The sequence below is a fragment of the Tamandua tetradactyla genome, chromosome 1 (genome assembly GCF_023851605.1).
Source record: "Tamandua tetradactyla isolate mTamTet1 chromosome 1, mTamTet1.pri, whole genome shotgun sequence".
Classification (NCBI taxonomy): domain Eukaryota; kingdom Metazoa; phylum Chordata; class Mammalia; order Pilosa; family Myrmecophagidae; genus Tamandua; species Tamandua tetradactyla.
Window position 1 is genome coordinate 129840235 of NC_135327.1, and position 144179 is coordinate 129984413.

At 38.1% G+C, this 144179-nt stretch overlaps 2 protein-coding genes and 2 pseudogenes across 17 annotated transcripts; 2 read left to right on the plus strand and 2 right to left on the minus strand.

Annotated features, from left to right (window-relative positions):
* The first annotated feature begins 8979 nt into the window (after nucleotides 1–8979).
* On the plus strand, nucleotides 8980–43396 carry TMEM243 (transmembrane protein 243). Of its 6 annotated transcripts, none has more exons than XR_013171124.1 (5): nucleotides 8980–9076; nucleotides 9865–10157; nucleotides 10307–12957; nucleotides 35761–35811; nucleotides 36758–36815. XR_013171124.1 is itself a non-coding variant. In XM_077150327.1 (5 exons), the coding sequence occupies exons 2-5, from the start codon at nucleotides 10080–10082 to the stop codon at nucleotides 38459–38461; spliced, it is 357 nt and encodes a 118-aa protein (XP_077006442.1). In that variant the 5' UTR covers nucleotides 8980–9076; nucleotides 9865–10079; the 3' UTR covers nucleotides 38462–43396. The 6 variants fall into 6 exon arrangements, 2 of the variants coding, with proteins under 2 accessions (XP_077006442.1, XP_077006531.1); XM_077150327.1 differs by lacking the exon at nucleotides 10307–12957 and adding an exon at nucleotides 38339–43396 and having other exon boundaries at nucleotides 36758–36862; XM_077150416.1 differs by lacking the exon at nucleotides 10307–12957 and adding an exon at nucleotides 38339–43396 and having other exon boundaries at nucleotides 8987–9193; nucleotides 36758–36862.
* Nucleotides 38770–81186, minus strand: DMTF1 (cyclin D binding myb like transcription factor 1). Of its 11 annotated transcripts, none has more exons than XM_077149719.1 (20): nucleotides 80656–81020; nucleotides 76607–76674; nucleotides 72336–72463; nucleotides 70926–71042; nucleotides 69496–69618; nucleotides 61988–62082; nucleotides 57608–57722; nucleotides 56679–56755; nucleotides 52958–53115; nucleotides 51593–51625; nucleotides 50610–50719; nucleotides 48529–48757; nucleotides 47213–47364; nucleotides 45746–46000; nucleotides 43127–43212; nucleotides 41919–42074; nucleotides 41055–41426; nucleotides 40284–40431; nucleotides 39985–40079; nucleotides 38770–39340 (listed from the first exon to the last, which is right to left on the minus strand). In XM_077149719.1, exons 4-20 carry the CDS (start codon nucleotides 71032–71034, stop codon nucleotides 39305–39307), a joined length of 2349 nt encoding a protein of 782 aa, XP_077005834.1. In that variant the 5' UTR covers nucleotides 71035–71042; nucleotides 72336–72463; nucleotides 76607–76674; nucleotides 80656–81020; the 3' UTR covers nucleotides 38770–39304. The 11 variants fall into 11 exon arrangements, with proteins under 11 accessions (XP_077005834.1, XP_077005754.1, XP_077005679.1 ...); XM_077149639.1 differs by lacking the exon at nucleotides 80656–81020 and adding an exon at nucleotides 80355–80643; XM_077149564.1 differs by lacking the exon at nucleotides 80656–81020 and adding an exon at nucleotides 79933–80643.
* On the plus strand, nucleotides 81110–84647 carry LOC143681345 (NGFI-A-binding protein 1 pseudogene; annotated as a pseudogene).
* A 27088-nt stretch (nucleotides 84648–111735) lies between these two features.
* On the minus strand, nucleotides 111736–112086 carry LOC143686523 (riboflavin kinase pseudogene; annotated as a pseudogene).
* Between the last annotated feature and the right edge of the window lie 32093 nt (nucleotides 112087–144179).

The following is a 144179-nucleotide window of genomic DNA, read 5'->3' on the forward strand; positions in this document are numbered from 1 at the left end:
CCATTTTGCCTTTTGGATTTTATATATCATATCTAATTTTCTTCTTTTTACCTTTACTGATGGTCTTCATTTCTACATTCTTCTCCACACCTCTCTCAGTTGTTTTTTCATATCTGTCTCTAGTGCTCCCTTTAGTATTTCTTACAGAGCCAATCTCTTGGTCACAGATTCTCTCAGTGATTTTTTTGTCAGAAAATGTCTAGCTTCCCCCTCATTTTTGAAGGACAATTTCGCTGGATATAGAATTCTTGGTTGGCAATTTTTCTTTTTTAGTATCCTAAATATATCATACCATTGTCTTTTTGCCTCCATGGTTTTTGCTGAGAAATCTACACATAGTCTTATTGGGCATCCCTTTTATGTGATGGATTGCTTTTCTCTTGCTGCTTTCAAAATTCTCTCTTTCTCTTTGATATCTGACATCCTGATTAGTAAGTGTCTTGGAGTATGTCTATTTGGATCATACTGTTTGGGGTATGCTGCACTTCTTGGATCTTAAAATAATTTTAAGTCTTTCATAAGAGTTGGTTCACTGATATGAACCGACATTAGTGAATAAACTTGGAATATGTCATTGGTAACAGAGACCATCAGGAGATAGAAATAGGGTAAGATAGTGGGTAATTGGAGTTGAAGGGATACGGACTGTGCAACAGGACTGGATACAAAACTCAGAAATGGACAGCACAATACTACCTAACTGTAATGTAATTATGTTAAAACACTGAATGAAGCTGCATGTGAGAATGATAGAGGGAGGAGGGCTGGGGACATAAATGAAATCAGAAAGAAAGATAGATGTTAAAGATCGAGATGGTATAATCTAGGAATGCCTAGAGTGTATAATAATAGGGAAATGTACAATGTACAAATTTTAAAAATGTTTTTGCATGAGGAAGAACAAAGGATTGTCATTATTGCAGGGTGCTGAAAATAGATGATAACTAATACTTTAAAATGTCACATTATGTGTGAGACTAAAGCAAAAAATGTTTATTTGTTACAAAATTTAGATTTTGACTAGAGCATTTCCTAATATAACTCATGTAGATAGTTTGATTGAATGTCATAAGTACTTGGAATTTCAGGTAGCACATGAGATTTTGTTGGTTTGTCCAGAGTGATCCCCCGATGATTCCCAGAATGATTTGATCAGTGACTGGAAACGTATTTGCAAGCCCCCTTTGGGGAATGGTGAGAGTGGGGAGAAATTCAACCTCCCCAAGTTGAATTCTTGATATTCTCACAATCAGTGTGGACAACCAAAGCTATAGGCTGAGCCCCCAGTCTTGGGGTTTGTTCACATGAAACTTAACCCCACAAAAGATAGGTCAAGTCTACTTAAAATTTAGGCCTAAGAGTCACCCCCAAGAGAGCCTCTTCTGTTGCTCAGATGTGGCCTCTCTCTCCAGCCAATATGATGAGCAGTCTCACCACCCTCCCCCTCTCCGCGTGGGACGTGACTCCCAGCGGTGTGGACCTTCCTGGCAACGTGGGACAAAGATCCTGGAATGAGCTGAGACTCAGCATCAAAGGACTGAGAAAAACCCTAGAATGAGCTGAGAATTAATATCAAGAGACTGAGAGAACCTTCTCGACCAAAAGGGGGAAGAGTAAAATGAGGCAAAGTGTCAATGGCTGAGAGATTCCAAACAGAGTTGAGAGGTTATCCTGGAGGTTATTCTTACACAATAAGTAGATATCACCTTGTTATTCAAGACATAGTGGAGAGGCTGGAGGGAATTGCCTGAAAATGTAGTGCTGTGTTCCAGTAGCCATGTTTCTTGATGATGATTGAACAATGATATAGCTTTCACAATGAGACTCTGTGAATGTGAAAACCTTATGTCTGATGCTCCTTTTAGCTACTATATCAACAGAAGAGTAGAACATATGGAATAAAAATAAATAATGGGGGAACAAATGTTAAAATAAATTCAGTTTGAAATAGTGGTAAATGAAAGCGAGGGGTAAGGGGTATGGTACGTATAGTTTTTTTTCTCTATTATCATTTTATTTCTTTTTCTGTTGTCTTTTTGTTTCTTTTTCTAAATCAATGCAAATGTACTAAGAAATGATGAATATGCAACTATGTGATGATATTAAGAATTACTGATTATATATGTAGAATGGAAAAAAAAAAGAGTTGGGAAATTTTCAGTGATAACTTCCTCCATTAGTTTTTCTCCTCCCTTTCCCTTCTCTTCTTCTGGGACACCCAGAAAACATATTTTCATGTGCTTCATATTGTCATTCAATTCCCTGAGTCCCTGCTCATATTTTCCCATTATTTTCCCTATATTTTCTTTTGCTTGTTGGATTTCAGATGTCCTGTCCTCTGCCTTTTGAAATCTAACATTGTAGGTTCTTCTGCCTCTTGAAATCTAACATTGTAGGTTTCCATTGTTTTTTTTTTATCTCTCCTACTGTGCCTTTCATTCCCATAAGTTCCATGATTCATTTTTTCAGACTTTCAAGTTCTTCTGTTTTGTTTGTCCCTTGCCGTCTTTATATCCTCCCTCAATTCATTGATTTGATTTTTGACAAGAATTTCCATGTCTGTTTGAACACCCTGAATTAATTGTTTCAACTTCTATATTTCATTTAAATTGTTGGTTTGTTTTTTTTGACTGGGCCATATCCTCAATTTTCCTAGTATGATTCATTATTTTTTGCTGGCATCTAGACATTTAATTTCCTTAATTAGTTTATTCTGGAGATTGTTTTCATTTTCTTACTTGCTGGATGACTTTGTTGTCTATCTGTTCTTTGACATTCAGTTCAGCTTATTCTAGACCTCTAGCTTAGGTTTTGTTTAACAGATCAGATATTTTCAGTTCTTTTTTTTGTTTGTTTGCTTCTTGTCCTGACTGTATGGTGCCTTCCCCCACCACCCCGCCGTTAGGAGGGTCTACTTAGGTATTATAGACTCCAGTCAGATTTTCCCAGACCAGACTGGCCTCCTCTCAGGAGGAAAGAATCACCTGCCTCAGTTTTCCCTGAGGCTGAGGCCCAGTAGGTTGACAGACTTTCCTATGAAGCCTCTAGATACTGTGTTTTTCCTGTCCTGCCCAGTATGTGGTGCTCACCTGTCTGTGGGTCCCACCAACATAAAGTGATGCAGAACCTTTAACTTCAGCAGACTTTCCCTGCTAGGGGCATGACAGAGGAGAGGTTGTAGGCTGGCTTTAATGGGTTCAGTTTTTCAGACCCTGGGGCCTGAATTCCTTGAGGGAGGGATTCCACCCGAGCTGGGCCCCACCCTCTCCTGGGGAAGGCACAGCCTCCAGGGAACTAAATCATTTCACCTGACCAGCCTCTTTGTCTCTCAGACAAACTTAATTCCGCCCTTGCCTGGGGCAGTTGGAGCCTGAGAAGCCTTGTGGTTTATATCCAAAGAGGAGTCAAGCCATAGAAACACAGCCACAATAAAGAAAAGAAAAAAAAAGTCTTTTTCAGTGCAAGAACCCCATTTCTCAGGTTTGCCAATCAAAAGCTTAAGTTGGTACACTGCTCTATGTATCTTCAGTTCTCATGTGCCCCCGCCTTTCCTTCAGGGCCCATATTTTTTCAAGTATTTTGTGCTGTCTGATCTGAAAAAACTTTTTTTTTTCTTTTTCCATCAGCCCGGCCCCCTCTGTGCAGGGGCAAATACCAGCAACCTTAGCTTTTACTCAAGGTTCAGCTGAGCTGGGGGGTTATTTTTAGTAGTCAGAATTTGTTAATTAATGCCACAGTTGGAGCTTGGTTGAGCTCAGCCCCTTGCAGTTAGTAAAGTCTCTTTCTTTTCCCCTCTGGGAAACAGCCTGTGAGGGAGGGGTGCCAGCTGCCGTGATTTGGAGGACTCAAGGTTCTGGGTGGGATTGTAGCTGGTCCAGTTTGTCCAGACTGGTATATGCTGTCTGATATACGGTGACTGTCTGGTCACCGATGTGGCCCCAGCAGTTGTTCCATACTGTTCCTGGCTATTTACTAGCTGCTCTAGAGGACGAACTAAATTCCACACCTCACTAAGCTACCATCTTGGAACCAACCCTAAGCCCTTGATTGAGGCTTGTCTTGTGAAGCTTATTTATGTAGTTGAGAATCTTGGCCTATCTATAGTTATGCCTAAGAGTTACTTTTGAGGACCTCTTTTGTTGCTCAAATTTGGCCTCTCTCTCTTTCCAAGCCTGTTTTAGTTGGCTAGCTGCCAGAATGCAATATACCAGAAATGGAATGGCTTTAAAAAGGGGGAATTTAATAAGCTGTGAGTTTACATTTCTACAGATGGGAAAATGTCTCAATTAAAGCAAGTCTATAAAAATGTCCAAATTAAGGCACCAACAAGAGGTTACCTTCACTCAAGAAAGTTGATGAAGTTCAGGGTTTCTCTCTCAACTGGAAAGGCACATGGCGAACTTGGTGGCATCTGCTACTTTACTCTCATGGCTTCTTGTTTCATGAAGCTCCCTCGGGGATGTATTCCTTCTTCATCTCCAAAGGTCTTTGGTGGCGTGGGTTCTCTGTTTCATGGCTTTCATCGTTGTATCAACATTCTCTGCTCTCTCAGAATCTCAAGCCTTTTCCAAAATGCTTCATATTTTAAGGATTCCAGTAAAGTAATCAAGACCCATCTGAATGGGTGGAGCCACATCTCTGTGGAGATAACCTAATCAAGTTTCCAACCTATATTATTGAATAGGGATTAAAAGAAATGGTTGTTCCCACAAGCTTGATTAGGATTAAAACATGGCTTCTTGGGGGTACAGAAATCCTTTCAAACCAGAGCAAAGCTCAACTCTGCAGGTGAAATCATTACCCTCTCCCCTACATGGGACATGACATCCAAGAGCGAAAGTCTCCCTGGCAACATAGGATATGACTCCCAGGGATGAGTCTGGTCCTGGCACTGTGGGATTGATAATGCCTTCCTGACCAAAAGGGTGAAAAGAAGTGTAACAAATAAGGTATCAGTGGCTAAGAGAGTTCAAATGGAATCAAGAGACTATTCTAGAGGCTACTCTTGTGCGAACTTTAGCTAGATATTGCTACTTATGTAATAACCAAAACCATTCCTGCCAACCTTAAAGAACACGTAGGACTTTACCTGAGTTTCTACAAAGGTTCCATGCACTATGATTACTTTACAGAAATCTGCAACCTCTGAACTGGTTGCTAGGCCATAAAAGTCCCAAAACCCAAAGGGGCCATTCTCTCTAGAACAGCAACTATTTCCATCCCCCATCCCATATTATCGGCAGCTCTTTCCAGCATGAAAAAGTTAGAATGGGCATAGCCCAAATACCCCTAAAGATTGGGAGAAAGATCAGAGGAGAGGGTGGAGTTATAATGCAGAAGATAGGGTTTAACAAATGAATATGACTGCTGAATCATTATATTGATATTTCTTTTCGTCTCCAATGTCTTGGAGCAACTACAAGGAAAAATCTAAAATTGTAGAATTGGTACCAATACCAAGCTCTGAGATCTGTTCTACAACTGATTGTTGTGGTGTGCTTTGAAGTTTATTGCTTTTTTTGGTATATATGTTATTTTCCACAATAAAAAAAACAAGCAGATTACATACTAGAGACGTCCCCCGAACCCAATACACATGCATACAGATACACACACACAAACACACGACACATGATATACAACAAGCAGTCTGGAGGCAAGTGGTTCACAGGATTAGGCTATGGTTAGCTTCTCTAAGACACCCTTGGTCACACTTCATAGTCATAAAATGGTGAAGCATCTCCAGATTTCATGTCCTCACATGAAAACATCCTGAGGAGAAAGAGTGATAGCTCTTTTTTCTGTACTTCCTTTCTTTTAGAAGAAACTTTTCTGAAAGCCATCAGCAGACTTCCCCTAATGATTCATCGGCCTGAACATCTCCCCTCCTGCAACTGCAATACAGTCTCAAGAAGTGATCAGCTAGTAGTTTCACCTTTATCTTGGGAGGAAGGTTCTCCGTTAAGAAAGGAAAGAAGAAAGACGGTGTGTAGGGAACAGAGCTTGTGGTAGTTAGAGGGAGACATGGGCTCCACACAAGATTTCTGTTTGTGTTTGTAACATGCAAGAAACTGAACAAGTGTAAATGCTTTTCATAGAAAAAAAAATAAAAATAGTGAGGCCCCTGTGAATCCTGGATGGAATGGGATGGTAAAGCATGAGAGATAGGCATTCCTTCATGGAAGAGTGGGGGTGTAGGTGAATGTGTAGGTTTGTTGGGGAATTGGGGGAATTCCCATCTGATGAGTTCTGATTTTTCCCTTTGAAGTAGTAAGCTCGGTTATCTGCTGAGAATAAGGGAGGAGTGGAGAAGGCCAGAAATCTGAAGAGAGTGGACAGCAGAAGAGAGAATTGGCCAGGCAACAAGGAATTCTGGATGATTTTAAGGACTCAGTTGAGGTTGGTGTTCCTGAATTGAAAATAACTCCAATCAGGGGCATTTATGATATATATTTTTTTAACTACACTTGATACTTAGCCATAGGTGTTGAGATGGCAGAAGGATTACTACCTTATGGAACTTTCCGTACAGGTGTATGAAGAATAAATGGAGCAAAAGAACTAAAGACATTCTGAAAAGAGTAATTGCCCCCTAGGGAATAGGGAGTTAAGGATTAAAATGTACAGATTTTCTACTTGGGACACTGGAAAAGTTTTGGCAGCAGATGGTGGTGATGAGAGTGCAATATTGTGAACACAATTAACAGCACTGTATTATTAATTTGAATGTGGTTAAAAGTGGAAACTTTAGATTAAAAAAGAGAGAGCATTGGAGTTATAGAACACAAAATCTAAATTGGAAGGAACTGAAGTCAGCAAGACCAGGAGAAAGTCAAGGGACCAAAGGATCAGAGGTGCTGAAGTAGCCAAAGAACTGATATGTTGACAATAATTGAGGGAGAGAAGTGTAAGGATGAGAGGTTAAGGCTTACTAAATGGTCTGGACTTGTTTCAGACATGGTGCAATTCCAGGTGATGATGAAGTCCAGAATGTGCTATGGAGTGGCTGAAGCAGAGTGAAGGAAGTCAAGAATTGGGAAGCCATGGTGTTGGGAGGGTCATCTAGATGACAGCGGCCCAATTTGTAAAAATAGCAGTGTAGTAAAGCAGTACTTTCCAAACTTCTAAGTGCATATGGAATCATATTAAAATGCAGATTCTGATTCAGTAAATTTGGGGTGAGGCTTGAAATTCTGCATTTTTAACCAGCTGTGATACTGATTTGCCAAGCAGTGGTAGCCACTGGAGCTGTAAGGTCCATTTTCCCCTAGTTTAGTATGCAAACAGGCTAAAACCACATGAAAATTGAAGTTTTGGGGGAGTATTAAGCATGAGGAAGCAGGAGAAGCTAGTTTTTAGGACAGGGACTGGAGCAGAGGCCCAGAAAATCAATAAAACTAGAGAAAATCAGCATTAGTGTGAAAGTTATTATCCCTGACTCAACCTCCCTCCTCAGATCCACCCTCCACTTAAGTGTGAACAAATCTGGCCTCTCTGGCCTCAATTCTTGTCTCTCTTCCTCACCTTGACTAGCCCATACTTTTCTTTGAGGTCTTGATTTAGATGTAACTTTCTCCAGGAAGTCTTCCCTGCCTTCTGGAGGTAGTGGGCATCCCCTCCCTGTATCCCCATAGCACACCGTAAACTCTCCAATTCATAGCACATGTGACTCTATAGGAAAAACACCACTTGAATACTATTTGTTTCATGCTTTCTATATTCTCTATATAGATATATATAAAACCAGTTGGTGTGAGATATGATAGTGCCACTTAACATTATTATCATCATCACTTTTTACCTATGATGGAACTGAGGTTCAGGAGAGGTTAGATAACTTGCCCATGATCAGTTTGTAGATGGTGGCATCAGCATTTGATCACCTTCAATGCTCATGCTTTTACCCATCGTACCTTCTTTCTGCAGATTGTAATCACACGTCTCTACCTTCCACTAAGTTTAAGATTCAAGTCTATGACCTTGCCTGTCTTACGCATCACTGTATTAACATGACTGCTAGTGCCTGGGACATTGCAGGCACTACCCCCCAGATGTGAGTGAATGAAGTTATTTGTAGGGCCAATACACCTTCGAATAGAGCTAGAGAAAGGACGGCATTCCTGTTATTAAAACAAAAAAAGTCCTCAACAAACCAAAGATCATGTATAATATAGTATAACTGGTAGATCAGATATGCACCTTATTTGATTCTATTCAGTGTTGCAAATTCCAAATCTGTAACTTTGGGTTCTTAGTGCATCCCTAGTCCTAAATCTTTCTCCTAAACCGTTGAGGAACCATCTGGAATCACTGCTTGGGTTCCAAGTGGCTACAATGTTACTGCCCAGACTCTTCCTCTGCACTTAAACGCTTTCAGAGGTCTCTTCAATATAGGCGCTGTAGTGTCTTCAGAATTCAGGGTGGTTGCATTTTTTTCCTCCCGAAATACTTATAAATGACCCCAATGCAGAGAATGACGCTATGTAACTTTTGATGGCAGAGAACCTTCAGTTCTCTATGCCCTAACTCCCCCAGAAGAAGTTGACAGACGATGATGTGCTTTCCGTGGTTGCGAATATGCTTAGCACCATCACCAGAGGACTGCGTGGACAAGTCAAAGAAGTGCTAGCATGTTTTACCTCCCGACTGTTTCTGGAAACAAACTATAATAATAAAGCAGCAGAACAAAACAAGACAAATATACAAACAACCCCAAACCAGAATTACAATGAACCCTGTCCCGTTCTCGGTGCAAAGTCTTTGGTGGCTAAAGAAGCTAACTGTGCAAAGTCACTTTAAGAAATGTTCTTTGTCCCCGTGGACCGCTAATTACTAACACCTGGGAAGAGTGCTGGCACTAAGATTCTCTGCCCAAATGCGAGTAAACGAGAACCTCTAAAAATAAAGCTCCGTAGCCAATACCGCGCCTCGGCCCCTGGGATTGGCGGCCTTTGCTATGACGTGACTTGGGCGGGTCGAACGGGTTTACGACAGTGGCCGCGGGTACCGGCCAGGGAATCCAGGAAGGGACTTCTAGCGCGCGGTCCAGCCAGAGCACCGGCTCTCCGCCTGCGCCGTAGGTTTCCGCCTTACCCACGCGTCTTCCCGGCACCCCAGAGCCTCAGCACCCAGAAGCCCGCTGTACCGCGCTTGGCTAGGACGCTTTGGCCGGCGGGCGGCGTGGAACGCGGAGGTTTGGCCTGCGGGCGCGGGGCGGGCGCGGGCGCGGGGCGTTTCCTGGGGAGGCGGCCAATCTGTGCTGTACGGTGCCGGGATTCTCTCTTCCGCTCGCTCTGCTCGGCTGCTGCTCCTGCGGCCCTTCCTGCCGCGGCTTCTGCCGAGAGTGCTGGCAAAGCTGCGGAAAGCATGGCCGGCCGTCGGCAGATCCAACAATTGAGTGGGCTCCAAACTGCCTGACCCGGCCACTGCTGCGACCTGAACTCGCACATTTGCCGGAAGCGCTTGGCTCTGTTCGGGCGATTTCACTTCTCCCGCCACTCCGGAATTGAGGGGGTGGGGAATTGGCGGGGGCTTGGAGAGGAGCTTGTAATCAATTCTAATGTTAAAACTTTTTTTTTCTTTCTGAACATTAATGTGCTCACTGTGGAGAGTTTGGAAAGCATGGGAAATTATTGTATAAGATGATAGGGGGGTGGGGAAGGGACTGAGGAGTTGGAATCAGGTGTAGCCCCTTGGGCGGTGGGTAACCAATTGCTTTGCTAGTTGTAGAGGGCGGCACTGTACCGCAGTCCCGCGCCCGGGGGGCTGAGCGCTGAGATTTGGGGAAGTGGGAGTTGGGCGGACGGGCAAGGCCGGTGGAGAGTCGGCCACGCGGTGTTTGTTTCCTTTCACTTCCTGTGACAGCTGCTCGAGATGAGGTGGAGAGCGGGGCTTGGGTGGAGCAGCCTTGTCCCCCGGACCTGAGCGCCCACCCGCCGCTGGGATTTCCCCGACTTGACCAGGGGTTTCCGGCAATGAGTGCTTAGTAAATTGGAGGCATTCGCGTCGTGGGCCCGGAATTACGGGAGGTAATGCTGGCCCGGCTTTGAGTGGTTTGGGGAGAGTGAAGAAACCCAGAAATGGAGGACTTTTCTACCAGGACCTATGGCACCAGTGGCTTGGACAACAGACCTCTGTTCGGAGAGACGTCTGCCAAGGTGAGCGGGGAGGGTGGCTCTCGGCCTCTGTGTCTGTTTGCCTGCCTATCCTCCTCCCGCCCAGAATCCTGGCCGGCTCCGTCTGCGGTCTCTTGAATGGACTTGCGGGCGGAAAGAGCTGATTCTTTAAATCTGCTTTCCTTCTGAAGGTGTTTGCCTTCTGAGTTGGCCAAGAGCCTTCAGTGCTGGGAATGGAGAAGAGTTCAGAAAGTTCTGGGCTGTTGGAAGCCTTTCAGGGGGAGTGCGGGAACTCCTCTCAGAAGGGAAGGATAAAGGTTGCACAACCGCACTGCCCAGGTGGAGAGCTGACCTTGATGAAAGCCCTGGAGGGCTGCTTCAGGTGTGCACTTAGGGCCTGTGTTAGAAGTCAAAGGTGCTTCTGATTTGTTTGCTTACTTCTGTAAGGGTTTACTGCTGAGACCGAAACAGCCAAGCAATAAAACGACTCGGGGAGGTGTGAATTAAGGGTTTATTTGATGGAGGAGCCCTATTCCAGGAAGTGATCAAAGGATTTTTAGTCCCAAACAAGTTATAATACATCATACTAGGCTTTTGTAAGTATAGCACCTTTTTAAAAGTTTCAATTTCGTGATGTCCTGGGTCAGCAATTGAAGAGAGCTCTTTTCCATCGCACAGCATTAACTTACATGAATAGTTTGAGGCAAGTTTAGCCTGTTTTTTCACCTAGAAAGTAATATTGGCCATCTTTGTCACCTGACAAAGTGCTTTTGCTCCCTTGAAAGTAGGGCGTTTATAGAGCCCAGTGCTTCTTGTTTTTCTGTGCTTCTGCAGGAAAATCCTCCTGCGGAAAGGGTAGGGCACTCACACACTTGGCACTCTTAGGTTAGCCCTAAATTTGAAAGCTGCCATCCTGCCACAAGACTGGTATTTTATATTTTAAAATTCCATGTGGATTTTTCATTTTCTTCTCATGATACCATAATAAGAGGATGTTTTAAAATTGATCTCCAGGAAGTTTCACCTTGTTTATCTTGTGGCTTTGCATAACCCCAGCCCATAGTCCATCTCGTTCGAGAAGCAGAGCTGTAGTCTAGTAGTCGCATATTTCTGCAAACATTATTGAGCATTGTGTGCTAGCCCCAGGGGATCCAAGGACCCCATTCAGATGGAGGGAATCTGTAAATAAATGTGATTGTGGTGGGATCTGTTACCGCAGAGACATGTTAGGGCAAAGAGAAGACCAGAGGAGCATGGATGACTTGGGAGAATGACTTCTTCATCCAGAGTTACTGGTAGCTTTGGGCTTTCTAATACGAATGCCTCTGCATTGGAATTCAACTGGCAGGGGATTTGGAGCCTAATCTGTAGAGGCACTTTGCTGCTTGGAGGGGTTGTCCCAGGGCAGCTGACAGACCATTGTTCAAGGGCTGAGGTTCAGCATTTCCCCACAGGCCTTGGCCTATACAGATCAGGGTTCTAAGTGATCCAAACTTATGACCCTGTTTAATATTATAGCCTCTGTGTCACAGAGGTAGATGACTTTGGTAATGGACTTGTTAATTTATGTAGACATTTAGAAATATTGATGTTTTCTGAATAGCTTGGGCCAAAAATGCGCAATGACTTGAAACCTCTCAGAGAACTTTACTATTCCAAGTATATCTGTTTATTACATTCTTGTTTAGTCCAGGAGTGTATAGCTCTGGAGTTAAATAGCAGCTTTAGGGTATTATAATAATAGATTCAGCTACTCAGAGAAAAAAAGTGAAGAATAATGTATAATTACAGATCTCTGACTTCCCTCCAGCTCTCTCTGCAAGGCTGATAGGGTGATTGGGCATAGAGAAACTCCTGAATGGAGAAAGGGGCGCCTGGACTGAGAGTGAGAGGAAACATCCTGTTTCTTACAACATGAGGGACCAGGTCTGGCAGGAGAGAGGCATCCTAATTACTGATCTTTGAATGCAATTTAAGGTTTTATTTGAGGGCCTGAGATAGGCCAGACACAGGAATTGGGGTTTCAATAATGAAAAGCTTAGGACATGTTACAGAAGAGCCAGATGCACAGATGAGGGGGGGATTCCTGGGGGGCTGAGAAACCCTTGACTGGCCTCTGTGTGTGTTCTTGCTTGCTTTCTTTTTGATATCAGGAAACTGGACATAATAGCCTCTTTGCAGTGAAAATTTAATACTGGTGAACTGTTGTCTTGGAGGAGAAAATCTAGAAGGGGGAAAGATCCACTTCCTGACACATTTTTCTGAGTTTTTAGTAATTTCTTTTGCTTCATAACAACTGACAATACAGCATATAGCATCTCAATTTTAGGTCTAGAAAGGACCTGAGCTTTAGTTCCAAGCCCTAACTTACAAAGCAAAGGCAATTGAGGCCCGAAGAGCTGCCAAGAGTGAAGAGGGAAGTCTGTGTTTCCTCAGTGCCAGGCAACATGCTAGGCATTCAGCTTTATCTTGGTTGGTCATGGAATTCCTTTGTAAGATAGATGTTGTTCTTCCTACTTTACACCTTCAGGAAGCTGAAGCTCAGAGAGGTGTACTTGTTCAGTCACACACTCCTGTTTGGCAAACTCCCTTTCCTGAGTGGAATAGCATGTTAAGCAGTAACTTGAGTAGGGCAGTTTGAGCCATGGTGACTCTAAAGCACATTAGATTGTAATGGACCTCTTGCCCTTTCCAGGTATTAGGAGTGTTGTATTTGCCCAAACATATGTTAATGAATGGAAGACACTGGAATCTGTATGATAGAAGAATAAGTGCAACAGAGAACCTTCAACAACATATTCATAGACATTTCTGAAGGAGTATCTACCTTCACCTGTGCCAGGTACACCTGCTGATTTCAGTTACTGAAACCTTGAATTTATCAGTCTTTAGCATGATATTTAGGGATAACCTTATGGGTAGGGCCATGGAATGAAAGGAAAAGTGAATCTGTTCTCTTTTACTACAATAAATATTGATAGGATAGTAGACAGAAAGGAAAGGTGTCCACCTTTTGTAAAAAAAAGTATTTCTCATCCCTTGACACCTTTATATTGCTAGGTGGGCTGTTTTAGGAAGAGTGTAGATCCTGGTCAGATTGTCCAGGTGCCTTTTTTTTTTCATTTGTTTTCATCCATCCCCAAGTTCTGTAATGTGGTTCATCTCTTTCAGGTGAATAACAGATGTACTGGTGCTAAGAGTAAAACCGTGTAGCTAAGGTTTCTAATCCTGTGCTGTAGTTTAGCAGTTTCTGAAGGAGCATTATCCAACACGAACATAAAGTGAGGCACATATGTAATTTAGAGTTTTCTGATAGCCATATTAAATAAGTAGAAACAAACAGGTGAGATCAATTTTAATAATTTATTTTGTTTAACCTTAAGTATCCAAAATGCTATTAATTCACCATGTAATAGTGTAAAAAATGGATACTTTTAACATTCATTTTCATATTAAGACTTCGAAGTCCAGTGTATATTTTAAACTTACAGCCATCTCACTTCTGACTAGCCCCATTTGAAGTTTTCAGTAACCTCATATGGCTAGTGTTACTGCATTGGACAGCACAGTTCTAAAGCCCAGACCCCTGAATCATTAGTTACACAAGTCATGTTTGTGGAACATTTTTCTCTACTTTAGGATTTCTCAGAACTTTTGATAGGCTAAATTTTCACTGTACTTCTAGTTGGAGAGTATGGGTAGATAGTGCTTCCTGAACGAATTGGGTGGTTGAATGCCCTTGTTATGCACAGGAGCTTTCAAAAGGTTTTACAGAGCACTTTTTGGAAAACGTTGCTGTAGGAATCTCTTTCCCCAGCCTACCCCATTCCTCCTTCACCACTTGTGAGCTAGAATATGGAGTTATCCTTCCCAACCCCCCTTGAAATTTTGCCTTAGGATCACACATAGATTCGGCAGTCCTTGTCCCTGTCTAGATAGGAGGAGGGACATGTAAGAGACCCTTGGAGCTCATGAGTGAATCTTTCAGTTCAGCCAGTCTAGTTTGGTCACCTGAGAAGGGAAAGGAGAGGTTGGTTCTCTTTGTGGGAGAAAGCAAACCAGTGCCATGTCCAGTGCAAACAGGAAGAGGAGTAGTGCTACCCTCCGTGGAACGCGGTGTAACTGGTTTCTGGAGTTTGTTGATTTGTATTAATGATAAAGTAGTCATTCTTCCCCTAAGAAGGGTGGTGACAATTCCTGTCCTTTAGTCCTTCCTGGACATTCCATAAGAAAAATGAGTGACTCTGGGGGGAGGCACACACACTGAACCCTCCAGAAGATAAAGTGAGGTTATCTGTATAGGAGGTTATCAGTTAGTGGGTCCTAGCTTTACAGCAGAATTTACATGTAGTAGAACATTCTCCCTGTAGTCTCCCATCCTCCCCCCAAAAAGCAAGCAAGCAAACAAAACTGTTGAAAAGAAAGGTCTCTTCATGATCTGTATCTAATTCAAGCAATTCAACTGGGAGCATTTGGCCTCAGTGAATGATAGTGTAAGATTATAGAGTGCTACTTCATGGTTTTTTGGGCTTTTGCTGCTTGCTTAAAAGCAAAGTTGTGGTTAAGATTGGAGTCTGTACCCGCCCCCTGCCCGGTGTCCCAAAGCTCTTGTCCTCCCAGGAGTGCAGGCTTCTCTCTTGTTAAGAGTTTCTAGGTGGTCCTGTGAGCACAACTCCTGCACCCTCTAAGGAAAACTAGTCACCCAGGGGACTGGAGACAGTTGCCTTATCTCCTCACCCAGCCTGCCTGTAGCATACCTAAATGCCATGACTTTTTTCTTTCCTATTATAGTAAGTTTTCTCTCCTTCCCCACCTCCTCCCAAAACTGGTGGACTTGGAATCTCTAGGGCTGACTCAAGTGTTTGTATTTTTAGAAAGCCTGTGGAAATGGAGGCTGCCCAGAGAGCATAGAAATCTGCTGGGCTTACCAGGACTCTCTGCATGCCCAGCCGAGGGTAGCATCTCTCTCCACTGACCCTTTTCCTTTTACTGCCTCCCTGCCCTTTGCAAATGCTGTTCTCCTTTCTGAAGTGCCTTCTGTTCTCTAGAAATCAATCCTGCTCAGTCTAGTTCCCTCCCTTAAATGAGCTGAAGTGCTTTCTGTTCTCTAGAAATCAGAATCTTGCTTAGTCTAGTTCCCTCCCTTAGATGAGCTTTTTGTTCACAGCTCATCTCGTATCCATGCGTCCTGCCTGTGAGCCTTGGTTATCAGAGAAGCCTCCTTGACGCTTACAGGCTCCTTGTGCTGTGAGGGATTTGTATTGGTTTTACCTCCCCAACCACCTTACAAGTTCCTGAGGGTGGTAGGAGGCAGCTTCCACATTTCTGTTGACTTTTTATCAGTGGGCACAGTGCTTTACCTAGTTCTTGGTTTTTATGTGTATGAAGTTTTAAGTGAAGTGAGAATTTAGAATCCTTCCCAAAGTAACCTTCATTCTTGGGGCATACTAAACTGAAAGTAGAAGGTAGGGGCTGGTGTTCAGAAACCTGGAATGCTGGATATCAAAACAGCATGTGGTCCTTCAGGTTCTCAGGTAAATAAAGTTATCATTCTCTACCTGTGAGTTTCATTCATCAAAGAGGCCTGTTGTAAATAGATACCATAATGTATAAAACAACTTAAACTGAGGCCTGACCTCTCAGAAGCTGATAGTCTGCTGGTTTTCCTCTCTGCAGAGGTGGTTTTTGCACATTTGTGGTGACAGTCTGGGTGCATTGAATTGAATCATTTTTTTTCTTGTGTTTAATTCTGCCAGGTACAGGGATAGTGACCATATGTTTTGAGTTGCCATAGGGGTGTGTGGGTTGACAAACTGGAGTGTTTCTACAAGAATGATGGAATATATTTGATTTTAGGGCTGCCCGAGAAATTGGCCATGTGATCACCCAGGGCATGGGGCGAGCCTAGCTCTCACTCAGCTCTGAGGAGCCTAATCTCGCATTAGTAAGAATCCTCGTTTGACCTGGTAGAAATAATGCTCAAGTCATTTTAGCTACCATTTGCAATCCCTCTGAAATGTCAGGTAATATGTTTTAGGGGCTTTACATATATTATCTCCTTATCCTTAATAGCAATCCACATATTAGAGCCATTGTACAAATATGGAAACTAAGGCTTAAAAGTTAAGTGGCTTACCCAAGGGCACAAGATAGGCATCTGACAGGGAATACATCTAGGTCAGGTCTGTTGGGCTCCTGCACTCAGTCTTTATACTGTGCCTCCTTTTCTGAAGCTTGGAGCACCCATAAAGTTAGGGTGCTTTTGGTGGGTACCAACTCTAGGCTCATCTCCCCTCCCCCAACATAGTGATTTGTTTTCTATTTTTACTGTGATCTGCTATCTGTAAATGGGTGTTTTAATTAAAAAAGTATATTTCAGGTGCCTATACCTGTGAGAAGAATTGGGTAGGATGAATGCATAAAAATATTCACAACTGAAAGATACTTCAAAGTGTGATTCAGCAAAATAAAGGAAAAACATTAAAATGGCTATAACTTCTTCTAGAAAGAAATGAGGGGAAATTTTGTTGTTCAGCTCCACATGTTATAGTGGAGATAGTGTAAGTGAGAGAATTGAGTGGAGAGGTGTCAAGGACAGGTGTGGCTGCATTGTCAAAAACCCCTGTCTTGACTCCTCTGCTCCTTGCCCTAAGAATTCACTGGTAAGAGAGTTCACCGTGCCCTAGAGTTAGCCAGTGAGGCAGGACAGCCCCTCATTCTCCACCTGTGGGGATGCTTTCCTGTTTGTTGGCTCTGGCCATAGCATGAGGGGGATATCCTGCTTAGGCAATGCCATGTAGCCCTGGGGGATCCAAATTAAAACCACAGGCAGGGTCAAAGTTTCTTGCTATAGCTGCGTCCAGACCTTCTCCCGACTTTCACATCCTCAGTATGTTTATTTTTAAAGTGCTGTTCTTTAGGCTTCTGACTGGACCAGTTCCAGAGCTTTAATGACAAGAAGTTTTCTAATTGAGATTTGGAAGAAGAAAAGGAAATCTATTTCTGAGAATCGAGTTTTTATTTTTGGTATTGGAATCCTTAACTTTGAGAAATGCAGAATGTTGGAGGTAGAATTATAGGATGTGATGGAAGGTCTGAATCGCTCAGTTCAGGAAAACAGTAGTGGGAAGTCGTGTTCTTTGGGCATTTAACACCTGCAGAATGTATTGCCTTCTCTCACAAGAGAAGGTTATCACTATCTTCAATGAGTTTAAAAACTTGTGAGATAGGGAGAATGAATATAAAATGGGATAGAGCCCTGATGGGGATTGAATCATGTCCTACACAAAAGGCATGTTCAGGCCACAAACCCTGGTCCTGTGGGTGTGAACCCAGTTGTGAATAATACCTTTGAAGATGTTATCAGTTTACTGATGCTGCTGGAATGCAATATATCAGAAATGGAATGGCTTTTATAAAGGGGATTTATTAAGTTACAAGTTTACAGCCCTAAGGCCTTAAAAATAATCAAACTAAGGCATTCAGAGAAAGATACCTTGACTCTGAAGAGAAGCAGAATGGCATCCAGGATTTCTCTGTCAGTTGGGGAGCATGTGGCTGGCGTTTGAGGTCCTTGCTCCCAGTTCTTTGCTTTGTGCTTCTGATTCCAGTGGCTTCTTCAAGACATCTGTGGGCCCTTAAGTTCTCTGGGACAAAACTCGGGACTGTGGCTTGCTTAGTCTATCACGGGAAGGACATGACGATGTCTGCTGGGCTCTGGTTTCTAATGGCACTCCAGGCATCTCCAAATATCTGTGTCAGTGTTGGCTCTGAACTTTTTCCAAAATGGTTCCCTCTTAGACGATTCTATTAAGCAGATTAAGACCCACCTTGAATGGGTGGAGACACATCTTCATAGAAACTACCTAATCTTAAAGGTCTCACCCACAATTGGGTGGGTCTCATCTTCATGGAAAAACGTAATCAAAAAGATCCCACCCAACAATAGGTATGCTCCCATAAGACTGGATTAGGATAAGGAACATGGTTTTTCTAGGGTATGTAATGCTTTAAAGCCAGCACAGTTAAGATATTTCCAAACTGAATTAGGGTGGGCTGTGATCCAATATGGCTGACATCCTTATATGCAAAGAAATTGGACATGGAAGAGAAGTCATGGGGAGCCCACCAAGGCCTGAAAGTCAACAGAATGTGGAAGACAAAGGAGAAGACGCCACCATGTGACAGAAAAACTAGGGAACAAAGATTGCAGGCCAGCTGGAAGATAGCAGCTTTGGGAAGAAACAGATCTTCTGTCCTCTGAAACCATGAGCCAATAAATTCCTGCTGTTAAGTCAACATATTGTATGGTATTTCTTTTAGAAGACGGGAAATTAAGATATGCCCTTCATAAAGTCATGAGCAAAGTGCTGGGGAGTATGGAGGAGGGGTAGTAATTCTGTTGGGGGCATCAGGTCAGATGACTTGTTGCAACAGTAAGATTTCTGTCGGGAGGAGGAGATAACAGGGAATCCTAAGCAGGGGGTCCAGTTTGAGTAAAAGTCTTGGTAGCATCAGAGTAAAGGAAATGGTGAAGGAACTGTGAGTTCCGTTGTGCCTAGACTCTAGAACCTGGGAGGAACAGTGAGAGGAAAGGCTGGGCCTGATACAGAGCCTGAATGCTATGCAAAGGAATTTGGATTTTGTCCTGTAAGCTGTAGGTATGGAGTGTACATGCATATATTTCTTCATTCAGTTATTGTTCAAGTACATGCTACATGCCAGGAAATGTGCTAAGGACTAGAAATAATACTGTGAATTAGAGAGAAAAGCATATCTTTTCTCATGGAGCATATGTATTGCAGGGATAGAAAGGCATTAAACAAATCCTTTTTCCTTTCTGTTTTCTACTAAGCTTCAGTCACCTGCCAAAAGTCCTTCCAGTTCACTAAGCTCATTTCTGCCTTAGGGCCTTTGTAACTTGCTGCACTTTTCTAGAATATCCTTTTCCCAGATACTTTGTCTTATTCCCTTTTTTGAATAATGGCTCCTGTTCAAATATCCCATCCTCAGAGAGGATTTCTTGTCCTCACCTTTTTAAAATAGCCCCACCCCTACCCCTAGTTTCTACCTGGCCACTGTCCATCTACCTTGATTTTTTCCCCTAACACTTAGTATGTAGAAAGAATGGCAACAAATGCTTAAGCTCAAGTAGGAAGTTGGAAGGATGATTGGATCTTCTAGTGTTGGGGGACTTGAGATTTTTGGCCCAAAGATAGACTTCATGAGGGAGAGGGTGACCATACCGATGATAAAGGAAATTATTGAGCAAAGGAGTAAGTACAGGCATAGCAAAGAAGTAGATCATTTTTTGTCCTCTTTGGGCTGGAGCTGTGGATTAGGAAGGCATGTTCCTCTTCTTGGAATCTTTTTTTTTTTTTTTTTAAATAAAAGATGTACTGGTTTCAAGAGTGGGATTGGGTTCCTGAGGAGAGCCGGAAGTTTTGAACCACTTTCTGGGTAGAGACAGGCAGTCAACCCAGACAAAAAGCCATGGAACTACAATGACGGCCCAGCTGAGAATAGAAAGCACAAGTCTGTAGTAAATCCAGAGTGTTTATTCTATCAACAGTATTTGAACATCTAAAGTGTACTAGGCCCTGTGCTTGCAGAGGGTTGGTATGAGACCGCCCAGGACATACATTTTAAAAATACCAGGAGCAAAAATCTCCCAAGCAACATGGGATATGACTCCCAGGGATGAGCCTGGCCCTGGCACTGTGGAATTGAAGCCTTCTTGACCAAAATGGGTAAATGGAATACAACAAAATAAGGTTATCAGTGACTGAGAGAGTTCAAATCAAGTCAAGAGTTCTGGAGGCTATTCTTATGCAAATCTCAGCTAGAAATTTCTAATAGCCATGGTTTGCCAACCTCCAACCCAAAACCATTCTGTAAACTGTAAAGAATACCTAGGGCTCTGAGATTCTATAAATGTTTCATGCACTAAGATTACTTTCCTCCAGACAGGTTCCTAGGCCAGATAAGTCCTGAAAGCCAGAGAGGTCAGCCTCTCCAAGAACATCAACTAGTTCATCCCCCTATCCCATATTGTTGATACCCTTTCCAATGTGAAAAGTTATAATGCACATAGCCCAATTACCCCTCAAGACTGGGAGAAAGATCAAAGAAAAAGGAAGAGTTGGAACAGAGAAGATAGGATTTAACAAATGAGTATGACTGCTAAATCATTATATTGACATTTCTTTAAAACATTTTTTTTAGTTGCAAAATGCAACATATACAAAAAAAGCAATAAATTTCCAAGTGTATTTTAACAAATAGTTAAAGAATAGATTTTAAAGTTTGATATGGGTTACAATTCCACAATTTTTCTTTTTTTTATTCTAATCAAGACCCACTTAGAATGGGTGGAGACACATTTCCATCCAATCAAGTGTAATAACCACAATTGATTGACACACCTCTGTGGAGATAACCTCATCAAGTCTCCAACCTATAGCACTGAATAGGGATTAAAAGAGACTTGATCCCACAAGATTGATTAGAATTAAAGCATGGCTTTTGTAAGGTACACAGATCCTTTCAAACTGGCACAGTTGGGGTTTGACAAGTTATGATAGGTAGCAATGTCTAACTAAAATGTGCATACGAATGACCTCCAATGTAGCCTCTCAACTCTATTTAACTCTGTCACTGATGCCTTATTTGTCACACTTCTTTTCCCCCTTTTCGTCAGAATGGCATTGTTGATCTCACAGTACCAGGGCCAGGCACACCCCTGGGTGTCAACTCCCATGCCACCAGGGAGACTTTCATCTCTGGATGTCATGTCCCACGTAGGGGGAGGGCAATGATTTCACTTGCAGAGTTAGGCTTAGAGAGAGAAAGGCCACATCTGAGCAACAAAAGAAGTCCTTTAGAGATGACTCTTGGGCATACCTATAGGTAGGCTAAGCTTCTCTGCTACATACATAAGCTTCACAATCATTTGCTTTTTTGTCATTGTGGAAAAGGCCTTCCAGCTGACCTAAGTACAGTCTGACGCTCATGAACCAGAACTGGAAGGTACCTGATATCATTTAGCCCAATCCTCGCATTTGATATACTCAGGTGGGTTAAGGGAGCCTTTAAAGGACAACTGCTGGCCACTGGTAGAACTGTGATTAGAACCTTGGTATCCTGAGTCTTAATTTCAGGGTCTATATATTTTAGTCTAAGGATTCTTAGACCTTTGAACTGCTCATTAGGCTTGTACTTTGCAAAAAGCATTGGATAGGAGACCTTTGATAATACTTAGCTTTATGACCTTGGGCAAATTATTCATTCTCATTGAATCTAGCTACCCATTGGTAAGATGAAAATCAAGTATTCCTTACTTGCTTCATAGGGTTACCTTCTGCTATCCTGGGTACAAACCATCTGCACATATGTCCATCTTTTCTCCTTTCCTGTTCAAAAGGAAGGTGTGACTCCTTTGTATTAAGGCTAATTTTTTCCACTTGTGCATTACATGCCAGCTCCTTTTTCCTCTCAAGTTTCATAAAACTTGATTCACCCTACTTTTTTTGTAGTAGCTATGTTTCTCTCTCCCCTTGGTCTTTGTGGAGTTCCTTTTCGTTCTTGCTTATTTTTTAGTTTTAACTTCCTTTGGTAATTTCTCCTTGACTGCTGAAGTTAACTAATTCTCTTTCTCTTTAGTGCTGTCCTGAGCTCTGGATGTTGTACCCTGGAAGGTAGAGATTTTATTTATTTTGTTTTATTTGCATTTGAAATATAGTAGATAATGTTTGTTTCTGGATGAACTATCCTAAAGCCCACCTTGACTCTCTGCAGGTGAGGTCAACAACTTGGGTTCATTCTATAAACAGCAAAGTTTATATGCTGCATTCTCTTTTCTTTATGTACTCTAATTCTGGAGCATATTTATCCCAACACTGTCCTTTGACATGCTAATTAGCTATTTAATTTGCTAGTATCCTCTTATGTTGAGCTGTGGCAGGGTCGAGGTGATGTTCCTTTGTGCTAAAACTCAAAAAAATAATCTCTGGGCCCAAGGAAGGGTCTTTACGCTATGATTTGAACTCATCAATATTCAAAATGGTTTAAAATCTAAACTTTAGAGCAGTGTTTCTTGTATTTAAATGCACATATAAGTCACCTGGAGATCTTGTTAAAAAGTGGATTCTGATTTAGTAAGTCTGGTGCAGAGTTCAAGATTCTGCATTTCTGATAAGCTCGGAGGTGATGCTGATGCTGCAAGTCCATAGAACACACTTTGAGTAGCAGCAGTTAGAGAGCATTAGCAGTAGAAGGTCTTCCAAAGTTAACTGTTTCCTTGATCTAAACTCGTGATTACTTTAATAGTAGAAGGCCTGAAGCCAAGGCCCTGTCTTGGAGAAAGAGGAAAGCACTGAGAAACACTTCTGCCAAATGCTAAATGGTTTGTCCTATACATACTGGGAGCTTCAGAAGGGACCACTGCATTACAGCATAGTAGAATAATTGTTATTTGGGAATATGACTGTTTAGAGAACTTAGAAGGCAGGCAAGGAAGTATTCATTGAAATTTAGACATTTTCATCAAAATGATAAAAACTTACATGGATAAGTTTAATAATCGAAAAGTATCACTTTTGAGGAAATCATTATTTCTGAAAAGATACACATTTATTGTAGTACCTTGGTAATAAGGCCTTTTGTCTGCCCATTTGACTACCATCTATGTCCAGGTCAGTAGTAGCATTCTAGACTGCTCTTCCAGTGAAGAGTATAAAAGGTATCTGCTGTGGTAGGAAAAGCAGGCCTGGAATTGGGCCTTTTCTTGGTCATTTATTGGTACAGAGATCTTGGGCAAGTTCTCAATATGTGCCCTTCGTATAGTTTCTCTCTCTCTCTCTCTCTCTCTCTCTCTCTCTCTCTCTCTCTCTCTCTCTCTCTCTCTCTCTCTCTCTCTCTCACTCTCTCACTCTCTCTCACTCTCTCTCTCACTCTCACTCTCACTCTCACTCTCTCACTCACTCACTCACTCGTGGATAGGAGTAAGTAAACAGGTGATCAGTGATCTGGTCCCTCTCTCTCTTAACAGATGATCCCAAGGTCAGATTTGTATGTGCTGGTAGTCCTCTTTAGCTAAAGTGGTGATAAGATCTGTTCTGAATTCCCCAAGTTTGTAAGGGTGTGGCTGGAGTTCAATTTCCTTTGTCCTAGAGCTTTGAATTGCTTTGGCCTTGATGTGGAGAGTTGCAGTTGTCCTTGGATAGATGAGGCACACCCACTAAGACACTTGGCTTTCCTGTACTTTTTTCCCAGCTCTGCCTGCCTGACTTTTAACTTCACTTTGGATTTGTTTCCTTAAAAGCAGACAGTTTGGAAATGAGTGCTCAGCTCCTGCACCTACTTGTTCCTATATGTGTTCCCTATCTCTAAGGTTTTGTTTATTGGCTGCTAACATTTCATATCTTGCTGTTCTCTGCCCACATGTTACCAGAACAATATTTCTTGACTATGGATTAATTAAAGATTCAGCTTTGACTTCTCAGAAAAATTAAACTATATGGTATTCTCATTGGCCTTAAAATAGTGTTTCCTAGTTAGGTCTTAAATCCTTTGTAAGTAAAAAAAACTTCTATCATCCTAGTTTATAATTTTGACTTTTTTGTCCTTATACCTGAAACTGTATCTAATGTATGGCTTGGATATAGGACTCTTGGGCTTCAAACAATTGTTTCTCAGTGTATAAATTAAAACAAATAATTTGACCATACTGAGCCTAAATTTATCATAACCTATAAAATTAGGATTTTTTCCCCTAAAATTAGAAGTTTTTCTGACTGTATTCTGTGGGGTGGGGTGGGGAGGGATGAGAAAGCTCAATGAGTGGGATCCCTATCTCCTTTAATCAGATTATTCAGCTTTCAGTATATTGGATTTTTGCTATTACCTAAATGGGGAAGCCACAGGACTAGATCGTCTTTAAGGTTGCTTTGAGTCTTGGCAGACTGATCCCTTCTAACAATAGCATCTGTTTTTAGATTACATTAGAGAAGGAGACCTAAGCTTTTTCAGACATGATAGGTCTAAACTCACGGACCTATTTTCCACCAAGGCTCTTGCCCAGTCCATCTCAGCCCCTCTGTCCCTTAAGCAGTGATACGTAGCCCCTCACCCCACCCCCGCTTCTGTTCATACTATTTCCAGTAGCACTTGGGTTATTTGTAAGCATCCCTTCCTCATCAAATTTTCAGAAGCGTGATACAAACATTTTGCCCCTTCAAGAAACTTCCCCCAGTTAGTTGTTCCTCTGCCTTTCAAAGTACCTTTGCCACTTTTTGCAGTTATATGTGTAGTAAGTTCAAAGAGGGGCAGGATCTTGGTTTTGTTCAAATTAAAGGCCTTGGAGAAGGCAGGGCAAGATGGTATGGTATTTAGTTCATCCTCTGGGGCAGCTAGTAACGAGGCAGGAACTGTCTAGAACAACCATTTGGGGTACTTCTGTGACTCACATTGTACACCAGCTTGGAATGGGTAGAAGGCCAAGATCACTTCACAGACTGTAAGTACATTTTTCCATGCTGTGGAGACTGTTGCCCCTTCTTGACTGGAGAGACAGGCTGATTTGGAGTCTCTCCCTGGACTTGCTCTATGAGGAGCAAGGGAAGGAGAGTTCAGCCAAGCTGCATTTGCGGATTTGATTAAAAAATTTGGACTGCTGAATACAAGTCTGAGCATATATGACTACAAGGCAAATACAAAAGAAACCTGCAGGTCTCTCCCCAGCAGCAAGGAGATTGGGCTGATGAAAAAAAAAAACACAGGGTTTTGGAGTTGGCTGAGCTCAGAACACTGGAAAAGGGTTGTGCCCCAAGAAAAGGGACACATAGGGCTGGGGACTAGCTCTGAAAAAGATTAAAAAAAAAATTTTTTTTAAGCAGCCATTAAAGAAAGCAGGCAGTCTCAATTTTCAGCACTGCCCCAGGCAAGGAAGACTTAATAAATGTCTGAAATAGTAACTAATCAGGTGAAGGAGATAGATAGTACCCTAAAGGACATATCTTTTCCAAGAAAAAGAGGGTGGGGAGGCAGTGCACCAGGACCTAGCACATGTGGCAGCTCTCATTCAGAGAATTTAGACCCCAGGGGCTGGGATAGCAGCAGCAGTTTCAAAAGGTGATGACTAGCCTGTCTCAAACATGTTCCTGGCAGGGGGAAGGGGGTGCTATTTGAGAGATGTGTAACTTTTCTGGCATGTAGGGAACAGGAAGCTGAAGAGTGCCCCCTGCCCCCCCAAAAGTATTTGTGTTGGGCAAGGCCCAGCACAGGCAGTGACAGTTATTTAGAGAATTCAGACCTCAGAGGCTGGAAAACAGAATAGTTTAAGCCTGCCCTCAGCCCTAGCCTCTGTCTCAACCATGCCTCTGGCAGGGTCAGAGACTGCTGAGAATTAGGGCACAGTATCACTTCATGCCAGTGGGGAATAGCAGCCTGACAAGCACCATCTGCTGGGCAGAGCATGAAAAGCACAGAAAATGCTTCACAGGAAAAGATTAGCACCCTGTTGGGTCTCATCTCCAGGGAACCTTGATACGGATTACATCCCCTTTGTGAGTCCTGGGCTTATCTTGTCTGGGAAAATCTGATTGGGGTTGATCCTATCTGGGGAGACCAGGTGAAAGTTACTGTAGGTAACAAAAAGAGTGTTAAAAACATTTAAAGAGACAGCAGATCATTATTTCCTGAGGAGGCAGAGGGAACGGAGAGCATTTTCCTGCAGGTGAAATAGCTGCACACACACAGAAGGACAATGCCAAAAAACTTCCTTATAGGTAGGGCAAGAACCAGAGAAGCAGGAGCTGAAAAATTCTGATCTGTGAAACAGAAGTTATGTTTGAGTTCTAGAATAAGCTGAATGTCAAGGAACAGGTAGAGAACAAAGCCAACTAACAAGAAAACCCTAGGGAAAAGAGAAGAAATGACCTCCAGAATCAACTAATCAAGAAAATCAGATCCCTAGACACCAAAAAATCATAAATCATACTAGGAAGCATGAATATATCATCCAGCCACAGGAACAAACTAACACTTCAATTAAGATACAGGAGTTGAAGCAACTAATTAAAGAAGTTCAGAACCTACAACAGCAAGATAAACGTTTTCTCAAGTGTTCATGGATCATTCTCCACGATACGCCACATGTTGGATCACAAAGCAAGTCTCAATACATTTAAAAAGATTAAAATTATACAAAACACTTCCTTGGATCATAATGGAAGGAAGTTGGAAATCAATAAGAGGCAGAAGACTAGAAAATTCACAAATATATGGAGGCTAAATAACACATTCTTCAACAACCAGTGGGTCAAGGAGAAATTATAAGAGAAATCAGTAACTATCTTTCAGTAAATGAAAATGAGAACACAGTATTTCAAAACTTATGGGATGCAGGGTAGTGCACAGGTAGCTCATTGGTAGAATTGTTGCCTGCCATGTGGGAAATACAGGTTCCTGGAGCCTGCATATTACCACCCCCACCCCCTAAAACTAAACCAACAAACTTATGGAATGCAGCTGTGAGGGAAATTTTTTCTTTTAATTAAAAAAAATTTTTTTAAACACAACATCATACAAACATGAACATTCTTACCATATGATCATTCCATTCTTGGTATATGTGGTAGTTAGATTCAGTTGTCAACTTGGCCAGGTGAAGGCACCTACTTCTGTTGCTGTGGACATGAGCCAATAGTACGTGAACCTCATCCGTTGCTGACTACATCTGCAGTCGGCTAGGAGGTGTGCCTGCTGCAATGAATCACGTTTGACTTAATTGGTTGGTGCTTAAATGAGAAAGCACAACGTAGCACAGCCCAAGCGGCTCAGCATGCCTCATCTCAGCCTTGCAGCTCAGCCCAGGTCTTTGGAGATGCAGAAAGAAATCATCCCGGGGAAAGATGTTGGAACCCAGAGGCCTGGAGAGAAGGCCAGCAGAGATCTTCCTGTGCCTTCCCATGTAAGAAAGAACCTCAGTGGAAAGTTGGCTGCCTTTCCTCTGAAGAACTAACAAAATAAATCCCCTTTTATTAAGTTAATCCATCTCTGGTGTGTAGCATTCTGACAGCTAGCAAACTAGAACATAGTTGGTACTGGAGAGTGGGGTGCTGCTGCGGTTTGCAAATACCAGATATGTTGGAACAGTTTTTTGGATGGCTAAGGGGAAGATTTTGGAGGAGCTGTGAAGAGAATGATAGAGAAGTCCTGGAGTGCTTAAAGAGACTGTTGGTGTAAACAGAACCACTGCCAATCTGGACAAAGTGGGACACAGGGACAAATTGGAGTTTGCAGAGTGAGAACCATGGAAGCTCGGGTCTGAAGCCAAGAAACCTTGGCCAGAAGAGTGGACCAACCCATATACATGGAGAGGATGAGTTTGCCCTGAAGGGTGAGGATGAGTCTCCCACCTTGTTGCAGTGGAAGAGTCATGCAGCCTCAGGCCTTGGAGAAGGTAGAGCATGCTTCTTGGGGGAGTAGGGAGAGCCTGGCTGCCACCACATGGAGGGGTTGAGCATGTGCCCCAGAAATGGCAGAGAGCCCGGGGTGACCCTGATGCCTGGAGAGAGTGGAGCCGAGAAAAAGGTGTTCTCCTTAGTGTTCCCCGAGGTTGATTTGGAAGAGGCAGGCTGCTGCATAGGCCCTTGTAAAAGGTGGGAATGCCACTTTCTAAAGCTGAAGGATAAATGACTTTCAGACTTTGAAATCCAAAGGTGTTTGCCCTGCAGGTTTTCTTTCCAGTTTCTCCCTGTGGATCCTGTGACTGTACCTCCTTTGCATTCTGGCACCAGACAGCTTGTTTTGAGATTCACAGGTCCACAGCCAGAAGATTACTTTAATATTGTTAAAGGTGATGCATGTAGTTGCCAAGTTGACAAGGGGTGGACATGTGGTAGTTACATCCAGTTGTCATCTTGGCCAGGTGAAGGCACCTAGTTCTGTTGCTGTGGACATGAGCCAATGGTATGTGAACCTCATCTGTTGCTGATTACATCTGCAGTTGGCTAGGAGTTGTGCCTGCTGCAATGAATGATGTTCGACTTAATTGGCTGGTGCTTAAATAAGAGAGCGTAACGTAGCACAGCCCAAGCAGCTCAGCATACCTCATCTCAGCACTTGCAGCTCAGCCCAGGCCTTTGGAGATGCAGAAAGAAATCACCCCGGGGAAAGTTGTTGGAACCCAGAGGCCTGGAGAGAAGGCCAGCAGAGACCATCTTGTGCCTTCCCATGTAAGAAGGAACTTCAGTGGAAAGTTAAGTGCCTTTCCTCTAAAGAGCTAACAAAATAAATCCCCTTTTATTAAAAGCCAATCTGTCTCTGGTGTGTTGTATTCCAGCAGCTAGCAAACTGGAACAGTATATTATCAGTAACTCACAATATCATCACATAGTTGTTTATTTATCACCATGATCATTTCTTAGAACAGTTGCATCAATTCAGAAAAAGAAATAAAAAGAAAAAAGGAAAAAACTCAAGACATATCATACCCCTTACCCCTCCCTCTCATTGACTGCTAGTATTTCCAGCTACCCAATACATTTTAGCCTTTGTTTCCCCTATTTTTCTATACACCTTACCATTCCCTTTCATTGATCACTAGTATTTCAGATACTAAATTTATTTTAACATTTGTTCCCCGTTTATTTTTAATCCATGTGTTTTAATCCATGTGTTTTACTCATGCCATAGATAAAAGGAGCAGCAGACGCAAGGTTTTCACAATCACAGTCACACTGTGAAAGCTATATCATTGTACAGTCATCTCCAAGAACACAGCTACTGGAACACAACTCTATATTTTCAGGTATTTCCCTCCAGCCTCTCCAGTGTACCTTAATCAAAAAGGCGATATCTATATAATGTATAAGAATAACCTCCAGGAAAACCTCTCTCTTTGAAATCTCTCAGCTATTGACATTTTATTTTGTCTCATTTCTCTCTTCCTCCTTTTGGTCTAGAAGGTTTTCTCAATCCCTTGTGCTGAGGCCTAGCTCATTCTAGGATTTCTGTCCCACATTGCCAGGGAAGTTTATACCCCTGGGAGTCTTGTCCCACGAAGAGAGTGGGGAGGGCAGTGAGTTTGCTTGTTGTGTTGGCTGAGAGAAAAAGGCCACATCTGAGCAACAAAGGAGGTTCTATGGGGGTGACTCTTAGGCCTAATTTTAAGTAGCCTATCCTTTGTGGGTATAAGTTTTCATATGGACACATCCCAAGATTGAGGGCTTGGCTTATTGCTTTGGTTGTCCCCACTGTTTGTGAGGTTATCAGGAATTCTCCACATGGGGAAGTCGAATTTCCCCCCTTTCTCGTCATTCCCACAAGGGGACTCTGCAAATACTTTTTTATTCACTATTCAAATCATTCTGAGATTTATTGGGGCATCACTGTGGACAAACCTACAACATCTCATGCCTTGAGTAACATCTCATGCCCTACTCAAGGTTCCATGTACTTAGGGAGTTCAATTAAACGGTCCACATAAGTTATATTAGGAAATGCTCTAATCAAATTATAAATTTTGTACCAAATAAACATTTTTTACTTTAGTCTTACACAGAAGTTGAAGTTTTAAAATATGAATAACTATCTATTTTCAATACCCTGCAATACTGATATTCCTTTGTTCTTCCTCATGCAAAAACATTTTTTTAATTTGTACATTTAGTCACTATCATTTACACTGTAGGCATTCCTAGATTATACCATCTCAGTCTTTATTGTCTGTCTTTCCGCCTGGTTTCATTTGTGCGCTTCTCCCTCTATCATTCTCACATTCAGCTTCATTCAGTGTACTAATGTTGTTGTATTACAGTTAGGTAGTATTGTGCTATCCATTGCTGAATTTTTGCAATCTTGTTGTACAATCTGTATCCTTTCAGCACCAATTACCCATTATCTGCCCTATTTCCGTCTCCTGATGGCCTCTGTTCCTAGCTGAAATTCTCCATGTTCATTTACTTATGTTAGTGCATATCAGTGAGACCATACAGTATTTGTCCTTTTGTTTCTGGCTGATCTCACTCAGCATAATGTCCTCAAGGTCCATCCCATGTTGTTACATACTTCATAACTTTATTCTTACAGCTGCATAATATTCCATTGTATGTATATAGCACAGCTTGTTTTGCCACTTGTCTGTTGATGGACATTTGGGCTGTTGGCATCTCTTGGCAATTGTAAATAATGCTGCTATAAACGTTGGTGTACAAATGTCCGTTTGTGTCCTTGCCCTCATGTGCGCTGAGTAGATACCTAGCAATCGTACTGCTGGGTCATATGGCAATTCTATACTTAGCTTCCTGAGGAACCGCCACACTGCCTTCCATAGTGTTTGTACCATTTTACCTTCCCTGATAGCCAGTGAAGTTGAGCATCTCTTCATGTGCCTTTTGGCCATTTGTATTTCCTCTTCTGATAAGTTACTTGTCTGGTCATGTCTTTTGCCCATTTTGTAATTGGTTTGTTTGTCTTTTTTGTTGTTGAGTTGAACAATCTCTCTATATATCTGGATACTAGACATTACTAGATTATGTCTTTCTTGACATATCATTTCCAAATATTGTCCCCCTTTGTGTAGGCTGTCTTTTTACTTTCTTGACAAAGTTCTTTGATGCAGAACAGTGTTTAGAATTTTGAGAAGTTCCCATTTCTTTCTTTCTTCAGTGCTTGTCCTTTGCCTGTAAGATCTAGGATACTGCCTGCTATTATAAGACTTACAAGATATTTCCCTGCATTTTCTTATAAAAGTTTTATGGTCTTCGCTCTAATGTTTAGGTCTTTGATCCATTTTGAGTTAATTTTTGTATAGGGTGTAAGATATGGATCCTCTTTCATTCTTTTGCATGTGGATATCCAGTTCTTTAGGCACCATTTATTGAAGAGATTGTTCTGTCCCAGATCAGTTGGCTTGACTGCCTTAACAAAGATCAATTGTCCATAGATGAGAGGTTCTACATCTGAACACTCTGTTTGATTCCATTGGTCAATATATTTATCTTTATGCCAGTACCATGCTGTTTTGACCACTGTGGCTTCAAAATAGGCCTTAAAGACAGGTAGTGTGAGACCTCCAACTTCATTTTTCTTTCTCAGGATATTTTTAGCTATTCAGGGCACCCTGTCCTTCCAGATAAATTTGGTTACAGGTTTTTCTATTTCTGAAAAGTAAGTTTTTGGGATTTTAGTTGGTATTACATTGAATGTGTAAGTCAATTTGGGTAGAATTGACATCTTAACTATATTTAGTCTTCCAGTCCATGAACATGGTATGCCCTATTTATTTAGGTCTTTTGTGATTTCTTTTAGCAATTTCTTGTGGTTTTCTTTGTATAGGTCTTTTGTATCCTTAGTTAAATTTATTCTTAAGTATTTTATTCTTTTGGTTGCAATTGTAGATAGACTTTATTTCCCCTGAGAGGGAAATTTATTGCCCTAAATGCCTATATTAGAAAAGAAGAAATAGCAAAAATTGAAGAATTAACTGCTCTCCTGGAGGAGCTAAAGAAAGAACAGCAAACTGGCCCCAAAACAAACAAAAGGACAGAAGAAACAAAGATTAGAATAGTAATATATGAAATTAAGAGGAAAACAGTAGAATCAACCAAACCAGAAGTTGGTTCTTTGAGAAAAATCAATAAAATCAATGGACCCTTAGCTAGGCTGACCAAATTCAAAATAAAGGATACAAATAAATAAAATCAGAAATGGGAGATGGGACATAACTACTATCCCCACAGAAATAGAGGCGATAATAGGAGGATACTATGAGCAACTATATGCTAACTATACAATTTAAGATGACATGGAAAATTTCCTAGAAAAGCATGACTTACCTTCACTGACTCAAGAAGAAACAGAAGATCTCAACAAAACCAATCACAAGAGATTGAATTATTCATCAAAACCCACCCAAAAAAGTAAAGTCCAGGATTAGTTGGCTTCACATATGACTTCTACCAAGTATTCAAGAATAGAATTAGTACTAATCCTGCTCCAACTTGTCAAAAAAATTGAAGAGGAGGGAAAGTGACCTAACTCAATATGTGACACCAACATCACTCTAATACCAAAGCCAGACAAAGATACTACAAGAAAAGAAAATTACAGCCAGTCTCTTTAATGAAGGGAGATGCAGAATCCTCAGACACTTGCAAATCAAATCTAACAGCACATTAAAAAGAATTATATACACCATGATCAAGTGGTGTTTATTCCAGGTATGCAAAGGTCATTCAACACAAGAAAATCAGTTAATGTAATGTACCACATCAGTGAATCAAAGGAGAAAAACGACATCATCATCTCAATTGATGCAGAATAGGCCTTTAACAAAATTCATCATCCTTTCTTGATGAAAACACTTCAAAGGATAGGAACAGAAAAGAACTTCTTCAGCGTTAAGGGAATATATGAAAAACCCACAGCTAACATCATTCAATGGGAAAAAACTGAACGCTTTCCCTCTAAGATCAGAAACAAGGTACATGCCTACTGTGACCATTGTTATTCAACATTGTGCTAGAAGTTCTAGCTAGGGCAGTTAGGCAAGAAAAAGAAAAGGCATATGTACTAGTTTGAAAGAATTTATGTACCCTAGAAAAGCCATGTTTTAATCCTTGTCAGTCTTGTGGGAGTAACTGTTTCTTTTAATCCCTATTCAATTATGTAGGTCCGAGACTTGATTAGGTTATTTCCACAGACACTTGTGGGTATTAACCTTTCATTAGAGGGAGACGTGACTCTACCCATTCCACACAGGTCTTGATTACTTTACTGGAATCCTTTAAAAGAGGAAACATTTTAGAGAAAGCTTGAGAATGACAAGAAAGCAAAGAGCAGGATCATGAAGTAGAGAGTCCATGCTGTCAGAGACCTTTGGAGATGAAGAAGGAATATGCCTCCAGGGTAGTTTCATGAAGGAAGAGGCCTGGAGAGGAAGTTTGCAGACACTGCGGTGTTCACCCTGTGCCCATCCAGTTGAGAGAGAAACCCTGAACCTCATTGGGCAGAGACACAAATAGAAATTTTCACACTGATGTTTATGGCATCATTATTCACAATTGCAGTGGATGGAGGTGGCTTAAGGGTACACTGACCAATGAATGGAAGGGCGAACTGTAGTGTTTACATATGACAGAATATTCAGTGACTACAGGAAGAATCAAGTTGTGAGGCATCCAACTGGTGAAAGAATCTTGCGGACATTATGTTGAATGAAATAAGCCAGAAAGCAAGGTCAGATATTACATGGTTTCACTAATATAAAATAATAATGAGCAAACTCTGAGAATTGAATCCATGAGCATCATTATCAGAGGAGAGCAAATGGACAGAGATTGTGCAGTCAACAATTAAGAAGTACAAAATGTTCATTAGGGCTCATTGTAAAGGTTCCTAGATTGTAAGCTCTTACAGCAGTCACATCTATTCCTGAGTTTTCACTGTTATTTTTAAAAATAACAGTGAGATCCTGTGTTCTCTGTGTATAACTGGTAGTTCCTTGGAACTTAGAGACTCAGAGTTGGAGTTCTGCAGCTCTGAAAGCCAGTAGTACTCCATACAGCAACTGTTAAAAGAAGTTGAAAAAGAGATCAGACTTCAATTAGAGATATGAATGAAATGGAGATGGTTAGAACTAAGGCAAATCAGAATGCAGGGTAAAGGATGTTATTGTTAGTGTTTTAAACCTTCAACTTCTGTGTGAGACCAAAGGAAGAGATGTTAATTTGGTCCATGTTGAAATTTTCTGTAGCATATATTTAACCTTTGTGGTCAGTTTATTTAAACAACATAATTAATTACATGTGACCTAGAAAAGGGAATGACATCTTGTTATTCTACAGGTTAATGTAATACCATGATATATTCCAGACTATCTTGGGCAGAAATAAGTATTTGCAAAGTCTCCTTGAGGGACTGTGGTAAAATGTGGAACTATTAAACTTGCCCACCTGGGGAATTCTTGATCTTTTTTCAAACATTAGGGACTCCCAGTTTAATAAGCCAAGCCCTTGAGCTTGAAGCTTTTCCTGAAGAAACTTATTTCTGCAATGGCAAGGCTAAGCCTACTTAATAATTATACCTAAGAGTCACCCCTGCCCAGAGAGAACATCTTTTGTTGCTCAGAGATGGTCTCTCTCTCTCTAAGCCAACTTTGCTGATAAACTCTCTACCCTCCCCTCTGTGTGGGACATGACTCCCAGTGATAATAAAGCTCCCTGGCGATGTGGGACATGGCTCGCAGGGATGAGTGCTGTGGGATTGAGAATGCCTTCTTGACCAAACGGGGGGAAAACAATGAAATATAATAAAGTTTCAGTGGCTAAGAAATTTCAAATAGAGGCAGGAGATCATTCTGAAGGTTACTGTTTTGCAAGCTCAGACAGATACTGCAAAATTGCCATAGTATGCTATGCCTCAACCAGCAGTATTTCTGAAAACCCTAAAGCATACCATGGGCTTTATATAAGACTCCATAGAAGTTTTCTTAGTAAGTTTATTTTTGCAGAAACTTAAGGCCTCCACGTTGTTCCTATGCCAGATAAACCCAGAAACCCACAGGTACCAGTCTCTCCAAGATCAACTGGTTTCATTCCTCCACCCTGTAAGGTCAACACGCTTTTCTTATACAAAGAAGTTAAAATGGTCATTGCCCAGGCACCCCTGAAGATTGAATGATCCGATGAGAGGAGGAGGTGTGAGAAATTAGGACTTAAGTAATGATTATGACTACCGACTCATATTTTTTAGTTTCTAGTGTATTAGTATAGCTAGAGGGGAATAACTGAAATTGTTGAACTGGAATCCAACAGCCTTGATCTTTGATGTTGATTATATAACTGTATAGCTTTCATTGCATGACCATGTGATTGTAAAAACCTTGTGACTGACACTCCCTTTATCCATTGTTTGGGTAGGTGAGTAATAAAGACAAAAAATAATAATAGGGCAGATAAGGGGTAAGGGATATACATATATGTTTTTCTTTTTTTGGAGTAATTAAAATGTTTTAAAGTTGATTGTGGTACTGAGTGCACAACTATATGATACTGTGAGTCACTGATTATATTCTTCTGATATCTGTGTCTGACTATATCTCAATAAAATAAAAGGGCTGCCTGTATTGGATACTGTCAGGAACAATCCCTTTCTGAAAAATGACCAGGGACTTCCAAAAGATAATAGTTGATTACAGAGATGGTTCTTTCTGAGAAAAAAGAACATTTCCAAGTTACAGTTGAGCAACAATTAAGAACACTTAGTAATCAGCTAGTTTCCAGTTCAGTAGAGATAGCCTATCAGAAATGGGTAAGTATACATTCTAAACAGTGCACATCTGTTCCCCAGTGGGTAAGATTCAACATTATGAAACTTATGTATCAACCAGTTATTGTTTTCCACTTGGAAATTCTCCAAGTAACTTTGTAAGTGGTTGTGGCCAGGTGGCTGTTGAAACTGTGGCTCCAGCTATCTGTTTTAGATTTTTTTGCGCAGTTTCTCAATAAACCTTAAGCTTTGGCCACATTGAGTAGCTTTTGCCAGTTTCTTCATTCTAAATCACCCCAGTGCCTAGCACTATACTGTTTCAAAAGTGCTGTGGATCCAAGTCATTTGGCTCAAAACCTCTTTTCTCTTGCAGGATCGAATCATCAATTTAGTTGTTGGGAGCTTAACATCTTTGTTGATTGTAGTAAGTATCTTTATTTTGTGCCTCTAACCAGGCTTCCAGCCAGAGTTTTGAAGACCTCAGTATTGTAGTTCAATAAAACCAGGTATTTTAAGGGGCCAGTAAGTGCATGGGCATGTGAAGTGTTCCAATCATATTTAAATTAATGGTTCTAATATCATTTAAACAAAACTGCAGTTGGCACTTATAGTAGCTATTTGATCCATTCTGCCCCTGCTGTCAACATCAAATAAATAACTTGGTTTACAGAAGACTGAATTGACCATGTTCGCAAGTCTTATTATTAGTAAAAATGTCAGTGGCTATCAGTAGCTTCCTTCTATCATCTACCTTCTCATTTCTGCTAATACCTTAAGTTTTGTTCCTAAAGAATATTCATTATTCATTACTCTTTGGGCACGTTTATAAAAGTTGACATTTTTCATTTTTCATTGTTTTTATTTGTAATAACACACAAAGCTCTCTTTCCCAGTCTGTTTCCATGGCATATTTTCATTAAGTCTAGGAAAATTTTAATAGTTTGCCTCTGTGGCTAATAAAAAGAATGGGTTTTATGCTATTTCTGTGGTAGAAATAGAGAAGCAAAATCAGCTTTCATTACATATACATACTTTTTTTGGTAGAAGTATTCAAAATAACAAAATGGTTAGAACTTTCCCTGGTATAATAATTAATCCTGGTAAGTAAAGGATTTCTCATCTTTGCTAGTGAAGAGATTATTTTGAGACTAGCTGGTTTTACTGCTCTGTGGCATTTTTTGTTTCCTTTAATAAATGAAGGAAAGCTAAAAGCAACACTCAGTTGAACATATATTTACAAATACTTTTAGATCTTTTATTAAAGTAACATTCCAGAAGTCAAACATGGTGATAGATGTAATTTTATGATGTGAAGCATTTTAAAGTCTTCAGGTTACTCTTAAGGCCTTAAATAATTTGTCTTCATACAGGTAACACTCATCAGTGCTTTCGTTTTCCCTCAACTACCTCCAAAACCATTGAATATATTTTTTGCTGTCTGCATCTCTTTGAGTAGTATTACTGCCTGCATACTTGTGAGTATTATTTGGCATTTACCTGAAGTATCCTTGAGAGCTTTATGTTGCAAGTGCTCTAGAATTAATTCAGTCCTGTATCTCTAATTTAGCACTCCACCCCACCCAATGATGTCAGCATTCTCAACCTTTTTAATTATAAATTTTTTTCTTTTGGGATCTGGATACTTTCCTTCTTATCCTAAATCTCAAAGTTGCAACCTGAAAGGGAACTGTTCTGTTGATAGCTATAATCAAAAGGAAAAAGATTCAACACTTAAGCACTTAATGTGCTGCTGAATTTAAACTACAGTGTACCTTATTCACATTGAAAAATATTTTTGTGCTCAGAGCTTAGATGCTGTTCATAGTTATTCAGTATTGTTCTTGCAAGTCAAATCTATAAAAAAAAGAAAAAAAAGAAGACTTTAGATGACCTAAAGATTTGATATAATTTAAACTCCTTCAAGAACTGTATATATTAAAAAAACAAAACAAAGGGATATACAGGGCCCAGTGGGCTTTGGGAAGTGCTGATAAAATAATGCTCTTAAGGGAAGAGAGAGAGCACTCTAGAATTTATTTCTAATTAATGTAATATAAAATTAGTCTGTCTCGTGCTTATTTCCCAAAATGAAGGTAAGGTAATTAACATCAAAAATCTCCTGGGAAGCCTAAAACTGCAGTTGTATCTTTGTCACAAGCATATTCAATTTTACTACAGAGGCCTTTGTTTGGATGGGTATTTACTACTTGTATATTTGCCAGATTTAACCATTCAGTAGTTGGCAGTTTTTCATTTCCCTTGAGGAGAGGCAGAATGAATCAAAACAGTGAACTCTTAGGAATAGAACATAAAATTCTAATAGCAATCTGAATGAAAAGGTAAACCAGTTCATCTCTCAAATGATCTAATTCACTGACCTGCTTGTACTCTTATGACCTGAGGGAAGAACTGACCCATTCCATTTGGAAGCCTTTGGAGCAAAGCTAGAAAGAGACCTCTCCAAACCCCCCACCTCCAAGCAAGTGACTACAATGAGCTAGTTTAAACCAAATACATGTACTATATAAACCAGATTTTGTATTTGCTATCTGAATCAACTGTATGAATTTTAAATCTGTCCTATTCTTCATTACCTGAAGTTGTAGCTTTTGAATTACTTGAAGTTATAGAAAGCTTATATTCCTTCCTGGGGGCCTGCCAAATGATTGGTGGGCAGGTAATTTACAGGTTTGAACACAGAACAAATTGAGAAAGCAGAAGTAAGTATGACTTGGATGTGGAAACAATTAGTACAGAATTAAATATAATAAATTTAAATTCTGGCAGCATAAGTCTGAAGAATGTAGATTAATACGAATACTCATTTACAGGGAGAAAGGATATACTAATAGGTCACAGTGGAAAAAGAAAAAGAAGTAGTTGCATTTTAAAATTTAATATTTGACCAAGTGGCTATTACTTAAACTTTTATTTAATTCTTCTTCTTTTAGATCTACTGGTATCGACAAGGAGACTTAGAACCGAAATTTAGAAATCTAATTTACTATATCTTATTTTCTATCATCATGTTATGTATATGTGCAAACTTGTACTTCCATGATGTGGGAAAGTGAGGCTGCCAAGGAGCAATACTTACCAGGACTCTTCAAAGGTATATATTAGGACTGTGAAGAAGAGCTGGATAAGGTATGCTGAAGAATCTCCTGCAGGAGTCTTATACATGATTTTCATGTCAACTGCAAATCTGAATTCCCTCTTGCAGGGGAAACATAGCATAGATTACTTTGCTTTTTCTTTAAGGAGCTGATATTGATGTTGCACTTATACATTCCAACTTTAGCACAAATATTTTCACTTTTAAAAAATTCTAAATTTTTTAAATACAAGTACATGGCGAAGAGGCTATGTAACAAACAAAATCTTGCATTTTAAGACAAATATTCTTTTATTTCTGTTAAACTGAATATACAATTATTGTTCCCTATGCAACCAACTTTTGCTTATAACTACAACTTAATTTCACATTAACAAAACACAGTGAAAAGACAACTTTGATTGTGAAGATCTAATTACAAGAATAAATAAAATAATTTATACAAGTTTTTTGTGACTCTTCTATAGGGGTCATAGCATAAAAGCCCTAGAGGCTAGTTTTGGCTAAACCTTCTAGCAATAAGGAATGCTCTTGATTTGTTTCCTTTCATTACAGAAGCTAATTTTGTTTTTAAATTTCCAGAAAGGGAGAAGATGTATTGTACCCCAACCTAAATTAATGGCAAACCATCAACTTTTTTCTGGGTATTTAAATAGCAAAATATGTAATAAAATGGTCACAGTGTCAAGGGGTAGGCAACATTACCATCTTCTCCATTTAGTTTAACTTGACTTCAAAGTGCTATAACTTCGGAAACTGATGACGGTGATTTCTGAGGGGTTGAAAATTCTGTTACTTAGCTTCAAGTGGGTTCTGTTACTACCCTCATCCATATTCCCTTCAAAAGTAATAAAAAACCTGTAGTGAATTTTTTTTCCAACATTTTAATGCTTCCCTCCTTACCCTGCCTAAATCAGCTCCCACTGCCAGCAATGGGTAAACCAAAGTAACAACCACACAATCACCTCCCTAGGTTTCTGTACTTGTATGCTAGTCACATCTCAAACTAATAATACCTAACCTGGTTGAAGAAGGCAATTAAGCTCTACACCATGCTGAAGTATAACAAGGTAGGCCTACTTGAGACTGACTGGAGAGTCATACCTAATCTTCAGAGACGAATACCACTGCTTTAAAATCAGAGTAGTTAAGCTTTGGTGATTTTAAACTTTTCTCAGTAACTGAAGTCAATGAAATTTCTTGCTGACAGTTAATACTAAACATAGTCGCAGAGCTCTAATCCCGTACTCCACTCAATTACACGCTGTCAGAAAACTGGGCATCAGATTATATATTTGAAGGAGGTAAAAAGTCATAGCAGCAACAGTGCATGGCTTTAGCAATGTAGCTATTTAAATACCAAAGAAATTTTAAATTAAGCCTTTTGGGGTTGCCCCTATGTCTTTGGAGATGTTGTAATTAACAGTGTGGATTCTTTGCTTCAACTACCCTGTTTAAAACAATAAGCTAATGACAGTTTACCAAATCTTCAACATCCTTTGAGTCTTCAGAAACAGGACTGCCCAAAGACGATCCAATGATATGTGATTCTTCTCGATGATGTTGGAGTATGGGATCTGTAATGAGTTAAATTACTAGTAAGTCTTAAACGTAATGCATCTATTCTCTACTCTGTATCAAGAATTCTTCTATCAAAGTGTGGGATTTAACAAGACTAATATCTTTATTGTTGGATCAAGAAAGATCAAAACAAGTGAATTATATCTGGCTGCCTGATTTTTCCAGGTTTTCAGACACATGATGGAGTTGTACTACAGTACCTGTTAGTGTTGTCAAAGGCAAGACAGATTCAGTATCTATAACATCAGATGCCTGGATAAAGCCATGTGGTGAAGGAACAATAAGTATTGTTTCATCATCAATTGTTGTTTGATCAACTTGTTCCTCTATAGTAGGAGACTCTAAATCCTAGATAATATTAAAAAAAAAAAATTCTGACTTATATTCCTGATTAGTTTTATTTTTTCCTTAAGAATTCAGGCACTTCTAGGTTTGGCAGGACTTGTTACCTTGCAAATATTATCCCATTTTTAAATTAGTATATAAAGAAGTAGAAGTTACTATGTTCTTAAAAACTAGATGAAGAAATCTTAAGAATCTTATTAACAAAAAGGAACTTAAAAACAATTCAGTTATAGTCACTTAAACAGAAGAAACAATACTGTAACACTGTAGGATGGTTCCTAGGCTTAACCACAAAGGCCTATTTATAACTCCTTACTAACCACTCTCAGGAAAATACTTTTATGGGTTCCAACAAACATTTCTCAATCTTTTGAAGGTGGAGGGAAAAAGTTTAGTGAGAAACCATGGGAAGATAGGACACTTTCCCCTTTCCCCCACTCTGCTGGCCTCAACACTGTTGACTGACAGAGGAGGTCAGAGGTAGGGGCTGGCACTTCATTTCATGGATCAAAAGACAAGAGGAAGTTATCAGAGGAAACCCCCCTGAATTATTCCTATGCTATCTCCAAATACAGGCTTCAAGCATGGCAGCAACCCAGCAGGCTGTTCCCTTCAGTGTAACTTACCTCAGTAACATAAGCACTAGCTAAATCAGAGGGTGATTCCTCCTCTTGTTTAAGGTTGGTGATTTCTTCTGTTCTGACCAAAATACTATTCATCAGTTCTGTGCTATTTTGGTCACTGAATTTGGATATATGAGCATCATTAAATGATGACTCTACAGTCATCTTAGGCCGATGAATTTCATCTGGGAAAGTGTCTGCTTCTAGGGCATCTGGAGGTTCAGGAAAATCAGCTGGCTGAATATCACTATCTACTGTTAGTTCTGCTTGCGATATGGAAGAAGTGATGTCTTCTGTGGCAACAGTTTGAATGATGACTCTTGGTGTATGACACTGTACTGTGACATTGTCACTTGTGTTCAGCAAATGTTCTGGCTAGAAAACATAAAAATAGTTACAGGCAACAGATGACAATTTAAAGGTAATATCTGACTGTCCTCCCTCACGTCTGAAACTACTCTGATTGCTTTTATCACTATTTTACTGAACCCCTGGTTCTTTACACTCTGTGGCCCTTGCTTTCCTAATAAAGTCCATCTCATATAAAAAGACATAGGAGATGGGAATATATACAACCCAGTGAAGAAAGAAGTCATGTTTGAAACACTGTTCCTGAATAATAGCAACAAGAATTATTTAAATTACTGGACTCAATTAATCCTGGCCCTTGAAAGACATTCATATACTTGAACTGAACTAAAATAATTTTTTTCCCTCTTAGAAATAATGCTTTTGAACATTACACATAGGTTCTCTAATATTAATACTAGAAAAATATCCCATTATCTCTAGTGACACTTAATAGGTAGCCAGTCTTCTCTATGTAAACAAGGAAAATCAACAAGGAATTTATGTAATTTAACTTACAGATAAAGCATGAACAATGATCTGTTCTGGAGAAGCAGGAGCAGCAGCTGTCAAGGTCACTGTGGGACTAGTGGTCAGAGTTAGAGGAAGGCCTTGGTTTGAGCTTGTTTGAAGCAGGTAGGTGCCAGGAGTACCAGTGGGCTGTAAATGGAAAGACTAAAGGAAAAAGAAAAATAAGCTAGTTTATCAGAGAGTGAAGGCATTTTACCTTGCCCTTCACTCCCCTGTCTTTCTATGGTCTGGTCTCTGCTTATTTGTCTGCTTTCAGAGCAGTGACCCAGCATACCCAATCTTTATCCTTTCTTTGTAGCACATAAAAACTAGCCATCTCCCAGTTAAAAATGGTACATTTCTGAAAAGGCCCACAGCAGTGTTTATTTACTTGCACAGGTTTCTCACTGTATAATTGAGGAGGTTTTTTGGTAGGGAAAATGCCCAGCATAAATAACAATGTTCTGCTGGAGGAAAAAGAAGATTCTTAACCAAAAAGCTAGTTAACTGATAATTTGTTTTTTTGCGACTTTTTTTAGAAAAATATAACAAAACTATTGAACAGTAATATAAAGCTTTCACAATCAAACTTATAAAGTATTTGCTTTCAAAATAGGGCTTGGGTGTAAAGTCACGTAGCCTGCTCTCACTGACTTGGCCAAAACACTTCTCCTATGTACTTGAATCGCTGAGCATCGGTTTTCCTTATTTCTAAGGTAGGGATAACTTCTCACAGAATGTGTTATGAGGATTAGGTGATAAACAGTGTCAAGCACTTAGTGGGGACTCAATTTCTTTCCTTCCTCTCCATAAAAGTGAAAGATGATCATTTTCCTACAGCTTAAATTTATTAATTATAAATGATCGGTCATTATAGTAATGTATATTATACATATTTTATTCAATATATTTAAACATTTAATTCTCAAAATTTTCTGCAGCTGATGTACTATTATCATCCCCTATTAATAAAGACAGAAGTCTCTAGATATTTGATTGTGACCATCATAAGAAAAAAACCTGAGCACATACCCAAAATACATGTATATATATTCTAGTCTTTTAACCATCTGGCCTCAAAATCATTGCAAGTTTCACTTAATGCCAATTTGGATTTTAAAATTTCATATGCTTGTATGAAAGCATTTCTAAGAACTATACCAACTGACCCTTATGCATGCAAATGGCAAACATCTACTGTATACAGTATAATTTACCGGAAGAATCTCAAATGTCTGTAGTGTTCCACTGTTTAGTGTTATTGTTTCTGAGTCAACTGTGGCAGCAGGGGAGTCTGTTGAAGCTGTGGAAGAACAAGACAAATAAAAAGGCTTTGTAAATTTTTCTCCAGTGTTCTTCAATTAAATATAGATTATCATGAAGGCAATCTCATATTCAATAATTTGACTATAATCCTGAAGTCATTTAAGCCTCTTTTGTGGTACAGAGAATTGAGAAAGCTAATGGATTTGTCTGGGACAGTAGAGATTGGGCGGGGGGGGGGGGGGTGTCACAAAACTATGGCCTACATGCCAAATCCAGCCTGCTGCCTGTTTTTATAGATCTGGACCATAATCATACCCATTTGTTATGTATTTCCTATGGGTGCTTTTGTACTACAATGGAAGAGTTGGAGAAGTTGTGACAGGGATCAAAGGGACCCAAAAACCTACAATATTTACTAACTAGCCCCTCACAGAAAAGGTCTGCTGACTCCTGGTTGTTTCTAATCTTAAGAAAAGGAACAAAACCTGCAAAAAGAAACAGTCTAGATACCTGGATCATAAGAATACCAGGCTTTACTTCTAGCTGTATCATCTCCTAGCAACTAAATCTGGGCAGATAACTTACTTTAACATTCAGAGGCTTATCTGTCCCACTCTACCTACATCATATAGTTGGGAGGGTCAAAAATGCTCTTAAAAAATATGAAATAAAAGATTATTTCAGAAGACATGTTTAGGGGACTGAACAGCACTGTGGAGTTCAGATAGTAAATTCTTTTTATAGATAAGTCACCTGATACTCAGACTTGATTCAGCATCTGCTCAGTTATATAAAAGTAAGACTAGAAGAAAAGAGATCTTTTTGTGTTTTCAGTGGCATCCGTAGATAAATCCATATGGAAAATGTTTTGTAACTGACTTTTAATGTGTAGTGTTTGTTACTTAGTTAATTATATTTTGACTAAAAACTTCAAAGTTACTTGAATGAAATGTACTTGATTCATGTTGTTTCTCAGTGACATATTATCAAACTTAGAGTAATGTGAAGTGATTCCATATAACCTAAATCAAGGGTGAGCAATCTATGGCTGGTGCAAACATACCAGTAAGAATTATTTTTACATTTTTATAGGGTTGTAAAAATACACAAAGAGTATTCTAGAGACCTAAGTGGCCTACAAAGCCTAAAATATTCCTATTTACTCTCTGACTCTTTACAAAGTTTGCTGATGCTTGACTGCTAACCAAAAATACTAAGGATGGGTAGGCTGTGTGTAAAACTCTCCAATTTCTTGTTTCTGGGAGAAGTAAAATTATCCTGAATACTACTAAAAAAATGAAATGGCTGATACTATAAATGAATATTAAGGAAGCATTTATAAAATGTGAGCTGTGATCCCAACTGGTTGGTACTGGCCAAGGAAAACTTGATTTCCCATGCACACTCAATTTCATAGTCAGTTCTTACATTTATTTGGCCTAGCAATCCCAGTTGCAATTCTCAGACAATACAGTAAAAAACAGGGCCACAGAAAATAAACTCATGATTTCTTACACTGGTAGAATGATAAAGCAAATAACCTAACTTGAATTAGACCCCTGAGAATAAGACAGCCATGATTAATTTAAATCTTTCTAAGCTACTTTGAAAGTCATTGTATTTACAGATCCATACTGCTAGTTTTTATACCAACTGGTGGCTCAATGCTTTTCTACCAGGGGCAATACCAATCATACAGTGCACTTGGAAAGGTACGGGGCATTTCTAGCTGTCGTCATGTTGGAGAGCATGACTGGCACTTTGTAGGTGAGGTCAAATGACAACGAATATCATATAATGTGTAGGACAGTCCTGCAAAGAATTGTTCTGCCCCAAATGTCAATACATCCCCAACTGAGAGTACACAATGATTAGTACATAGCAATATAGCATAGGCAAAAATCAACACACAGAGAGGAAAAAACATGACATCAAAAGGGAGGAGTAATCTTAGAATTATCCAAGACTGATGGCAAGAAAGATGAGTTTGGCTTTGCTCTTAGGAAAAAGGAAACTTGTCCCTTTAAATAATTGCTGGGTTCCTATAATCTCATTAAGCCCAAAACTGCCAAGTAGGCTAAGCAAAACAGAGTTAATAAAAATAGTTCTGTTCTCCATAGGATAGAGGCCCTTTATTTCCTGAAGAAAATACTTTTCAACCTTACCAAAACACTTATTCTACATACCACCTCATAACCATTCTCAATTTCTGAGTCTTCTGGTGAGTAACTACAAATGGCCTGCCACTTTATAAAATTCTTTTTCCTTGCTTGACTGAATATTTTAGGTAGTTTTCTAGTAAGCATTCTTTCTAATTTCTAAAAAAGAGGTGGTTTAAGGTAGTTTAGAATGGGTAGGCAGTTGGTTATGAGTCCTTCTTGTCACTCGTTCATTCTTTATACAAATGTTAATTGAGCCAAACATAAAATACCTTGTATCTCCTTTAACTTAGCAACTTGGGTAAATCTGCATCAACATTCTAGAAGACCAAAAGGTGTCAGGGCCATTGAAAAGTTTTATTAAGTTTTATATTAATAAACAGCAAGGAGTCTTGAGGTTCCAACACTTACAAACATGGGTGATCTGGACAGGAATCTGCAGGGCTGTCATGGGGCTTGGCGAGATGGCTGTATTTTCTTCCAAGCGGGCAACTCGGATCTGAACATGCTGTACATTGGAATTACCATTTGGAACTCCAGATCCTGATTTATTCTCCAAAAGCGATGGGTTGTTTTTTTGGTTCTCATGTAACTGTTTAAGACCTTTTATTAGGACTGAAGGGAGATGGGTAGACAAAAAGAACATTGATTCTCCGACACCACCATCTAAGTAGCAAGGGAGGTGGGGAGTAAGGAGGGAAAGTTTTGGAATAAATAATTGTATAATGGATACGAAATCTTATCAAAATAACAGTTAAAATATTTTGAAACTACAGCCTGTTCTGAAATTTTTGGAGATGTTACATATCACAACAGAATTTTAAAAATTTGTAATATTGCTGTTCTTGATAACTAAGATTTATAATGCATTAGAAAAACAGGACATTGTAAGGAACATGTAAAGACATTATCTATCTCTTAGGGATTCTTGATAAAATTCTTATTATTTATGAAGAATACAGGCCATGCTAAGCTTATTTTTAAATGAACACATGTATGTATGTGTGTGATATTTACAAGGACTCAAGGGCACTTGACTTTTAGTCACTGCATGAGTGTGATCAGTTGGTTGTGGGCCTACTTCTAAACAGTCTTCTATTTCTAAATAGTAATATGCAACCACATCAAATTCTTGCATAAGGCAGACTTTGCCTTCCTCTACCATTCATGATTGCACTAATCCTCTGTTGATACTTCAAATCTGACCAGGTTCATTCACTCTTTTCTGGTTTTAACAAACATTAGTGTTTATAAATTCAAAACTGGGTTTTCATCAAGCCAAAGTTCCAAGGAATTTAATTTTCCTCTGCAAAAAAAAAAAAAAGGAACTTGGAGCAATATACTAAGGGATTAAATTTGATAGCCTAAAATTAAGCAGACTTTATAACTTAGACTAGTGCCTAAGTATACAGCAAGCAATGAAGTGAGAATATGCTATTCTTGTTTTAAGCAAGCCCAATTTAGGATCTCTGGATTTACCTATCAAATGGAGAGTTTATACACTCTTTGCTGTATGAAATAAACCACAGGATTTCTTCAAATGAATAAACCCAGTTAAGATATATGAAGTTAATAGACTCAAAAAAAAATGGATTTAGACATAAATTTTCAGAAATACACCTTGTAGAGAATGAAAATATGCTATGTTAAATTTATTCATAATTTCTGTGGGAGAGTAAGAAATGTGTTTATTTTCATCTTAGGTGCTTTGGGACTTACAAATCATATGAACTCTTCTCTAGGAGAGAAAAGACTAATTTGCCCAAAGAAATAGGGAAAGATCATCTCTTCAGCTGGCAAAGAATTCCCAACATCTAATTCTTACAGAGTAAATATGGCAAGAGAAGGGAAGGACTTAAAAAGCAAAAAATATTTTACCAGGGAATGACACATCCTTATGGTTTGCAATCTGCCTTTTGATGGTCCACCATTTACTTCGAAGCCATTGTGGTGAGCGGACACTGCTCCACCCCTCAGCTAATAGATCCCAGTTTATATCATTTTCATCAGCTACACCAAGCTCTGCTATCCTACAGGTTACAAAATAAGCATTTGTTAGATGTTGATTTATTTCATCATAAGAACCCCACTGACTACTATGATAACACTGGTAATAAAGGAAATGGCAGTTATGCCAGCAATGGGAGAGGATTTAAGGAGTGCTAAACCACTTCCAGAGTTAAGAGCTAAGAAATATCACTAAGCAATAGCTGTTTATTAAAGGAACCAATGGACTGAACTGTAAAAGGTTAGAACCAGAGGAAGCACTTAAAGAAAGGGAGAAGCTGAAGGTTAGAATGGGATAGTAACAAGCAAGTTTAGTTGTATAACGTTATTCTGCAATGTGTCAGAGTGTGGGCTTTACTAAGTCAGTAGTCCTGGATCTGAGCTTTTCCATTTGTTAAAATAACAAAAATGTTTAGAAATTTGCTATTTCTAAAGATGACTAGTTGAAGAAAATTATGTTTAAAAAACCCAAACCAAAACGATCAAAAAGCAAAATACCACCACAATAGTACAGTTAAATTGGGGGTTTTAAAAGTCTATTCATTTTGTGACCTTGATGATTTTGATTTTATGATAGGGAATACCACAATGACAACTTCTGTTCCGTCAGTAACTTAAATATAATTTCTTGCTGGTATTTTTGCACATCTGAGTTACTGAGTCTTAATGGTTAAACCATCTAATTTTTAAAATAAGCTTGGAATTATCATCATAAAGCTATTTTGGACATGTACTAAATGGAAGTGTCTGATTTGGTCCAGTTTGAAAGGGTGGGGTAAACTGGGCCCCTTTTTGGCAATGTGAGCACAGTAGCCAAGGATTGAAGGGCATGGAGACTGAATAGCCCTCATAACCTGAATATACTCCCCCTAGTCTAGGACTGAGGCACATTGGTGGGACAGTGGAAAAGCTGCACTGCCGCTGCCTGTGCCATACCTGTTCTGTGGATATAGAGAGGACTTCAGTCTCCACGCCTTCAATCTGGTACTTTGCACGAGCACTAAATCCACTAAAAAGGAACAAACACAAAACAAAAAAAAAGCTCAATATGAAATATTAGGATCTTAAAACATTGGCTCTCTATGGGAAGTATGTTTTCAGACATTAGGCATTTTAGGAAACTAAAAGAGGAAACTCAACCAAGACATCAATAACAATTAAACAGCATTGAAGATTTAGACACAAACCTGAGGATGAGATTGATTTCATCTTCCTTGGTCCACTCAGTGCCCCCACTTTGTTTCCAGTTCAGGTAGTTGAGCCATTTAGACCGACACTGCTTTTCTGAGCGGGTACCCACTCGTTCAGCTACAGCTGCCCAAGACACACCCTGTGTGACTATGTCACCTGGCTCTGTGCTTGTCAATTCATGAACCACCTCTGCCAGTCTCTTTTCTTCTTCTTCTGTCCATTTCCCTGAAAAAAGGAAATCATCCAGACTACCAGTGGTCCCTCTCCTTTTGAAGAACAAATTCAGCCTACATTTCCAAGGACTGATAAGACGTATACAGTATTCTAAAAGTTTATTTCAGAACAACTCTGTGGTGGGAAACCACATACACCTGTTATAGACAGTTGCATTTTACCATGCCAGTAAGGTTCTTAGCACAAAAGAAAATAGAGAATCCTAATGGAAAGCAGGAAAGAAAAACTACCCAAAACCTAACCAGGAAGAATGAAGTACTTTCAAGTTACACCAAGTCCTTGAAGAGCTTCATTGATGCCTTGATGGACACAGACACTCAAGCTTTTTATTTTTTCCATTCTTCTAAATAATACTGCTGCTCTGCAGAAGTGGAATACGCCCAAGAAAGGCCATTATTTATAGGAATGAATGATGAGGGTCAAGGTGGTATGACATCCATGGAGCCCCAACCATCTTAGTAAAACTTAGGTTTATATCATCCCCCTTCTCCATTATCCCAAATCCAAGTTACTGTGATGAAATATCAGTAAAGTCTGAGACTGGTATTCATGCATTTTTTTATTTCAGGTCTTTGAACCCATAAACCCATAAATAGCATCAAATGTTCCTCTTTGTCTTTTTTTCTGAAGAAGCTTGAGCAGAAAAACAAAATAAGAGAAAGAAAATATTTTTTACTTCCTCCATTTTTGTTTACATTTTGTTACTGGTAGTTAAAAACTTCTATAAAATTCCAAAAAGGTTAAGTGCATTCAGGGATTTGTCATTCCACAAATATTTACTGAATGTTTATGTACTAGTTAAAATTTTGGATATTTTGGATGCAAAACAAAGTCCTGTTTTCCTATTCTGCAGGATATGAAAAGAGGGAACAACTCTGGGTAATGCTTTGTTTTCCTGGTATGGCATACAGGAGAGAACTCCTGATCAGAAGTGATATGAACCCACATGGAAAAGGAGCAAGCAGCTCATTTCCTCAGGCTGCAATAAGGGAATGGCCCAGTGTCCTTCCAAATTATGCTAAGAGGGATCCTGCACTCACAGCAGTTTACACAAACCTCTGGGGTCCCATCCTAAATCTAATTTAGTTAATTCATTCACACCTGCTTTATTCATTAAGCTGACCATGCCACAGAGTTGGTGAAATTTATGTTCCTGATGTTTTGGAGGCAATAGTGGTGGTGGTGGAGGGGTTAACCAGGACCCATTCTCAATTCCACTTTTGCAAAACAGGGGAATGAGGATACAATATATATTCCCTAGAAGTGCAAGCTAAATTTGAGAATTATTTTTTCTAACTGGAAGACTGAGCACAGATTGTAGATCTTTCATGACACATTAGGGCTGAAAGGGGACCATGAGATGATCTATTCTAACTTCTTCCTTGTATAGAGGAAACTGAGGCCCAGAAAGGATACATTATTGTTAATAGCAGAGCTAAAACTTGTTGGTCACATAGGTTAGGTTTAAGAGTATCATGAATACATTTATATACATGAAAAGTTAGATAGGTATTTTGTGGTCTAGCCTGGGGACTGAAACACCATTCAGTGTTGGTGTTTAAAATAGTGAACACAGCTTCATCCTAAGTTAGGACCTACCTAGAACCAAAATTTTTCATAAACATGAGTTGATGGAGTAAGTTCAACAGTTACCTAGGCCTAAGTTAAAATTACTTCCTGTACATATACCTTAAAAATAAATACTTTCCCAAAGAAAAAGACTAGATAATAAAGTCTGAACTAAGTTGAGTGACATAGATTTCTTTGAAGAAAAGAAGAGAAAGGAGGTGGGTAGGAGGCTCAAATGCTGACAAGAAAATGCCACCAAAAGCACGCATAGTACCTGTGTTGCAAGTATCCTTCATCAGTCGGCACCGATCTTTGACGGAAGACGCACTTCTTCCTAGCGCCGCCCCTATTGTTGCCCAGTCATTGCCATGCTTTATCCGGAGCCTAAAACAAGAGTCTGCCAATCAGCATTTGGTTCAACTGTTTTCTCACTTTTAATTTCATCATTTATTCTTCATTCTTCTTCTTCCCATTTGACTGGCTTGGAAGTTGTGGGCAGCAATACTTTGAGAGCCAAAGTTTGAAAGTGTGGCCTTTTTTGGGGTCCACAGTTGTCTGTGGGTGAAAAAAAAACAGGCAGCAATTGCCTTTTTCCTGGGTCAGAGAAGAAATAAATAACTTGGATATGTGTTCAAAAAAGACCAAATTTACCCTCAGGTTACTGACACAATCTCCCAGGCAAGTCCCCGATTTTTCCCTTTTGAGCATAATCCTAATGGTCTCACAGGTTTTTTCATAAACAAGATATATCTTCAATTTTTTTCATGTTCCATACAATCCATTAAACCATGCTTTATGGCCCTAACTCAGTGAAACAAAACTATGTCTCCTGACATTCAACAGTGCTTATAAGGAGGTAGAGTTAGCCCAGATATTCAGCGAAATATCAGCCAAGTCACCATTTTAAAACTAAGCCATGTAAACACAACCCTAACTCTGATCCTGGCATATAAATTCCCCAAATTTGTCTTCAGGCCTTTAAGAATAGCCATTTAATCTCTTCTGGAACTTCTATCAGTAAACTGAGGAAGAATTTGGTGACCAACAACAGGAAAAGACTAAATGTATGTTCTATGAACATGGCTATTCTGTGCAGGTATAAACTGATAAGTTCCTTTTATGAGAGAAAGTCAATCATGCATAATAAAAGGATTAAATTTTACCAGTCTGCCAAAAATCTCTTGAAATTTTCAAAGAAAATTTTCAAACACAGGACATCAAAATATATCAGAATTAATGAAAAAATTTAAAACTTACTCCTTGAGCTTTTCAATTTCTTCAGGTGTGTACCTAGAAATTTAGAGAAATGTTTTAGAAAGACCAATTAGAATACAGCATGCTAAAAACCTTTAAAAAAAATCGTATTTCATTTTTAGAGCTAAATGCTAATAAGTCATTCTGCACATTGTTATTGTACAAACCAATGCAACTTTTAAAGTGAATAATAAAAAAATTAATCCTTCTGTTTTCTTTTTAAAATAATATTAAATACTTTAAGTTACAGTAAAGGTAAATTTTCTCTAGGAAAATTCAACATTTAGAACACACATGAATTCGCCCCTGTGCTGCCTAACTCTCTCTTACTTCATTTCAGAGTTAGGTTCAGGCACTCTGAAATCATAACTTATTCCTAAAAGATATAGGACATTGTAAAGCAGAGCTAAAAGGAAAATCTCCCACTATAAATTTTCTTGAGGTACTGAAAATTTTAAAATTCTCCTCACTTCCTCTACCCATGCATTCTTGGTCCAACATAAAAGCTCTGTTTTTACAGTGGGCAAGTACTCAATACAATCATTGCAAAGTTCTTTTAAAATGCCCATTAAATAATTTCAAAAGGCTGCTCACTTTGTAACCATCTGTTCTATGTGGAAGGCTTATACAGTTAATTCATTCACTTTTTCCCTTTATTGACTCCTCTTTTTTCCATGCCTTAAAATCATAGTTTAATTCCCTTCAGCTTTCAAATGTGCTCTCATTAGCAGGCTGCTGAACAGTGAGAAGATAAGTGGCATCAGTATCTTGACAGCATCTAGTATAGTCATAATACCAACACTTAAAATTTCCAAAGAGGAATTAAGAGTATGCCATTAATACCATACAATCACTGCATTGAGAATGTTAATTATGCCTTCCCATAAATGCTACATATAACAAAAACCCATGAATAATTACTTCCAGAAATGTAGTAATTTTTCACACTATTTTATTTTTTTTAAAAAAGAGATACCTATTTAGTAAATGCTATCCTATAAAAACGAAGACAGAAAATTAAAAATTAAATGCTACCAATATAAAGTTCTTTTTCACAGTTCTTAAATGTGTTCTTAAATCTGTAAGTACTACTATACTTTCTATAATGTTACTTAACCACAAAGCAGAGTTTGACAAGTAAACTAAGTCTATATAAGGGGGTTTAGATTCTAAATTCTAAAAAGTAGCCTTATTATAATGAGGTTTCACCAGATTCACAACATGGGCCTGTAGGATAAAAGTATTAGCATAACAGTAATTCACAGTTGTTTTTAATTAAGGTCTTGATCATAACTCCATTAAAAAAAACAGTTCTTTAAATATTTCCCCTAATTACATGAAAACATGCAGTATTATAAGTTTTCATACTTTCCCACATGGTTTCTGTCATCATACATGCGAAGCACTCTTCTATAAACTGCAAACAAAGGCCGGTTCAGACCCCATGCTATAGTCCTGTAGAAATCTTTTCTTTCATCTTTTGACATCTCAAAGATGATTTCTGTGGCATCTTTTATTCCGCGTGCCTAAATGGGTTACATTTTTTTGATTTAGGGAATTCTGATAAAATGCATATGGATAAACTGCTTTCAAAGTTGTATTTTATTTTAAAGATTATCAATGGCATTTTGAAAAATAATGTATTGCTAATTCATAAGTCCAAAGAACTTTAAAATGTTGCAAGAGGTAATAAAGTGATATTTAAATGTTCCAAAAGTAAACCATATCAAATTTAAGAAGTTATAGCTCTGTCAACCCCTTTTAAAATTACCAAAAATTAAAAATAAATCTAAATAAAGTAGAAAGAAACATAAAAACTAAATTACTGGAATCAAGAATCAACTTAGAAAGGATAAACAAAGCCAAAAGCTGGTTCTCTGAAAAGATCCATAAAGATCAATAAAATCTGAAAAGATGAGCCTCTGGCAAAAAAAAAAGAAAAGAGAAATGGGGCATAATGAGAGATGCTGCAGAGATTAAATAGTTAAAACAATATCACGGACAATTTTATGGCAATACATTTGGAAACTTAAATAGAATGAATAAATTCCTAGAAAAAAGTCAACTTACCAAAACTGACTCAGGAAAAGACAGAAAGACCATGAAGAAAAAATTAATCAATTACTAAGAATCTTCCCACAAAGAAAACACTAGGCCCAGATGACTTTACTGTTAACTCCTACCTAACGATCAAGAGGCAGAATTCCAATACTGGACTATTATTCTAGGGTAAACAAAAAGTGGTGAAGAAATACATAATTTTACCAGTCAAGAAACATAATTCTGACTATAAATGATTCTAATGTAAAGAGAGAGCAGGGACAATTCCCCACTCATTAGGCTAGCATAACCTCAGTAACAAAACTAGACGAGCAGTTTCATAAAGAAATTTTCAGGCCAAACTATTCATTAACAGAAACCAAAAAAAAAAACCCAGAAACATTTTAATGCACTGAACTCAGCAATGCATAAAAAAATAAATACACTATTACAACAAGTAGGTTTGTTCCAGGAATACCAGTTGGTGTTAATTTTAGAAAAATGATTAATGCAATTATAAATACATGAGTAGAAATAGATTCATGGAGAAAACTGTAAAATCTTAATGTGGAAAAAGCATTCCTAAAATTCAATATTTCGTAAGATAAAACCCCTAGCAAATCAGGTTTTATCTTAACCTGATAAAAGAGCATTTAGCAAAGTCGTTGGATACAAAATTAATATAGCCAGGTGCATTTCTATACAAAACTCAAAATATAATTTTAAAATTATTTATAATAACATCAAAATTAAAAGCATTAGGAATAAATCCTAGAAAATTTACACAAATTCTTTATGGAAGAAAACAAACAATATTAAGAAGGAATTAACTAAAAATGGAGAACTATATCACATTCTTCAAAAGGAGGGCAAAATATTATAAATGTTAATTCTCTCCAAACTGACGTACAGATTTAATGCATTCACAATCAAAATCACAAAAGAGTTTTTCAATCTTTGCAAGCTAATTCTAAATTTATAAAGGAAGAGCAAAGGACCAAGGACAGCAAAAATGTTCATGAAGATGTTAGTCCCATCAGACAGTGGGACTTCTTATGACAGAGCTGTACTGGTAGGAATTAACAAAGAACCTGGGAACAAATTAGAAAGCCAAGAAACAAACTGTGGAAATTTATTTAGGTCAGAAGAGGCACTGAAGATTGAGGAACACACTGACATTCCATAAATGATGCTGAGACAATTGTTAATTTTTATCCATATTGGAAAAGACATCATTGAAACCCCCCTTCATGCCCTACTGGAAAAAAATTGGTATGAAAGGCAAAATTTAATACTTTTATAGGACAATTTATAAGAATATCTTCATGCCCTTGGGGAGGGAGAGGATTTCCTAAACATGTGTACAATAATAATTTCCATACTAAAATTAATCATTTTTGTTCATCAAATGAGACCTAAAAAGGGAAGACAAAGACAAGCCACTAAACTGGGGAAAAAAAAATCTGTTAGCACAAGTAATAATCAATAAACCATTAATAACCAACATACATTATGAATTTCTATAAATTTATAAGAAGACAATCCCAAAGAACATTTGGTAAGATACAAATAGGAATTTTAAACAGGAAACACACATGACTACTAAACATAAAAAAAAATTTTCAGAGAAATATAAATTAAAACCATTTCATAACCACCAAATTTGTGCAAATTATTAGCAAAAGAATAAAAAACCCAATGACCATTAATTGGAATGGATAATCTGTAATATATTTGCAAAGTGAAATGCAGATAAATCAAAAGAGGACAGATCTCAAAATCATAAGTTTGAGAAAAAAAAGCAAATTACAGAAGATTACCTAGAGAATGAATCTATTTATATACATTCCCAAAACAGAAGTGTACTTGGCATACATTTTACACACTTCTGAATGTATAAAACTTCAGTTTTAGAAATTTAGAATCTTTTCTATAATTCTCTTCATTTATGCAATTCCAGTTCTGTAAATGATGAAACCTAAATATTTTCTGAGCACTTCATTGTAAGACAACTGTAGGGTGACCATATAATAAGATGAAAGATACTGATTTTTTTTCTCCAATTGTGAAAGATACTGCTTTTTTTTCTCTGATTCTGATGGTTACTTTCCCTTATCCTGAATATCAAAGTCCAGTTTCCAGAGGCTATTCCAACTTACCTCTGTTCAAGTGAAAGGGGTTAACTTAATGAGTCCTGGGTTTGATCTCTGCATCTTTGCCTCTCTGCTTTCCTTATGTTTTTGAGAACACAAGCTTTTCCTTCCAATATATACTATTGAAATTCTATCCCTTTAAGACTTAGTTCAAATCCTTCTTTTTCTATAAAATTTTCCATAAATTATCTTAACCCTTAATTACTCTCCCTTCTCTGATCTCATGCAGAACTCAATCTGGATCATTTATTCTACTTATTGATTCACTATATAAATTAGAGCTATAGATAGTACACTTCTATGGAACAAAACCTTCTTCACCTGGTTTTCAGCCTTCCCAGATGCAATGCTCGCTTTTCAAAGGCAAGCACTGTGTGTTATGGCAAGTTGTATCTTCAGTGCCTCAAAAATAGTATTCAAAAGACATTTAAAAAAAGAGAACTAAGTTTATAGTAAATAACCCTGGATATAAAAATGAATTAAATTTCTGATTTATTTTAAAAGGGAAGGGCTAGTATGACCTCATAAATAATTCAAGGAAGAAGACGTATACTTTTCACCTTTGGCTTGAGACAATCTAAATTTAAGCTCCAGTTTACACGCTGCTTGATATGTTAAGGCTTTTAGATCTGAGAGGCATTAAGGTTCTGTCTAAATTCCAGGGATGTAACTAGCAATTTAAAGCTATTTTAGACTGAAAATTCAAAATTTGTTTAAAAATATTACTAAATCATAGTCATGTACCTTAGCCTTATTAAGCTATGTGTATTAGCCAATCTATCACTACAAAATGAACAAAAAGCTCCTAATTATAAGTATTTACAATATGCTGCTTTGATATTTTTACAATTGGCAGTGAACAGATTAGTGAAACACAAAAATATGCCATAAGATACCTTGAGATAGCGTTCAATATTGTTCATCAAAATATCAATTTCTTCCTTTGACCACATCCCCTGCTTCCATTTATGTCCTTTAAAAGAAAACAAGTAATGTTATAGACAACACTATTTCTTAAGAGGAAAAAACTACTAAAGATTTGCTCTGGATTAAGTAAAATTGCTTTTGTAACCTCTGATTTTGAAGAATACATCTGATCCAGTTAAAGATAGCAGTAATTGAGATTTAAATAGTTTTACTTCCTCTTATCCTTTCAGCAGTACAGAATAGCTAAAAAGAGACTTCTTAGAATTAGGAAAGCCAAATCACATTTATAACTTCTCAAAAAGTTTCTCCCATGAAAAATAAGTTTTATAGGCAAAGGAACATGTACAGTTTCTAGGGCAATATAAGCAATATACTGGACACCAAAGAGTATATTACAAATATTCTACTTGGTTGACAAGAATCAATATACCTACTTAAAATTGTTTTCCCTATTTTTGCAACTCCCACTTTTTTCAAAGCAGCTTCCACAGCAATTTCTATGAGCATAGCAGCACTATAAACATTATGTTGCTTTAAACTTCTAAGCCACTTATCAAACCAAAATTAATAGATCCTTGAAAAGGTTATAATGCCTTCTCTTCCTGCTCCCATAAATAGCAACTATATTGTCTTTTAAATGTCACCAGTATGAATTTGTTCAAATATTAACAAGACAAAATCTACTTCAAATCAGAAACAGAAAAATAATCATCAATTACTGAAAAACAAATATTGTTTTCATGCTCTCATTCAGAGCCAAATATAATTCAATTAGGAATGCTCAATTACTGTCAATTACTCAATCAAAAGGTTAGGAACCAACTCTGAATATTGATGACTATAAGGCCTTTCTACTTCCATCTCTCTACTGGACACTAATATTCACAGTGTATCTTACCTTTGTTAGTCAGAGAATCTTTATCTTCTTTAGTTGTAAACCATGCTTGGCTAACTGCTGAAACTTCCTCATTAGCCAAAGGGGATAGTTCATCTAGTTGCTCATTCTGTAAAATCTTGAAAAGTAAAAAAGTACCACCTTGATTTGATACTTAGCCTGAGTCATCTTTATTATAATGTTAAGCACTAAAACTATAATGCAGTAATATGGAATCGATTTGCTTTACAGTCAAAGAATATTCAATTTACAGAGAAACATTCTTTTTTTCTTTTGCTATTTTTATATGGCAGTATGAAAACAAAATTATCTGCATTAACAAAAATATGACCTTCATTTAAGCAATCAACTTTGTACTTATGCCTTCAATTTTATAAATATTGGCTAAAAGATTCCATTAAGTATTTAAATCAATATAGGATATCCAAAACCATTTGTATATTTAGATATGCCAAATGTACTCATACAGCTGCAAAAGGTTCCAGACAGGAAAATGGTTCAGTGCTGTGACTGGTTAATGTTCTCATAGGTACTGTAATGTAATGTACTGTGATGTAATTACATTATACCTGTAATGTAATTCCTTGCTACACCGAAAGGATTAACAAGGTAAATCAAAAGACATTATTGTAAAATCATGTTCTACTTACTGTTTGCTGGGCAACTTTGTTTTAGGTCCCCCTCTAGAGCTGATTCCTAGACTTATTAATGTACCTTCTTCAAAGCCCTATCAGTAATACCTTCTTCATAAAGAACTCTATTATTTGCCACTTCTTACTACTACTACTACTACTATTACCACCACCACCAGTGAAGCTAAAACAGTCTTTATTGAGAAATGTATAGTTAAAAAGAATAACAGCTTTATTGAGATATAATCCATATACCATAAAATTCACTTTTTGTAAGTGTACAAGTCAGTGGCTTTTAGTATATTTACATTTTTGCAACAACCACAGGTACATAATAGTTTCAATTATAGACAAACTACACCTAAAAAATTTTGTAGGAATTAAATGGCTTTTAACAGAGTTGCTTTGGCCCAAAGAGGACCACTGAGTAAACCAGGAAGACATACATGGAAACAGTGCTACCATCTCAGGTATGAGCCTATCGTAAGACTCATAGGTCACTAGGGATGCCCATGCCTAGTGACCCCTCAATCCAGTTTGGTCTCTGGGACTGGATAAACTACTAAACTACATCATGGAATGGAGAAATTCCTAGGAAGGATTGGACTATTTCTTGAATAAGTTGAATGAGTCAAGCTGTCTCAGTGAAAAATGAGAAGAAACGCCACATCTCTATTATTGTCTACTTTATTTCTATATCTGGAGGCAATAAACTCATTGTTGGTATCCCAAAGGAAAGTTATTTTTAAAAATCCATGGGCAAAAAAGCTAGAAATCACTACAACACTGAACTATGAAAAGGTTTATAAGCTGTATTTTATTGCTCATACATTCTTTGTTTTGTTATTTAAAGATCAAGAAGATGAACTAGACAAATTAGATGCTGTCCAAAGGCCCACTGAATTCTAAAGATAACAATTCTCTAAGATTTGAAATCCTAACAGAGCCACCTGAAAGTCACTGAAGCTTTGTGCTATAAATCAATAAAGGGTGATAGAAGAGAGCTAGGGAAAGACCTTGATATACATACAATACCTACTTTTAAGAATAATGTAGAAAAATCTTGTCCTAGATGATCTGCTCTTAAGTCAATCAGTTGGTTAAAAGAGCCACATTACCACTGCCCAAAGTGAACCTAAATATACAGCAAAGCCCACTCTATGAACCTTAGGAATAAATCTGCCATGCTGATTAACTTCTATCTTAGGGCAAATACTTAAGGCCTCATGGCTTAAATTTTCCTGATGAAATTATAATTATCACTTAAGTCATACAATGTTAAACATATAAACAGCCATCAAATAAAGCAAAAAATATTAAATGGTAGTAATATTCAACTGTCATTAAGAAATGAATTTAGTGTGTATAGTGGGATATGGGAATCTTTTTTTTTATTAATTAAAAAAAATTAACTAACACAACATTTAGAAATCATTCCATTCTACATATGCAATCAGTAATTCTTAATATCATCACATAGATGTATGATCATCATTTCTTAGTACATTTGCATTGATTTAGAAAAAGAAATAGCAAGACAACAGAAAAAGAAATAAAATGATAATATAGATAAAAAAATAAAAATACAAAATACAAAAAATATATAAAAAATAAAAAAGTAATAAAAAAACTATAGCTCAGATGCAGCTTCATTCAGTGTTTTAACATAATTACATTACAATTAGGTAGTATTGTGCTGTCCATTTTTGAGTTTTTGTGGGATATGGGAATCTTAACAGGCTCCTATCATCTATTCTTACTATGTAGATATATTAATAAGTTTTTACAGTGTTTGCTCCCAATTTTCACTCCTTTATGCCTACATCTTTTAAAATTACCAATACCTTAATTAGTATGCTGCTGCTTTTTTAAAGAAACCTTTTGTGTGCTGGCTGTAGGGTTTCATGTCTATAATAACACACAAGCTTAGAAATCTAAAAACAAATAGTCAATCCACTGAAAACCTCTTGCAATCACAACATACTACGTATACTGAGAAATTCTTTTAGTTTCTAATTACTTTTCAAGCTAAAACTCATCACTAGAGACACTGTACCTTAACCACAAAACTCTGCCAAATAGCTGTACCTGGTTTGACATCCAAGGACACAGCAAGAAGCAGACTCTTTCTGAACCTTTAACTGCACTAACTTTCATTCATAAACTAATTAATGGTAATCACAATTATTAGAAATTATTAAATATTTTTGTTAAGTAAAATGGTAATAACAAACGAACAAGCTAAGAAATAATTATAACTTATAAATTATTAACAAATAACTCTTTGGCAATAACCAAAACAACAGAACCTAATAATTTGGCTTATGACTAAATCACTAAAGTTCAATCTTAAATAATTAGAATGTAAACCAAATTACACACATGCATAGTTATTTTTATTGCACTGAAAACTGAAAAGCAGAAGACTACTTAGTCTCTAAATCTGCAAAGAATTTGACAAATCCCATTTTAAAGGAAGGATATATTCTACTGCTTCAGGGGGTTTTGAAAAAGAATTCCCACTGAAATCCAAGGGCAGATTATAAGGATTTCTAGCCTGGCTCAAAGCTATTTGAATCACATCAAGAGAGTCATTCCTCTGGAAACCTTATTAATTCCAGAACCACTTTTGAAATTCCCACTGTAAAAGGTCCACAGTGTGCACACCTGAGATGTCCCTAGTCCTTAATGTTATATATTAACTTTTAACTATTATACTTTTTTTTTTTTGGGGGGGTCCATGGTCCAGGAATAGAACCCAGGTCTTCCGCATGGAAGGTGGGCATTCTAACCACTGACTATTATACTTTTTAACTGAAGAATAATGATTATGATGCTTCATAAAAGAAAAAAAAACAATGTCTCTACTGTCTGCTTAAAACATATTTTATTGGGCGGGCCATGGTGGCTCAGCAGGCAAGAACACTTGCCTGGAATGCCAGAGGACCCGGGTTCGATTCCCGGTGCCTGCCCATGTATAAGAAAAAAATATATATATATATATATGTATATACATATATTTTGTTAAATGAAAAAGCAAAAGGACAAGCTTCTAAAAATGGAAGGCACAATCAGTAAAAGACAAAACAAGATTCAGATTCATATTCTAAGAGAACAAAGAATTCTAATTACTTTTGGCAGAAGTAATTTACTTAGGGTTTATATGAGACAATTATAGAAGCTCACTTAGGAGGCCTGATTACAAATTAACCTCTCACAAAAATATATATACCCTACAAGTACCAAAAGGAACAATACTACCATAACTACAACTGTTACAATTTAAATCTGTATGAAATGATTAGCCTCCATTTATATAAGAAAGAAAATACACAGCCTTTCCAAATGGGTCCCTACACTGCACAAAACTTATCTTAAGGAGCTTTATCTTCCAATCAACATCTTATATTATTGGTTAAGATAAAGTTTAAAATTAACAGCTCAAATGAGCTCTACATATATAAGAAATGCACAGGCAACACCTCCTGTTTCCACGGATGTGAAACACTTTAGGGGAAAATTATTTTCTCTATTTATTTTGAAACTGCAGATTTAATAAATCATTTTTAAATATATCTCTGCTTACAATTCTGAGATTCTTATGTATGTGGAGACAAAAAACCTGAGTCAAAACAAGTCTTAACTCAATTTTGTGGTTGCTATTTTGTCAGACAAAATGTGTTATTATTATTAATATTACCTAAGTTACATGAAATAATAATCTTCTGGAGCTCAGTAAAGACTACTATACCTGGATCTGTGTCACAGTTCCCTCAGTAATCTCATCATCTGCCACCTCTGTGGTCGCAGTCATAGTCACCTCAAAGCTCTGGTCATTTTCTGAAACTTCAAGAAAATAAACAGGTCATCTCTTGAATGGTAATAGCAGGTTCTAACTGATCTAAAAATATCCATGGGAAAAACATGTGACCATCTGATTTCCTAACACATTCTTTGCCAATACATACTCATCTATGTTAACTTATTTAACAAATACTTAATGTGAACCTACTATGTACTACACATTGCTCTGGGTACTGGGGATATATCAATGAGCTAAAGAAACAAAAATCCTGCCTTTGTGGAGTGTATATTTTAGTGGAGAAGACACAAAATGAACAAGATATTATATTAGATGATGATAAGTACTAAGGAGAAAAAAACAAGGCAGGAAAGGAAATGTGTTAGGACTGGGAAAGGGGTTTGCCAGTGTAGATAGAAGGCCAGGAAAAGTGACCAAGAGTTGCAACAATATGAGGAATGGAGTTAGCTATGCAGGATCTTGAAGAAGAGCATTCCAGGAAGAAGAAAATCCAGGGCAAAGGCTCTCAGATGGGGGCATGCCTCACATGTTCATGGCAACAGCAAGGAAACCAGTTGGCTAGAGTAGACCAAATAAACAGTAAGAGATCGTGTGGGGCCTGTAGCCTGTTGTAAAGCCTTTAGCTTTGACTCTGAGACAGGAAACAGTATCATCTTTTACTTTAACAGGATTACCCTGGCTGCTATAGGAAAAGCAGACTAAAGGGGGTCAAGGGCTAGAGTGAGAGATCAATTGAAAAGCAAATGCAATAACCCTGTCAAAAGAGGACAGTTGGCTTGGACAAGGGTGAAGGTAAGTAAAGGTGGTGAGTAGTTCAAATTGGATATATTTTGATGATAGAGCTAACAGAAATTCTTAATAAACCAGATATGGGAGAAATTTAGGAGTCAAGAATGACATTAAGACTTTTTAAAAATTTAAGCTACAGGAAGGACGGACTTGCCATTAGCAAGATGGGAAAACTTGTAGAAGAAGCAAATTTAAGAATGTAGGACGTTTAAGGAGTTCAGTTTTAAATTTGTTACTCTGAGATACCCCAGATACTAGATATCTTGGGTTAACAGTAGATATATGGGGTGGAATAAATCTTGAAGTCATCACTATAGGGACAGTTTTTAAAAGTATGAATTCAGATCACCTAGGAGTGAGTAAAAAAAGGAGCAGTCTGAGGACATGATCCTAAGAGAGCCCTCCACTTTTAGAAACTGGGGAGATGTAAACAAATCAGCAACAGAAATAGAGAAGGAATGTGCAGGAAGGTAGGAAGAAAACCAGCAGAATGTGTTTCCTGGAAGGCAAATGAAAAAATATTTTGGGGAGAAGGGAATGATAAATATTGTCAAAAGTTGCTGATACTGATGATCAACTAAGACAAAGACTTAAAAAAACTGACCAGTGGATTTAGGAATCTGAAGTTCTCCTGAGACCTGGGAATAAGAAAGAATGGAAGAAGAAATGGAGGCAAATATAGGCACTTCTTTCAAAGTATTTTGCACTAAAGGGAGGGAGAGTATTTGGACAGAAGCCATATGTAGGCTGAAGGGACTTTTTACTTTAAAGAAGTAACTTTTTAAAGAAGTATGTTTATAAGGCTGATAGGAATGATCTAACAGCGAATGAAAAATTTGATGATTCAGAAGGGAGAGGAAAGATGTTGGAGCAGGGTCCTTGAGTAAGCAAAGGGGGTGGGATCTAATGAATATAACTATCCTTAGCTAAGAGAAAAGAGACTATATGGGAATGGATGCAGATGGATATTCGTGATGGTGGGAAGTTGAAGAGATTATCTTCTGCTTACTTCTACTTTCTCAGTGAAGGAGGAAGTTAGGTTATCAGCTGATAGGAAGAAATGTGGAGGAGGTATTAGAGGTTTCAGAAGCTTATGAAAAAGTCATTTCAGAGTGGGAGAATGAACACTAAATAAGTATGGTTGACTGGTGGGCAATATTACAAGCCCATTCAGGTTAATGATCACGAATTTAAAGTTAAACAAGCTAGCTTATGCCATTTTTCTCCAATCCCTTTCAGATAGCTAGCTGGCACTGTTATAAATATAAATAGGCAAAGAAAGATTTAACTGGGGCCGTGGTTTCACCAAAGAATAATGAAGTGTGACAAGCAAAAAGGATTTGAAGGTATGCAAGATAGTGGTTATAATGATAACCATGAAACTGAAAGGGACAACAGATTACAAAGGCAAAGGACTGCAGGAATTAAAGGGTACTAGAGGAAGTAAGCTTTTTAGAAAGCAGTGGTAGGAAAACAGCAAGTCTGAAATAGATCACAAATGGACTCCAGTAATGACAAGAGTGTCATGGGAGTGATAACTGAGGTAGTTTGGAGAACAAAGAGAATAACAAAAAGATTAAGGAGCTAGAGTGATCATCTAAAGGATATTGCTATTGCTATTGTCAAAATATAACCATGAACAAGGTAGTAGTGGTAGATGACTGCCAAAACAAGGGGTTGATAAAATGAGTCCAGAAGGATAAATTATGTCAGTTTTATAAAATATGTAAAGAAAATCTGAATATTAAAATGGAATTTAAAGTAAAATTCCATATTTCTAATATTTATCTCCATGAAGTTCTGCAAGTGAACCTGTCCACTGGATGAGAGTAAGGATGTTCCAGATGTTGGTGACAGATACAGGCCTTCATGCTTTTACATGATTATTTTTTTTTACTGTGAAATATATATACAAAAAAATAATTAATTTCAAAGTACATTTTAACAGATTTCAAAGTTTGGTATGGGTTACAGTTCCACAATTTCAGTTTTTCCCTTTAAGTTGCTTCCTGGAGACCAGAACTAAATATCAGTATATACTGATTCAGGAGTCATACTCATTTGTTAAATCCTAACTTCTGTTATATTATTCTTTCTTTTCCTTTGATCCTTCTCCCAGTCTTCACAGATATTTAGGTTATGTCCATTCTAACTTGTTTTTCATATCGAAAAGTGGTGTTGTGCTGGTTTGAAAGTATTATGCACCCCAGAAAAGCCATATTTTAATCTTGACTCAATCTTGTGGAGACAGCTGTTTCTTTTAATCTTGATTCAATACTGTAGGTTGGAATCTTTTGATTAGATTTTCTCCAGGGAGATGTGACTCACCCAGTTGTGGGTGTGATCTTTGATTAGATGGAGAGGTGACTCCAAATTCCAGGTGGGTCTTAATTAGCTTACTGGAATCTTTTAAAAGAGGAAGCATTTTGGAGAGTCAGAAATGACAGAAGCCTCAGAGTCGGCAAAAACTTCACATAAGAGCTAACACAGATGTGGGCCCATGAAGAACAGAGACGTGGATGTTTGGAGAGGCCTGGAGCACAGTAGACAGTGCCATGAAATGTTAAGCAAACCAGAACCAGGAGAGAGTTGAGGGAAGCCAAAAGATGAAAGCCAGCCCTGGAGAAGTCATGTGAGGAACCCCAACAGGAACAGAAGCTGAAGGCGACAGAGCCCAGGAGCAAGGGACCAGCAGATGCCAGCCACATGACTATTCTGCTGACAGAGGTGTTTGTGACCTTTCTTGAGTGAAGGTAAACTCTTGTTGGTCCTTTAATTTGGACAATTTCATTTCCTTAGAACCGTAAAGTTGTAATGTATTAAATTCCCTGTGCTGGTTTAAAAGATGTATGCCCCCTACAAAAGCCATGTTTTAAATCAAAATTCTATTTCATAAAGGTAGAATAATCCCTATTCAATACTGTATGTTTGAAACTATCATCAGATCATCTCCCTTGATAATGTGATTTAGTCAAGAGTGGTTGCTAAACTGATTAGGTGAAGACATGTCTCCACCCATTTGGGTGGGTCTTGATTGGTTTACTGGAGTACTATACAAGAGGAAACATTTTGGAGAATGGGAGTATTCAGAGAGAACACAGCAGAACAACATAGATACGAGAAGCAGAGTCCACCAGCCAGCGACCTTTGGAGATGAAGAAGGAAAATGCCTCCTGGGGTGCTTCATGAAACAAGAAGCCAGGAGAAGAAGCTAGCAGGTGATGCTGGGTTTGCCATGTGCCCTTCCAGATGAGAGAGGAACCCTGACCGTGTTCACCATATGCCTTTCCAGATGAGAGAGAAACTCTGTGTTCACCATGTGTGAACTTTCTTTCACTTGAGAAAGAAACCGTGAACTTCATTGGCCTTCTTGAACCAGAATGGACATTTCTATAGACTTGTTTTCATTGGGACATTTTCTCAGCCTTAGAACTGTAAATTAGCAACTTATTTAAATTCTCCTTTTTAAAAGCCATCCACCCCATCTCTGATATATTGCATTCTGTCAGCTAGCAAACTAGAATATTCCCCTTTTTAAAATCCATTCCAGTTCTGATATATTGCATTCCAGCAGCTTGCAAGTTAATACAGATTTTGGTACCAGAGAAGTGGGGTGCTGCTGCGGTTTGCAAATACCAAAATGTTGGAATAGTTTTTTTTAAGATTCTACAAGAGTTGTGAGGATTTTGATAGAGAAGGTCTGAGTTACTTCAAGGAGACTGTTGGTAGAAATGTAAAGTCTAAGGATACTTCTGATAAGACTCAGACAGAAATGATGAACATGTTGTTGAAACTAGAGGGAAGGCATTCTTTGTAGATGGAAGGCAAAATTTGAGAGTGATGAACTTGGATATTTAGCAAAAGAAATTTCCAAATGCTATGTAGAAAATGTAATCTGGCTGCTCCTTGAAGCTTATTGTAAAATGTGAAAGAAAGAGAAGCTGAAAACTGAACTCTTGGGTACAAAGAAAACAGAAACTGTTGTTCTGGAAATTTCTGGGCTTCCAGAAAGTGAGACCCCTAAGTACAGGGCCCCATGGGAGGAGTTATCCAAATACAGGAGTCAGGCATTACAGGACAAGCGAGGATCTGAGACTGACTTACCCAGAAAGAATTTGTAGAAAGTTCTACTGCCCGATGGACATGATCCCAGCATATTGCATAGAAACCCAATTAGAGTGTTGTGGATCTGTATAAATGGCAACACTGCCAGTCTGGACATAAAGGGACAAGAAAGGGGGAAATTAGAGGAAAACTAACTTCAGAAGCAGAACCATGGAAGTTAAGGTCTGAAGCCAAGAGTGGGCCTTCCACCTCACTATTCTGGAAGATTTGTACAGTAGGCTTTGGAGAGAGTGGAGCATACTCTTTGGGGATTGGAGAGAGTGTGGCTGCCACCCCATTGTTCTGGAGGGGTTGAGCATGTGCCCTGCAGATGGCAGAGATCCCGGGTGCTGCCCCTAAAGTTGGAGAAGGTGGAGCCAAGAAAAAGGTAGTTTCCCCAATGTTCCCCAAGATTGTAACCACCTAAGTGTATGGAGAAAGCAAAGCCACAGCACAGGCCCTTGGAAAGAGTGGGACTGCCACTTTCTAAAATCCCAAGGGTAAATAACTCTCAGACTCTGAAATCTAATGGAGTTTGCCCTACACGTTTTCAGAACTCTTTGGGTCCAGTGAACCCTGTGGTTCCTTCCAATTCTCCCTATGGAAATGGTAGACCATGCCTGTAGCTGACTTTGATGAGATTTTGTACTGGTTTTAACTTTGTATTGTATTTGTATTATACTGAAATGTTTTAAGGCTTTATGATATTGCAATTGAGAGAATGTATTTTGTATATGGTAAAAACATGTGTTTTTGGGTCCAGAGGGTGGAATGTGCTGTATTTCACATGTGTGAAAGTATCTGTACCCCAGAAAAGCCATGTTTTAATTCTGATTCAATCTTGTGGAGGCAGCCATTTATCTTAATCCTGATTAAATACTGTGGGCTGGAATCTTTTGATTGGATTTTTCCAGGGAGATGTGACTCAGCCAGTTGTGGGTGTGACCTTTGATTAGATGGAGATGTGACTCCAACCATTTCAGGTGGGTCTTGATTGGTTTACTATAATCCTTTAAAAGAGAAACATTTTGGAAACAGAAATGACAGAAGCCTCAGAGGTGACATAGAGAGCAGATGTAGATTCCTGGAGAACAGCTGCTTCAGAGAACAGAGACACAGATGTTTGCAGATGCTTGGAGCCTAGCAGATGTTGTCATGAGATGTTGAGCCAGAACCTGGAGAGAATCAAGGGAAGCCAAGAGATGAAAGCCAGCCCTGAAGAAGTCAAGTGAAGAACTCCAACAGGAACAGAGGCTGAAAGCAACACAGCCCAGGAGCAAGGAACCAGCATACGCCAGCCACATGACTATCCTGCTGACAGAGGTAATCCTGACCCATCATCCTTTCTTGAGTTAAGGTACCTTCTTGTTGGGGCCTTAATTTGGACATTTCCATAGGCTTAGAATGGTAAACTTGTAATTTATTAAATTCTCCCTTTTAAAAGCCATTCCAGTTCTGGTATATTGCATTCCAGCAGCTTGCAAACTAACACAGGTGTTGACAATATGGGATGCAACTAGTTTGTTCCTGGAGATGCTGACACCTCTGGGTTTCAGTTCCTGACCAAGGAACCATCTAAAGGATTTAGATTTCTGAAAAGTAAACTTAGTGCATGCAACTTCTATAGGATCTCACATGGAGTAGAGTGTGTTATTTAGGGTTAAAAGGAATGATGTTGGTTGGGGTATGGCAAACCTTGGCAATTAGCAATACCAAGCTGAAGCTGCAAAAGAGTAGTCTCCAGAACAGCCTCTCAACTCCATTTGAACTCTTTTACCATTGATACCTTTTTTTGGTTACATTTCTTTTCCCCCTTTTGGTCAGGAAGGCACTGTTCATCCCACAGTGCCAACGCCAGGCTCACCCCTAGATGTCACGTCCCACGTGGGGGGAAGGATTATGATTTTCCTTGCAGAGTTGGGCTTAGAGAGAGACAGGCCACATCTGAGCAACAAAAGAGGTTTTCTGAAAGTAATTCTTAGACATAATTATATGTAGGCTTAGCTTCTCCATTACAGAAATAAGATTCATAAGAGCAAGTCTCAAGATCAAGGCCTTGGTCTATGGACCTGGGAGTCTCTAGGTTTTCCAGTTGGGAAAGTTTAATAGTTCCATATTTTTTTCTCCCATTCCTCAAGGGACTTTGCCAATAGTTTTTTTGTTTGTTTTGTTTGCCAACAGTTTTAAATTATCTGGCCAACATACTCTGGGATGTATCCAGGTATTAAATTAAATTATACAGAATTATAAGCTCTTGTTCCCATTCTGGGCTCCATGTATTTGTTTGTTTAAATAAAAGAAAAAAAAACTCACTCTCTTTACAGTCATTTCAAAGCAAGGATATACTTTACATAATAAAACACTACCTTACAGGGTTGTTGTTAAAATAAACTAGGCAATATATGTAAATGCACTTGGCACATAATAAGCACTCAATAAATGCAGGTTAAAACTCCAACTATTTTTGTGTTCAACTGAATTTCTTGCAAGCTAAAATTTCATTTCAAAAGGAAACCCTATGTTCTTAATACACAGTCACTTACGTGGAAGTGCAACAACAGATATGCAAGGAGTAGAATCATCAATACTCTGATCATCCTCAGAGGACAAACAAAGCCTTTTAGGTGGAGGTTCAGTACTATCTTCTGAATCTATTTCATCAGCTTCTAAGGGAAAACAGAAAAGGTCCAAACAAAAATCTCAAAAACTTCAAACCCAATGAGTTAAAAACCTCTTACCCATTTGCTCAGTGAATTAAACCCAGTTGTGCAAGCAGGACTCAAAACAACATCATTTTCTCTATGTATAGTACAGTTCCTCAACTCCTGGTCTTATAACAAGGGACTATACACAAAGATGCCACCTTTTAAAGCATCACACATTTGTGAAATATTATGTGCAATGGCACTGTGGTTTGAAAACCTTAAGGTATGTTAGGAAAACAAAAGCAGTTCTTAACTGCTGGCTACAGTATATGAAATGTGGCAGGCAGTAAAGGTGGAAAGAAAGTTGAGATGACATGAAAGTCTATGTACGCAATTAAAGAACCTATACTATATTCTAAAAACCAAGGGACACTTTAAAAAACCCTTCTTAAGCCACTGAATATCATAACCAATCAGCAGCAGTTTGAAAGATGGTTAGAGGTGGGAAACTGGTTAAAAGGCTAATAAGAGATAAGCAGAGGCTCTGAAATAAGAAAGAGATGAAGGATTCAAGAAGCACAATACAATCGACAAGACTTTATGATGGAATGGATTTAGGAGATGAGAAGGAATTTATTCTTACCCATGTTTATGATCTGGGATATTGGGTAATGAAACTGAGAAAGGAAAGGAAAGAAAACCAGGTTTGGGAAGAATTTGAAAGAATAATTCAATTTGGGACATGTTAAATTTAAGGTTCAAATGAGAACACTGAGAAGTCAGAGTAGAAAGAAGTCATCTTAGATGGAAGTTAAACCACAAATCTGAATGAAATAACCTGGGGATTATGAACAGTATAGAAAGAGAAAACAGAACCTAGGTTGAGCAAAGATGAACTTAAAAGCAAAAATAAATAGTCTCAATTCATTACAGATGATACTAGATTTTATTCAGAAAATTGTGTAAAATTCTCTAATACAGTTTCTAATAAAAAAAATGTTTTCATGCTGGCAGGACTACTTCTAGTTTTACTAATGTACTCTGGCACCAAAAAGTATAAAAGACTAAGTATATAATAGTTATTCCATCATCACCTTTGAGGTTCAAAAGATTCTACTTATAAAACAGCTATGAGATTGATAGCTAAAATTTAGGGTACATGTACAAATATAAAGAAATACAAAATTAAATAAGATTAATTCATAATACAAAGAGATAACCGCTTTTGCTACTGTACTACCCTGTTTATTGGGTAACAGAGGTCAAATGTGAGATGGAATTCAAAAATAGAAAAATATTCACATTTATATGTCAGCAAATTCTCCTACCATTTTGAGGGCAATGAAGAATGAGGTTCCCTTCTGTGTCCTGAGTCAAAGTCACAGAGTTCACAGTTTCTACGGTTACTGTGTCAGAATCCTCTTCAACTGTGCTCATACTCAAATCTGTACAGGAATAGTTTCCAGATTAGTGCTAAAAACCTTATTTTCCAATGTGAACACAAAGCAGCTCCCTGTCCCCTACCCCAAAACAAATTTTTTCGGTATTGCCTACAGTGTTCATGTGAAATTGCACTGACAATTTAGATTTCACGAGTTTATACCCATTGTTTAGAATTAGATGCAATAATCTGTTATGAATAATTAAAAATCTATAGCATTATGGTGATGAATACACTACTATATGATGATATTGAGAACCATTGATTGTACACCTTACACGGAATATTTCTATGTTAAGAATGTTCACGTTTGTTTGTTGTTTTGGTTTGAAAATACAAAATAAATCAAATTAAAAAAAATTTTTTAAAAACCTACAGCATTTACTTTTTCAAAAGGGGAGTTTTTACTACATCCAAAGAAAGAGATCATCTGTTCAAAGTTATTCATCATATCCAGTAAAATACCACTTTTGGGTTATTTTCTTTTTACTGGCAGTTCTGTGATATATTCAAATAGGTGTTTAACATGATTCTTTAGAATATTCATCAAAAGTTTTATCTTGTTTAAAGAACTAATTTTCAAGAATGCTTTTTACAGGTATTTATGCTCTAGTCTTATCAGAAAAATAGGCAAAACACTAAATAATTCTTGCTTTTTTCATAATGTTAAAGTACATGTATCCATCATTGAACCAAATTGCTTTTTGACAGATATGGAGTTAAGCCTTCTTGTAAAATAGAGAACTCTTTTTTTTTTTTAAATTTTAAGTACCTTTACCTACTATTGCACATGTTATTTTCCCCTTGTTCAGTCAGACTGAATGTTCAAGGAGTCTATATCTTTTGGTGGGCAAGGGGAAGTACACTGAATTCTAATCAACAGCTTGGTTGAACTTTTCAGGTCCATCTCGCTATGTGCAATGAAATTCAATTTTGGTTTTGCCCACTTCTCTTTACTAACTAAATAATGCAGAGGAAATAAGCATTGATGTGTATTCAATTAAACAATCACAATATTCATTTGGCCTCTATTATACTCAAGTTGTCTGTTCATGTTTACCATTTTGGCAAATACATTTCTATTGGCAGAAAAACATTATCCATTAATGTTCACAAGGCAAAAATTCAGCAGTTTACTCAAGTTTTACTGAACAAATTACAGTTCTATTAGGACGTTATTCATTTTACAAAGGTAATAATGCTATCCCCCAATTAAAGATAAATGGAACTCATGATTCTGTTATGACTGAAATTTGCAGATTCAGGAGGCCAGCCCTTAGAACAAAGGTAGGCTTACCTACACAACGGATGGATCAGCTATAGCCCTTCCTGCAGAATCAGGTTGCCTTCCCTTAGCCACCAGCATCACTTTCATGTTATCCAGATTGTTTCAACCCCATGCTCCTGCTCCTAACTTTGCACAGTCTGAAAAAATAATGACATTACATAATTAGGTTTAATAAGAATAAATTGAGTGCTAGCAGTATGCTGATGATACTCTAGCCTGAAGCCTCTTAAGTCTCAATTAGAAGAAGAATGACAAAAATAGAATTCTTTTTGGAAATCGGTCTCTAAAAGTATTCCTCAATAAAGAAAGGGCATAAATGATGAGATCTTATACCTCAAGCAAGTAAGTTTACAGGCAATTCCTCAGCCCGATTTGAGGAACCTGAAAAAATAACTTGGTTCAAATCTAGTAGTGGCTCTATATTAAATTGTACATCTTGGTACCATTATCTAACATGGCACAGCGTATACATCAACCAATAGTTTCATAAATGTATCATTATATTTTAAAACAATAAACTATTAACACTTATCTTTGTATATAAACCAAATTCCATTTTAAACCACTAAAAATATTTAATATCTAGTCATTCAGAAACTATTAATTTCATAAAATGACAGGTGAACAACCCTGACTAGGGAATTATTGGGGGGGGGGGGGGGTCAGAAATCAGGCCAGAAAATATGCTCTTGAATGCCATGGGAAACCTTACAAAATTTGAAATGATTGATATCTAAAGGTTTCTTTCAACAGTTTCTATGCTGCTTTTCAAATTAATAGACATAGTTGTCCAACTGACAAATATATATTACATGTCTACGATACATCATGTTTCTCTAGGTACTGCGAATATAGTGGCTTTTTTTTTTTAACCTATCTCCTTAGATAAGCTGTTAACACACTTTGCTGAGGTCCTCCCCATCCCCACAGAGCTATATGACCAACATACTTATTAACATTTAAGAAATTGACCTGGTTTTGTTTGAATTTATTTTTAATTGGTAACACATTTACATGGTTCAAATTTCAAAAGGCAAAGGTTATACAGTCAAAAGTTTTCTTCCTACTTTAGTTCCCTGATCATCCAGTTCCCCACCCTGGAAGCAAACAAAGTTATTCTCCAATTTCCTTCCAGTTATTTTATGCATACATAAGCCTATGTATCAATATATCCCTCCCCACTACATACCCTTTTTTTTTCTTTTGACAAAAATAGCATCATACTACAAAACTGAAGTGTACTAAATGGCTATTTTACCTTGCTTCATCAGTAAAGATGATGAAATGCCACTGCAAGTATGTAATTGCAAGCCAGCGAATTGATTAATAAGAGTAAAGGCCCTGAGGTAGGGACCGATTTGGCGTGTTGGGAGGTAAAACAGGTACCCAGTTTGGCAGAGGCTTTTAAGCAACAGGGAGACTAAAGGTGAGGTTTAAGACAGAGACAGGGTCAGATTGGCAGAGCTTTGGGAACCCCAGAGGGTTTTAAACTGGGGAATATAATTTACATTTTCTAAAAAACCACTCAGCCTACAGTATGGAAAATGGATAATATGGGAGTAAGTGAAGAAGATACGTTGTCCAATAGATGACTGTGGTTGGGAATAGTTGGCAGCAATGACAGAGTGGCAGCTGGAGAGAGGACATATTTTGGAGGTGGAGCCAATAGGATTTGCTGGTGGAAGAGATTATTGAGATTAACAGGAGAGTTATCTCAAGATGATTCCTAGGCTTTTGGCTTGAACAGCTGAATGAGGCGCATTTATAAGGCATCTAAATGAAGATGTCAAGTTGACAATTGGATATATAAGCTTGAGCTCAACAGACCAAGACTAGACCTAGTTTTATTTGAGTTAGTGGCAAACAAATTGTTTTTAAAGATAAAATCACCTAAGAGCCTCAAAGTCCAGTTCTAGAGCACTCTGGCAATTGTAAGACTAGCCTAACAGTTGGAAGTCCAGCAGAAGATAAAAAAGCAATGAAAAGTGAGATGGATCAAACAATTATACAAGAAGAAAACTTAAGAGGTAAGGCAGCACAAGAGTGTTTTCAAGAATTAAGTAGTCAACTGTGTTAAACACTGCTGAAAAGAGAGTAAGATGGTAGAGAAGTGACTATTTGATCTGACAATATGGAGACCACTGGTGACTTTGACAAAAGCAGTTTGAGGAGCAGAAGTCCTACTGGAATACTCAGAGAATCAGATGTAGGGAAGAAAAGACAAACTACAGACACCTCTTTCAGAAGGTTTAACTTTGATGGTAGGTAGAATGAGGGAACACAGGCTACAACGGAATCAAGACAGCTTAATCTGAACAGTGTATTTGTATTTTAATTCGACTTTAGAGTGACAGAAATGATGACTAAATCAACTTATGATGGAAGAGTTATTAAGCTGAGCAATGAGTAACTTAGTGCCTCTATTTCATTATAAAATTATGCTTCATCTCTGAACTGACACAAGAACCTCAGGGAAATATTATCAGGAAATTCCAAATTTCTACCATCAACTTTCAGGTCCTCTATGGGGCAAATAAATATAATAGCATCAGCCCATTTTGGTTTTCTCCCTTTTCTTTGTAATGGGTTATACCAAACATGTTATTTTTATATTAACTAAAAATGAGAAGACATTGTGGATGAAAAAATTTTACAGCCATTTTTACTAATGAAATGAAATTCTGACAAGTTTCTAACGACTTGGTCCAATCTTAAACAGCAACAACATCCTAATAAACTCAAGAAAGTACCTGACATGTGGTATAAAACATTTATGGAGAAGTTTCTTTATCACATATCTTCACTTTTTTTTTCAATTTTGAAAACACTGGATTTTATAATATATTGTGGAGCTGTAAATAATTTTTTAGCTTTTTATTTTGAAATAACTAAAGACTACCAGAAACTTTGCAAAGAGATATGTTCATGTCCTCTTCACCCAGCCTCCCCCAATGTTAATACATTGTATAGACAGAGTACAATATTAAAAACAGATCACTGACATATGTATAATCCACAGAAGTTATTCATATTTTGCCAGTTAATCATGCACTGTATGTATCTGTACCTAACTCTATACAGTTTTATTACATGTATCACCAGGTAACCACCACCACAATCAATATACTTGATACATATAAACACAGGGCCCTCTATTTTTACTGAGCATGCATCTTGTCCTGGACATGTCTTTTGGAAGTTCCAGTTTATAGAGATTCATATGCTCCCCCTCCCCCCTTCTCCTAGGAAATAAACTTTCCCCACTCCTGGGTGTTCTGTCATGACTTAAGCAATAATCATTTGCCCAAGGCCACAGCAATTTGACAATTTCATACACTAATTTAGCTGTCCTCAAGATGCTTCTGCATGCAGGCCAAGTTTGGGGATGATGAGCAAGAGATGAGTGTCAAGATTCAATCCTGCAGGCTGCCACCAAATAGACTGGCACTTACATACATGCACCCTACTATGCACATAAGGGTTACCTACTCCCTTCAGAACTGGACCAGGGACCTACAAAGAAAACAGTCTGGCTCCACCTGCTGGGAAGGAGCTGGGGGAGGGGCCACCAAGGACACCATTAGTTTTTGCCATTGTTTTTTTTTTCTGTATTTACTTTTTTATATAGCTTTGACTTTTTGACCAAGAAAATGTTCTATGTATTCAAAACTAGTGTTTAGTAAAAATAAGGTTAAAAAAGTAAACTTAAAATTAATTACAAACAGAAACAAATGAACACAACTACCTAACCACACAAAAAAGAAATAATTTAACCTTAATTCAGAACTGACTAGACACACTTAGTGAGATATAGTATAAGGATAAAAAGTACTAGAGTTATATCCTGTATTTAAATTAGTATGCTTGTTTTCGTAGTGATATCAGACTAGTAATACTGGTTATACTTTGCATATATATATACACACACATACACATATACATATACTTTAACTTTTTAAATTACACATCTTCACGTTTAAATGATATATGTTTTAATTTATAACCCCCAATGAATTAAGATGACCCTATTTAAAACACAATAACCTGGTAGAAAAGGGATAAACATAACTCTCTTAAAACTGTTATTTACCACTGAGTTTAAAGAAATGAGTCCTTTCCCCTACTCTCCATTCCAATACGGCTGTAAAATTTTCATTTAATGCATTATCTTTTAGACTGGCATTGCCATCAAACTGAGCATAAGTAATTGTCCAGATCTTCTGGGCAGTTGTTAAATATCTTCCCCAAACCAGAAAAACCCAAGAAAAAAAATGGCATACCTGACTTAAAAGCACTTTTTTCCAGCTTTTTGGAGCTAATAAATTTGTAATAGTTCTCAAGCACAACACTAGGACAAGAGGGATAGAGTAAATGCTATTAGTGGAAGTTGCCAGACGTACAGTTCATATTTGCTGACCCTAGATGCTTGGAATTGTGATGCTAAATTGGAAGATGGAAAGAGACCCACACAGTATGAAAAACATGAGAAACTATTACAAGCGAAAAAATTCAAGTTACAGAGCACATAGCACCACAATTTTACAAGTACTCAGATACTAAAATAGACATGGGCTGTGAATAAAACTAATTAGTATTTCTTTTGCTATAAAACACCCAATGGTATGTTCAAAGATTACCTGTGACAATCAGCTAAGAAAAATGGCCTAACAATGGTGTACAAACCCAAAGTGATTATTTTTTTCAAAAAACGGCATGACAAAAAAAAGATTAAGCCATTCAAAAAATGTCCTCCAGTGTACTTTTCCTGATGACTTCTTTCTTATATTCAATCATGGAATGGACTATCTTTCCACAGACTTGAAAACACAGACATGATAAAAGGTGCTTCCTTTTATTTTAAATTTATCATTTAGCTTTATGGAATCAAAGCAAACCTATTTGTGCTTTCCATTATGAGAATTACTGCACAAAAGAAAAAGCAAAACTACAAAGAAGGGATGATATGAATACAAACAAATGCCACATGCATTTGACAACCACCTATAGTTTGTATTTAACATCTTGCAATATGTTCATCACTTTCTTATATCATTATACATCATGTGAGGTGGAAAAGACTTTGGAGCTAAAATTACAAAGCATTGACAAGTATGCTATGTTATTTTGAGTATAATTAACAGTGCTGAACTGTGCATAAATGTGGTGGAAATGACAAGTTTAGAAGTCATGTGTTACCAGAAGGAAAGATGGAGGTTAAAAGATAAGGATGTGTAACAGTTAATCTTGAGGCAGATGACGACTATGATTAACTGTACAAATATATAAAAAGTTCTTTCACGAACTAGAGCAAATGTTTGACACTATTACAAGGGGTTAATAATGGAGGGGTATATGGGAAAAACCGCACTTACTGCAAAACTATGAACTAAAGTTAACAGTAATATCTTAATATTCTTTTCGCCAGTAACAAATGTACCACAGCGACTGTAGGGGACAAAATGGGGGTGGGAAGGAGTATGGGACGTTTTGGGTTTTCTTTTCTATGTTTATTTTTCTTGAGTAATGAAAATGACCTAAAATTGATCATGGGGATGTATACATAACTATGTGATGATACTGTGAGCCACCAATTGTATACTTCAGATGGAGTGCGTGTTGTGTGACTGTTTCTCAATAAAATTGCTTTAAAAAAAAGTGTGCTAATTCCTAGGGAATCACTTTACATGGAAAAAGTGCTAAAAATGATAAAAACAAACAAACAAACAAACAACCAAACTACAATTAACTTCATTTTGAGAAGGTAGGAGGTGAACCTCAGGGTTAAATAGGGAGCCTCTATACTCGAAAGAAAAAAAAAGTGGAATCCTTTCTAAACTTTGTTGCTGTTCTGCAGTTTTGATGTCTTTGCAACAGATCTGTGTATTTAATACAAGAGCTCTAGAACCTCAATACTTTCAGAAACACTTCTTGGCCCCTCAACATCTTAACATCTATATGCCAGTCTGTGAATCTCTAGGGGCACCTGTTACACCTTACCTTATTTATCCCCACAGGTATTAATTTAAACCTGTGTTTAATGGAGCATGACAAAAGCAACTGTTTAAAATAATGAGATGTTATTTTCAGTGCATATTACTTTATCCTAACGTTAATAAAAAATCAGGGTATGTAGATGTTGGGAAGATGAAGTGAATTGGGATGTGGGGAAGGTTTCAGCAAGTTCTAAAAATTAAAAAAATACATATATATATATATACACTGTCTAGTAATATCTAACTAACCTTACAATTAAATCTTTTCTACCCAAGAGTCAAAGTATTCTTGGGGCAGAATAAACTAACAACTATTACTCATCTTTAAAAAGTCCTGTAAAAAGAACAGAACATAAAAACAGCAGGCCAAAGAGAATAGCTAGCTGTTACTTTTGATTCTCCACCAGTAACCAGCTCCCTCCTTGCTGCACAAATTCTAACTTCAAAATTGTTTTTATGATTGCTTTACTTCAAAATACTTCAAAAATACACTAACATGCAGAGAAAAATGCTTATGATGTATATATTTATTAATATAACTGCTAAAAGCCTGGACTTACTAAGTATGCAATAGTGATGAAGACAGACACAGGGCAATAGCATTTTGGCTCCACCAAAATGCATCTGAGTCTAGCTCAACTGCAACCTATTAATCATATTCACTATAATATTAAGAACATAGATAAATACCCCAAAAAGCATATTTTTGGTGACCCTATCAACTAAAATAGTAAAAAATTAGCTTCTTTGGTGGTATACAGAAAGTTAATATTTGAGTTAAAATGAGACAAAAATCTGATAATAAAACGTATTTTTCTTCGTAACTGTAACAAGTAATGTAGTTTCAGACAGGATTAAGCTGTTTTTGTCCCTTGTGAATGGAAGAAAAAAACTTCACTCGTATACCAAAATTTTATTCTTTCAAACAAAAAGGATAATTTTTGTAATTAAACCATGCAAATTTAATCTTTCATCTTTTTTCTTAATCTTAAATTTCTAAATCTTAACCAAATAAATGAAATCTTATCACTACTACACCATCGTAAACAGCCAAGTTTATCTTGTCTTACTACCACAGTCGGAGTTTCTATAGTTCAAAGTGCTTTAAATTACTCAAGACACTAAAAAATTTAAATATATTAAAGTGCACTCATTCTCAAATAGTAACCTGAAACACAAACTTAAAATCAACTCAAGGAAAATATCTGAGGTAACATAAACATGAAACTCCTTCGTTCCTTGATAGAAAAAGAAAAATGGATTCTATGTTTGTATAACTTTAATCCAATGGAAGAATCTTTTACTTCAACTGGAGCTTAACTGCTATAATTAATTGCCTCCCACGAATTAAAAATATAGGCATAGTTTTCTTTTGTATGTTGTACGGCAGGGGTCACATTTCATTCTTTTTCCATGTGAGCATCCGTTATTGCAGCACCGTTTGTTGAATTTTTGTTTGTTTAGGAAGTGCATGGGCCAGGAATTCAGCTTGGGTCTCCCGCATGACGGGAGAATTCCACCCTGCACCTCCCAAAACAGACACAGTTTTAAGAATTTCTAAACACTTCTTCAAGTTTATAAGATACTGAATATTAAAAAATTCTATAACATACGCATTTTTCGGATGTCCCGCCAACTACCCTCTTCTGTCAGGAAGGAGATGTACAACGATGAATTAAGTTGAGAAAAGCAACCACACAAACTCTCTAATACAAAAGAGGGACTTCTAGTTTCCATTTCATGGAAACATCACCTTCTCCTTATCTACAGCGAATTTTTTTAATTGTAAAAACACACGTCACATCATTCATCTGCATAGAACAGCTCTTGACTCTTCTACTCTTAAATACTTCAGCCCGGAGACAAGGGTAGAACAACACGTCCCTCGAGAATTTCTCAAACCAAAATCCAAATTAAAGGACATAGAAAATTAAAAATTAAAAAAAAAAAACAGAAATTTCCTCAAAACTCAGAAATATGGCAATCATTTACTTTTCAGTTCCATTTTACTGTTTTCTGCCTGCACGGGACTCACCGCGGACCCCGGCCAATCACCCTCCTTTTCCCTCAGAATGACAGAGACAGCTGGGTTAGCAAACCCCCAATTTCCTCTGCGTTGGCCAAAAATCCTTGAGAGAGAACGAACCCCAGAATTTAGGAAAACAGTCTGAAACACAAACGAAGTAAAGAAAAAAGATGGGGCCGGGGGGAGATCCGCCCCAACACCTTCAACTCCACCCAGGCCACCACTCCTTTACCGTACCACACAATAAAGCCGAAAAACGTAACAACAATAATAAACTCAACAGCACAAAAAGCAAATAAGGCTTCCTTACTCTCTTCTCCAGGGCCAATTCTCTACCGAAGCTCCCGGCCCACCCCACCCCCCAGGGGTCCCGACGCCATTTAGCTCCTCTGAAGCCGCCGCCATTTTCCGCCCCCGCCTGATCGCTGCGGAGCCTCTGCGGCCGCTCGCTCCTATTCTCTGCAGCCCGAGCTGCTGCTGCTGCTGCTGCCAGTCCGGCCCCGGCAGGGAGGCCCTGGCCAGGGCATGCGGGGACTGCAACTTCAGCGTCACGAAGGCCCAGCTTCTACCCCCCCGCAGTGTCCCGAAGCAGAAAGCCCGAGCCGGCCGCCGGGAGCTGACGGGTGGTGAGGGGGCCGGGCAGGCTGCACTGGGCGGAGCGGCCCTGGCGGCAGTTGGGACCTGAAGGTTCCATCGCACTTACTTCCTGTTTTGGGTCCGGGCACTTTGGAAGAACCAGGATGGAGGCTCCAAAAAATACCAGGATGGAGGAAGCAGCCACGGTCGAAAGTGGCTGCAGCTGGAGTGAGCGAGCGCGACAAGCCACCGGAAACGGAGCCGCGGCCGCGCCCCGCCCCCAGCCCCCCTCTCGCTCCCCCTCCCGTCTCATTTTCCCGCAAGGCGGCTTCGCGCGCGGTCTGCTGGCGTCACTTCCGGACAAGGGGTTACTGGCGCTTCAGCCTAGATTGTGTGTCGGGTATTGTCAGCGGTCTTCTTTTCCTCTCACTTGGGAATTCCACCATCGACTGTCCCTTTGTTGATGCTGCGGCCCTTTTTCTTTGGACTGTGGTCCCTCTAGCTCTGGAGATAGTTGGTTTCCGCAGGCAGAGTTTCATAGTTCGGGGCCGCGGTGAGGAAGGACTTGAAAGGGAGTTCTGAATAGAGAAGAAAATGGGGAGTGTGTGCTTCGAGGCCGTTTACACTAGGTCTGCCTTGCCAGAGGCCCTTAAAATGAGGTGTCACCTATTGGGTGTGTGATGCAATTCTTGGTGAAATGTGTTCTCCTGAGTGAGTGTAATTAACAAGTATGCTAGTATAGCATTTATACTAACTAGTCCGTGCTGCTACTTTGTAGTATAGTATACGCTATCACTATGCGTACTACTATGAGGATAGTATACTAGCAGGATGCTAGTCTGATATGCAGCTGTCCTCAAAGCACAGGTCTAATAAGGTGGCCGTTTTTCAGTTACCTGGGGCGTTTAGATAAGATCCATACTCCAGCTCCGCCCCAAACTAATCTTTCAGAATCTGAGATCCCGGCAGAAGGTTTCTTTCTTTCTTTTTTTAAAGAGTTGCAAGCTTGAAAATTGCGAGATTGAGTGGTCTGAATTCTGTTAGAACTCCTTTTATGGTTTTAACCTCATTTTACTTGTTTATAAAACTATTTCATACTCTTCTTTCCTGGGATGACAGGTTTAAAAGCTAGATTTGGCTAATATCCTTGCTTCCAATGACTGTGCTGAAACTGGCATTGCCACAATGGGAATGTAGTCACCATCAGTTATCAAAGTCAAATAAGGGTTATCAAGAATATGTATGTACGTCTTAGATTAGTTTGAAGTGACAGATGAGGTAAATGTATAATGATTTGTTTTCATCTATAACGTTTCAGCAGTTTCGATAACTCTATGCAATCGTGCTTTCTTTTGAATACAGAGTATAGCTGGAAGACTTAAGTGGAAGTAACCCAAATTCATCAAAGAAACATTGGAGAAGAAATAAACTGCATACCAAAACAGGTTTAGGAAAATGAATCTTTAGGTTTTAAGCCAAAAATACTTAGTTTTTAACCAGTAGTTCACATTACTATACTATTCTTTGGGGCAATTTTCTTATAAATGTTACATTTCAAAAAAATGAGCAAGTATGAAACAGCTAAATAAAATAAACCTTTGGATTTGAATACTGTGAGTTAACTTTTTTTGAGTACCTACTGTGGGCTTCTTGGATGCTTTGCATGCATTAAACTCATTTAAAGGTCATTAGCACCAAAAGCATCGGTACAGTTATTAAAGATGAATCCTGTTTTACACAAGAACCACAGAGAAATAAAGGAACAGCTAGTAAGTAATAGACAATTGAAGCCTCCAGAGCGTTTGCTCTTAACCTACTGTTTACAAAATAAACTTTAGCAATAGTCTTCTTATAATGAAAACAAATTATTGTAATGAGCTTACAGATTCTTTGCTTAACTGGAAGATGGGCATATTTGACCAATTTTCAAATAAATGCAGTAACTTTTTCCCCCGTTTTTCGGAGTGCATGGGCAGGGAATTAAACCCAGCTCTCCTCCATGGCAGGTGAGAATTTTACCACTGAGTTACCTGTGCACCCCCTGTAAGTAATGTTTTATTGTCTATTACTAATTTGTGGTACTCTGTATCCTATTGGCATTGATGACATGTTCCATTTCTAAATGAATATATAGGTAATATTTATGTAAATTAGGATACTGTTGTGGCATGGTCATTGGAATCAGGCCTGAGTGAATTTTGGCTCCATTGCCTAACGGTGGAATAACCTCGGGTATGATATTTAACCTCTCTAAGGTTCACTTACCTTATAAAAATGGGGTTAACAAAATCCATCGCTCAGCGTGATGTAGGCAAAATGATATACATGGAGCCTGAATTGTAGTAAGCACTACAAATGGAAACTAATAAACCCCTGAACCAGAAAAGCAATTAAACTACTCAAAGAGCAATTCTAATGAAGTAAGTACATAGTCAAAATTGTTGTTTAAAACATTATTGGGGAGAAAGGAGCGTGTCATCGCCACCCACCCACGGGAGCCCTGAAGAGGAGCAGGCAGCCTCCATCAAGTGAACGCTGTCTGGGCTGGCGGGCGGGCGGGCTGGTGGGAGAAAGGGCGGGCCGAGCTCGGAGAATGCGCTTGTCCCACCTTCCCTTTCCCGGTTGGTGGGAGCAGGGACATCCTGACCGGCGCCAGAGGAGAGTCTGGGAACGTCACTTGAGAGTTGGGGCAGAGCAATGCGCGGGGGAGAGCGCTCGAAGACCACTGCAGCCGCTGGCCCCGTTGAACAGATACACAGTAATGGCCACGGCCTTACTTTGGGGAGCTGCAGCTATACAGAATATTAGAAAACGTCAATCTACCTTCTTATTTTGATGCTTTCATTCAACAAGTTGGTAATGATGTCCAACAACTCTGTGAAGCTGGAGAACAGAGATTTGGGAAAATCATGGTCCTTATGGGCATGGTAGCAAACGTCTTCATATCAGAAGACTACAGAGACTGGGTTATAGACCCAGACCTTTTCAATCAGCCTCTGGCTTCACTTCCTGTCAGTACCATACCCGTCAATAAATTACCAGAAGGATCACCAGCATGGCTGGGAATATTCTGTAGTAGTTATGAAAGGAATAGCAGTGCCCAGTAACCTCATTTAAAAATCCCAAAATGTGCTGCCACTGCCTGTGTGCAGAGCTTGAGACAGGGGAAATCAGATGTGGGGAGGTTGGTTCTGCAGAATGCAAGTAAGTCCAGACTGGCAGGGCTACCATGACACAGAGCGTGAGCACAGTCTCTCCCCAGTAGGCCTTGGCTCCCCAGCTTCTCGCAGGGAAAGCAGTGAGGTGCTGGATGCTGCCACTGCACTCTCTGTGGCCAAGTGTGTGGCGCAAATGGCACCCATGCTGCAAAAAGTTTGAATGAAGTGAAAAAACAATAAGAAGTTGGCCAAAGTGATTGGCCATATCTTTGAGATGAGCAATGATGATCACACAAAGAAAAGGAAGTCTGAAAATACAGTGCAATATATGACAGATGTGACTCAAAGAGAAAGGACTGGAAACATCTCACACTTCGTGAGCTCGCTGTTAATAAAGCAGTTGCACAGCTCTTTGTCAAGGATAATGCCCTGCTGAGAAGGGATGAACTTTTTGCCCTGGCTGGTCAGACATCACCAAACATCACCTGTAAATATACCTACAGAACCACCAAGTCAAAATGTGAAGAAAGAGATAAATTCCCCAAAGAGAACTAAAGACTACCTTCAATCAGCTTTTACCTTAGAAAAGAAAGTCTTCAAAACAGAAGCCTGAAGATTCAAGATGGCTGTAATTGTCTTACTGTCCTCTGGAAATGGCATCAGATTTAAGGATAATGTTCCATCATAGAAATAAGCCTTAATAGCCAATGTTGCCTCATTCAGCTCCAACTGATTTCATAGCCAAAGCATAAGAACTTGTACAGTAGTCTGTGGTAAACAGAAAAAACAATAGCTACAAAAAAAAAGAAAATCCAGAATGTTGCAATCTTGTCACAGAATATTGATCTTTTCACATTCCTGTGTGTCATTTTATGTGGAAAGACTTGCAAATTAATATTGTAAGCATTCATTTTTTAAGAACGTACAAAGTATTTGTGTAATTTTTAAAAGTGAGATATAGATGTTGAGACTTATTTTTTTCTTGGATGTAGGTACAGTTTACTTTACTTGAAATTTCTTTGTCTGCTTTAAGTATATTTAGAGTAAATAGTATTAAATGTCAGAGTTTAGAATCTTTAGAGCCATAAAAAAGAAAGCTGAAGTGACATAATTATTGGCAAGGTTGCTATGTTTTTGGAAAAGTGGAAAGTAAATACTCATTTTAAGCCAAGGAAAATTTCGTGAATTTAATGCTTGATAAGAATGGATTTTCTTTAACAGGACACTTGTAGCATTCATTCATGTAATGTCATTTTTACTAGTTTCAACAGTACATACTTACACAATTAATCAATAATAGAAGAGAATTAAAAAGATGAGTAATAGAGTAGGAAATCTCTCATATCTAGTTGACCCAGATTGCGTTATATAATTGCTACATAAAATGCAACAAAAATAGGAAGCTATTACTTGGACAGAAAACTTGAAACAAGTGGACTGATATATAAAAGTCTTGATTTGAATATTGATATTTCAGAATGTGTTAAGTAGATTAAGACATAGGAAATTATTCCTAAATGTGATAAGGATGGTTACTGTTAACCATCAGCCTACTCTTTGCCGTTAACGCCCTTAGAAAGTCAAGTGCATCCTCATAATTAAATTCTCCATTTTTGGGTGAGTTTCTTTTCTAACTACCTTTTCCCAAGTCAGTTTGTATTTACTTGGGGAAGACAAATTTATTTCAATATTAGCTTAATACATTATTTAAAAAGTAAATCCATTATCATAATAACACCTCTACATCTTTAATTTGAATACTCAGCAGTTTATTTGATTTGAATCCTAGATAATTTTTAGCAGTTATGCTTTTAGATTATCACTACCTCATGACTAAGTCAATATGTACTTAGGGAATGCATGATATTTTTAATTTTCTCCTAGATTTTATATAATTTGAAATGAAATGTTTTGCAGAAAAATCATGAGAAATGCTTCTATCCCAAATAGAAATTATAACATTATTTACAAATATTTAAGGCATGGTCTAGTTATGCTTAACTTTGTATAACACTTTCATGAACCTCATCAGTGATTGAATATTGATGAAATTATCTTTCTTTAATGAAAAGTTGATATGTTACTATAAAAGTGTTTCCAATATGGAGAAGCAGGTTCTGTTGTTTCATGATTGTATCATGTCCTAGATATCCTGGATCGTGTGATTCAGAAAAGACAAATATGTTTGCAAGAGCTTTCATTTAAAGTAAAAGGAAAATGCAATCTCTGAGTGATCCATTCTTTTCTTTCTACAGACTCGGAGTCTTGTTAATATGGTTGATGGGTATACACTGGAAGGCCTTCCAAACTTCTGTAGAGCTGATGGAGATTCCTTTGCTAACAGAGGAATGACTAAGTGGTCCCTAGTAAGGCCCCCACAGCATGCTCTTCCAGACCTTCTCCCATCTCTGATTTATCCTCTAGGGATTATGGTACTCCACTTTATAATTCTTTTTCTGACTTCCTTTTTGTCTCAGTGTATCAACTTCATACTCCTTTTAACCCCTCAACCTGGTCACCACCTCTCCATAACCCCTTATTTTTTTGCAATAGATTTTTTTGAAGCTCATTAACGGAATATTAGCAAAAAATTGGTTCCTCTTTCCAGTTAGGGGAATGGAGAGCTAAGTCTTCAGATATTCCCAGGAAGTAAAGCTAAAGGTTTTCATTCCATCCTTGACATTTTGGGGACAAAATATGACTATTTAAATTATTTTACTAAAATTGGGAGAATGTCTAGATTGAGACTTAAAAATATTCCCTTCCCTTTTGATGCTTATAGTGTAGGGTAGGAGAGGAAGGGACAATATATTAGTAAATCAGTAATCGCAAATTTTGTCTTCTAAGAAGTATATCAATTGGTTGCTTTGAAAATGGATTTTACATAGGTAGTTCAGCGTAGTCCTTTCTAAGAAGACATTTGGTTGAGAAGAAATCATAGTAGAGGTTGGGAGGTGGGATAACATTAATTAATTCAGCTAGGGAAGGAAAGAGTATTGTAGAAAGCAGTTGACCTGTATGTTTATAAAACAGTGAGAACACAGCCCTAGCAAGTGGTAGGCTCAGTCCCTCACAGACATTAACTGAGGTTAACTCCTGCTACTGTGAGGCCTGAGCTTAGCATGCACCCGGAAAGAGCAAAAATGAGCCAAATGCTGCCTCTGTCATGTTTCACAATGTTAGCTTGCTGGCATGCCACAGTAACTTAACTTAGACGATACTTAAATGTTTGTTGCTATTGAAGATGATTAAACATCTAGCAGGAGATCAGGGAGATAGTCATTTCTATTCTTTGACTAAAACTATTATCTGCAAGAGAGCTCACAGTTCTTTTACAGATAGTGTCACTACTTGGGCATTTCTGGAATAAAACAAACACTGGACAATCAAATGTTACCTTTTATTAATATTCAACTATAAAGAGGTTATTTCAACATAAAGACACAGCTCCATGCTACTCTAAAACTTATTGCCTAAATTTCAAAAGTATTTCATTTTAACCAGCAGATGTCCTTATTGTTAAGCAAATTTTTTTTTCCTTTCCAGAGACGGGGCTTCCACAGAGCTCCTGGGGCTTGAATTTGCTAGTGATACCCTATTGTAGACCAAGGACAGGTTTCAAAAATAATAAAACCAAAGGGCTTAAATGCTTTGAAATTCAAATATGAAAGGGCTTCCTAGCATTTGACGACTTATCATAGATTAATCCCCTTCTATTTAATGTACTAACCAGAATGCCATTGCACAGAATATGTTGTGTCAGAGAAAGAATCAAAGCACTCTATGAACTTTATGGTTTTCATGCATCTGTACACTTGTGATACATTCATTAATTTCATTTAGCAGACCTTTCTGGACACCTCCTTTAAACTGACTACTATTCTAGGCACAGGAAATATGATGGAGACCAAGAGACACAAGGGACCTGCCCTCTGGGAACATAAATTCTTGCAAAGAAGCTTATGTTCTGGTAGCATTTTCAACGTGTTTTTGTAGTAAACTTTTTTGATTAAAGTACCAATTTACTAATTAACAAGTAGCTACCTACAAAACTTATTTATGATTAATATCTTAATGAGGAATAAGGACAAAATAGAAATCACATCATTGATATCATCAAATATTGCAAATATTAGGAAAGATGGGCTAAAGTTCATTGCTCCTGTATAGTCAGAGATTAACACTTGCATCTCACTTTGTACTGTTTCCAGAAACTATTAAGTATTCAGAAATATTAGACATTATTATTGTCACCATAACAACAAAGAATGAGTAGTAGGAAAAGAGAACAGTTTCTTGACTGTTGTGGAGTTTTTGAAACTCTTTCAATGGAGAGGAAAAAATTCTCTGAGTATATTAGGATTTGTATTGAAATAACAATAGTGAGCAGGCAGTCTGTCTCTAAATATCTTTTGAATTTATTTTAAACTGCTTTTCGAAATGGCAATCTATTGCTGGTGGGTATGGAGAGGAAATTATAAGTTCTATTGATTGAAATTTTTGTTTCTCTAAAACTCCTTTTCGAAATTGCCCTATTTTCATGTTTGTAGGCAAAGTGTTGAATGGCCTCTAACTTGGGGTGTCCCATTTGACTGAAGTAACTATACGCCTTTAATATACATGCAACTGCTGCATATAAACACATGCAAGTGAAGTCTTTTATGACCTGAAATTGTGAAAGTTAAAATCTAAACGTAATAGTGGTAACAGTACTACTAACATCTTTTTCTGTGTCTGCTTATGTTTCTTACCAGAAGTTTACATTTATGCTGAACTTCAGTCTGTGCTGTTTAATTTGGTGTAGAAAGACATAAGGTATCACAGACATTATCTGAAATAAGATGAAACTCCTTTCTATATTTCCATTATAATTGGATAAACTCTATTTTCGTTGAACAGTAGCCCGCTTTCCCATGCAGGCTTTTCTTTCTTTTTCCTTACCAAAGAGCTGTCTGCCATGGAATCATTCTCCACTGAGCGCATCTTGATTTTGAACCTGTAAAAAATTTTCTCAAGAATCTCTGAGAAGGAACCTATGCTACTTTACCACTGCAGACCAATTCTAGGAGAAATATATGATACAACAATGTTTCATCCATAATGTTATAAATAACTATGCTACTTTAAAAAGTCATAGTAGGGGGTGCGAGAGTAGTTTAGTGGTAGAATTCTCGCCAGCCATGTGGGAGACCTGGGTTCGATCCCCAGCCCATGCACTTCCCAAACAAATAAAAAAACAAAGAAACCAACAAAAAACCAACTAAACAAAAAAATTCAACAGATGGTGCTGCGATAATGGGATACACATAGGGAAAAAAGAATGAAATGTGACCTTGTCATACAGCATACAAAAAAAAGTCATAGTAAATACTGTACTCTATAAGAAATTTGTCCCCTCTAATGGATAAAAAAGAAAACAGATCTGAAGTAGCCTTTTACTTTTAGGCTTTCCTGCCTCACCACAACCACATTCTGATAAATACATTGAATGAAAGATTAAAAAGTAGAGTTCTCTATAATAGGTGGCTTAAAATTGATGGTAGTTTGCAACAAGTCACTGGGATTTTCCTATCGTTCCCATATTCACCTGGTAGCAGAATCTGATAATATTATATCTTTTATTTTTATTAATTTTCAATGGTGTATTAGTTAGGGTTCTCCAGAGAAACAGAATCAACAGGGAACACTCGCAAATATAGAATTTATAAAAGTGTCTCATATGACTGCATGAATGCAGAGTCCAAAATCTGCAGGGCAGGCTGTGAAGCTGATGATTCTGATGGAGGGTCTGGATGAACTCCACAGGAGAGGCTCACAAGCTGAAGCAGGAAGAGAGCGTGTCTCTTCTGAATCCTCCTAAAAAAGCTTCCCATGATTAGATTAAGCATCACTCATTGCAGAAGACTCTCCCCTTTGGCTGATTACAAATGGAATCAGCTGTGGATGTAGCTGACATGATCATGATCTAATTCTGTGAAATGTCCTCATTGCAACAGACAGGCCAGCACTTGCCCAACCAGACAAGCAGGTACCACAACTTGGCCAAGCTGACACATGTCCCTGACCATGACAAATGGTAAAATGGTTGATTTCATGTATTCTTGTTGCTTAAACAAGTAACAGTTGAAATTCAATCCCAATGAAGTCTAAACTTTCATGTATTATATACTAGAGGTTTGCAAGGAATATATCTGTAATCTCTCTGTATCAAGCATTCACAGTGCTCCTCAGACGTTGATGGCCATTTCTTCTCTCTCTCTCTCAACAAATGATCTTTATAGAACTTTTTAAGCATACACATCCTCAATAGTCAGCTCACACTTATGTAGTCATCTGTACTCCACCTAAACTCCTTCCTTCCAATCCTGGAAATGCTCCTTTTCTTATTCAAAGCTAATCCCTTCTTTTGTGCTTTTGATCTGTCTTTACCTGAGACTATGCTTATTCCCTTGTCTTTGTTTTCAGCTACTGTAGTCTGGTTTCTGGCCCCAACATGCTACTGAAACAGTTCTCATTAAGATCATCAATGACCTCTGCAATGCTAGATCCAATGAATATTTTTTTAATTCTCATTTTGCCTAATCTTTCTGCAACATTTGCTACTTAAATGACTACCTCTTCCTTCTTTGAATACCTTTTTCCTTGGCTTTGTGATACAATGCCCTAGAATTCCTTTCTGGGCTGGTTTTTAAATTTCAGAGTTCTTTACGATAACCTCCTAGGACTATGTCTCTTTCACATTCTATCCTCCCTCTCTAAGTGGTATCATCCATTGTAATGGTTTTAATGCCCTCTAAACACTGGAACTCTTAAATTTATAGCTCTGACAGTTTGAGAATAGTATGTACCCCAGAAAAGTCGTTTTAATCCTGATTTAATCTTGTGGGGGCAGCCATTTCTGTTAATCCTGATTCAATACTGTAGGTTGGAATCTTTTGATTAGATTATCTCCACGGAGATGTGACACATCCAATTGTGAGTGTGACCTTTTGATTAGGTGGAGAAGTGACCCCACCCATTCCTGGTGGATCTTGATAAGTTTACTAGAGTCTTTAAAGGAGGAAATTTATTGGAGAAGCCTCAGAGCCAACAGAAACTCCAGAGCAGAACTGACAGGCAGAGAAAAGAGACACATATGTTTAGAGATGAATGGAGCCAAGCAGACATTGCCATGAGATGTTAAGCAAGCCAGAACTAGGAGAGGGCCAAGGGAAGCCAAGAGACAAATGCCAGCCTTGGAGAAGCAAAGAGAGGAACCCTCACAGGAACAGAGGCTGAAAACAATGGAGTCTAAGAGCAAGGGTCCAACAGAAGCCAGCCACATTGTGACTATCCAGCTGACAAGAGATGTTTCTGACTCATCAACCTTCCTTGAATTAAGGTATCTTTCCCTGGATTCCTTAGTTTGAACATTTTTATAGGCTTAGAACTGTAAACTTGTACCTTATTAAATTCCCTTTTTAAAAGACATTCCAGTTTTGGTATATTGCATGCCAGCAGCTTATAAACTAATACATCTACTTTTCAAATGCTCTGTTGGATGTGGCATTTCCTTATGGAAGGCATACAATGTGCTAGATTGTATTTTCCAAAAGTGGCTCCAACAGTATCTCCCACCCAATATGCTCTTAATACAATGTGACTTTGGACTCCTTCCATTAAGAAACAGGGGTGTATGAACTCTCCCCTTAAAATTAGAAAGGTTTTTATGATAATTTTAATCAAGACTATACAAGAAGTGGATTCTGGGGCCAAGATGGTGGCTTAGTAATGTGCGTACGTTTTTAGTTCGTCCTCCAGAGCAACTACTAAATAACCAGAAACAGTACAGAACAGCTCCTGGAGCCACGACAGTGAACGGACACACAGCATACCTCAGTCTGGACTGGCTGTGAGTCTCCAGAACAGTGAGTTCCCCAAGCCGCACACAGTTCCCCAAGCCGCGCGCAGTTCCCCAAGCCGTGGTGGCCGGGGCCCAGCGCCCCTCCCACACAGGCGGCTTCCCAGAGGGAAAGGAAAGAGTCTCTAACAGTAGCAGGGACTGAGTCCAACCAAACACCAATAGTGGCACTAATAAACAAATTCTGACTACTAAACATAGGCCCCCAGCTCAGGCGAAACTGGTCAAGGCAGAGGTCGCCTATTGGGCTAACCAAAAAAGAGGAAAGGGGATGAAACGAAGCCTTCTGAGGATGTTTCTATGGAGGCTTGGCTGCCTCTGGATTCAGCTGCAACTGCCCCAAATGCAGAAACAGGCTGCTTTCAGGGCTGTCTCCCACCTGAAACTTCCCCACGGGAGGGGTGAAACACAACTCAGGTGGAATCCCTCTCTCAAGGAATTCAGACCCCAGGGCTTCGTAATTTGAAGCCATTAACCCAGCCTACAACCTTTCCTCTGTCTGCACCACGTCCCCAGCAGGGAGAGCCTTCCAAAGTTAAAGGACACAACATCTTTTGCTGGTGGGACCCGCAGACAGACAAGCGCCACATACTGGGCAAGATAAGAAAAACAGAGCCCAGAGACTTCACAGGAAAGTCTTTCAACCTGCTGAGTCTCACACTCAGGGAAAACTGATGCAGGTGATTCCTTCTCCCCGAAAGGAGGCCAGCTTAGTCCGGGAAAACACGGCTGGAGTCTGTAATACCTATGTAGACCCTCCTAAGGGTGGGGAGGAAAAAGGCACCTTACAAGCAGGACAAGAAACAAGAAAACAAGAACTGAAAAATTACCCTCTGTTAAACAAAAATTAAGCTAGAGGCCCAGAAAAAGCTGAACTGAAGGTCAATGAACAGATAGACAACAAACTCATCTAGCAAGAAAACCCTAGGTAAGATAAGTGAAAGCAATCTCCAGAATAAACTAATCAAGGTAATTAAATGTCCAGACACCAGCAAAAAATAACAAATCACACCAGGAAAATTGAAGATATGGCCCAGTCAAAGGAACAAACCTATAGTGCAAATGAGATACAGGGGCTGAGACAACTAATGCTGAATATATGAACAGAAATGGAAAACCTCTTCAAAAACCAAATCAGTAAATTGAGGGAGGACATAAAGAAGGCACGGAATGAACAAAAAGAATAAATGGAAAGTCTGAAAAAGCAAATCACAGAATTTATGGGAATGAAAGATACAATAGAAGAGATGAAAAAACAATGGAAACCTACAATGGTAGATTTCAAGAGACAGAGGTTAGAATTAGTGAAATGGAGGATGGAACATCTGAAATCCAAAAAGAAACAGAACCTATAGGGAAAAGAATGGAAAAATATGAGCAGGGGCTCAGGGAATTGAATGATAATATGAAGCGCACAAATATATGCGTTGTGGGTGTCCCAGAAGGAGAAGAGAAGGGAAAAGGAGGAGAAAAACTAATGGAAGAAATTATCACTGAAAATTTCCCAACTCTTATGAAAGACCTAAAATTACAGATCCAAGAAGTGCAGCGCACCCCAAAGAGAATAGATCCAAATAGACGTTCTCCAAGACACTTACAAGTTAGAATGTCAGAGGTCAAAGAGGAAGAGAGGATCTTGAAAGCAGCAAGAGAAAAGCAATCCATCACATACAAGGGAAACCCAATAAGACTATGTGTAGATTTCTCAGCAGAAACCATGGAGGCAAGAAGACAGTGGGATGATATATTTAAATTACTAAAAGAGAAAAACTGCCAACCAAGAATTCTATATCCAGCAAAATTGTCCTTCAAAAATGAGGGAGAAATTAAAACATTTTCAGACAAAAAGTCACTGAGAGAATTTGTGACCAAGAGACCAGCTCTGCAAGAAATAGTAAAGGGAGCACTAGAGACATACGAAAAGATGGAAGAGAGAGGTGTGGAGAAGAGTGTAGAAAGAAGGAAAATTAGATATGACATATAAAATACAAAAGGCAAAATGATAGAGGAAAGTATTACCCAAACAGTAATAACACTAAATGTTAATGGATTGAACTCCCCAATCAAAAGACATAGGCTGGCAGAATGGATTAAAAAACAGGATCCTTCTATATGCTGTCTACAGGAAACACATCTTAGACCCAAAGATAAACATAGATTGAAAGTGAAAGGTTGGGAAAAGATATTTCATGCAAATAACAACCAGAAAAGAGCAGGAGTAGCTATACTAATATCCAACAAATTAGACTCCAAATGTAAAACAGTTAAAAGAGACAAAGAAGGATGCTATCTACTAATAAAAGGAACAATTCAACAAGAAGACATAACAATCATAAATATTTATGCACCAAACCAGAATGCCCCAAAATATGTGAGGCATACACTGCAAACACTGAAAAGGGAAATAGACACATCTACCATAATAGTTGGAGACTTTAATTCCCCACTCTCATCAATGGGCAGAACATCTAGACAGAGGATCAATAAAGAAACAGAGAATTTGAATATTACAATAAATGAGCTAGACTTAACAGACATTTATAGGACATTACACCCCACAACAGCAGGATACACCTTTTTCTCAAGTGCTCATGGATCATTCTCAAAGATAGACCATATGCTGGGTCACAAAGCAAGTCTCAACAAATTTAAAAAGATTAAAATCATACACAACACTTTCTCAGATTATAAAAGAATGAAGTTGGAAATCAATAGGCAGAGTGCCAGAAAATTCACAAATACGTGGAGGCTCAACAACACTCTTAAACAACCAGTGGGTCAAGGAAGAAATTACAAGAGAAATTAGTAAATATCTCGAGGCGAATGAAAATGAAAACACAGCATATCAAAACCTATGGGACGCAGCAAAGGCAGTGCTAAGAGGGAAATTTATTGCCCTAAATGCCTATATCAAAAAAGAAGAAAGGGCAAAAATTGGGGAATTAACTGTCCACTTGGAAGAACTGGAGAAAGAACAGCAAACTAACCCCAAAGCAAGCAAAAGGAAAGAAATAACAAAGATTAGAGCAGAAATAAATGAAATTGAGAATATGAAAACAACAGAAAATCAATAAGTCCAGAGTTGGTTCTATGAGAAAATCAATAAGATTGATGGGCCCTTAGCAAGATTGACAAAAAGAAGATGAGAGAGGATGCAAATAAATAAGATCAGAAATGGAAGAGGAGACATAATCACTGACCTCACAGAAATAAAGGAGGTAATAACAGGATACTATGAACAACTTTATGCTAATAAATATAACAATGTAGATGAAATGGACAAGTTCCTAGAAAGGCATGAACAACCAACTTTGACTCAAGAAGAAATAGATGACCTCAACAAACCAATCACAAGTAAAGAAATTGAATCAGTCATTCAAAAGCTTCCCAAAAAGAAAAGTCCAGGACCAGACGGCTTCACATGTGAATTCTACCAAACATTCCAGAAAGAATTAGTACCAACCCTGCTCAAACTCTTCAAAAAAAATTGAAGTGGAGGGAAAGCTTCCTAATTCATTCTATGAAGCCAACATCACCCTCATACCAAAACCAGGCAAAGATATTACAAAAAAAGAAAACTATAGACCAATCTCTCTAATGAATATAGATGCAAAAGTCCTCAACAAAATTCTAGCAAATCAAATTCAGCAACACATTAAAAGAATTATACATCATGACCAAGTAGGATTCATCCCAGGTATGCAAGGATGGTTCAACATAAGAAAATCAATTAATGTAATATACCATATCAACAAATCAAAGCAGAAAAATCACATGATCATCTCATTTGATGCAGAGAAGGCATTTGACAAGATTCAACATCCTTTCCTGTTGAAAACACTTCAAAGGATAGGAATACAAGCGAACTTCCTTAAAATGGTAAAGGGAATATATGAAAAACCCACAGCTAATATCATCCTCAATGGGGAAAAATTGAAAACTTTCCCCCTAAGATCGGGAAAAAGACAAGGATGTCCACTATCACCACTGTTATTCAACATCGTGTTGGAAGTTCTAGCCAGAGCAATTAGACAAGAAAAAGAAATACAAGGCATCAAAATTGGAAAGAAAGAAGTAAAACTATCACTGTTTGCAGATGATATGATACTATACATTGAAAACCCTGAAAAATCCACAGCAAAACTACTAGAGCTAATAAACGAGTACAGCAAAGTAGCAGGTTACAAGATCAACATTCAAAAATCTGTAGTGTTTCTATACACTAGCAAAGAACAAGCTGAGGGGGAAATCAAGAAACGAATTCCATTTACAATTGCAACTAAAAGAATAAAATACCTAGGAATAAATTTAACTAAAGAGACAAAAGACCTATACAAAGAAAACTACAAGAAACTGTTAAAAGAAATCACAGAAGACCTAAATAGATGGAAGGGCATACCATGTTCATGTATTGGAAGACTAAATATCGTTAAGATGTCAATTCTACCTAAATTGATTTACAGATTCAATGCAATACCAATCAAAATCCCAACAACTTACTTTTCAGAAATAGAAAAACCGATAAACAAATTTATCTGGAAGGGCAGGGTGCCCCGAATTGCTAAAAGTATCTTGAGGAAAAAAAAACAAAGCTGGAGGTCTCACGCTGCCTGACTTTAAGGCATACTATGAAGCCACAGTGGTCAAAACAGCATGGTACTGGCATAGATAGACATATTGACCAATGGAATCAAATAGAGTGCTCAGATATAGACCCTCTCATCTGTGGACATTTGATCTTTGATAAGGCAGTCAAGCCAACTCACCTGGGACAGAACAGTCTCTTCAATAAATGGTGCCTAGAGAACTGGATATCCATACACAAAAGAATGAAAGAGGACCCGTATCTCACACCCTATACAAAAGTTAACTCAAAATGGATCAAAGATCTAAACATTAGGTCTAAGACCATAAAACAGTTAGAGGAAAATGTAGGGAGATATCTTATGAATCTTATAATTGGAGGCTGTTTTATGGACCTTAAACCTAAAGCAAGAGCACTGAAGAAATAAATAAATAAATGGGAGATCCTCAAAATTAAACACTTTTGTGCATCAAAGAACTTCATCAAGAAAGTAAAAAGACAGCCTACACAATGGGAGACAATATTTGGAAATAACATATCAGATAAAGGTCTAGTATCCAGAATTTATATAGAGATTGTTCAACTCAACAGCAAAAAGACAGCCAATCCAATTACAAAATGGGAAAAAGACTTGAACAGACACTTCTCAGAAGAGGAAATACAAATGGCCAAAAGACACATGAAGAGCTGCTCAATGTCCCTGGCCATTAGAGAAATGCAAATCAAAACCACAATGAGATATCATCTCATACCCACCAGAATGGCCATTATCAACAAAACAGAAAATGACAAGTGCTGCAGAGGATGTGGAGAAAGAGGCACACTTATCCACTGTTGGTGGGAATGTCAAATGGTGCAACCACTGTGGAAGGCAGTTTGGCGCTTCCTCAAAAAGCTGAATATAGAATTACCATATGACCCAGCAATACCATTGCTAGGTATCTACTCAGAGGACTTAAGGGCAAAGACACAAATGGACATTTGCACACCAATGTTTATAGCAGCATTATTTACAATTGCAAAGAGATGGAAACAGCCAAAATGTCCATCAACAGAGGAGTGGCTAAACAAACTGTGGTATATACATACAACGGAATATTATGCAGCTCTAAGACAGAATAAACTTATGAAGTATGTAACAACATGGATGGACCTAGAGAACATTATGCTGAGTGAGACTAGTCAAAAACTAAAGAACAAATACTGTATGGTCTCACTGATATGAACTGACATTAGTGAATAAACTTGGAATATATCATTGGTAACAGAGACCATCAGGAGATAGAAATAGGGTAAGATAGTGGGTAATTGGAGCTGAAGGGATACGGACTGTGCAACAGGACTGGATACAAAAACTCAGAAATGGACAGCACAATACTACCTAACTGTAATGTAATTATGTTAAAACACTGAATGAAGCTGCATGTGAGAATGATAGAGGGAGGAGGGCTGGGGACATAAATGAAATCAGAAAGAAAGATAGATGTTAAAGATCGAGATGGTATAATCTAGGAATGCCTAGAGTGTATAATAATAGTGAAATGTACAATGTACAATTTTAAAAATGTTTTTGCATGAGGAAGAACAAAGGATTGTCATTATGGCAGGGTGCTGAAAATAGATGATAACTAATACTTTAAAATGTCACATTATGTGTGAGACTAAAGCAAAAAATGTCTATTTGTTACAAAATTTAGATTTTGACTAGAGCATTTCCTAATATAACTCATGTAGATAGTTTGATTGAATGTCATAAGTACTTGGAATCTCAGGTAGCACATGAGATTTTGTTGGTTTGTCCAGAGTGATCCCCTGATGAATCCTAGAATGATTTGATCAGTGACTGGAAAAGTATTTGCAAGCCCCCTTCGGGGAATGGTGAGAGTGGGGAGAAATTCAACTTCCCCAAGTTGAATTCTTGATATTCTCACAATCAGTGTGGACAACCAAAGCTATAGGCTGAGCCCTCAGTCTTGGGGTTTGTTCACATGAAACTTAACCCCACAAAAGATAGGTCAAGTCTACTTAAAATTTAGGCCTAAGAGTCACCCCCAAGAGAGCCTCTTTTGTTGCTCAGATGTGGCCTCTCTCTCCAGCCAATATGATGAGCAGTCTCACCACCCTCCCCCTCTCTGTGTGGGACGTGACTCCCAGCGGTGTGGACCTTCCTGGCAACGTGGGACAAAGATCTTGGAATGAGCTGAGACTCAGCATCAAAGGACTGAGAAAAACCCTAGAATGAGCTGAGAATTAACATCAAGAGACTGAGAGAACCTTCTCGACCAAAAGGGGGAAGAGTAAAATGAGACAAAGTGTCAATGGCTGAGAGATTCCAAACAGAGTCGAGAGGTTATCCTGGAGGTTATTCTTATGCATTAAGTAGATATCACTTTGTTGTTCAAGACATAGTGGACAGGCTGGAGGGAATTGCCTGAAAATGTAGTGCTGTGTTCCAGTAGCCATGTTTCTTGATGATGATTGAACAATGATATAGCTTTCACAATGAGACTCTGTGAATGTGAAAACCTTATGTCTGATGCTCCTTTTAGCTACTATATCAACAGAAGAGTAGAACATATGGAATAAAAATAAATAATAGGGGGAACAAATGTTAAAATAAATTCAGTTTGAAATAGTGGTAAATGAAAGCAAGGGGTAAGGGGTATGGTACATATAGTATTTTTTTCTCTATTATCATTTTATTTCTTTTTCCGTTGTCTTTTTATTTCTTTTTCTAAATCAATGCAAATGTACTAAGAAATGATGAATATGCAACTATGTGATGATATTAAGAATTACTGATTTTACATGTAGAATGGAATGATTTCTAAATGTTTTGTTTGTTAATTTTTTTAATTAATAAAAAAATGAAAAAAAAAAAGAGTATACAAGAAGTGGTGCTATCTGACTTACAAAGGTAGACCATAAAAGGCAATGCAGTTTCCTCCTTACTCACTGTGTTATCTGATACCATCAACAGACATCGTGTAAGTCTGGCTTACATTGTGTAAGGAAGCTCAAACTAGCCCATGCAAAAAAACATATAGAGAGACTCTAAGGCCGTATGAAAAGAGAGATGACCAGAGAGCTCCTAGTTGCTCCAGTCTCCTCATCCATATGTTATCTATTGCTGGCTATCAAACTCCCCCGAAATGTTGTGACTTAAAACAGCAAGCATTTATTTTCTCTTCTTTCTGTGAGTCAGGAATTCAGAAGTGCTGCAACTTCCAATTTAGGGAATTTTATGAGGTTTCAATCAAGATGCCAGTTGGGGATGTTGTCATTTGAAGCTGGACTGAGACCAAAGCATCCACTTCTAAGTTTTTTCACTCACATGACTGTTGGCAGGAGGCCTCAGTTCCTCACCACATGGACCTCTCTACAGGGCTGCTTCAGTGTCCTCACAACATGGGTAGTGGATTTCCTCAAGAGCAGGTGATCCTAGAGTGAGAACAAGGAACAAGCTGCAATGCCCTTTATGACCTAGTTGCAGAGATTATACATTATCTCTTCTGCCTTGTTCTATTCATTGAAGTGAGTCACTAAGAGATGTTGGTCTGTAGTTTTCTTTTCTTGCAGTATCTTTATCCAGCTTTAGAACAAGAATGAGGTTGGCCTCATAGAATGAGTTAGAGATGGTACTTCCTCCTCAAATTTTGGATTCATTTAATTAGAATTGAAGTTAAGTCTTCTCAGAATCTTTTTTTTTTCTCGCATCTTCACATTATATATATATTTTTGGGGGTGGGGGGCTTTTATTTTTATTTTTTTTCCTTAGGATCTTTTGTGGCATTCCCCTGTGAAGCATTACTGACTCTATCTCTATTAGTAGATAATTGATTTCTTGAGTTCTTCTACTGCTTCTCAAGTCAATGTAGGGAGTCTGTGTTTTTCTAAGAATTTGTCCGTTTTTGTCTAAGTTGTATAATTTATTGACATATAGTTCTTCATAGTATCCTCATATAGTCCTTTCTGTTTCAGTGGGGTAGGTAGTAATATTCTCCTTTTCATATCTGATTTTAGTTATTTGTATCCTATCCCTTTTTTTTCTCTCTTAGTATAGCTAAAGGTTTGTCAATTTCATTGATCTTTTCAAAGAGTCAGTTTTGGTTTTGTTGATTCGCTCTACTGTTTTGTTTCTATTTCATTTATCTCCACTCTAATCTTTGTTATTTTCTTCCTTCTGTTTGTTTTGAGTTTAGCTTGCTCTTCTTTTTTTTAGTTCTTACAGGCTTGAAGTTAGGTCTCTGATTTTAGCTTTTTTATTTGTTACTATAGGCATTTGGAACGATAAAGTTCCCTCTTAGAACTGCCTTTGTTGCATACCATAAACTTTGGTATGTTGTTTATCATTTTCATTTGCCTCAAGATAGTTCCTTATTTCACTTCTGGGTTCCTGCTTACCCACTGGTTGTTTAGAGTATGCTGTTTAATTTCCACATAGTTTAAAAATTTCCATTCTTCCTTTGTTACTTGTTTCTAGCATCATTCCATTGTGGTCAGAGAAGGTAAATTATATGCATTCAGTATTCTAGAATTTATTGAGACTTGTTTTATGCCCCCAACATATGATCTTTCCTGGGGAATGATCCATGTGCACTTGAGAAGAATGTACATTCTGCTTTCACTGGGTACAGTATTCTATATATGTCTCTTTGTCTAGTTGGTTTATTGTATCATTCGAGTCCTGTACTTCCTTACTGATCTTCTGACTAGGTGTTCTATCTATTATTGAGAGTCATGTGTTGAAGTCTCCTACTATTAATGTAGGACCATCAATTTCTCCCTTCAAACCTGTTAGTCCTAGCTTCATATATTTTAGGGCTCTGCTGTTAGGTGCATATATATTTATGATGGTTACATATTCCTGTTGAATTATCTACTTTATCGGTATGTAATGAACTTCTTTGTCCCTCATAACTGTTTTTTACTTAAAGTCTACTCTATCCAATATTAGTATAGCCACCTCAGGTCTCTTGTAGCTCTACTTGCATGGTATGTATTTTTCAATTCTTTCATTCCCAATCTACTTGTATCTTTGACTTTAAGGTGAGTCTCTTGCAGAAAGCATATAGTTAGGTCATGCTTTTTTATCCATTCTGCCAATCTCTGCCTTTTGACTGGTGTCATAGTCAGCTTCATGTGTCAACTTGGCCAAGTGGTGGTATCTGTTTGTCTGGTTGGGCAAGTGCTGGCCTGTCTGTTGCAATGAGGACATTACATAGAATTAGATCATGATCACGTCAGCTGCATTCACAGCTGATTCCATTTGTAATCAGCACAAGGGGAGTGTCTTCTGCAATGAGTGATGCTCAATCTAATCACTGAAAGCCTTTTAAGGAGGATTCAGAAGAGACAGGCTCTCTTCCTGCTTCGGCCAGCAAGCCTTTCTTGTGGAGTTCATCCAGACCCTCCATCGCAATCATCGGCTTCACAGCCTGCCCTGCAGATTTTGGACTCTGTGTTCCTGCGGTCATGCGAGACACTTTCATAAATTTTATATTTGCGAGTGTTCCCTATTGATTCTGTTTCTCTAGAGAACCCTAACTAATACAACTGAAGAGTATATCCCTCTACATTTAAAGTCAGTACTGATAATATACATCTTTCTTCTGCCATTTTGCTATTTAGCCTTTGTATGTCTTGTATCCTTTTTGGAACCTCACTTAGGTTAAAGTCTAATTTTATATTTATTTGCTTTCTTGTGTTGTACCATATTGGATACCTTCTCATTTCTATTTAGATGTATTTTTCACCTGTTTTCCACGTCATTACCATGGTGTTAAAATTTAGCAGATATTTAGTTTGATACCAACTTAAATTCAATAGCATGCACATGTGCTTTTCCTATACTCCTCTGTCCCCCCACCATTTTTGTATTTATTACCATTTATATCTTTGTTCATTGTATGTCCCCAAACCTAGATTTATCACTACTTTTATGTACTTGCATTTTAGCACATGTAGGAAGGCAGAAGTGGAGTTATATACCAAAGAATACAATACAATAGTACTTGCATTTATACTTACTCAAATGGTTACCTTTACCACAGGACTTCATTTCTTTATGCTATTTTAAGCAAGTGTCTAGTGCCCTTTCATTTCAATCAGAAGAACTCCCTTTAGCGTTTCTTTTAGGGCAGGTCTATTGGTGATGTACTCCCTCAACTTTTGTTTATCCGAAAATGTTTTAATCTCTCCCTAATTAAAAAATTTTTTTTATTAATTAAAAAAATTACAAGAAAGAAACACAAATATTCTTAACATATGATCATTCCATTCTGCATATATAATCATTAATTCACAATATCATCACATAGTTACATATTCATCACCATGATCATTTCTTAGAACATTTGCATCAATTAAGAAAAAGAAATAAAAAGACAACAGAAAAATAGAACAAAAACAACAAAAAAATTATATATACCATACTCTTACCCCTCCATTTCATCAATCACTAACATTTCAAACTAAATTTGTTTTAACATTTTTTCCCCCTATTATTTATTTTTATTCCATATGTTCTACTTGTCTGTTGACAAGGTAGATAAGAGGAGCATCAGACACAAGGTTTTCACAATCACACAGTCACATTGTGAAAGCTATATCATTACACAATCATCATCAAGAAACATGGCTACTGGAACACAGCTCTACATTTTCAGGCAGTTCCCTCCAGCCTCTCCACTACATCTTGAATAACAAGGTGGTATCTACTTAATGCATAAGAATAACCTCCAGGATAACCTCTCAACTCTGTTTGGAATCTCTCAGCCATTGACACGTTGTCTCATTTCACTCTTCCCCCTTTTGGTAGGGAAGGCTTTCTCAATCCCTTGATGCTAGGTCTCAGCTCATTCTAGGGTTTTTCTGAATCCCTTGATGTTGAGTCTCAGTTCATTCTAGGATTTCTGTCCCATGTTGCCGGAAGGTTCACACCCCTGGGAGTCATGTCCCACATAGACAGGGGGAGGGTGATGAGTTTGCTTGTTGTGTTGGCTGGAGAGAGAGACCACATCTGAGCAACAAAAGTTCTCTTGGGGGTGAATCTTAGGCCTAATTTTAAGTAGGCTTGACCTATCCTTTGTGGGGTTAAGTTTCATATGAACAAACCCCAAGACTGGGGGCTTAGCCAAAGCTTTGGTTGTCCACACTTGTGAGAATATCAAGAATTCAACTTGGGGAAGTTGAATTTTCCCCCGTTCTCACCATTCCCTGAAGGGGGCTTTGCAAATATTTTTCCACTCACTGATCAAATCACTCTGGGATTCATCAGGGCATCACTCTGGACAAACCAACAAAATCTCATGTCCTACCCAAGTTTCCATGTACTTATGTTGTTCAACCAAGCTATCCACATAAGTTATATTGGGAAATGCACTAGTCAAAATATAAATCCCAAATCAAATAGACATTTTTTGCTCTAGTCTCACATTTAAAATTTTAAGTTGAAATTTTAAAATATTAATTACCATCCACCTTCAGCACCCTGCAGTAATGATATTACTTTGTTCTTCCTCACACAAAACATCTTTTAAATTTGTACATTTAGTCACTATCATTGTACACTCTAGGCATTCCTAGATTATACCACCTCAATCTTTATTGTCTATCTTTCTTTGTGATTTCATTTATGCCCCCAGCCCTCTTCCCTCTATCATTCTCACACTCAGCTTCATTCAGTGTTTTAACATAACTGTATTACAGTTAGGTAGTGTTGTGCTGTCCATTTCTGAGTTTTTATATTCAGTCCTGTTGCACAATCTGTATCCCTTCAGCTCCAGTTACCCAGTATCTTACCCTATTTCTATGTCCTGATGGTCTCTGTTACCAATGAAATATTCCAAGTTTATTCACTATTGTCAGTTCATATCAGTGAGACCATACAGTAGTTGTCCTTTTGTTTCTGGCTAATCATACTCAGCATAATGTCCTTAAGGTCCATTCATGTTGTTACATACTTCATAACTTTATTCTGTCTTACAACTGCATAATATTCCACAGTATGTATATGCCACAGTTTGTTTAGCCACCCATCTGTTGACGGACATTTTGGATGTTTCCTTTCTTGGTAATTGTAAATAATGCTGCTATAAACATTGGTGTGCAAATGTCCATTTGTGTCCTTGCCCTCATGTCCTTTGATTAGAGACAGCATATAGATGTGTCCTGGTTTTTAACATTCTGCCAGTCTATGTCTTTTGATTGGGGAGTTTAATCCATTACAATTTAGTGTTATTACCATACAGGTAGTACTTTCTACTACCATTTTGCCTTTTGGAATTTATATGTCAGATCTAATTTTCCTTCTTTTTACCTTTACTCATAGTCTTCCTTTCTACACTCTTCTCCACACCTCTCTCTTCTGTCTTTTTGTATCTGTCTCCTTTTAGTGCTCCTTTTAGTATTTCTTGCAGAGCTGGTCTCTTGGTCACAAATTCTCTCAGTGATTTTTTGTCTGAAAATGTTTTAATTTCTCCCTCATTTTTGAAGGACAATTTTGCTGGATATGGAATTTTTGGTTGGCAGTTTTTCTCTTTTAATAATTTAAATATATCATCCCACTGCCTTCTCACCTCCATGGTTTCTGCTGAGAAATCTACACATAGTCTTATTGGGCTTCCATTGTATGTGATGGATTGCTTTTCTCTTGCTGCTCTCAAAATTCTCTCTTCCTCTTTGACCTCTGACATTCTGATTAGTAAATGTCTTGGAGTAGTCTATTTGGATCTGTTCTCTTTGGGGTACGCTGCACTTCTTGGATCTATAATTTTAAGTCTTTCATAAGAGTTGGGAAATTTTCAGTGATAATTTCCTCCATTAATTTTTCTGCTCCTTTTCCCTTCTCTTCTCCTTCTGGGACACCCACAACACGTATATTCGTGCACTTCATATTGTCATTCAATTCCCTGAGTCCCTGCTCATATTTTTCCATTTTTCCCCCTATATTTTCTTTTTCTTTTGGATTTTGGATGTTCCATCCTCCAGTTCACTAATCCTATGTTCTGCCTCTCGAAATCTACCATTGTAGGTTTCCATTGTTTCTTTCATCTCTTCTACTGTGCCTTTCATTCCTTAAGTTCTGTGATTTGTTTTTTCAAACTTTCAATTTCTTCTTTTTGTTCATTCCTTGTCTTCTTTATATCCTCCCTCAATTCAATGACTTGGTTTTGATGAGGTTTTCCATGTCTGTTCATATTCTGAATTAATTGCTTCAATTTCTGTATCTCATTTGAATTGTTGGTTTGTTCCTTTGACTGGGCCATATTTTCAATTTTCCTATTGTGATTTGTTATTTTTTGCTGGTGCCTAGGCATTTAATTACCTTAATTAGTTTGTTCTGGAGATTGCTTTCACTTTTACCTAGGGTTTTCTTGCTGGATGAATTTGTTGTCTATCTGTTCTTTGACATTCAGTTCAGCTTTTTCTGGAGCTCTAGCTTGGGTTTTGTTTAACAGAGGAGAATTTTTCATTTCCTGTTTTCTTGTTTCTTGCCCTGCTTGTATGGTACCTTTTCCCTCTGACCCTTAGGAGTGTCTACTTAGGTATTATAGACCCCAGCCAGATTTTCCCAGACCAAACTGGCCTCCTATCAGGAGAAAAGAGTTACCTGCATTAGTGTTCCCTGAGGGTGAGACCCAGCAGGTTTAAAGACTTTCCTGTGAAGTCTCTGGTCTCTGTTTTTCTTATCCTGCCCAGTATGTGGCGCAGGCCCCACCAGCATAAGGTGATGTGGTACCTTTAACTTTAGCAGACTCTCCCTGCTGGGGATATGGTGGAGACAGAGGAGAGGTCATAGGCTGGTTTTAATGGCTTCAAATTACCAAGCCCTGGTGTCTGAATTCCTTGAGTGAGGGATTCCACCCGAGTTGGGCTTCACCCTTCCCCTGAGGAAGGCACAACCTCCAGACAAGCCCTCAAACAAGCTTGTTTCTGCCTACGCCTTGGGCAGGTGCAGCCTGAGAAGTCCTGCCGCTGAATCCAAAGGTAGTCAAGCCTCCATAGAAACATAGCCACAAAAACCTCTGTTTCCTTTTTTTTTCTCTTTTTCCATCAGCCCTGCCCCCTTGACGCCAGGTCTAAATGAGTGACCTCTGCTTTGACCAGGTTCACCTGAGCTGGGGGCCTATTTTTAGTGTCAGAATTTGTTAATTAATTCCGTGATTGGCATTTGGTTGGGCTCAGCCCCTGCTGCTGGTAAAGTCTCTTTCCTTTCCCCTCTGGAAAGCAGCCTGTGGGGGAGGGGCACCAGCCACCGCAGCTTGGGGAACTCATGGTTCTGGGGAGGCTTGCAGCCGGTCCAGCTGGTCCAGACTGGGGTACGCTGTGTATCCAGTAACTGATGTGCCCGTAGGAGATGTTATGTACTGTTTCTGGTTATTTACTAGTTGTTCTGGAGGATGAACTAAAATGCGCACATTGCTAACCCACCATCTTGATTCCTTTTCCTCTCCCTAATTTTTGAAGGAGAGTCTCACTGGATATAAAGTTTTGCCTGGTAATTGCTTTCCTTCAGCACTTAAATATTTCAACCTACTGCCTTCATATCTCCATTGTATCTGATGAGAAATTGGAACTCAATCTAATTGGGACTCCCTTGTATGTAACAGATAGCTTTTCTCTTGCAGATTTCAGAACTCTCTTCTTGTTCTTTGGATTTGATAATGCAACCAGAATGTGATGGGGTATATATTTTTTTCATGTTTATCCTATTAGGTGTTCTCTGAGCTTCTTGGGTATGCATATTCATGTCTTTTGCTAAGTCTGGGAAGTTCTCTGTCATTATATCTTTGACTATTTCTTCTGCTCCTTTCTGTCTTTCTCCTTCTTCTGGGACTCCCATAATGTGTACACTGGTGCACTTGATAGTGTCCCATAGCTGTCTTAGGCTGTTTTCACTTTTAGTATTACTTGTTCTTTTCTGACCCTCAGCCTAACTCATTTCAAGTGTGTTGTCTTCAAGTTCACTAATTCTTTCTTTTGCCAGCTCCAATCTGCTCTTGAAACCCTCCTGGTTATTTTTCATTTTAGTTATTGTGTGGTCTTCAACTCCAGTATTTCTGTTTTGTTTATTTTAAAAAATATATCTCTTTATTTAGATTCATATTGCTCATTCATTGTTTTCCTTATATCTTTTAATTCTTTCTCTGCACTTTTCTTCATCTCCTTGGGCATTTTCATGATCATTTTTTTTTTTAAGGGCTCTGTTTGGTATGTTCACATTCCCATCTTCTTCATTGGTATTCTCTGGATTTTTATCCTTTTCTTTTGGATGGACCATTATTTCCTGTTTTTTGTTTGTCTTGTCCTCTTGTTGCACACCATGGATTTTAATATTTTAAAACATTAACTCTTAGATTTATTTCCTGGGAATCTGTTTCTTGGTTTTATAACAAGCTGGTAATAAGACAGAGATCTTCTTGAGCTTCAGCCCTGCTATGAGGAAGATCAGCCCAAGGAAATGCAGTGTTAGGATTTTACTCCTCTTTCTGGGCCTCTGCCTTGTCCTGGGTTTTTGATTATTAATTGTTTCAGGGTTTTCCTGTTTATGGGAGTTTAGTTGTCCTCTCTCTTTCACGAGGAGGCAGACTTCCCTCTCCCAGGTGTTTGAAGCTGTCAGGACTTTGTCCCAGACTCTCTGCCTGTATAGTTTTTCACACTCTTTTTATTGTCTTAAACTGCTTTTACCTGGAGGTTAAATTCTTGGAGGAGGGCATGAAGGAGATGACTTTTCCAAGTCAGTCTTTCCCAGCCAGAATAGTTCCAGGGACCCATAAAGGGGTGCATGTCAGTTCCAAAGTGCCCTGGGGAGTGGATCAGGAAGGGCTCCAGAATCTTCTCTGATAGCTCCCCAAAGCTGAGCTTTCTTTGCCTGCTGAGTAAATGCGCCTTTTCAGCTAAATGTCCTCCACAGCTCTGAGGAAGCACTGTCTCTAAATCTCCATTGTCTCTACCCTTATCTGAGGAGGGTTGAAATGATGGCTGACACTGCCTTTGTCTGGTGCAGGTTGAAACAACAGGTGCCCTCAGAGCTGGGTCCCCAGCAACCTGAATTCACTATTCAAAGGCCATGATCACTGATCAGCCATGGCCACCCTGTTCTTGGGTAAGAGGGTTTTTATGTCCCTTTCTCTCACCAGTGAGCTAGGGAGGGACTGGACCCCAAGGAGGCCTACTGTGAGGGATGGCACCAGTAGCTGCCAAATTGAGAGAACAATTTACTCTCCTTCCAGTAGTTTATCAGCCTCTTCCTTCTGCTTTTCCCTGGATGTGGTACAGTGTTCTTCTGGCCTGTAGAACTCCAAAATAGCTGTTTCAGACAGTTCATGCCTCTTTAATAGTTGTTTTGGTGGAAGACCTAAGTCCTGGAGCTCCCCATTCCCACATCTTCTCAAGAAGTCTGTCATCTTCAAATTTATGTTGTACCTTCACCACATCCTCTGGGAAGATCCAAGGAAAAGTCAGAAAGGGGCGGGAAGAGTAACCTAACTAGAACATTGTTAATATTTAAAAAATTCTTAGTTATTTTATATAGGTCACTAAGAAAATAAGCTTCTGCTATTTATCAATTCAAAAATCCTTCCAGGCTATAATGCAAGGGTAGAATAGGTGAGACAATTAGTGTGTACAATTGCAAGACTCATTGCCTATACTTAGTTTTACAAAAGTCCATGGAGGAAACAACTGATGTGTGGAGTACCCAGAAATTCTTGATAACACTAGTTCAATTTAATCCCTCTATCTATAATTCAGATTCTCCCAAATTACTCACAAGACTTCTCCAAAGGTGGAATTAGTTAAAGCACATATTGAATTGCCTTTTACAACTATTTACTTAATTTTCAGGTGCTTTACTTATTGTAATACGTTAGCACGGCTGCAAAAAAGAAATCCTGCACAATTCTGCTTTCAACTCTTTTCATGTTGTTGCTTTTCTACGTAACCCTTACTGACCTAATTTCTCCTGAATTTACTGACTTACCTCATTTTATTTCTACCAGTTAATGTTTTTTTCTCCTCTGAATTTCTGTCTCCCCTACAGTTTATACATGATACTCAGGTACTAATATTTTATATTTGTTAAATAATGTAAAAAAAATGATTTCATGGGAGATGGGGAAAGTGGGAACACATTTTTTTCTCTTAGTCAAGATTTATTTCAATACCTGGAAGCATTTAGATTAATTAAAATGGTACTACTGTAATTTCTTAAAATACATAAATATAAACTTTTCATAAGAAACATTTGAAAATGTTGACATTCAGATTTTTAAAAAGAATGGCCATTTAAAAAAATACAAGGCAACAGTAGACTATCGAAGAATTTGTATACTTAAATGAGGACATAATTAGCAGCAAACTAGTCAAACAAAATAAACACAAATCTGTCGTTATACTTGGATGTTTAACTCTGCTTCATAAAATAACTGAGGCATCTTTTGTTCACGTATTTTATTTCTAACATTAAATTACATTTTCTAAATATTTTATAAGTAAATGAAAAATGCCACATGCTGCTGTTTGCCACAAAATCATAAACCATCAAGTAAAATACAACTGCCTGAATTTATCCATGTTTCCCAATAATCCAATGTGACTTTAGATGTTTTTCTATATACTTTATTCTAATTCATTTTTGCAGTTTAGGAAAACTTATTTATGATGAGTTGTTTTCATCTTTAAAATTACCTTCTATATACTGCTCCTACTTTCCAACAAATCCAGTGCTCAAGTGAAAAATGATACAATGTAGTATTTCAGAGGCCCAAAGCAATCTGTAACCTTAATTTCCCAAATATCAATTTCAAATTTCTCCCTACACAAACGAAGACTCAAAACAGCCAAAAATCACATAGTTAGCAGGAAGGAAAATGTATGGGATAAAGATTTAACTAGAACTTTATGCTTTCCCCTCAAGCTACAGGCACTCTTTAGACTGGCATCGAACATACAAAACTACAGAGTTTAGATTTTTTTCAGCTTGTAATTAACATGAAAAAGATTTATTTCAAGCTTTTTCATAGTTGAACTGGCTCTTAAATATTTTCAGGGGAGAGGAGTCCCAAGAATTTTGTGTTCTTTAAGAAACTTGCATATATAAATGGTATTTATAAATGAACTGCTATATGTTCAACTAAACCTTAAAGAAACTACAGTATTTTTTTCTAAAAGTACAATGCAGATATGCATGGCCATCATTGTTCATATAGTGAAAGATAGAATGGTAAAGGTAGATTCAGTCTCCTGTGAATGTACATTGTAAGCTAATTTAAATGGAAAAAACAAAATGAAAAACTCGACACTGACAACTGTTTAAAGGGAAAAATGCATAAAAAAATGCTGAAGAACAAGAGTATCTCCTCTTAAGGAGAAAAATGTTATCCAACACAAAAAATGAGAACTACAGATTTGAAAACTATAGATTTTCTTTGACTTAAAAAAAAAATGTGGGAGGAAGACCATTTAGAATTGAGGCAGGTTAATGTAAAAATGGAAAAAAGAGTACAATGATTTCACCTCATGAAGGAAATGACTGAAATGAAATTTCACAAGTCTTCATGTCTATAGTAAACTATATTAATGTAAAAAAAATCAATGCACAATTATAAAAAATACAAAGTCTGGATTTTTTCTTCTTAGGTTAGACTATCAAAACCTTTGTTTAATATATTTACTTCTACAAGCCTCTCTGTTTTGCAGCACATGCTATACAAGTACCAACATACATACTGGTATTTTAAGAATCATGCCTCATCTCAAACTTTTTACCCATTATATATATGTTTTGTTTCCATCATAAGAAACTTAAGACCTTTCTAATGGTACATTTTAGAATGCTTTGAGTTTGTAATTAACATATTACATAAAAACAATCTTGAATTTTAAATGAAATCTTTTTATTACTGCGGCATGATGGGTTTAATCTAACAGCTGAAGCATAAATATAGTAATTACATTGTACTGTTTGAACTAATTCACAGCTACAGGAAAATGATTGATTTTTAAAATATCACCAACATGAGACTGTGTAGTCATGAGCAGTGAAATACAAGAAAACTGTAAATGAATAAATAAGATGTTTTTTCAGCAGTTGCCATTCATTATTTTGATATTAGGATCCTGGAAGAAATTGTCTTCCTTTACTTTCAAGTGTTCTGGTAATTCTAGTCATTTCTTAGCTTTTTCAATATCACCTTGAATTGCTGAAATAAGTGATTCTAAAGACTCAAACTTCTTTTCTGGTCTGAGGTAGCCAACGATGGCCACATTGAGCATTTCCCCATAGAAGTCCTCTTCAAAGGTATGTATGATGTGAGTTTCCATGGCCTTTTTTGTATTCTTGCAGTATGGATTCCATCCTATGCTCACCACCATCTTATGGACATCTCCACTTCCAACCCTGGCCAAACCATAATAAATGCCAGTGGATAGATTAGTTGGAAGATTATTGACTACTTTTTCAGGAAAGTTAGCAGTAAAGATGCCCTGCTGCTTGGAGCCGTGACTGAAGCCCCACATCACCTGGCCCCCACATAAGGAGGTAGGTGCCTCAAAACACCACCCGCTTGAGGCAAGGAGTGAGGCCCAGTCTGTACATCTGGTGTGGTCACCTGGACCAACCGGGGTCACCTGGACCAACTGGAGACCACGGAAGAGAGCTCGGCCACTCAGGCGTACAGTTGACCACATGGCTATGACCTAGCACCGCAGTGGGTCTCTCCTAGCCTGACCCAGCCAAAGCTTCCAGGCACTTGAAAGGTTACATCTCTGGAAAGTGGAAACATTTTTGCAGAAAGATTTTCTTTGTCATCTTTTCCTTACCCTTTGCTCCTCCAATTCTATTGCTTGCCCAATATTATTGTGAAGGATATCTGGAAAGTCTATCAAGAATGCCCAATATTTAATAATTCAAGAATGACCATTCATTCATCAAACATTTATGAGTGTCTACTATGTGCCAATTACCATTCAAGGAGCAAAGTATGGGTATAGAGATGAATAACAAAATGTATAGATTTTGTCCTTGAAGATCTAGGTCAAATAGACAACATCAGGCAAGAGAGAAACCATTTGGTCTTGAACCTGGGACCTCTTCATTTATAATTATATGGTCTATCTGGATGTAAATTCCTTTAAGGAGCAGTGAACAGAGATAGGATGGGGATAGTTGAAAATAGAGGGTAGTGAAATCAAACTCAGTATTTGAGATTTTAACAATGGATAAATTCCATCAGAAGGCAGAGTTTGTGATATGATTTGGGTGATGCAGAGAGCTGGAGTGATTTTTGGTTGTCAAGATATGGAGTCCATAGTGTTAAAAAGGTTAGGATAGATGTTGAAGTTAAAAGGATAATAGTGTCAGATGGGAGAGAGAAGAATCTAAACCTTGTGCTAAAATAATACTGAAGGTAGGACAGCATGGGACTTTGGTAAGTTACAAGTATAATGAGATGTCCCGACTGTCTCTTTGGTCCTATAATTTTTCTTTTAGAAGCTTCTTGGCTGGGAACTTGGGGAAAATGTTACTTTAGGCCACTTCAAGGAAGTGGCTATCATCTGGCAGGAAATAAAGAAAGAAAATAGAGGAAGAATATGGAAGACATGGTGTGCTAACTGGAGCAGACAGGGTGGATAGAAGTTCCAAATGAAATATCCAGGGGACACTTTGCAAAAGGCAAATTAAATCCAGTAATCAAGCTAGCCATGATTCAAACTATTATAATTTGGACATATCCAGAGTTATCCTAACTTTTTTTTTAAAAACTGTAAACTAATGTAGCCTAGATAGCCAGACTGCACAAGGACAAGGAACAGATGACACAAGCAGTGGCAAGGAAGGCAAAAAAATGGAAGTTGCATGAAGTTAGATAAAGGGAAGTAGGGAGCAGGGAAAAGGCTTAGTCCATTTTGTCATAGGAAGTGAAGAAAATAAGAATTTCTCATTATACACGTTTCAAGGTTAAAGATGCCATTAGGAAAAAGCCAGAGTTTGACTAGGCTATTGTAAATAAAGGAACCTTTAAAGAAAAGTTCAAATGTAAAGAGTTTTCACAGTTGAACAGAGATGCAGTACAATGCGATGGAAGAGGCTAGTAAAGGGTTGGAAAGAAGTAGAGGACTATGGAAAAGGGAGGGAGAAAGGTACAGATTTCTCTTCATAAATCAAAAGCGTGCTTATAAGAAGTTACCATACTTCAGTTTAAGTTCTGGATTAGGGATTTGGTAGTTCAATAAACAAATAAAAACAACTTCTGATAAATGACATAATAGTAACTAATAAATATTTGGCCAAATAATTGTCTGAAACAATAATGATTGAAGAGTATATGTTGCTTGTTTGAGCTATCAGCACTTACATGAGCTGTTGACAAAAATGGAAGGATATTAAATTAGAACCAAACTCTTGCAGAAGGCACTCAGGGCATACTGGAAACATGGCACCTTAAATATTCAAGTGGAAAATTCAACACATGAATTACTTTTTAACAATATGTGAAATATGAGCTATGTCCTTATACTTTTTTTTGAGTTGGGAAGAGGAAACTATAAATGATTCTCTCTTCCTCTGATAATGCTATTTACATTTCCAGAACTTCTTGTTACCCATTTCTGACTTTGAGTTTTCATTTGGAGAGAATGGAAGGGGGGAGAATACTTGGAAAACCAGAGACAGAATTAAAATGGAGAAAAAGAATATCCCCTCTTACTCCTCATTGCTCATCCCAAACCTCCACCCTTCCACCACTGGAGGAAAAAAAGATAAAAGATCTTCTGGTGCCTGCTCTGAATAATACAATGTGATAGAATCAGAAACTAGAATTGAACCCAACCTTGAAGACAGAAACATCTGAAATTTTTGAGATGAAGAACTGGACAATTTAAAATGATCCAAAATTACACTGTAACAGCATTGTCTCCTGCAGGGAAAAATCTTTATAAATCTGGGCTAGAAGATTCAAGTCTGTTATATAGTGTTATATTGTAGCATTTACTAGTTATGATCCTTGGGCAAGTTAATTCACACTTCAAAGTCAGTTTTCTTATTCACAGGGTTCTGAAGATTTAAATATAATCCATGTAAGTACTTTGAAGGTACCTATCATGTAACAAATGGTCAATAAATGATAATTATTAATATTTAATGATAATTAAGCCAGATCAGCCACATTCTCTTTTGGGTTGACCGTGGACTTGCTTTATTTCTGTTTACCTGTGCATCCCAAGTGGTCCTCTGATTACCTTGACTCAAACAATAGTATAGTTAAGGCATGTTCTGCTCACAGTTAGAACTCTTCTTCTAGGGGATGTCTCTGTTTTGATAATAAAATTTCCTGACCTGAATTCCTGAGTCCTCCTAGCATGGACTAGTTCAACGATTTCAAATGTCTGTCCACAGACTGGAGCTAAATTACCTGAATAACAATTACCAAAATCTATTTCAGTTTGTTAAAGCTGCCAGGATGTAATATACCAGAAATAGAATGGCTTTTATAAAGAGGATTTATTAACTCACAAGTTTATAGTTCTAAGGACATAAAATGCCCAAATTAAGGCATCCAGAAAATGATATGTTGACTCCAAAGAAAGAGCGATATTTGTCACATGGGAAGGCACATAGCTCTTGTCTGCTGGCCTTGTCATGGTTCCATCGCCATTAGCTTCTGATTCCAGTGGCTTACTCTTTAAGCATCTGTGGACCCTCACTTAGATGTTCCAGGATGAACTCTGAATTTCATCTCTTAGCTTCCCTTCACTCTTTCCAGGTTCTGGCTTGCTTAGCATCTCATGGAAAGGCACATAGTGACGTCTGTGGGCTCTGGTTCCTATCTACCTTCTGTCGGCTCTCTCAGCTCCTGGTTTCTCCTGGGGCTTCTGCATTTCCAAATGTTTGTGTCTATGTTGATTATGAACTGTTTCTCTCTCTGTAAGCTCTTTTAAAGACTCCAGTAAACTAATTAAAACCCACCTTGAATGGAGTGGAGTCACATCTCCATTTAATCAAAAGTTCATACCCACAATTGGGTGTGTCATGACTCCATGGAAACAACCTAATCAGATAAGGTTCCCCATTACAATATTGAATCAGGATTAAAAGAACATGGATGGGGGTGCAAGGGTAGTTCAGTGGTAGAATTCTCATATACCATGCGGGAAACCCTGGTTCTATTCCCAGTCCATGCAATTCCCAAAAAACAAAAAAACAAAAATTCAATAAATTGTCCTGCAATAACAGGATACTCACTTGGAAAAATAAAGAAATATGGCCCCACCATACAGCATACAAAAAAAAAAGAGCATGGATCAAAAGAACTTGTTTTTTCTGGAATACATAACAGTTTCAAACCAGTACTTTCCATCCTCTGGACCCCAAAATGGCATATTTTTTCTATATATATAACACATTTATTCAATCACAATATGACAAAAGGCTTAAGCCATTTCAGTAACAATAAAAATGCAACACAAAATCAGAAACAGTTACAATATCTCACCAAATCAGTTATAGGCATGGTCTCTCTTAAGGCAAAATTCTCCTCTTGTTGTGGACCTTTGAAACTTAGAACAAGTTATCTGCTTCCAATATACAAAAGGGGAACAAACATAGCATAAATATTGCCATTGCTACAGGGAGAAATCAAAAGGAAAACAGAGTCAGTGGACCCAAACAGTTCTGAAAACCTGCACGGCATACTCCACAGGATTTCAAAGTGTGAGTGCCATTTATCAGCCTTAGGGCTTGAGACAGCAGCAGTCCCACTCTTTCTGTCATGGTTAGGGACAGGTGTCAACTTGGCCAAGTTGTGGTACCTGTTCATCTGATTGGGCAAGTGCTGGCCTGTCTGTTGCAATGAGGACATATCATAGGATTAGGTCATGATCACGTCAGCTACATCCACAGCTGATTCCATTTGTAATCAGCCAAAGGGGAGTGTCTTCTGCAATTAGTGATGCTAAATCTAATCATGGGAAGCCTTTTAAGGAGGACTCAGAGGAGACAGGTGGCATTCCTGCTTTGGCTGGTGAGCCTCTCCTGTGGAGTTCATCCAGGCCATCCATTGGAGTCATCGGCTTTGCAGCCTGCCCTGTGGATTTTGGACTCTGCATTCCTATGGTCACGTGAGACACTTTCATAAATTTTATATTTTCAAGTGTTCCCTGTTGATTCTGTTTCTCTAGAGAACCCTAACTAATACATCTTGGTACCAGGAGTGGTTCTTAAGAAACAGAATCTTTTAAAAATGGGTTTTTATGAATGGTTTTCTACTCTGACTGGACTCAGAGACACTAAGGACTCTGATTCCCATAATCAGAATGACACTCCCAAACCATGGAGTGAATTGGCAAAGGAGATAGTCAAAATATCATCATTCGATTCTCCTAATGCTTCGCTTGTACGAAGCCAGACTCTGGGGGATAATGTTTTTGACACCTTTACAGAGTTTTGTAGAAATAAGAGTTATAGAGATGTTGGTTGGTTGTTGTTAGATACACTGTCTACATTAAGGGGTGAAAGGGATGGGCTTAAGGCTTCAAACGAGAAGCTTAGGTGCCGTCTGAAAGATGTAGAGGTTTCTATGAGTATCCTGAAGGAAAATCTTATTTCCTGTAGCCGTAGACTTGAGATCTTTGAAAATCAGACTCAGAATCTTATTGTTAGAGTAGCAACTTTACAACGTAAACTGAAATCTCAGTCTTAAACGGTGTCTGGCGTTAAAGTGAGGGCATTGATTGGAAAGGAGTGGGACCCTGAAAAATGGGATGGTGACATATGGATTGATAATGATGTTGGGGGTGAGGTTGAAACCGTAGACCATGCTGAGCCTTCTCTAGATAACCCTGTAATAGTCTGCCCTGAGGACATAGCTGCCCCACCTCCAGCCTGCCTTGAGGAATTGGCCACCCAACCTCTTCCTGAAGGGATTAGCCATAGAGTTATTAATCCTGTTTCACCAGATGAAATTGCAAATGAAGGCCCTGAAGCAAATGGTTTGGAAGATATTTCTAATTCTTTTCATGACCCACCCCCACCACCCCTCATTTCTTCTAGACCTATAACTAGACTAAAGTCCCAACAGGCCCCTAAAGGTGAGGTACAAAGTATCACACATGAGGAGGTACATTATACTCCAAAACAACTGTGTGAGTTTTCCAATTTATATAGGCAGAAATCAGGGGAATATGTGTGGCAATGGATTTTAAGGGTGTGGGATAATGGTGGGAGGAATATAAGGCTGGATCAGGCTGAATTTATTGATATGGGTCCACTAAGCAGAGATTCTGCATTCAATGTTATAGCTAGAGCAGTTAGAAAAGGTGTTAACAGCTTGTTTGGGTGGTTGTTTGAAACATGGATCAAAAGGTGGCCAACATTACCTGAGGTTGAAATGCCAGAACTGCCCTGGTATAATGTAGATGAGGGGATCCAGAGGCTTAGAGAGATTGGAATGTTAGAGTGGATTTATCATGCAAAGCCTGCTCTTACACCCCAGGAATGTCCAGAGGATGCACTTTTTACCAGAACAGTGAGAAATAAGTTTGTGAGACTAGCACCATCATCCCTCAAGAGCTCTGTGGTTGCACTTCCTGTAGGTCAGATATTACTGTAGGAACTGCTGTCACTGAGCTGGAATCCTTAAACACAATGGGGATGACAGGATCCCGAGTTGGCAGAAGCCAGGAGGCAGCACTTAATCACCAAAGACAGGGTAGACGCGGCTATTATAATAGACAACAAACTCAAAGGAGGCATCAAAATTATATGACACGTAGAGATTTGTGGCATTGGCTAGTAAATCATGGGGTGCCTAGAAATACAATAGAAGGTCAGTCTACTAAATTCTTGTTGGAGCTGTATAAACAAAAGAGTTCTAGGTCAAGGGAACAGAAGTCTAACCTGAATTACAAAAACACAGAGTCACGGCCCCTTAATCAATTTTCAGACTTGAAACAGTTTACAGACCCTGAGCCCCTTGAATGAAGGGGAGGCCAGGTCCCTATGGGGGAGAAACCTGTTGCACTGCCACAAAGTTATACTGTTAACCTTCCTCTAAGTCTTCCCCAAGGAGACTGACGGCCTTTTACCAGGGTAACTGCATTGGGGAAAAGGAAATGATCAGATATTTTGGGGATAATTAGACACTGGTTCAGAAGTGACATTAAATCCAGGGGACCCAAAACGTCACTCTGGACCACCAGTCAGAGTGGGGGCTTATGGAGGCCAGGTGATCAATGGAGTTTTAGCTCAGGTCCATCTCACAGTGGGTCCAGTGGGCCCCCGGACCCATCCTGTAGTTATTTCCCCAGTTCTGGAATGTATAATTGGCATAGACATACAGAGCAACTGGCAGAATCCCCACCTTGGCTCTCTAACTCGTGCAGTGAGGGCTATTATGGTGGGAAAGGCCAAGTGGAAGCTGCTAGAACTGCCCCTACCAAGCAAAATAGTAAATCAGAAGCAATACCGGATTCCTGGAGGGATTGCAGAGATTACTGCCACTCTTAAGGACTTGAAAGATGCAGGGGTGGTGATTACCACCACATCCCCATTCAACTCTCCTATTTGGCCTGTGCAGAAAACAGATGGGTCTTGGAGAATTACAGTGGATTATCATAAACTCAACCAGGTGGTAACTCCAATTGCAGCTGCTGTACCAGATGTAGTATCATTGCTTGAGCAAATCAATACATCCCCTGGTACCTGGTATGCAGCTATTGATCTGGCAAATGCTTTTTTCTCTATAGCTATTAGTAAGGACCACCAGAAACAGTTTGCTTTCAGCTGGCAAGATCAGCAATATACTTTCACTGTCCTACCTCAGGGGTATATCAACTCTCCAGCCCTATGTCATAATCTTGTTCACAGAGACCTTGATCATTTCTGCCTCCCACAAGACATCACATTGGTCCATTGTATTGATGATATCATGTTGATTGGACCTAGTGAGCAAGAAGTAGCAACTACTCTAGATTTCCTGGTAAGGCATTTGCGTGTCAGAGGATGGGAGATAAATCCAACAAAAATATAGGGGCCTTCCACCTCAGTAAAATTTCTAGGTGTCCAGTGGTGTGGGGCATGTCGAGATATCCCTTCTAAGGTGAAGAATAAATTGCTGCATCTGGCCCCTCCCACAACCAAAAAAGAGGCACAACGCCTAGCTGTTCTTTTTGGATTTTGGCGAAAACATATTCCTCATTTGGGTGTGCTACTCTAGCCCATTTATCGAGTGACCAGAAAAGTTGCTAATTTTGAGTGGGGACCTGAACAAGAGGAGGCTCTGCGACAGGTCCAGGCTGCTGTGCAAGCTGCTCTGCCACTTGGGCCATATGATCCAGCAGATCCAATGGTGCTGGAAGTGTCAGTGGCAAATAGAGATGCTGTCTGGAGCCTTTGGCAGGCCCCTATAGGAGAATCACAACGCAGACCCTTAGGATTTTGGAGCAAAGCCTTACCATCTGCTGCAGATAACTACTCTCCTTTTGAGAAACAGCTTTTGGCCTGCTACTGGGCCTTAGTAGAGACTGAATGCTTAACCATGGGCCACCAAGTTACCATGAGACCTGAGTTGCCTATCATGAGTTGGTTGTTGTCTGACCCACCAAGCCATAAAGTTGGGCATGCACAGCAGCACTCTATTGTAAAATGGAAATGGTATATACAAGACAGAGCCAGAGCAGGTCCTGAAGGCACAAGTAAGTTACATGAAGAAGTGGCACAAATGCCCATGGTTTCCGCTCCTGCTGCCACATTACCTTCTCTTTCCCAGACCAGAGCTATGGCTTCTTGGGGAGTTCCTTACAGTGAATTGACTGAGGAAGAGAAAACTCGGGCCTGGTTTACAGATGGTTCAGCATGATATGCAGGTACCACCCAAAAGTGGACAGCTGCAGCATTGCAACCCCTTTCTGGGGTGTCCTTGAAGGACAGTGGTGAGGGGAAATCCTCCCAGTGGGCAGAACTTCGAGCAGTGCACCTGGTTGTTCATTTTGCTTGGAAGGAAAACTGGCCAGAGGTGCATTTGTATACTGACTCATGGGCTGTTGCTAATGGTTTGGCTGGATGGCCAGGGACTTGGAAAGACCATAATTGGAAAATTGGTGACAAAGAGGTCTGGGGAAGAAGTATGTGTATAGACCTTTCTGAGTGGGCTAAAAACATGAAGATATTTGTGTCCCATGTGAATGCACACCAGAGGGTGACTTCAGCAGAGGAAGATTTTAATAATCAAGTGGATAAGATGACCCGTTCTGTGGATACCAGTCAGCCTCTTTCCCCAGCAACTCCTGTTATTGCCCAATGGGCTCATGAACAAAGTGGTCATGGTGGTAGGGATGGAGGTTATGCATGGGCTCAGCAACATGGACTTCCTCTCACCAAGGCTGACCTGGCTACAGCCACTGCTGAGTGCCCAATCTGCCAGCAGCAGAGACCCACACTCAGCCTCCGATATGGCACCATTCCCCGAGGTGACCAGCCAGCTACATGGTGGCAGGTTGATTACATTGGACCACTCCCTTCATGGAAGGGGCAGTGATTTGTTCTAACTGGAATAGACACATACTCTGGATACGGGTTTGCTTTCCCTGAACGCAATGCTTCTGCCAAAACTACCATCTGTGGGCTTACAGAATGCCTTATCCATCGTCTTGGTATTCCACATAGCATTGCTTCGGATCAAGGAACACACTTCACAGCAAATGAAGTGCGGGAATGGGCACATGCTCATGGAATTCTCTGGTCTTACCATGTTCCCCATCATCCAGAAGCAGCTGGATTGATAGAATGGTAGAATGGCCTTTTGAAAACTCAATTACGGTGCCAACTAGGTGGCAAAAACTTGAAAGGCTGGGGTAATGTTCTCCAGGAAGCTGTGTATGCTCTGAATCAGCGTCCGCTGTATGGTGCTGTTTCTCCCATAGCCAGGATCCATGGGTCCAGGAACTAAAGGGTGGAAATGGGTGTGGTGCCACTCACTATTATCCCTAGTGATCCACTAGGAAAATTTTTGCTTCCTGTCCCTGCTATCCTGAGTTCTGCTGGTCTACAGGTTTTAGTTCCAAAATGGGGTGTGCTTCCTCCAGGAGAAACAACAGTGATATCACTGAACTGGAAGTTAAGATTGCCACCTGGTCACTTTGGGCTACTTATGCCTCTGGATCAACACGCCAAGAAGGGGATTGCATTATTGTCTGGGGTAATTGACCCTGACTATCAGAAGGAAGTAGGACTGCAACTACATAATGGAGGTAAAGAAGAGTTTTCCTGGAATATAGTAGATCCCCTGGGGCGTCTATTAGTACTACCATGCCCTGTGATTAAAATCAATGGAAAACTGCAACAACACAATCCAGGCAGGACTACTAATGGCTCTGAAACTTCAGGAATGAAGGTTTGGGTCACCCCACCAGGCAAAGAACCATGGCCAGCTGAAGTGCTTGCTGAGGGGAAAGGGAACATGGAATGGGTAGTGGAAGAAGGTAGTGATAAATATGAACTTCGACCACGTGATCAGTTACAGAAACGAGGACTGTAATGCTGTTTGGTTCATATTATACTATTTAAGTTGTAAGATATCAAGTTTAAGAATGAATGTTGCCCAAGGATTTGCACCCTATTCTGGAGAGATTTAATGTGTTTCCAGTTATATGCAGGAAAGTTGAGTATTGTCAGGTAAAAGAAAAAAAAATGTGTGCTTATTTGTTTTCATTTGGAAATTAAGTATGGTCTAAGGTGATACATATATATAGATGCCAAGTTGACAAGGGGTAGACTGTCACGGTTAGGGACAGGTGTCAACTTGGCCAAGTTGTGGTACCTGTTTATCTGATTGGGCAAGCGCTGGCCTGTCTGTTGCAATGAGGACATTTCATAGGATTAGGTCATGATCACGTCATCTACATCCACAGCTGATTCCATTTGTAATCAGCCAAAGGGGAGTGTCTTTTGCAATTAGTGATGCTAAATCTAATCATGGGAAGCCTTTTAAGGAGGACTCAGAGGAGACAGGTTCCATTCCTGCTTTGGCTGGTGAGCCTCTCCTGTGGAGTTCATCCAGGCCATCCATTGGAGTCATCGGCTTCGCAGCCTGCCCTGTGGATTTTGGACTCTGTGTTCCTACGGTCACGTGAGACACTTTCATAAATTTTATATTTGCAAGTGTTCCCTGTTGATTCTGTTTCTCTAGAGAACCCTAACTAATACACTTTCCAAGGACTTTTGCAATGGCTCTGTTCTTGTCAAACACTGGGGTGAGGGTTGAAACTTGGGGAACATTGGGGAGACCACCTTTTTTCAGTTTCACTCTCTTCAAGCATCAGGGCAGCCATCTTGACTCTCTTCCAGTTCCAGGGCACGTGCCCAACCCTTTCAGAACAATGGGGTGGTCACCAGCAGATTCCCCTCAATCCCCAGGAAATGTTCTCTTCCCTTTCTGAGGTTTAGGGCACCAAAATTCTTCCTAAACATTGATGCAGAAGGCCTATCCTCTGCCTCAGGGGCAAACTCACCCTTTCCATGTGGATGTGCGAGTCCATTCTCCTGGCCCAAGATTTCTTGGCTTCAGACCTTAGCTTCCACGGTTCTGCCTTTGAAGAAATTTTTTTTGCCCTTTTAGTCTAGGCTAGCAATGGTTCCATTCATATGGATCTTGCAAAAAATGTCCTGATTTTCCATGTTACACACAGGGATAAAAGCCATAAGACAATAGGACTTTACGCAGATCCTTTCTGGATAACTCCATCTCCAATCCTGGCTTGTGTTGAAGTGGCTGACTGGTTCCATGTTTGGTTAAATCCTCAAATGGGGCACTATTCCCTGGGGTTTTACTCTCTGGAAGCCTGGAATTTTCCAGACCATTGATTTCTGGTTTCTTTATACCCAAGAGTTCATGTCTTAGCTTATCTCTTTGTTGTAGTATTTTACTATAAGCTGCATGGAGCAACCAGGCTGTATTTTCCACATTTAGTTTGGAAATGTCCTTAGCTATAGATACAAGCTTGTCACATTCAAATTTCACCTTCCATCCAACACCAGCACTCAATTTTGCCAAATTCTCTGGTAAGGGTTGCCTTTCCTCCAGTTTGCGATGATACTTCCATCATTTCTGTCTAAGGCCTCATTGGGAGCATCTTTAGAGCCCACATTTCTACCAACAGTCTGTTGAAAGCAATTCAAGCCTTTTCTATCAAGCATATTACAATTCTTCCAGAATCTTCCCCTTAGCCATTTAAAGAGCTGTTCCAACATGCTTTGTGTTTGCAAACTGTGCACCCCGCTTCTCTGGTACCAAAATCTGCTTTGGTTTGCTACAGCTGCTGGAATGCAATATACCAGAAATGGGATGGCTTTTATAAAGGGGAAGTATTAACTTACACATTTACAGTTCTGAGGGCATAAAATGTCCAAACTAAGCCATCCAGAGAATAATACCTTGACTCCAAAGAAAGGCTAATGTCTGTCACATGAGAAGGCATGTAGCTAGCATCTACTGGTCCTTATTTCCAGTTCCATTGCCTTTAGCTTCCGATTCTAGTGGCTTACTCTTTAAGCATCTGTGGGCCCTCACTTAGCTACTCCAGGATGAACTCTGAATTTCTTTTCTTTCTTTTTTCTTTTATTAATGAGATAGTGGCTTATCTTTTTTTATTAATTTTTGAATTTTTAAAAAAGATATAACAAACAAACACAAACATTCTTAACTTATTATCATTCCATTCTACATATATAATCAGTAATTCACAATATTATTACATAGTTGCATATTCATCATCATGATCATTTCTTAGAACATTTGCATCAATTCAGAAAAAGAAATAAAAAGACAATAGAAAAAAATTCATACATACCATACCCCTTACCCCTCCCTTTCATTGATCACTAGCATTTCAACCTAAATTTATTTTAACATTTGTTCCCCATTATTTATTTTTGTTCTATATGTTTTACTTATCTGTTTATAAGGTAGATAAAAGAAGCATCAGACACAAGGTTTCACAATCATACAGTCACATTGTGAAAGCTGTATCATTTACAATCATCTTCAAGAAACATGGCTACTGGAACACAGCTCTACATTTTCAGGCATGAACTCTGAATTTCATCTATTAGCTTCCCTTTGCTCTCTCCAGGTTTTCTGGCTTACTTAGCATCTCATGGAAAGGCACATGATGTCTTCTGGGCTGATTCCTATCTTGCTTTTTTCAGCTCCTGGCTTCTCCTGATGCTTCTGCATTTCGAAATGTCTGTGTCTATGCTGACTGTGAACTGTTTCTCTCTCTGTAAGCTCTCTTAAAGACTTCAGTAAGCTGACTATGACTCACCTTGAATGGAGTCATATCTCCATCTAATCAAAAGTTCGCATCCACACTTGGGTGTGTCACATCTCCATGGAAACAATATAATCAAATAATGAATCAGGATTAAAAGAACATGGGTTGTTGGTTGTGAGGGTAGTTCAGTGGTAGAATTCCCACCTGCCATGCAGGAGACCATTCCTGGCCCATGCACTTCCCCCCAAATAAACAAACAAAAACCAAACAAAGACAACAGTTCAACAAATAATGCTGCAATATTATTTGCAGCAATATTATTTGCAACAGTTCAACAAATAATGCTGCAATATTATAAAAAGGGGATGCTCACATGGAAAAAGAATAAATGTGACCCCCACCATACATCATACAAATAATAATTAAAAAAAAAGAACATGGATCAAAAGAAGATGGCTTTTCTTGGGTACATAGCAGTTTCAGACCAGCACACTGGGAACTTTGTTAAAAATATAGATTCCTGGAATACCCTAAGATTTGATTCATTTGTTTGGTGCCCATTAATCTATACTTTTAACAGCCTTCTCAGCCAATCTAGAATGTAATTTTCAGGAGGGAAGAAATTGTTTTATCTCTTTTGTTCACTGATATTAATTATCCACTGCCTAGAGCATTTTCTGACATATAATAGATAAATGATATTTTTAAATGAATGAATTAATCATCTTGATGTATTGCCAGGTTTGGAAAGAACCACACATAATCTATAGTAACAGTATTTAATCTTGACTTTCTGTCCTAGTCTCAGCTCTAGGGACCTGGTTCAACTTCCAGGGAGTGGAACCTTGATCTTAGCTAATTCTAGAAACTCAATTAAACCCTACTTGATAACATTCTCTAGCATTTTGAATGTGACCCTATCTAAATCCTTATCTTCACTTTTATTTCCCTTATCCCCTAAACTTTCACCTAGTTTCTGAAATTTCTGAAATTTTTGTGTCATAGAGACACAATATATCAGAGGTTATGAGGGGCTTGGGGGAGAAGAGGGTATGAAATTACTGCTTAATGGGTACAGAGTTTCTATTTTGGTTGATGAAAAAGTTTTGGTAATGGATGGTGATGATGGATATTAATGTCAAATGCTTGTAATAGTGTCAAGTACCCATGAGTTACATAAAGTGATTCTTTCTAGGAATGTTTGTATTTTAATACAAAATGTTTGAACACATCAAGATCCAAATAAATGACACTGATGGTGGTGTTTTAGTTAAAAATAAAGAGAGATTTGGGGCTCAAATGTGCTATCTTGTAATATTATCTATACAATGTTGTGATCACTTTTGCTTATTCTTTTTCTTTCTTCAAAAAAATTTCAACGAATTCCAGAAGTCCATTGTAAAGAATTAAAAGAATATTTCTGTATTCTATATTCTCTATATATTTTATAGAAATCTATCAGATGAGAAGGGTATGTCCTCTCTTTATTGTCCTTAACATAGCCTCTCCAAAAAATGGGTAACAGTGGATATTATCAGAGTTTATCTTTCTAAATGAATATACATAGACATTTTTATATAGATTCCTATCCCCCTATACCATTTTTTTTTTTTTTGCATGGGCAGGCACCAGGAATCGAACCTGGGTCTCTGGCATGGCAGGTGACTGCTCTGCCTGCTGAGCCACTGTGGGCCACCTCCCATACAGTTTTGATCTATTTTATTTGCTCAAAATGGAATCAATCTCCACATCTACTAGGATGGTTAATATTTTAAAGATGAAAATAATAATATTGGTAAGGTGTGGAGAAACAACCCTCTTGCATTGTTGGTGCGAATGTAAAATGGTGCAGCCACTGTAGAAAAGTTTGGCAAGTTCTTAAAAAGTTATACATAGAATTACCATATGATGCAGCAATTCCACTCTTACCTATGTACCTCAAAGAACTGAAAACAGGGACTCAAACAGATAGTAAAACAATATTCATAGCAATAGTATTCACAGTGGCTAATGGGTGGGAACAACTCAAATGTCCATCAGCAAGATGCGTGGCTAAATAAAATGTTTTATATACATACAATGGAGTATTATTAAGCCATGTAAAGGAATAAGGTTCTGACACAGCTACAACATGGATGAACCTTGAAAATATTCTAAGCAAAATAAGCCAGACACAAAAGGACAAATATTGTATAATTCTACATATATGAAGTACCTAGAATAGGCAAATTCAAATTCATAGAGACACAAAATATATCAGAGGTTATGAGGGGCTTTGGAGAGAAGAGGGTATGAAATTACTGCTTAATGGGTACAGAGTTTCTATTTTGGATGATGAATAAGTTTTGGTAATGGATGGTGATGATGGATAATTAATGTCACTGAGTTGTACACTTAAAATAAAAACTAACTTAAAATGGTTAGAATGGCAACTTATATGTTGCATATGTTATAATTAAATTAAATAAAAATTAACAGTATTAATTTCAAACTTACAGAAAAGTTGCAAGATCAGAACAATGAACTTTTTTCCTTTAAGCCATTTAAGAGTAAACTGTTGACATGAAGCACTATATTCTGTGAATTCTTTAGTATATATTTCTTACTGTAGCAGTGGAAAACTCTGAACAACACCCAAGAAATCTTGGGAGCCTCTGAGAAGTGGACATACTTTTATTGCAGGCAGTCTCAGAGGACTCCCATCCAAAGTCTGAGCCCAGGATATTCTGAATATACTGGAAAGGTATGGAATTTTTTTCCTCTGAGATGGGACACGGGCAGAGGACCCCTGTTCTGCGAACATGACCAGGGGCAGGGTTTGCGGACGTGACTAGGGGTAGCATCTGCAGATGTGACCAAGGGCAATCAGATGCCGCAGACATTTTGTTTTACTTCCTACTTTCTACATACTTTTGGAGTACATAATTTTATACATAAATTCATAAGGTGATATGCACAAATGCACAAAGTAATACACATAGATTCATAGAGTTATACAGTGATAATACTGAGGTTAAACCTATGAACCACCTCACTGCAAATAATGACATTTTCCTATGTAACTATAATCAATACTTTACTACCATCTAACTCTTAGATCTCATCCAAATTTCATCAGATGTGCCAATATGCCTTTTATAGAAGAATCCAGTCCAGAATCACATGTTGCATTTAGTTGTCGTGCCCCTTTAATATTCTTTAATATGGACCAGTTTCTTGATCGTTACTTTCCTTTCATGATTTTGACACTTACGATTTTGACATGTGATTATAACAGTCCAGTCATTTTGCAAAGTTTCCCTCCATTTGGGTTTCTTAATATGTCCTTGTTACTACATTCAGGTTTTCCGCCTTTGTTAGGAATATCATGTAAGTAATGCCAATTTCCTCTCATTGTATCCTGTCAGGTGGCACAAGATTTCAGTTTATCTCATTGTATTCATTTCCTGTGACTGCTATATCAAATTAACACAAATTTAGTGGTTGAAAACAAAAAAACAAGTCTATTATTTTAACATTCTGGAGATCAAAAGCCCAAAATGGGTCTCGTTGGGCTAACATCAAGGTATAGACAGGGATGCTTTCCTTCTGGAAGCTCTAAGGGAGAATCCCTTTCCTTGCCTTTCTGACTTCTAGGGGCTACTGCATTTCTTAGTTTGTGGTCACCTTCCATTTCAAAGCCAGTAACTGGATCTCTCCAAACTCTGCCTTCATCATCATATTTCCTTTTCTGACTCCCTTTTCAGTCCCTCTTTTTTACTGTTAAGGATCCTCGTGATTACATTGGGCTGATTTGGATAATCCAAGATAAACTTCATATCCCAAGATCCTTAACTTAATCACATGTGCAAAGTCCCTTCTTTCTTGTAAGGTAACATATTCTGGGGGTTAGGACATAGAGAACTTTAGGGGCAGGGGATACTATACTGCCCAACACATCCATTTTTGGTAGTGTTCACTTTGATTACTGATAAAGATGGTGCCTGCCAGTTTTCGCCACTACAAAGTTACTCCCTTCTCCCTCCACTGCAATGAATAATTTTCATGAGAAAATTCTTTGGTTCTATGTAAATATGCCATTCACCATTGAATTTTCATTTATTTACTTATTCATTTCAGTATGAACTCTTAGGTCTTTATGGATTATTAAATAAAATTTAAAATCTTCATTTATAGCATTTATTTGTAAAATAAATAAGTATATAAAGCCTCTTGTTCCAGGCTCAACTTGTACCATCCCTGTTTTGCCCTTGAATCATTCTTTTTCTAAGGAACCTTGGCTTAGTCAAGAATGATATTTAAAGACCAAGAACTGGGCACTAGGTGTGGTCATTACCAATGGGATGTTCCTCTTCCCAGGCCCTCTCAGTTGGCAGATTTTACATATATCTTCACAAAGAGACTTATACAAAAATGGGGACACAGCTTTTTTTTCTAAAAGCTCAGAGCTAGAAACAACACAATGTCTATCAACAGCACATAAGATTGTGGCACATTTGTACAACAGAATACTACTTAACAAAGAGAGAGAGAGGAGAAAAAAAGAGCAAACTGATAAACTCAAAATCATTATGTTGAATGAAAGAATCCATACACAGAAGAGAATACTGTGTGAATCTAGTTATATGAAGTTCAAGAACAAGCAAAACTGATCTATGGTACTAAATTCAGAACAGTGGCTGCCTGTAGGGCATAGGAATTGAGCGGAACGGGGATACATAGTAATCCCTGCCATCACGGAAATGTTTTATCTCTGGGCTGGGTGTTGTTTATACAGTATACCAATTGAATTGTACATGCAAAATTTGTGTGTTTCACTGTAAGTAAAATTTTTTTAATAGTCACAAGATTTTTCTTTCTTTTATTGTAACTTAAGTACAGATTTCAGTATTTTAGGAAAACTCCTGATGCTTAATTGCAAACTCTGAACAAATTGAATTCTTAGACTGCTCTTGGTAGGTTTTCCATTGGTTTTCATTTTATGTTTTTACTTGTTTGACAAACTTTTATCTCTGTGCTTGGAAAGTCAATGTAATAATAACCTGTATCTGTTGTGTACGTGTTTCCAAATTGTAAAACATATGTGTGTACTTTATTTCATGTATAGCTCATCTTTGGAGTCAGTTACAAATCTTCCATTTTACAAATAAAGAAGCTAAAATTAGAGCCATAACAGAGAAGCAAAAGTCAAGTAGACAATAAGAACCATCAATGGCAAAGATCTGCTTCCAATAATCTTTTCACTGCACTGTGTTACTTATATGATTCATGTACTCAATCATAACACCAATAAACATATTTCACAAAGCAGTGACTATCTGTAAAACCACATCCTCAGTATGAAGTTCTCGGGAGACATCAAAGCACAGTTACTATAAAAGAAGCAAATGAAGCGAATTCAGAAAAAATAGTTTGATCACAGCTTCGTTGCTTAAGGTTTAAGAAGTTGTAGCTATTAGTTTGCACCGAATGGCATATCATAGTTGATTGAAATACAACTCTCAGAATGAAAAAAGTAGTGGAAAGTCAAGGTAAACTTCAGCATTTAAAGAAGAGGAAATGCAGGTTAACTGGGGTGGAACAGCAAATGGAAAAGAAGAAATTATGACAGAGGTGCAGTAGGAGGGTGGGGCAGAAACCTGAGGAAGAGGAATGTAGAACAGGAGTGGAAGCCACTACCAAGTTTCCAGAAACTGTGAAAACAAGCATATGTACAGAAAGGAGCTTGGCAGCCTTTTCCCAAATGCACCAAGGAACAATCTGCAGAGGTGAAGTTTACAGTAGCCTGGGGGAAATAGACTTAGCAGGGACAAATGTCATCTTGGAACTGACTGAAAGGAAAATAAATTGAAAATGTTCAGACTCCTTGGAAAACAGGAGTAAAGGAACTGAGTCAGTCTTTGAATGTCCCAGGGCAGAGGCTTAGAGGCCAAAGGCATCCCAAGCAGAGAGCTAATAGCATGAAGTTAAGAGCTATGGAATGTAAGGTGAGGAAAAGCCAGTGTATTCTGAAATATTAATACACATTTTGAAGGGAAGGGGGAAATTCCTGAAAGAAATCACATAAATGTAAAATGCATGGAGAGAGTAAATGCAAGAAAGAAAGAACAAAAACAAACAAAACCCAAAAACTTGAGGCTTAAAATGTACAGGGCTCCTATTTGGAATGATGGAAATGTTTTGGTAATGGATGGTGGTGATGGTAGCACAGGATTGTGAATGCAATTAACAGCATTGAAATATATGTGATTAAAAGGGGAACTATTAGATTGCAGAATAAAAATTTAAAACAACAACGTAGAACAACTCTGCACAAACAGTGAACCCGAAGTTAAGCCATGGACAGTAGTTAATAGCATAGTTATAAAAATGTACTATCGTCAATTCTAACAAATGTTCCACACCAATGAAAGGTGTTAATATTTGGGTGGTATATGCAAATCCTGTGCTATAGATACGATAGTTCTATTAAACACAACACCTTTAATAAAAAAAATGATTAAAAAAATAGCAACCTTTGAAAGGGTATCTCCAAACACATGGGTTAATGTTTGTGTAGTAGTATGAGCTCTGACTCAAACTACTTGAGTCCACATCCCATCTTCACAGCTCAGTAAAATGGAACTTGGACAAATTATTTAATCACTATGGCCCTCAGTTTCCTTACCTGTAAAAAGTAGAAAATAATAGCACTTACCTCATAATAAAATAGTGGGAATTCAGAAAGAAAATGCTTGTGAAATAGCCCAATGTTTGGCAGAATAAACAGAAAAATGTAAGCTTAATTTCCAAAAAGTCATAAGGGTATTTATAATATTTGAAAAATCATAGGGTTTCTGGCAAAAATGTTTCTGACAATGATAAGCATCATTAAGAAAATAATTTAGAGAACCAAGTATTCACCAGAAAGGATGTAAGGAGAATAAGATTAAGGTTCCATTTAAAAGAAGCAGTGAAAAAAAATGAAAGATGTTACATAAAACTTTTCTGATTCAAGTCAATTTACTATGAAAAAACCTGTGTATTCATGGAAAATGGGCAAAGAAGCCCCTTATTTATGACAAACCTCATTCAGAAAGCCAGCTTCTGTCATTCAGAGGCAACTTCTCATCCTCCAAATTGCCATTAACCAGCAAAGTGTTTCAGTCCCTTTTCAAGTTGCATAACCAATCATTTCATATTGGATGCCTTTTTAAAAACAGTGAAAAAAAAAATCTGAATGCACAACTATGTGGTGATACTCTGAACCATTGATTGTATACTTTGGATGGATTGTATGGTGGGTGACTTTATCTCAATAAAACTGCTTAAAAATATAAGAACTTGAAAACAGTCAAAGGAATATCATAGGACCTATAGGACAACGTCCATTTAAATAACTGATTTCTCATTAGAACCTTGGAGGACTGATAAAAGTGATACAACATTTTTAAAGTATTGAGAGAAAAGAATGGTTGGAACAGATTTCTATACCCAGCAGAAATAACCTTAAGGCATCAAGGTGAAATAAAACATTCTCAGATGGAGGAAACTAAGATAATTCCTAGAGCAGCAGATCTGATATATAAAAATTGCTAAGGGAAGTTCTTCAGACAGAAGGAAATGAATAGTAGAAGGAAAAGCAACAAGGTAAATAAATCATTCTTCTCCTCTTGAGATTTTAAAAATATTTTATATGGATGAAAGCAAAATTTATAAAATTGTCTGTTGGGTTTATGAATGTATGTGGATGTACTACCTAAATCAATTGTAGCAAAAAGGGGAAGGGGTAAAGGGACTTATATAATGCTGGGAGTTCCACATTTTATTTGAAATAGTAAAATATTAATCCTAAACTGTCCACTATGTATATGTTAATCTTTAGAGTGCCCTCTAAAAATGCAAAGAGATATAGTTAAAACAATAAATCACTTTTTTTTTCTTTTTTAGGTGCACGGTCCAGGAATTGAACCCAGGTCTCCCGTATGGAAGGCGAGCATTCTACCACTACCCCCTATGTACCCCAATAAATCACTTTTAAAAGTAATCCTTGCCAATCTTCCAAAAAGATAAATTGAAAAGGGTACTTTCACAGACTAAGTTCAAATAATTTGTTTGTAAGTGGAGCAATCAATAATAATATCAATAGACATTCATTTTTGATTGCTTACTGTGTGCTAAACCCAATATATTATAATAGGTCTTGTGAATAGATATTTTTTTAAATCTTGGTTAGTTTGTCATGAAACTGATGCTTAGAGAAGTTAAGCTAATGGTTCAGGTCAGACAGTTAGTAATAGAACATGGATTTGAATGCAGGTCTATTTCAGCAAAATAGAACCTTATGTCAAAGACTTCACTGAATGATAATGAACTGAGCCACTACATTATATAATGCCCACCAACCTGGATTTAAACTAGTTATTTAAACGAACATTTATTTATCCAAACCTATATGCATTTATCCAAATACTTATAATCTAAGGCAATCATTTCATGAAAACCACATTAGACAGGACTTTGGACCACCTAGCTTTTCAAAAATTATTTTTAGAAAATAAAGGAAATTTCCTTAGTCCTTCTCAGTTGTCACTGTCTGAGCATCTCACCAAGCTGTATTTGATTTTCATGTTTAAAGATGCATGGATTTTTTTCAGATAACATAGCCTCTAATGCAAGCCAATTACTTCATCTGGTACTGAAGTGAAGAAATAATGACTAGAAGGAAGGACTGTCAGTGTTGTACACTATATTGAACACTGAATATTAGTCTCTAATGTGCCACATAAGTACAGTGTAATGCGTTTTATGAATTACATTAAGGAATTTTCAGGATAATTTTGACCACATGCATTTTTGTTTTTTTGAGTGCATGGTCCGGGAATCGAACCTGGGTCTCCACACGGAAGGTGGGCATTCTAACCACTGAACCACCCATGCACCATATGCAATTTTAACTTAAAATATTGACTTTAGAACCTAGAAGCTGTATAAGATATAACTACATTGTATTTTGTTCCCAAAAGGAGAGTAAAATGTCATCTTTTCCTTAGAGATAACAATCTACTTGAAGCAATAAAACATGTATACAAAGAGCTATAATTTAGGCAGAATACAAATGCTATACAAGAGACACAACATATGAATGGAATAGCTAAAAGAAAACATTATTTATTTTTAAAAATATTTTTATTATAAACACGGACAAACATACAAACATTCTTGACATACAAGCATTCCTGTCATGGTTACAATCAATGGCTCACAACATCATGACATAATCTGGTGTTTATGTTTTATCTCTGGGCTGGGATGTTGTTTATACAGTACACCAATTGAATTGTACATGCAAAATTTGTGCATTTCAGTGTAAGTAAATTTTAACCCTATTAAAAATAAGGGATGGACTGACTCAGCTTGCAGGAAAGGCTTTTGTACCCCGACTTGCCCTTTCTTCCTGGCAGCGAGCATGTAAACTTGAGGATGGGAGCCATGAGATAAGGATGGTGGAGTCAATTCTTCATAACTTTGGAGGCCCACCCTAGCACTCCTGAACTGCTTATACTCAGAATTAATCTGTGATTGTACATGTGTGTGCATGTGCATGTGTGTGTGTGTGAGAGAAAGACACACTAATGAGTTTAAGTCATTGTAATTGAGCCTCCGTTTTAGCAGCCCAAACCATTGCTGGTTGCACTGCCTCCTTGTCTGAGCTCTGTCTCATTTTTTAAAATTAGGATGCAGTATTTCTAAAACCAAATGTTTTATCAACATATGAAGGAGGATTAAGTATTAACCTCACATGAAAGAAATTGCTTGTTCCTAATATGTGTTGCATGGGAAGTTAATGTTACTGAAAAAAAAAGTGTTCCATAATCAAATAGACTAGAATAGCCTTTTCAGTATGAATAATATTGCAAATTTCCACTAGAGTAACATATTCTACTCATTTCAGAAGCATTCTTGGCCACAGAACACTTTTATCAATGGTCTATCAGGCTGGATCAGAATATGTATTTGGAAACATCACTCTGGAACAAATGTGAAAGTTGGAATGAAATTCTAACTGTAAACAACACTTCCTACTGGTATTTGTCATCGTCCCGACCTACCTACCTACTCCTCATTTCAGAAGGGTATGTAGCTGATTTCAATTTGCTGTCATAGACTACGCATGCTTAGAGAATGTTTTCTACCTTGACAGAATTATAGAAAAATTCCCTAACTAAACAGAGAGTGCTTTAATTTTTAAAGTCCTCTTAGTGCGGTGGTCTCACATCTTCTGTCTTGCCTGTTTTGCCCTTCCTGTTCAGTTTCCTTGGCTCTCCTTGTTCCTGACTCTCTGGGTGTCTTAGTTTGCCCAGGCTCTTGTAACAAAGGACCAGAGATTAGTTGGTTTAAATAACAGAAACTTACTGTCTTAAAGCGGTGATGAATGCTAGAGCCTGAAATTAGCTTGTCAGCAGGGCCATGCTTTCTATTAAAGGGAGAATCCATTCCATGCTTCTGCCCTGGCTTCCGGTGGGTGCACAGCAATCCATGGCATTCCTTGGCTTGTGGCAACAAAACTCAATCTCTGCCTCTGTCTCATGGTTCTCTCTCTGTCTCTCTGTCAGTGTCCAAATTTCCTGTCCTTATATGGACACCAGTCACCGTGGATTAGGGTCCACCCTAATCCAGTTTGGCCTTATCTTAATAATATCTTCAGACATCCTATTTACAAATAAGTGCACATTCACAGGAGTGGGGGATTAGACCTTGACCATATCTTTGTGGGGGCCATGATTCAATCTGTAAAAGTTACTATGTCCAAAGGTATTACACTGGACACGTTCTTCTAGCTTAGCATCGTTTTGCTAAATTTCTGTAGCACATTAAAAACAGAAGCTTAGGTGGTTTTCTTTTTATCATCCTTTCTCCATAGCAACATCTGAATTAGAGTACAGCTGTTGTAATTGGTGCAACTGTCTCGTTTTGAGGTAGGTCACCACTTAATTTCTTCAGTGTCATAATCTGTACTATTTTTAGATTACCAGGATAATTAGCTCAGCTGTTTTGGCAGCACTATTCAGTGACATTTTATGACCTTAATGAAATTGTTTAGGCTTCAGTTTCCCATAATTTAAGTGCAAAATGGTGTATTGATGGATTAACCTATTAATGATTATAGCATTACTTGGATTTTTACAGGACTACATATCACACCTATGGGAGAATCCAACAGAAATGAGTTAAATGAAACTTAAACATTAGCTTACAAGAAAGAAGGTTCTCAGACATAGAATGACTGAGAATAGATGTACTTCTAATTTTGGTCTTATTGAAAAGTTAAACTTTCTATGCTAAATAGTAACATTCAGTGGTAATAAATAGTCACAAATCCTTTTGGTTTCCTAGGATCTGCAAAGTTCACCAGGGTGGAGCTGGCCTAGGACTTGCCTTCTGTGCCTTTTTTGCATTCCAGAGGCTGTCCTCAGAGCTATGTTATCTCCGCAGGTGAGTTGGTTCAGCCCAGGCTTCAAACTGATTCCGTTCTGATTCAGAGAGAACATAAGAGTCCTGACTAGTCACACAAGGACGAGTGTTGTATAGTGTCTTTATACACTGTAAACTTCAATAATTGACTTACAAATCCTTTTCAACGAAACCAATTTTCATGGGCCTTCAGTGATGACAAATGTTACTATATAAATACAAACATAAAACTATTCCTTACACTTATAGCACTTACACATTCATAAACACAAAGCAAATTTACAAATTAAATACAACCCCCCTCACACTATCAAGTTCAAATTAATAAGTTCTAATGGGAAAAATGGCACTCTCACTAAATCTATGTTGTTGTTTGTCATGTAAGAATGGTCCTGACCAAAATACAGTCTTCTGAATTTAGTATACCCCACATTTGATGATTCAATTCTTCTACTACTCATCTTTGGTAGAATCACCTTGGAACCTTTATTTGTCCATGTACTTATTCAAGAATATTTATTGAGTACCTGCTGCATGCCAGGCACTATGCTAGACACTGGGGTTTAATGGTGAAGAAAAGCAGACAAGGTCTTTGCCATTTTGGGGAGGCAGATGCCAAACAATAAATGCATAATGTAAACTGTTGTTTGTTTTCTGAGGGAAAAATACATCATGCTTGCAAGCTGCGAATAGGCATTTGACCTAGTCAAGAACTCAGAGAAAAACCCACCTGAGAAAGGGACACCTGAACTGACATTGAAAGGATGAATAAATATTAACTAGATAGAAGTGAGAGTGGAAAGACCTTCTAGGAAGAAAGGATAGCTTATGCAATGGCCAGTGGCAGCAGTGAGCTTGGTAAGTATGAAAACTGAAAGTCTAAAGGCCAGTTTAGCTGGAGTAATGTGAGTGAGGAGCAGTGAGATACCAGATCACACTGGAGAACTTTTGCTTTATGTTAAGAGGAAAGGAGGCCATTGAAGGGAGTTAAACAGGGCGATGGCATAATCACACATGAAAAGACTATATGTTGTGTTTAGATGCATTAAGTTAGAAATAACCTAAGATAAAGCATTAATTGGTATGCTAGTTGGATTCTCCAGGAAGTACATGATGAGATGGAGTTACAAGTGCAAAAGTTTTATTGGAAAGTAACCTCAGAGATCAAGCAGTGAAAATCTTCACACAGTGTTGCAGACTCAACAGTCTTTGTCAGCCCAATGGGGAGTTTTGGAAAAAAGATTGTAGAAGAGTCCTGCACTTGCAGAAATGGCTAAGCCTCTGCACTGCTGCCTAGCTCAGTCATGGTTAGAGAAGAGCTAGCTCAGGCAGGACAATAAAGGAGGTAACAGCCATAATCTTTGCATCCGAATGTCAAGCTCTTTCTTGAAGAGGGATCTGAGCAGTGCATCTCTGTTTCTGCTACAGTCCACCCCTGGAGCCACAGAGATTCACTTCTCCATATATGTTGGGGGAGAAATTTCTCCAAAGCTGTGTGGGACTCTCCACAGTCCCTGTTACTATAGTTGGTGTTGAGGTAGCAACTGTCAGTCACATCTCCCTCCTCCACTATTATTCTAAATTTCCCTCTCCCTCAGATAGCATCTCTGCTGGTCTTGGTGACCTACTTGTTGGTATGACCACCTCCCCCTCATTCCTGAGGGATCAAAGCTTCTGTTAACCATACCCTTCTCAGGCTATGTTGTTTCACTTCTCCATTCATAATCACAACTGGGGAAGAGAAAAACCAAGAGGCACCCAAGTTGATCCCTTAAGTTCCACACTTACCCCTCCCTACTGTAATTGTGTCACAGAACCCCATGTCCTCCTGCTGATTAGGGTTATTTACTAATGACAATATGATAACTTCTTCCCATGCTTGCTGGTTTCTAGACACAAGGAGCCACAAGAACCCAGGTGGCATACTTGGCTTTAGTTTGATTAGATTCTTACCATGTCCCCTGGAAAGGTTGTGGTCCCAGAGTTTGAGAGAATGGGAAGCCTCAAAGTCATTGTGAGTGATGGAAAGTGGGGCAACTTCCACACTTCTTTCTGGATCCATGTATTTTTCCTATTGAGGACATAGCATCATGTAAAAGTCTTTGATTCAAAATGTATATTGCATCCCAGAAGATGGTGCCTCATTCTTTCAGGGTATTGCCTCCATTACTTTATCAAGTTGACTGCTTTTGGGCTGGGTATGTGATATGTAAGTGTATCTCATACTCATGACCCTACTCTCATACTTCCTTTACTGTAAAGTAGGTTCCCTGGTCAGATGCTGTTGCATAACATTCCATGCTTATGTAGCAGTCATAAGCTGCTTTGGTGCTGGCTAAATCTTTGAGAGCAGAAAAAGCAAATCATACTCCACACCCAGAAGTGGTATCTATTCTTTTGAAAAAGAATCGCCGGTTATTCCAGAAGGGGATGAATCCAACGTAGCCAGTTTGCTACCAGGTGACCAGTGGTCTTCTCAAAATATAGTACTTTGCTAGGGACTCCACCTTGTTCCCTTTTGCTGGCAAATTGGACATTCAGAGTGATCAGTGAAGGTCTGTTGTAGTGTTCATGCATAGTTCCCATCTCTACTGTCTTACTCTTTTGTCCTTATACCTATTGACTAGCACAGGAATGGCTGCTGAGAAAGTCAGGCTAATGCCAAAGAGTCAATTCATTTTATATAAGGTGTTTAATGCCTCTCCCATATTGGATGCTGTCTTGGGGGTGTTAATATGTGCTACAAAGATCTTCACTCTTAATATTCACTTTCATATGTTCATCTACATACACTTTATTGGACCACTGCTGGTATGAAATATTGGATTATCTAGGAAACAGATGCTGAGATGAAGTTAGGAGTTTAACAGTTTTATTGGAGAGTAACGTCTATGTAAAAAGGCAGATTGGGCAGGAAGAAAACATCAGACCACAATAGAGAACTGAAAACTCTTTCAGCTCAAAGGATAACTAGGGAGTAAAGATTGCCTGTTAGAGAAAATCTGCACTGGTAGGACATGGCTAGGCCTTTGTACTACTATCTTGCTCCATCATTGCCTGGGAGCCCTTCAGATCATGAACTTGTCTTGAAATTTGAGATGGATCCCAATACAGTCAAAAATGGAAAGTTGTCAGCTTGCCTCATTCTTTGCAGCTAGATGATAAATCATTTCTTAATGTGGGGCAAGGCCTAAGCAGTGTTTGCTACAAATAGTAAGTTGGATAACTGGGTTTGGAGCTCAGATGACTTGTCTAAGCCAAAGATATAAATATGTAATCTATCTGCACAGCAAAAGCTGGGACAGGAGATTATATTGATTCACTTTGTGTAAGTAAAATTTCCTAGGAAAAAGTGAGAAGTAAGATAGAAAGAGCCTCAGACTGATATTGAGGAACTTCAACATTTAATGGCCACATAGAAGAGAACAAGACTACAAAAAGAAATTTAGGATGAAGTGGTTAGAGATCAGATGATCACAGGAAAGTGTGGAGTCAAGAGCAAACAGTGTAATTGGTCCAACTGTTCGATGCCTTGAGAATCAAGTAATGTAAATTAAGGATAAAAAAAATCAACTGAATTAAGTGATGTGGAGTTAATTGGTGTCTTTATCATGGGGAGAAGACAGATTTTGGGAGTGGGAAAATGTATATGGGAGGTAGGGAGGTAGGAGCTAGAGAAAGAATAGATAGATAAATCTATTGAGAAATAAAAGCTTTAAAGATATGTTTAAAGATATATATTTAAATAAAGTCCAAATATATTAGTAACTCTAGAAACCAGTCATAAAAATGAACAGGAATAGCAATTATACCATTCCTTTAGGGGAAATTTATTTCTTTCACATTCTGTTCTACGTTGCGTTATTTTGAAAATTATCCCAGAACTTTAAATTTTAACTCAAGTATTGTTAATATATTTAAGTCAATTAAAAAATAAACAATAAAATAGGTGATAAAAACAGGAAAGAAAAAGCATTCTATTTTAACTGTTTTTACATAGGGGTAAATGCAGTAGTATCTGTATAGAGTCTTAACTTTCAGAGTAAAATAAAAATTAGTTAAATGGAATCTTCCTGGAAATACAGACAAATCAATTTGTAATTGAATAAGAGTTCAGTATTAAGTGAGACAATTATACCAAAATTACAACATTTAGTATGTTAAAATAATTAGTACCTTTAGAAAGATTCTATCAGGGTAGGAGAAATGACTGAAAAAGAGGCTGAATACAGTAATGGCTTACTGTATTAAGCCATTTCCATTGGCTTAATTTTGGACTTTAGGTAATTTTTTGTACAAGTGGTTAGGGAAAAACCTCAGACCCCTTAGTGTATATATAAAGAATGACTTATTCTAATAATTTAGTGATGCCCAGCTACTTAGATGACAGTCTTCAATAAAAACAGCATACCTCCAGAAAAAGATTTATTTAACAAGAATTTTTTATCATTTATTATGAGATAGACATTGTACCAGTTCTTAGGCATATACGGTCATAAGACTGTATGGCTTCATAAGCCATCGTCATTTCTATTATAAGATTGGATTTACTTGTAATAATTCACAACTTTTTTGCCACATCTCATTTTGGGTCTAAGATACTGGCTGGGGACACAGCTACACTGTGCAATCTTACTTTGTTTTGAAAAAGTGGAAATATTCTTACTTGATACAGTTGGGACTGGTAGTTGGTTGCTTAATTAACAATGTGGCTAAAAACATAGAATCTTTTCTAAAAAATATTTTATTTTCTTTTTTTGCTGAGAATCTTTTAAAACTACATATGTTAAGTATTTAATTCAAATTTATCATCTAAAAATGTATGTCTCTTTTCCAAACTTTTGAAATAAAGTCAAGAACCTTTCTTTGCACATGGGTCTCATGATTGAGGTTCTGTAAACTCTTTCATGTATATATGATGTATACACAATATATTTACTGGTAGTTTTCAGTTTTGTTTCTTTAAAATGGAATGGAAAGTTTAAACCATATGCTTTTTTTGTAATCTTTTCACCTATCTTTTAGAGTGCCTGACCTACACGTGATTTAATTAAAATAGTTCTTAGAAATTGACCACTGAGTCATTAAAGTGAATGAGACATTGTGATTCTATAACTTATCACTCCTAAAACATTAAACAATTTTTAGTGAAACAACTTGATTTTTTCATTTATACTTCACTTATATTTGTGACACATATTTGAATTGTATATTTTACAATAATAAGCTCAATGAGAAAAACAGGTGTGAGCAAACTCAGCTGACTCTTGACAACATGATTCAACTGATGAGAATAGAAGTGTGTGGGCATAAAGGAGAAGAGTATTAGCCATAAATATTCCATGTGACAAAGGCCTTAGTAAGTGGGTTTTACAGAAGAAATGGAGAATGTCAGTTTTTCAGGAAGTCAGTTAAGTGGATAATGGTTGAACAATATTATTGCAAGTATCTGTTGGGTAGATTTATCAGATGGCTATGGTATTGTTGTGAATTTTTGTTATGTAATGTTTCAGTGGGGAACTTGTTATGTAATGTTTTGAGAAACTTCAGGTATGCTTTAAAAATTTTTATCATAGTGTTATACATATATGTACATATAAACACATAGAGCTCAAATTTTTGCATTTAATCACTTTCGAGTACACAATTCAGTAGTATTAATTACATTCAAAATGTTGTGCTGCCATCATCACTATCCATTACACCAACTCTTTGATCACCTAAAAAAAAATTCTCTATCTATGTCATGGTTAGGGACAGGTGTCAACTTGGCCAAGTTGTGGTACCTGTTCATCTGATTGGGCAAGCGCTGGCCTGTCTGTTGCAATGAGGGCATTTCATAGGATTAGGTCATGATCACGTCAGCTACATCCACAGCTGATTCCATTTGTAATCAGCCAAAGGGGAGTGTCTTCTGCAATTAGTGATGCTAAATCTAATCATGGGAAGCCTTTTAAGGAGGACTCAGAGGAGACAGGTTCCATTCCTGCTTTGGCTGGTGAGCCTCTCCTGTGGAGTTCATCCAGGCCATCCATTGGAGTCATCGGCTTCACAGCCTGCCCTGTGGATTTTGGACTCTGCGTTCCTATGGTCACGTGAGACACTTTCATAAATTTTATATTTGCAAGTGTTCCCTGTTGATTCTGTTTCTCTAGAGAACCCTAACTAATACAATCTATTAAGTAATAACTTTCCCAACCCTTGCCCTAGCCCTTTGTTACCTTATAATGTGCTACATGTCTCTATGAAATTTGCTTATTCTAGGTGTTTCATATAAGTGAAATCATACTATATTTGTCTTTCTGTCTGGCTTATTTCACTCAACATGATGACTTTGAGGTTTATCCATATTGACACAAGTATCAGAACTTCATTCCCTATCATGGCTGAGTAATATTCCATTATGTATATATACCATATGTTGTTTATCCACTGATCTGTTGATGGACACTTGAGTAGCTTTTGCCTTTTGGCTATTGTGAAAATACTGCTATGACACTGCTGTACAACTATCTATCTCTTGGAGTACCTGCTTTCAATTCTTCTGGATACATACCACAGAAGTGGGATTGCCAGTTCATCTGATAATTCTGTGTTCAACTTTCTGAGAAAACACTAACTGATATCCACAGTGGGTATGCCATTTCACAATATCACTAGAAAATATTAGGGTTCCAATTTCTACAAACCTTCATCAACACTTGTTACTTATTTTTGAATAATAGTCATTCTCATGGGTGTGAAGTGGTTTCTCATTATGGTTCAGATTTGCATTTTCCTGATGACCAATTAAGTTGAGTATCTTTTCATTTGTTTATTGGCCATTTGTGTATCTTTTTTTGGGGGGGGGAAAGTGTATTTTTTTTTTAACTGTGTCATTTGTCTTTTTATTGTTGAGTTATAGCAGTTCTTTGTATATTCAGGATATGAAACCCTTATCAGATACATGGTTAGTAATTATTTTATCCCATTTTGTAAGTTGTCTTTTCACTTTCTTGGAAATGTTTTTTTGCATACAAAAGTTTTAAATTTTGATGAAGCCCATTTCATCTATTTTCTGTGTCATACCTAAGAAATCACTATCAAATCTAGAGTTATGAAGGTTTCCCCCTGTGTTTCCTTTTAAGAGTTTTATAGTTTAAGCTCTTCTATTTGGCTCTTGGTCCATTTAGAATTAACTTTTGTAGATGGTGTGTGGTAGGGATCCAATTTTATTCTTTTGCAAGTGGGTATCCAGTTTTTACTGCACATTTGATGAGGAGACCATTCTTTTCCCAATTAGTGTACTTGGCACCCTTGTAAAAAAATCAGTTGATCATAGATATGTTAGTTTATTAAAACTCTTGATTCTACCCCAATGGTCTGTATGTGTATCTTTATGCCAGTACCACATTGGTTTGATTACTGTGACTTTTTTTATAAGTTTTGAGATTGGGAAGTGTGAGACTTCCAACTTTATTCTTCTTTTGCAATATCGATTTGACTATTTTGGGGCCCCTTGTAATTCCATTTGAATTTGAGGATTGGATTTCCCATTTCTGGAGGAAAGGCTGCTGGAATTTTGATAGGTATTGCATTGAATTTGTAGATCACTTTGAGTGGTATTGTTATCATAATAATATTGTATTCCTATCCATGAACATGGGATGTCTTGCCATTTATTTAAATCTTTTTAAATATCTTTCAGAGCTGCTTTGTTTTCAGTGTACAAGTTCTTCATCTCCTTGGTTAAATTTAATCTTAGGTGTTTTAATTTCCTCATTACTGAAGGAAAAACCATGCAAGGGTTTGACTTAAACAATGGACATTTAATGGCTCATGGTTTTGAGGTTAGAAATCCAAATCAAGGAATTATCAAGGTGATACTTTCTTAACAAAGACTAGCGTTCTGG

Excerpts from the sequence above, each read along its gene's own strand:
- DMTF1 (XM_077149433.1), bottom strand. The coding sequence starts at position 71,034 with ATGAGCACAGTTGAAGAGGATTCTGACACAGTAACCGTAGAAACTGTG. Across the intron at positions 69,619-70,925 it reads TCTTCATTGCCCTCAAAATG|AAGCTGATGAAATAGATTCA; the intron begins GTAGGAGAATTT and ends GTTTTCCCTTAG. Across the intron at positions 42,075-43,126 it reads AGACATTTGAGATTCTTCCG|TCTTTCCATTTACAGCCCAC; the intron begins GTAAATTATACT and ends TTTTTCCTTTAG.
- TMEM243 (XM_077150327.1), top strand. The coding sequence starts at position 10,080 with ATGGAGGACTTTTCTACCAGGACCTATGGCACCAGTGGCTTGGACAAC. Across the intron at positions 35,812-36,757 it reads TAACATCTTTGTTGATTGTA|GTAACACTCATCAGTGCTTT; the intron begins GTAAGTATCTTT and ends GTCTTCATACAG. Across the intron at positions 36,863-38,338 it reads GTATTACTGCCTGCATACTT|ATCTACTGGTATCGACAAGG; the intron begins GTGAGTATTATT and ends TTCTTCTTTTAG.